Below are 137,021 nucleotides of genomic sequence, written 5' to 3'. Positions count from 1 at the left end.
GCCAAGGGAGAAAGCACAGGGATTCCCTGTCAGCTATGGACTGTGGCCCTGGTCAGCCCAGAATCTGAGAAAAGACAGGCTCTGGAGGCAGCTGGAATTTATAAGCTGCTCAACCTGGGGCTGGCCTGGCCTCTGCTGGAATGTCTCCTCGGTGACTGGACCCTTTGACCCTGGCCTGTTTTGTACAGCACAGACTTATGGGCCCTGTGGTCGGGGTCGGGGTTGGGGTTGGGGAGGGGGGTCCAAGATGGGGAATTGGGGGATGCATTACCCCTTCTGCCCCTTCCTAAGCGCCCTCACACCCTGGGCATCTGCCAAGGGCAGAGACTGTCTTGCCTCTTTGATACTTTTCTGCATAACTTGAACTTGCAGGTCACCTCTGAACAGGGTACCCTTGTCCCCATCCCTAGGCCTTGTTACCCTGTCCCTGCCTCTTCCTCCTCCTTGCCCACCTCTCGCCTTGCGATGTGCCCAGGGTCTGCAGCCTAATGGGCAGTGCTTGGAGCTGAGGCATGAGTGAGTATGTATGTATGTGTGTGTGTGAGAGTATGTGTGAATGTGTGCGCGTGCGTGTGTGTTGTGGAGGGGCAGATGAGAAATTTTCACCCTCTCCTCCCACTGTGGGGGCTTAGCAGGGAGCTAGTGAGGGATTCCGGGTGTTTTTTTGAACATCTCTCATTACCTTGTGGATTTGGTGGCAGAGCCATCTAGCTTTGGAAGTTCTCCACCATGGGGCCTGGACCACCCCTTTCTGCAATCAGTCAAGGGCAGCAGACTAGCTAGTGTGCCACCAGACACACTGCTGCCTGGTCTCCTGTTGAGAAAGAGTGTGGCGCCCCCTGCAGGCTCCACTGGGAAGTGCATTATCATTTAGTAATGTGGCCTCATCTGGAGGGGAGGAAAGCAGCTGGAGTGCCATGTATTTGCCACCCTTGTATTCATTTCAGTAAGATGTGGACCTGAGAGTTAGGATTCTCAAGAATCCACCTCTGCACGGCTCCTGCCTCTGGACCCTAACTAGAGTCAGATGCTGGGTCTGGGAGGGTTCCTGACACCTGGAACTTACCAAGTCCTGACCCCTACTCCCCCAAAGCTCTGGGCCCTGCACTGTGTTCCCCCAACCTGTCCCCACCAACCCCCTCCCTGAAGCCACACCACAGGAGCCTTCCCAGCAGGCAACCTGGACACCAGGGTTTTACATGGGAGGGTGAGGGGAGCCCCATGGGAGGAACTGGGTTTGGGTAGGAGTGGGTTCCCCAAAGAGTCAAACCAAAGCCCAGTGTTAGAGGAAGAGGGCAGAGTTGGAGAGGGCCAGGAGGGGCCAGGAGCAAGTGATTGGCAATGAGGAAGAGAGGTGGGGAGAGTGGGAGGTACAGAGTTACTAGAGACAGGGGAAAGGAGAAGACAGACATGGGAGAGGAGGGGAAGAAAGAGGTGGCGACAGTGTGGAGGGAGTGCGGGAGGTTCTGAGAGACATGCCGGAAAAGGAATAGGGGAAGAGGCAAATGGAGAGATTTCCAGGGTGCATACCTGTGAAGGAGAGGATGAAAGAAGCAAGGTGACAGGGAACGAGGAAAGCGGCTGTGTGAGAACAGTGGGAAAGAGGGAGCTTGTTCCTTCAAGGAGAGCTGCTGCCCAGGGGTGCCACCAGACTCCTGTGCTTCTGTGGAGAGGTTAGAACTGACCCCCTCAGATGCCAAGCAGCTGGAGGTCTGGGGCCCAAGAGGTCAAGGCCCCATCTCTCCAAGTATTGGAGTAGGGGAACCACAACCAGAAGGGAAGGTGCCCAGGCTCCTGCTATCAATGGATTAGCGCTGCTGGTTGGTAGGGAAGAGGGAGGCTAATTCCCTTTTGGGTGGTCTGACGAGATTCCCATGCCAACCTCCATGCAGCCAGATGTGGCCTGGGTAGAGCAAGAAGCAACCTGGAGATGCACCAAGGAATCTGGGGTTAGGAAAGCAAGGTTGGGTGGGCTGAAGCCCAGCAGGGGGAAGGGACAGAAATTGCACTGGGGGCCAAACTATAGCCTTGCCCCTAAGAGTTCAGCAGAGGGTGGGGGCAGATGTTTTAGCCAAGAGCCCAGGAGAGGCCTGGTCAAGCACAAGACTCTGATGACTCTCCTGGGGCAATGAAGACCTCATGGAAAGGCAGGCCTATGTGGGCAAAGTAGCCTTGGCCTTTGGGAGGAGACAAGTTTCTGACCTCAGGAAGTCCTCTGACCAAGAACCTCCTGGCCTTCTGTCCCTGAAAGAGTCCTATGTCAACTGTGACTGGATCAGGGGATCTGGCACAATCCAGTTTTTTCTACCCTGGAAATTCTTCCAAGAAGATTGAAAGCAGCCACAACCTGGAGGTGGTTCAGTCTCTGGCCCACGGTGCTGATCAGTGAAGTCCTTCTAGGTTATAGGATGTGAAACCAGAACCTAGGGAGGAAAACTTTCCGAAGAGGTGAGAATGTAGGTAGGATTAAGATCCTTTTTAGGCCTGGAAAGTGAATAAGGTGAGTGTCTTTAGATAGGGCTAGATAGAAAGAGTCCCTGGCCTTCTGAGATTCCTGCTTGAGACCAGGGAGAATTGCCCTCCTCCAGCTTCCAGTGTGAATTAAGAAAGGGAAACCCTGTCTTTGGAGAAGCTGGGGTCTTCCCAGCACTAGAAACTTCCACAGGCCCCTGCCTGGTTCAGGGCTAGCTTTTGGGAGGGACTGGAGTTTCCTGAGAAAGGAACAGGGAGCCATAGTCCTTCCCCAGGGCTCTGTCAGAGCTCTGAGGGCCTGTGCTGTGTCATTAGGGTAGATTGGTGTCGTCTACACCCCATTAGTAAGTTCCGTCTGAATGTGTCCTCGCCGTTCATTGTCCAGTTTGGTACCATTTATTTTGGTCCTGACCCCTTCTGCTGCTGCTGGGTTTGAGCTTCAGTGCAGGTGGAATGACATTCAAATAAAGAAACACTTTATATCACCCATTCTGACTGCTGTTTCTGAGTCCAGTCCTAAGGGCTCAAGGGGGTGTGGTGGTGAGATTAAACTGGATATACAGGGCCCTCATACCATGGCTTGATGTTTTGTGTCATGGTAAAATATAAAATAAACTAAGGCTGGATGTGGTGGCACCTGTCACCCTGGCTACTTGGGAGGCTGAGGCAGGAGGATTACAAGTTCAAGGCCACTCAGCCTGGGCAACTGAGATCCAGCCTCCTCACCCCAAAGAAGTCGGAACATGACCCATGTTATTAGGAACCCAGGCTCCTGTTTTTTTCTGCGTTGTCATTTTCAATCCTGGCTTCCTTCCTCAAGAATACCTAATTGGGGGTGATGAAGAATGCTGGGGATATAGGTCAGTTGGTAGAGTGCTTGTCTCTATCAAATTGACTTAGCATGCACAAGGAGCTGGGTTCAATCCTCAACACCAAAAAAAACAAAACAACAACAACAACAAAAACCAACTGAATGGCCCAAGATGGCTACTGGTCTACTTGAAGACTTCTAGAAATCCCATAGGATTGAATCCTATGCATACTGTATCATGTGCAGCTACAGAGAAGGCTGGAAATGTTAAGTAGGCATGTTAACCCAAATAAAACTGGGGCTCTATTATAAAGGAGGGTAGATGGCTAGATGGAGTGGGCAGCTAGTGGTCTCTGCATACTCTTGTGATGGCTCGGGCTTGATTCTGTACTTGGGACTCTGGCTCGAACAAGTCTCTACTTTTTTTTTTAATATTTATTTTTTAGTTGTCGTTGGACACAATATCTTTTTTATTTATTTTTTTGTGGTGCTGAGGACCGAACCCAGGGCCTCGCATATGCTAGGCAAGCGCTCTACCACTGAGTCACAACCCCAGCACCAAGGCTCCACTCTTCTGCCCATGTCTTGACCTCTTTCTAAATCCCAGCTGACTAAGGGGGAGATAACAACAGTGACCATCTCAAAGGAAAGACATAATTAGGGAACACATTTAATTTGCTTCCTACAGTGTGTGGCACGTTGTAACGTGCACAACAGAGACCCTGTCTTACAAGGGTAAGCCTGGTTGTGGAGATGAACATATACAAATAAGGTGTAACTTGCTGGGTACAGAGCACTGTGGGTGCATGTGGTGGGGTAGATAGACTAGGAGAAAGTTTTGCTGTAGGACAAGAAGGCAGGCAAGGGTCAGGAAGGCCATGAAGGAAGAGAAGAGAGGAGAGAGACCAATGTTAAGGGGCAGAAGTATACATGTGCTGATCTAAAAGTGATGCAGGAAAACTGACTTGTAAAGTGTGAGGGAAGGAGGGGTCACAGATGGGCTTGGAGAGAGCAATGAGGGCAGATCCTGAAGAAGCTCAGAAGCCACCTTCAGGAGTACAGACCTAAGAGCACTGGGGAGCCATAGAAAGATTTTGAGCAGGAGAGGGGAACAACTGAGTTCATGTTTGAGGAAAATCACTGTTTTCGGAGTTAGAAGACTGGATTAGAGGGAGACACCTCAATCAAAGAGAAATCAGAAGCTTGGTGTGAAGCAAGGTGGTGACGGTGGGGCTTAGAGGGAAGAAGTTCAACATTCAGGAAGTAGAGGACACTTGGTGACTGATTATGGGGATAAGAAATGAAATTGATATAGGGCTAGGGTTGTAGCTCAGTGGTAGAGTGCTTGCCTAGCACATGTGAGACACTGGCTTTGGTTCTCAGCACCATATTTAAACAAATAAATAAATAAAGGTCCTTCAATAACTAATAAAAATTAAAAAAAAGAAATTGGTATAGAGAAGACCATTTTTTTTCTTGAGAAACTGGAAAGATTTGCACATCTCAGTTTGACATGATGTTTTACATTTAAAACATGCATGGAACACCATCATGGGTGTCCAGAGCCTTATGGAGTTGGGAGCTTAACAGAGAGATCTGGGCAGAAACATCAGCATACAGGTAATGACTTCGATCAGAGGTGCAGGTGCAGCTGGGTGCAGTGGCGCACACCTGTGATCCTAGCCACTCTGGAGGCTGAGGCAGGAGGATAACAAGCCTGTTCAACTTAGCAAGACCCTGTCTTGAAATAAAAAACAAAGAGCCAGGATGCAACTCCATGGTTGAGAGGCCCTGGGTTCAATTCCCAGTACTGAAGGAAAAAACAAAAGTGCATGCAGATGTGCCTGCCCTGGGTGACTATGTAGTATGGAAAGAGCAGGGGCTATAGGGTGATGTAAAGATACAAAGGAGAAGCAGAGGAAGAAATGTCCATAAAGGAGGTGGTGGAAGAGTCAGAGGGCTTGACTTGGAAATGAGCTCAAGGGTAGGTCAACTGATTAAATGAAACAGAGAGGTCTGGTATAAGGGGCTGAAAATTGTGTCCACTGGGCTTGGGGACAAGGAGGCCATATTGAGGTCATTTTAAAAATATCTTTGTTTATTATTTTTTATGTGGTGCTGAGGCTTAAACCCAGTGCCTCACACCTGCAAGGCAAGCACTCTACCACTTAGCCACATCCCCAGCCCTATATATTGAGGTCTTTTGAGAGAGAGAGTGGGAGGGTACAAGTGACAAATTATGGAGCATAATTGACAAGTATCATGAGGAGGAGAAATGTGAGCGACTGAAATTCATTCATTCAAGAAATAGTTACTATACACAGTGAGCCAGCAGGGGACAGGGCTCAGCATATTACCTCGAGGGGCTGTGGAATCTCTTTCTTTGAATATTGGAGTGTCCTGAGTGTTCCCAGGCAAGAGAAAGTTGGAGGGTAAGAGGAAGTCGAAAGGAACAAGTCTGGTGGAAAGTGGGAACCACTGGCCCAGGGTGGAAGAGAGAGCTTGGAACAAAGAGGAAGAGATTGGGGAGATGGAAAGATGTAAGTTACTTTTGAGCTACAGGAAGTGCTAAGTTTAAGGAGCACTGACCTCATGGCATTCATCTTCTCCATATGCCCATGCCCCAGGGGATGTGAGAGGAGCCTGGAAGTTTGGAGCAGTTGCTAATGGGACTAAAGATAGAAGACCATGGATCTGTGATGGCAGTAAAGGAAGGCAGGCAGAGAAGGAAGGATGGAGATTAGGCACAAGGGAAGGTGAGGGTCCTGAGTACTTCAGAAATCTACCTTGGGATCTCGGTTGGGTATTGAAGGAGACCATGGAATGGAAGGAATATGGGACTAAAAAGTTTACATGAAGGAGATGGGAGGGCAGGAGAATGTGAGTAGAAAGTTGAATATTTGACCTGAATATTTCCAGAAATTATTATTTGGTACTGGGGATTGAACCCAGGGGTGCTTGCCACATCCCCAGTTCTTTCTTCTTCTTCTTTTTTTTTTTTTTTTTGTATTTTATGTAGAGACAGGGTCTTGCTGAGTTGCATAGGGCTTCGTTAAGTTGCTGAGGCTGGCTTTGAACTCATGATATCAGCCTCCCAAGATGCTGGGATTATAGGCGTTTGTTACTGTGCCCGGCTATTTCCAGGGATTCTTGAAGATGACTGAAATGAGAAGCACCCTGGTTATGCTATCCATCCAAATGGTGGGAAAAATGGCACAAATTGGGGAGGAGGGGAAGACCTGCCAAAGCTGTCCAAAAATTACAGTAATTAGAAAAACTAGAGGATGTAGTCACAGGAGATTTTGAACACCTGGAGGACGGACGAGATACTGGGGAGATTTGGGGAGAACATCTTTGTAACAGGACATGACAGAATGTACAGCCATTTGACCAGCTTGCAAGGGAGGTGGTGTTGTCTATGGAAGAAAACAGAGCTCAGAGAACACAGTAGGAAGGCTGTGAGAGATGGAAGGGGCAGGGAGGGAACTGCAGGGGTTAACTAGAGAGCACAGGTGAGGCCAGGAGATGACATTCTCATTTTGGAAGGTTAGTCACGGGGTTAGGAGCCTGAAATTGGTACAATTTACCAGACTCGTGAATTTAAAATGGCACTCTAGTTTGAGACTCCTTCACAGTCCACTAAGATCAAAGAATGAATATGATGGCTACTGGTACCCAGATTTACCCTGAGAAGGCTGGGCTGGCTGCTTCTCCAAATTCATTTACTGACTCAACAGTGTATTTACAGAATTCCCACTGTGGTCAGGTACTTTGAGGCTTTAGGACTACAGGAATAAATTAGGCACAGGCTTGGTAAATCATCCCAGGCCTGTTTCTAGTGGCCAGGTAAGCCTCAGCAACTTAGTGAGGCCCTAAGCAACTCAGTGAGACCCTGTCTCTAAATAAAATAAAAAAAGGGCTGGGGATGTGGCAAGCACCCCTGGGTTCAATCCTCAGTACCAAATAATAATTCCTGGAAATATTCAGGTCAAATATTCAGCTTTCTACTCAGTCTCCTGCCCTCCCAGCTCCTTCATATAAACACCTTTTTTATTTTAAACATTTTTTTTTTTAGTTGTAGATGGACACAATCTTTGTTTTATTTATTTATTTTATGTGGTGCTGAGGATCAAACCCAGTGCCTCACACATGCGAGGCAAGCGCTCTGCCATTGAGCTACAACCTTAGCCCATGTAAACACCTTTTTGATGTTTACTTCCCAACAATTATTTGTATTTTTGCTTGCTTAAATATAACACAGGGGCTGGGGTTGTGGCTCAGAGGAAAAGTGCTTGCCTAGCACATGCAAGGCCCTGGGTTTGATCCTCAGCATCACATACAAATAAATAAAATAAAGGTATTGTGTCCAACTACAACTACAAAATAAATATTAAAAAATAAATATAACACAAATACAGAAAACAGCATAAAACAAATGTACAACTTAATGAATTTAAAATGTCCTAACCATTATCAAGGAAACAGCTAGCCATCCCAGAAATCCTTCATGTGCTCCCAGACAGTAACCCTACCTCCTCAATGAAATAACTATTTTTTTTTACTATTTTTAAAAATATATTTTTAAAATTTGTTCTAATTGTTATATATGACAGTAGAATGCACTTTGACATCATACAAAAATGGAGTATAACTTCTCATTGTCTGGTTGTACATGGTGCAGTTACACAGGTCATGTAATCATATGCACATATAATAATGTCTGATTCCTTCTATCATTCCTACTGCCATGTCTTTTTTTTTTTTTTTTGGTAATGGAGATTCAACCCAGGGGCACTTTAACACTTGAGTCACACCCCCATCCCTTTTAATGTTTTGAGACAAAGTCTCCTTAAGTTGCCTAGATTGGCCTTGAACTTTTTCTTTTTTAAATATTTTATTCTTTAGTTGTAGATGGACACAATATCTTTTTCCATTTTTAAATTGGGTTATTTATGGTTTATTTTTTGCTATCATGTTGTATGAGTTCCTTATGTATTTTGGATAGTAATCCCTTATAAGATGATATGATTTGCAAAAGTTTTCCCCATTCTATAGATTGCCCAGTGGTTGCCAAAATGTAGAACATTTTGTCATTTCCTTTGCTGTACAGAAACTTTTTAGTTTGATGGAGTCCCTCTTGACTTTTACTTTTGCCTGTTTTGGATGCCATATGCAAAAAAAAAAAAAAAAAAAAATTGCCAGGACCAATGTTGTGCTTTCTGTTGGTTCCCAATGTTTATTTTCTTTCAGAAATTGTGTTGTTTTAGGTTTTACATTTAAATCTTTCATCCATTTTGAGATGATTTTTGTGAATGGTGTAAGAATGTAAAGTCCACTTTTTTTTTTTTTGCATGTTGATATCCAATTTTAATAGTACTTTGTATTTCTTTTTGGAGGAACTGGGGACAGAACCCAGAGGCCCTCTGCCACTAAGCTACATCTCTATCCATTTTTATTTTTATCCATTAGTGAGGCAAGGTCTCACTAAGTTGCAGGGGCTGACCTTAAACTTGAAATCCTCTTGCCTCCCTCCAGAATAGCTGGGATTATAGATATGTGCTCCTAAGTGTGGCGACACTATATTTTGAAGAGTCTATTCTTTCCCCAATGTGATTTTTTTTTTTTGCCTGTCAAAGATTAATTGCTGTATGAGCATATGATTGTTTCTGGTCCCACTAATCTGTTCCATTGATGTATGTGTCTGTTTTTTTTTTTTAAATTTTTATTTATTTGTTCTAATCAGTACCCTGGAATTTTGATATGGACTGCAGACACCTTTTAGTAGAGGTGTTCTGACAACATTGATTCTTTCAATCCATGAATATCCATTTATTTGTTTCTTCCATCAATGTTTCAGTTATCAGTGTACATACAGATCTTTCACCTCAACAGTTTATTTATTCCTAAGCATTTCACCGTTTCTGATGCTACTATAAATGGATTTTCTTAAATTTTTCTCAGATAGCTTGTTAGTATATAGAAATGTAACCAGAAGTGAGTTTCTGTTATTATACACCCTCACCAGCAAATGTGTTAGTTTTGGAATTTGGCCATTCTAGTAGGTGTACAGTGGTATCTCATTGTTTAAATTTGCAATTGCCTGTGGATATGTTTTGCTGAACACATTTTCATATGCTTAATTGCCATCTGCAATATGGTCTGTTCAGATCTTTTGCCTGTTCTTTTTTTTTTTTTTTTTTAGTTGTAGATGGACACAATACTTTTATTTTTATGTGTGCTGAGGATCTAATCCAGTGCCTCATGCATGCTAGGAAAGCGCTCTACCACTGAGCTACAACCCAGCCTCCTTTTGTCTGTTCTTAAACTGGGTTCTTTTCTTGGCATTGAGTTTTAAGAGTTCTTTGTATATTTTAGGCAACTGTTCTACCACTGAGCTTCAACCCCAGCCCACAGAGTTTTAATTAGGAAAACGTATCTATTTTTCTCTCCATATCTATCTATGAACCTGGCTCATACTTTTCAGTCTGGATTAATTATTTTCCACTTTCCTTTGTGTCTACGTCCAATTTGTGGTACAACATACAGCCAGAGTGATTTTTGTTTTCCTTTTTCTAAGATGGGTGTCTTGTTATAATGTATGTTGCCCAGACTAGTCTTTTTTTTTTTTTAACCCCAGACTAGTCTTGAACTTGTGAGCTCAAATGATCCTTCTGCTCAGTCCCCTGAGTATTTTCCATGGATCATGCCTTTGCTGTTGTTTTGCTCATACCACACTATCTTCATTACTAATAGCTTGAATACTGAATACTAATAGCTTGTAATATTAACAGCTTTAAAGTAAATAAAGTCAGGTAATGTCAGAATTGGTTTAAAATTTTAGAATTAGTTTGTTGGTATGCACAAATAACTTGCTGGCATTGTGATTGGGACTTCATTGAAATTATAGATGAGAAGAAATAATATCTTCATAACCATGAATGTGGGACACCTCTCCACTTATTTCTTTTCAAAGAATTGTAATTTTCCTCAGATATATCTTGCACATATTTTGTTAAATTGATACCTAAGTTTTTAGTTTTTTAGGCGCTCATTTATTTATCATTATTATTATGTTTTCTGTGATGCTGAGGATGGAACTCAGGGACATATTTATATATGCTAGGTAAGTGCTCTACGGGAGCTATATCCCCAGCCCTAGGTGCTAATTTTAATGATACTATAGCCCCATCCCTGTTATGGGTGATAAATCATTCCAAGACTCCTAGTGAATGCCTGATTCTACAGATAGTACCAATCCCTATACAGATGAGCTTGACTTAGGATGGTATGATTTACTACTCTTTAAACTTCTGATGATGCAACAGTAGGCCATCATGTCTTTCAGTATAGTATTCAATCAATTACAAAATACATTCTTTATAATGAAATAGGATTTTTGCTACATGATTCCACCGAGGCACAAGTGTTCTGAGCACATGTAAGGCTAGGCTGAATTATGATGTTCAGGTTAGGTGTACTAAAAGTTTTTGTTTTGGTACTGGGGATTGAACTCAGGGGCACTTGACCACTGAGACACAATCCCCAGTCCTATCTTGTATTTATTTAGAGACAGGGTTTCAATGAGTTGCTCAGCACGTCACCTTTGCCAAGGCTGGCTTTGAACTCAGATCCTCCTACTTTAGCCTTCTGAGCTGTTGGGATTACAGGTGTGTGACACTGCACTAGGCCTAAAAGTATTTTTAACATTGGTTATGTTCAAATTAGGATGCAGTTATCAGGATATAACCCCCTTATAAGAAGCATCTGTTTTTTTCTTAATACATATCTATGATAAAATTTAATTTATAAATTAGGTACAGCAAGAGATCAACAACTAAAAATACAACAATTATAACAAAATACTGTAATAAAAGTTATATGAATATGGGCTCTTGAAAGAATCAAGACAATATTTAACATTCTTGGAACTGAAAATTGCAGAAAGTGAAACTACAAATTAGATGGGGCTACTGTATTGCACTTTATACCCCCTGCCCTTTTTTGAGACAGGGTCTCGCTATGTTGCCTAGGATAGTCTAACTCCTGGGCCCAAGTGATCCTCCTGCCTCAGTATTCTGAGCAGGTAAGACTATAGCTGTGCATCATTAGGCACACATGCATTTTTAATTATTATAAAGTTGAAGGAAGTTCCCATCTATTACTCCCCAGCCCAAGACATTTCCTTTTTTATTGTTTATAGGGATATTATTCTGCTGCTGTTATTATTATTTTACTTTTTGGGATACAACTTTGATCCTTTTCTGATACTCATTTTTATCTAATTTTTTTTGCACTGCTGGGGATTGAACCCAGGGCCTCACACTTTTTAGGCAAACACTCTACCCCTGAGATACCTCCCATCATCCATTTAAAAAAATTTTTTTTTAATTGTTGATGGGCCTTTATTGTTATATATGTGGTGCTGAGAATCAAACCCAGTGTCTCACATATGCTAGGCAAGCACTCTGAAAGTGAGCTACAACTCCAGACCCCATCATTCATTTCTATATAGATAAAATGGTTTTTACACGTTCAGAAAATAGGTATGATATATGACAGTTTTTTGAGCTTCATGGTAAAATATTAAAATATGAACTGTGTGAATGATAGGTGTTTAAATTCAGCACAGAATATGCTTAGAGCTTAACAATCAATTGTAAGAGAAGTTAACATATCAGGAGTTATTTAATATTCTTATATTGTTACTCTAAAGAGAAAGCATTCTAGATTTTAGGAAACAATCCTACTTTCATTCTTTTTCTTAAACATTTTTTTAGTTGTAGATGGACACAGATCTTTATTTTTGTTTATTTTTATGTGGTGCTGGGGATCAAGGCAAGGGTCTCATGCATGTGAGGCAAGCACTCTACCACCGAGCTACCACCCCAGCCCTAATTTCATTATTTTTCAAAGAATTTCATTTAATGTGTCCCCCCCCCCCCTTTTTTTTTTTGGTTGTTGTTGTTGTTGTTGCTGGGATGGAACCCAGGAGCCTGTGCATGCAAGGTAAGCACTCTACCAACTGAGCTGTACCCCCAGCCCTCATCTCTATTTTAATTGTCTTATTCAGTACCAAGCTTTGTCCTAGAAGAAACCTTCAAAGGTTAGAAGTCTTTTAGATCTGACTAAAACCATCATTTGGACTTACTGCAAATTCTTCAGTTTTAGCTGCTGCTTTTAAAACTGGCTTGTGGAGCTTTCCAATGACAGTGCCTGTTACTTTGGAGTTTTGAGATCCATTAGATGAACCATTCCTTCTTTTAAAACAAATTGTGGTATCATGCAAGTTTTTTGACATCTGATGATTTATCCCTGCCCACATTGTTTTGGAGTACCTGTGGATATCTATTCTAAACTTGTCCAAAGTTTTAGTGTGCTTTAATGGTGGTAGAGGTGGTGGTGGGTATGGGGAAGTCTGAGATACAGTCAAACTATGACTTCAGAATCTGCGCAGGAGCAGGTAAAAGTTACAAGGAACAGTACCTCTTTCAATGATTATCTTTCTCTAAGGTATTTCCTTCCTGTCTTTGAAAAAAACCTTTTTAAGTGCATTACTAGGGATTGTACCAGGGATATTGACTTATATTTTTAGCCTTTTTGTTCTATTGTTTTAAATTTTGAGACAGGGTCTTCTGAAGTTGCCAAGGCTGGTCTTGAACTTGTGATACCTCCTGTCTCAGCCTCCCAGTAGCTGGGATTACAGGTGTTCACCACAATACCTGACTACTGTTAAGTATATTACGGACCCTTGCAAAACCTCTTTATCTCCTCTGTGCCTTATATGGAGCAGGTTATGAAGCCTAATATTAATGCAGCTTAAAAATAGAATCACCTACTCCATTAGGACAACTGTGCATTTTTTTTCTTCAGGATGACTTCTGCTAAACAGAGAACCCTGTACTATCATCAAACAGTGCCTAGAAAGGGCCAGAATAGTAATTTTTTAAAAATATTTTTTAGTTGTAGTTGGACACAATAAAATCTTTATTTTTATGTGGTGCTAAGGATTGAACCCAGGGCCTTACACATGCTAGGCAAGTACTCTACCACTGAGCCATAACCTCAGACCCAGAATAGAATTTTAAAAAATTTTTTTTATTAGGGCTGGGGCTATAGCTCAGTGGTAGAGCAGCCGCCTCACACGTGTGAGGCACTGGGTTCAATCCTTAGCACCACATAAAAATAAAGACATTGTGTCCATCTATAACTAAAAAAAATTAAAAAAAAATTTTTTGTTAGTTATTGATGGACCATTATTTATTTATATGTGGTGCTGAAAATTGAACCTAGTGCCTCAAACATGCTAGACAAGCGTTCTACCACTGAGCCACAACCCCAACCCTAGAACGGTTTCTTAAAGTAGAAAAGGTGCCAGTAAGTTTCATGGCACCTCTACTGATTTCTATTTGCTTCCTGTGGAAATTGCAAATTTGCCCCAAATTTCCAAAATTGTCTGTTTGGCTCTTTAACTTTTAATTTTAAAAAAATTATAAAATGGGAATACCTACCCCACATATTGTTATGCATGAATGAGATAAATAATCACATAAAATGGGAGAGCTCTGGAAATTGTGAAGTAATGTACAAGTTGCCACTGTTACGCTGATTTACTTCCTTAACGCTGTTCATCTGTTTAGATTTATCACATCAAAAAGAAAGCGTGATGGTGAAATGTGATGGACATCATTATCCAAAGTACATGTATGAAGACATGAATTGGTGTGAATATACTTTATATACAGAGATATGAAAAATTGTGTTTTATATGTGATGCCTTTCACTGTCATGTATTTAAAAAACTAAAAGCAATTAAAAAAAAAAAAAAAAAAGGGAAAGCGCTTAGCCACACAGTACTTGATAACAGTCAAGAGACCAATTCCTAATGGCTGGCTGTTGACTCTCATACCTTCGCACTCTCAGTGCCTTGCACAGAGCTCAGAACACCTCTCAATGATTATGAAAAATAAACAAAAGCCTTCCAATTCAAGCAGAAAATACACAGGTCTATTAATTATCAGCAGACCTGTGGTACACACAGTTGAACATGGCACTAACCCTCAATTCTCATCTTTAAAATGTACCTTCTGGCTTGTTTTCATCACAGAATTATAAGACAAAATACAATGGACACAGAACTTCTTTTTAAAGAGGACTGCACTGCACACACTATTTTCTTCCTATCCCACTCAGAATTAGGCTAAGTATTCCTAGGGCATCTTCTCCAAAATGCCAGGAATTGATTACTTTTGAGGAACTCAGTAAAAATTTTTTCAAACAAATGTTAGAGCAAAAACTGCCAATTTAATCCACTGGCTATCCCCACTGCACAACTGCAAAACTTATCTTGATTTCAACTATTTCCTTTTATCCCCATTATTACCATCTTCATTGTAGAAGCCACCACCACATTGTTGCTTGCCTGAATATCTGCTATACTTTTCAAACTGGTTTTCCAGCTTTTTTGTTTGTCCTTCCAACAGGATCAAATCAAAGTAACTGTATAATACAACTAAACAACTTGCAGACCATAAATTACACCCTGTCACTTCTGCTTAAAATTCTGTAGTACTCAGAAGGCAGATTCTTTAAATTAAACCTATAAGGCCCCACATTAAGGCCCCAGCAAACTACTGCCTATCGGTCCAATTCAACTTGTCACCTACCTGTTTCTGTAAATGCAGCTTTACTGGAACACAGCCACATATTGTCTACAGATGCTCTGTACTGCAATAAAAGAGTTGAGTAGTTATAACAGAGATCACATGGCTTGCCCAGACTAAATACTATCTGGCCCCCTACAAAGTTTGCCGGCCCCTTTTCTGTATCTCAGATGGAAAACTAAACCTTTTCTACCTGGGAGTCTTTGCACATCCTGATTGAACTGCCCAGGATGACCTTCACTCGTTCCATGACTGCTTTCTTTATCACTCAGGTCTCAGCTTCAGTGTCAACTCCTCAGTGTGATTCCTGTCCAACCAGTCTGGAATGGCCCTTTCAACTACCCTAGTCACTTACCTATTATGGGGGGAGGAGAAAAAAAAAAGGTCATTTTTTTTTTCTAAGATGCCCAGGGCCTTGTGCATGCTAGGCAAGTGTTCTACCACTGACTGAGCCTGGTACTTAAAAAATATATAGGTGAGAAGTCTACCCTTGAGCCACAACCCTAGCCTATGGAGTAGGGATCTTAACTAAAATGTACATTTAGAATTAGCCAGTTGGATTTAGTTTAGATGTTTCCAGTTTTGTTGGCAATATTTCAAATATCCTAACCAGGAGCCAGCTGAACATATTTCTTTTTCCATCAGGCCTAATCTGGGTATTGATCTTGGTTGGTAATATCAATGTCATAAAACTTTTTCATAGGCTGATTAATCTGGTGCTGTTGGCCTTGATACTCAAAACACACACAAGCATGTTATCATCTTCCATCTTCTTCATGGCAGACTCAATGGTTAGAGGAACTTAATAACAGCATAGTAGTTGAGCTTGCCTGGGGTATCTGGGCTGCCTCTGGAGCCAGAGTGTCACATGTAATGTATGCCTTTCAGCACTACCTTCTTGGTCTTCAAAGCGTTTGCTTTGGATTTGGCTTTGGCAAGGGCAGGAGGAGCTTCCTTCTTCACTTTTGGTGCCATCTTGGTAAAAAGGGTCCAATACCATGGTACAGACTATTAATTACATACTAGTTTCGTTCTCTCTCTCATTAGAATATAAGCTTTAGGAGAGACCTTAATTTGCTCACCCAACCATCATTTTAATCAGCATAATAAGCTTAGCACCAAAATAATGCCCAGCACTGTTTTTGAATGAGAATGAAAAAATATCTGCTAAACAGATGAGGTCAAGGCCAGGGAAACTATGCCAGTTCAAAGGAGATTTCAAAGGTCAGTTCCAACATAGCAGGCTTACTTTAACACTGGTCTGACCTCATCATAAAAGGCCAGAGGAAGATTAATCATTATTCCTGGCTCTATTATGGGGAAAACAACCCTACCGAGAGCATATTCTGCTGAATGTGGGTCCAACTTGCCCTTATTAGGTAAGGACAACACTGGGAAAACCAGGCAAGGTCAGATGACAGGACTAACAAAAAAAAGTTCTCAACTTTATTATGGTTAAGAATTTTATTATCAAAATTATTACATCTCTTGTGAAAGTTCAAATGTTACAGCAAGGTGTAAACACTCCACTTGAGAAAGAAGTGAAACTTCTTCCCTTCCAAGAGTTCCCCCCACCCCCCGCCCCCACCCCCCCTAGAGGTCTGGTCTTGACAGCACCCTGCCCACACAGAGTGGCTGGGGTCTCTGCACGTGCCAGGCAGGGTGAGGGCCGCCTGCCCGCTGGCCTCTCCCCTTGGTTAATAGCCAAGGGGAGAATGCAAACCCCAGCCCAAATGGAGAGACATTTACATACGTTTTATATAATATACAAAGAAACCGGCATCCCAGGCAACATGATTTCCACTCCCAACGCTCTCCCAGACTGATGGGTTTGTGGGGGAAACAACAAAAAGAAAAGTACTCTGCTTAAGTTTCAGCATTGGGGAAAAAAAAAAAAAAATCTCCCCTCATTTGAGCAAACACCTGATTTCAAATTTTGAAAAGTGAAATTTTGTAACAGTCACACACAAAGAGAGAAGACTGTGCATATGATAGTTGTAGGACAGGATAGAAAAGAAAGGGATGCAAGAGGCTGGTTAAAAAAAGGAGAAAACAAATTAGAGGGAAGGAGGGAGACTCACAGTATTATCTTGTCCAAAAGAAAAGAAGTAAGGTCCACTGCAGCACCAGGGATCACACCTGTCATATACTCACTACCCCTACCATGGTTATAACTGAATACAAAATTAGATAAATAAAAACACGCCGGATATTACAGTAAACAAGTGAAAGAAATAAGCTGGCAACCGTATGGAATTTTAAAAGATTGTGTACCCCACCTGGGCTGGCTCCAGGGCTCCTCCAGGGGTGTACAACAGGCACAATGCACTGATGGGGAGAAGCCAGTCTGCTCTCGTCTCATCCAGAACAGTGTTAGGGGTGTGGGTGGCTTGCTAACTCCCTCACCGGCCCACTCTCACATAAGCATCCCCCAAAGAAACGTGGGGCAGGCCCACACACAATCACAGTCCTGTCGGTGCCACTCCACAAACCTATCTTCCCATTCTTACCCTGCAAGTCACAAGTGCATGCTCCCCAATCATGGAGGCGGTCCTGCTCATGGGATCGTCAACTCCTGATTAGTTGGGAGTAGAAAAAAATAAAATTCAAAGAAATCCCACACCACTTGGGATCCTTCCTAATCAAATCTATTGCCAAAAGCTGTTAAGTAGCAATGCAATTGGCCCATCTCACTTCTCATTCCACTTCTGTCTACTTACTCCATGGGTTACTAAGCTGTGTAACAGCTTGGGAAGGAGGAATAGAAGATTGTCGGCTCCCAAATAATCAAGAGCTGACCACAAGCTCATCTTCAGAGAGCCAAGCATCCCTCAGTTGGAGCAAGATCCAAGCTTTATTATCCCTGCCTATTTCCTGGTGATTTAAGACAAAGGTAGGGAGTACACTTGGTGAACACACCTTGGCCAGATATCTGCTTTTGGAATGGTTGTCTTAGGGATAAGATTTACATACCTACCTTTATTCTTAAGTGCATAAAACCCTAACACTATTCAGATGGCTTGGGGCTTTGAGATTGGCTCTTTTCACTTTTTTTCCTTTGAAACAAAAACTTTTTTTAAATTTTTTTTTTTTTTTATTATTTAAAAAGATGTCCTCACTGCACAAGTGACTACAGGCTACAGGCAAGGATGGGAGACAGAGGCTTCAACACAACTCATTGCACTTAGAACCGTTACTAACCAAAACACCATTTGCTTGTCAACAATGTACCCTTAACAGCAGGGAGAAACTTCTTTATAGTCTCTGCTTCAGACAAGATTTACATCTTTCTCCAAGGCCAGAGGCCAGTTGGGACCACAAGTCTTGTTTCTTGTCGACCAGACCCAATCCTCTGGCATCTTGTACCCCCCTCCTCCAGCAATATGCTCGGCCCAGGATCCAGAGGCAGCTGGAAGGAAGCAGCTATGGGCTTGTTCAGTTCTGTATGCCCATGTCCAGAAGCCCTAGGAAAGTCCTGTCTGAGTCTTGACTCCTGACCCTTGCAGTGGCTGGAGTCGGTACTGGTGCACACTCCCACTCCCACGGTGTGGGTAGTGCTGTGAATTGGAAACCGCAGATACCCTGGAGGCCTGGTAGGCAGCGGACTGCCCAGCACTGGGCAGACTGATAGTCCGTAAGTCTGATGGCAATGACGACCTAGAGTTCTGAGCAAAGGAGGTGGAACTCAGAGTTCCTGTGCTGGACTGAGAAACCGAGTCTGAGGTTGGTGAGTCTGAGGGGCCCTGTGGGGTAGGGCTAGCAGCACTAGAAGGACAGCTCCTCCTGGGAAGATTGCTGCCAGTGCTGTTTCCAGAATGTGGCTGGCTGCTATAATACCCTGGTGTCCCTGTAAATGGGGCCAACGAGTCTGTGGACACAGGGTGGGCGGGGCTGGGATAGGACGCAGAAGAGAGGGATGATTCAGAAGAACCGTGAGAAGGGGGGTTTCCAGGTCTCAGTGCAGTAGTTCGATAACTGTATCCTGGAGATTGGGTGGGATGTCCTCTAAAGGGAGAGGAACTCTGTTGAAGGAGACTTTGTGATTCTGTCCGTGGACTATCACACTGCAGGAGCTAGAAAGAGTTTGGAGGAAAGCATAAGGAAGTGAACAAGTCTCTTCAATGGCTTGTGATCTTCACATTTATAACTTTTTTTTTTTTTGATACTAAAGGCAGCCAACTCATTGTCTCTGATCACCTTATTTACGTTTGTGGTATGATTTATACTTGAGGGAAGGCAGACGACAACTTACTTCCAAGCCTGCTGAGACAATGCCAACACCAGCATCTCCTGTACAGGATGGCTTGGATCACAAAACATTCAGAAATGAGAATATATTCTTCTACCCAGAGATCAGCACTTTCTCAACTTACCTGGTAGCTGTATCTGGAAGGGCTGTAAACAGTTGCTCCTTTAGAGAGCGCTGAGCTCAATGTCTCTGAGCCTTCTCCATCTGCAGGGTCTAGAAGGTATTATAAAATCAACTTGGCATCTCAGAGCAAGAGAGAAAACAGCCAAATCACCAATGCCATCACCAACCCATGCTGCTCTCTATGACAAACTGAGTGAGTGCAGCATGCCAGAAGGGCAAAAGGAGTGGTTAATTATGGGCTACGTTTTAAATGCCTGATCTGATTCCCGTCTCCTTCCTTCTCTTCATCCTTCATCGAGGTGGAGCTCCAGGAATTTGGAGAGATGAGAGTTACAGAAAGGTATCCCTTGGGAAAAAAGAGCAGACAGAGAGCAAGCAATGCTAGACCTTACAAAATGATGTAGGCCCAAAGAGCAAGACTGAGCTGGAGCCTAGCAAATAGCAGAACCCAAGTGTGCCAGAAACTGACTCACCTCACCCTAGCATTTGGCATAAACCGTGAAGAGCCTGGCTTATGTGTCCCTCAACCTGATTGACAGAAGGCGGTCATAGACTCACCTGAATCTTTCTCAGTGATGTTACTCTCCCACGTGGGAGAGGGTTCTCCCTTTTGGGCCACCCTCACACTGCTTCGGAGGACCTTAGGGATGCTCCCTCCTTCTCGAAGTCTTTCTACTGACGTGGGAACCATCCTGCAAAGGTGAGAGGGGCAAATTTAAGCCAGAAGACTTATGAGTCAAAGAGTCTAAAACAAATGAAGCGCTCACATAGGCTGTACAATATATTCTCTCAAAAGAAAAATCACTTTTAAGGATGAAGAAATAAAGGGAAAAAATGAGTTAAAGATATCAACTTTTTAAGTCCTCATTTTGAAATACTAAATTTTCTCCTCTATGAAATTATGTACCTGACAGCGAAGTAGCAGTTTAATAAAGGGTTTCTTAATGAACATAATCATTTGAGCCATGTTTTTTCTTTCTCAGACTCAGATTAAGATGCCTGTGTTTCATTCTCTATTTTACTCTTTGATATTCAGATCTTGTCACCAGTATTATTTTCTTTTTTCTCCCATTTTCCCCATATTAGGGATTGAACTCTGGTGCTGCACCACTGAGCTACATCCCCAGCACCATCCTTTTAATTTTTTATTTTGAAATAGGGTCTCACTAAGTTGTCCAGGCTAGCCTTGAACTCCTGTTTTAGACTCCCAAGTAGCCAGATTTGTTAAGTGTTTGTCACCACACCCAGCTTATTTCCTTTTCTAGCGGTCTCCCCTAAACCAGATAAGTTCTTTTAGAATGTTTTGTTGTTCTGAATATGCTAGTTGCATGGAACAGAGATATCTGTTGCTAATTCAAATGGAACTTGGCTGGACTCCGACTTACCTTTTACGTGAACTGAGAAAATAGGAGAGGCAGTGTTAATGCTCACCAAACAAAATAGTTTAAGGGCATCCATAGCTGTATGTTGTCTAAGAGTGCTACTCTATAGATTTGCTGGTAATTCTTTGCTTCTGTATGGCTAGAAATGTAGCTAATACTATTAAATCAGCTGAGGAGGACAGATAGCACTCTTAGACAGCTGTGCTATTAGATAAAGTGCTCCCAAATACTTAATATCAAATTGGGAATGATTCTAGAGGTATACTTCCCTCCTGAATTTAACTATAAAGCATCAAATATAAACTTACCACCTACTACTGATATTTTCTTGAGGTCTGCAGTGAGATGAAGTGCCTCTGGAATCCGATGGGCTTACTGCCTCCAAATGGGACATTGAGGAATGAGATGGGGAGAATTTTTTATGAGGGGATGATGGGGTTCGGGCTGAGGATCCCTGCACACCATGGGCACCAGTGTCAGAAACAGAGTTACTGTTGCTCTGCCCAGCTCCTGCAGACTTGCTTTTGCTCTGTGCAGAGTCTCCTCCCCCACCAGCAGAATTCTCCTTGGCTTCTTGTTTCCGTTTACGGTACTCCAGCAGGGATACCTAGAAAGAAAAAAAAGAAAGAAACAGTACATTAGCTGGATATCATTAGTGGAGTACTAGCAACGGGGAAAGAAGATGGAACCCCAACAAACCATTGGTCAAGCCGTGCAAATAAAGCAGGTACCAAACATGACACCTTTTTCTAGGTGTGATAGTTCTGAGCAGTTACAAATTTGAGACAGAAATCAGTAAATGGAAGAGAACAGTCTAGGAGATGCCATTTTTTAATAACGTATTCATCAAGCAGACTGCAACCTTTTCCAGGAAAACCTATTAGATTACCATTACACATCACAGAAGTGTGTTATAGTTATTTGCATCTATGGGAATACTTAGAAAATGGAAAGCTTGTATAATTACAGAAAGTCTCCCCAGGTGATTTTTTTTTGGGGGTGCTAGGAGTTGAATCCAGAACCTCGCACATACCAGATAAACACTCTAGTGAGCTACATTTCCAGTCTTTTACTTCAGGGTCTTGCTAAGTTGCCCAGGATATCTTCAAATTTGGGATTCTCCTGCCTCAGATTCTAAAGTAGGGGGTATTATAGGTATGTGCTTCTCAGGACTTTGGCCTTCCAGGAGATTTTGATGGCTATTGTTCATTGACTACAAATCTAAGGAGTTAGGTGTTAAAGAAAAAAGAAAGCCAATGTTCTGAGGTTTTAAATATGCTCTTATTTATTTTTCAAGACATAGAGATTTAGTATTATTTGTCTTATACATAGAGACACTAAAATAAAAAGAGAAGAAATTGCAATCTGTATACGGGGTAAAAATGGGAGTTCATAACCCACTTGAATCAATCTGTGAAATATGGTATATTAAGAACTATGTAATGTTTTGAACCACCAACAATAAAATAACTAAAAAAAAAAAAAGAAGAAATTACCAGTTTATAATTTAGCCAAGTTACCTCTAGAAAACCTATACCTACCTGGAAACTTCCCCAGTGCCCCCATCACCTGCCTCACTCATTCTTTCTTTCTTAAAACAAAACAAAACAACAAAACTATCTATCTCCTTTATTTTATGTGTTTATCTTTATGTGGTGCTGAGGACTGAACATTGAACCCAAGGCTTCACACATGCCAGGCAAGCACTGTACCAGTGAGTCACAACCCCAGCCCACTCATTATTTCTTGACTGCCACAATAGACCCTATTTCCTGCCTCCCTGGCACATGCCTCTTTGCTGATGTACCACACCTGCCTTTGTCGCATGCTATACAATGTCTTGCTAATTCTTGAATAAACTGTAAGTTGTATGAGGGTAGAGACCAAGTTTATTTGGCTGTTAGAAACAAATCCCCCCCACAAACAACAACAAAAAAACCGAACCAACCAACCAAACAAAAACCCTCCAAACTGCACAAAAACTTGGTATACTTCACTTGCCCAATACATTTTCAGAAATGATTCTGAATAATAATTTCAATCACCTTTGTGCATAATAAATAAATGAAACTAGAAATTCAGGTTATTTTTGTTTCTGGTAGTCAGCACTATTCATGCCAGTCTTTGAAACCCATTACTCTCTTATTCAAAATTACCTGCTTGAATTTCCTACTCCTTCTATCCCCTAAGGGTTCTCATTTTTCTGTCCAACTGTAAAAATATTGACAGTAAAGATAATTGTTTACATGCATTTCTATACATAATCTTGGAAAGAAGCCAGTAATAATAAATTCTGGTAATGCATTATCACTATAATAAAAATACAAGAAGCCACTAAGTTTGCAACAAGCATGTATTTTTGCCACACAGAAAATTTGGCACCATTAGCCCTGAACAATAAATGCAAGTCACTGTGTAAACCACAAAGTACTCCCATGCATTTTCAAATGCCCATACTTGAGAACCACTGATACAAAAAGTACACTTTAGGTTTTGTGATTTCTAGAACAGGTATTATGTATAATAAGCTCTCCTGGCCCTGCTAATCTCATTACCTTTCTTTGGGCGCTCTTACTTTTTACCTGACACTGTAACCACATTCAACTGTTTGTACCACAATGCACCCCTGCTGCTGACCTAGTGGAGTGTCACAGATTTACTTGCTCTGCTCATTCTACTACAATATCTTCACCCTCATTTGTTGGCTGCCTGACTCTTGCTTCCTGTTCGAGATTCAACCAAAGCAATAACTGCAATTTCTCACTCTACCTCTATCCCTTAAACAGGCTAAAGACCTCGTGCCTATTTTCAAAGTACTTTCTACCTATCAGACTAGGCCAAGTTCCTCAAGCTATCGTGCTCTTATGACATGTGAATAATTCCTTTGGAGCATCCATCTCACTATTAATGTAATTATCTCTAAAGCTCACTCTCACTTTCTATAAGCAATTAGGGGAGAATCTAGGTAATCTAGCAAGGTGGAAATATAAGCATGCAATCTGGAATTAGACAGTGTCCTGATTTTTCCATTTATTATGAGTGACCATGGGCTAGTTTTTCAAGTTGCCTTAGTTTCTTTATCTGCAAAATGGGAAATCACCTATCTCACAGGACATGGTTAGGATAAAATGAATGTAAATTGCTTCATCACAGTGTCAAAAACCTGGGAAGTGCTGAATAATTTAAGTTTTTTCCTTTTCACTGTGTTAGCCTTTCAACTGTCTAGCAAATATATGGCACATAACAGATATTTAAATTTGTTGGATATTTATTATTATATTTTGTGCTGGGGCTGGAACCTGGGTCCTCATGCATGTCAGCCAAGTGCTCTAACACCAAACTACGTCACCAGCCCTGAATATTTACAATACTCACCAAAATATACTGACTTTCACTAGGCATGATAGAGACTAGGTCTTACTTATATGAGAAGCCTGAGCACCTGGAACTTGGTAAATATCCACCGAATTATTCGATTAATGGTTTTGGGGAGTGGGGGGCTCTGTAACATGAAAGACTTACCTTTTTCCTTTGTGGTGGGTTCTGGGGGGCAGATGGGACCCCTTCACAGGTCCTTTCACCACCAGGTGACAGGGATCCACGAGAAAGGTCTTTCATAAAGCCATGTTCATATCTGCTGGGGAACCCTTCCGCTGGGGAACAATATCCCCCATCCAAATGTAAAGGCTTCCTATCCCCTACTAGGGGAGACCCTCTATATAATCCATCTGCTCGAGGCATAGCATTCAAAGGGGAGTAGGCATACATCAAATTGAACTCTGTCCGAAATGCCTGGTCTGAGTTTCTCAGGAGGGTCTGATGTCCATCTCCACTTCTGCTTGGGAAGCCAGTCTCTGAGGTGGGCCCAATGGAGGGATGAGGAGCCAGGTCAGAATGACCTGAGTTGAGCAGGGAAGGTCTGTCAGCACAGTTGTTAGTGTTGGAATCAAGGTATCCTACTTTTGTCAAATCCAGGTCTTTTCGGTGACAGAGCTGAAAGAATAAAAATCAACGGAGACATAGGGCAGGGGAGAAAGGAAAAAGTCAAAGGGTAGAAAGGGAGGTGAGAGGGGCAAAGGTGAATAAGGGAAGAAAAGAGGGATGGAAGTAGAGGAGAGAAAGCCATTAACATTGGTGAAAGTTCCACAAAGCAATAGATACAGGCCAGATTACTAAAGAATCCTGGCCTTTCCCAAAATGCTTTAAAGTCTTTCTGGATGAGAATACTGGGAAAGTTAGAATTAGGTAACTGGCCAAATGTGTCTATTTTGCCTGCTTAGCCTTTCATCAGGTTTGCTGAGTCATTGTGCACTATACTATAAGGGACTGGAGGTATAATTTGGAATATACCTGAGCCCCATGCAAACTACAGAGGTACCTTAAGATTAACTGGCTTTTGGTGTTATTAATTTTTACTATTGATGGAAGGTGGGTGTAGGGAAAAAGGTGGAGAAAAGTAGAAGGTAGACAGAAAGGCAAGTATTTAAGCTACTGGTTCAGTAAAGGAGAATGGCATTAAAGACATCAACCAACCAGTTCTTCATTCACTTTCACTGTTAAATAAGTGTTTCTCATCTCATACAACTTCCTGACCATTCAATTCTTTATCCTCTAATGTATGCCAAACATATCACAAGACCACTGATGCTCAACATTGCAGAGCATTGAAATGCTGAAATGTACCAAAAATAAACTTCACCTTCAATTTGGTTATCATTAGCTCTAACACCAAGATTTACCACCACTAGGCCAACTGTAGCTTAACTGTCTACAAAGCATGGTATCAAAACCCCAAATGCCACACCATGTCAGTCTCCAAATTATATTAACTTAGAATTTTTAACAACCAGCTGAGGAGAAAGTGAGTGAGCTATACTTTCCTAACAAGATAGTTAAAATACCTGCTACATTAGTAGAACACTACCTTTTCCAGTTTCATACTGATTTTATAAAATCTGACAGATGCAGAGTTTGGCTAACTCTCATGGACTTTAGCCCTAATTTTTAAATTGGAAGTGAGTGGGGTTAAAGTTTCAGTAGATTCTGAAAGGTTATGAGACTTTCTCTTTAAGAGGAAAAAGTTTCCATGTAGACTCATGGGGTTAATGATAATTACATTAAGCCAAACCTTACAATAAAAACTCTAGCACTAAAATCTGATTTTGGCATTTCCATAGCATTAAGGTTTCTGAAAAACACACTCAACTGATATTCTAAGAGATACCACTTGTACAGCAACTATATCCCAACCACTGCAGAATGGAGGGAGGCCTATGACACAGAAGCCATGGACTCAGTTTCCTTACACACCCATTAAGAAGCTATAGAGAAGATTTAAGAAAGCTGTGAGACAGAATACCTTTCCTAAGGAAGCTTCTTTAATCTATCAACCACAGCCCCAAACGTCTGGTTACATAGAGCTGTCAGATTAACCCTGGAACAAGGCATAAGTCACTGTCCAACTCTTCTAATATACACTGCCTAAGAAAATAAATATTAAAAGACAGCTCCTACCAACTTTCCTTATTTGTTAACAAAGAGACCTTATTTATTAATGACTTTAACAAGGCTCTTATCACATACTCAGCATCCATTAAACTTCTAATTCTGTTCTTCTTTAATAGAATTCTTCAGCCACCCCCTCCCCCAAACAACAAAGATCAACCCCATCACATACACATGGCTGCTTAAATTTTCCTCCATCTACACGAACAATCCTGTGTAGTCACAGTCACACAGGAAGAAAGATTCATTCAACTTGCTGTGACTGATCGGCCGCCCTCCAGCCCATCTCCCCATTCACTCAGACCCCCAGCCCTCCCCATACACTCAGGAACACACTCATGCACACTCACTCTCAGCCTCCAAGTGTGATTGAGATGGTGTGATAACTACCTCGGGTGACAGGGACTCGGGCCTATGCGCAGGGGAACTCTCAGGGGAGGATATGTTCTAGAGGAGGGAAAAGCATCTTGTTATTCATCTACTCCAAGTCAAGAAGCAAAACAAAACAAACAAAAAATAAAGCAAGCATAGATGTTAGCCACAACTTGGGGAGGAGGGGAGGTGTTGGATAAGAATGCACCGGGGAAATGTTTAACTGCAGAATTCATCTAAATGGATAGAATGACTTATTAAAATGCTTCCTGGGGTCTTCGAAAGCATTTAAGGAAAAACTGGTTATAATGTTTCATGCTGTAAGTAAACACCTCAAGCATACTATCAGGAAAGAGTTAGGTGGAATTTTACAGGGTTATATATCTCTTTGTATCAGAAGAAAGTTTAGCAACCTTTAGTACTTGTTATTGAAGGCATCCTACTCCCTATTCCTTCTTAGAGGAACCTTGTTCATACACCCACATTCCTTCTGATCATCCCATTCCTTCATTGTCTTATATGTCTCAGGCCACCATGGTTATCCAGGGGAACATCTTAGCAAACTGGGGACTAACAAGGACTGGTCAGTTTCTCTTGAATGAGAGCCCAAGGAAGTGTGAGTGATGAAATCCCTAATTTATAAGCTGGATTTAGCTCTTGGCACAATCTAATTGGACCGGAGCACTTCTAACAATATTATCTTGGTTAGAATCCATTTTACTTCAGGGAACATGGCAAAAAAAAGAAAAAACATGTATGTTCACCTAGAATCTATACAGGGTAGCACTCTCACCTGAGGCAGCACTCGCCCAACAACAGGGACTAGGCAGTGGGCTCATGATAGGTAGATGTAAATGACATGTAAAGAAAGTAATGGTGCCGACTATGACAAGGATTCAGAATGCAAGGGCTGAGGTGAGAAAAGGATTTCCCAACATTGTGGACTCTGGACAAGTGTGGCCCTGGTGGCTGACCTATGCTCTAGTGGGTAGGACTAATGATGCTGTTTTCAGCAGAGCAGGCTTTTAGCTGTGAATTTTATTCAGTGGAGGGTGGCTAGTATCTGTGTGGAGTACGGATCTGAGAGCAGAAAGAGAAGGGAAGGGTTATTCTCGTGGAAAGGAGAGGCGAGTTAAGCTTGCCTTCCCAATGTTACTTTAATTTCTCTTTCTAGATGCTGTCCCCCACACCGGCCCACTACCTCAGCACTGGAGTTTCCTCACTTATCTCCTGAATATCCTTCCCTTTTCAAAAATATTTTCCCCCAAAGTAAGCTGTTTTTTCACTTGTAATATATATTTTTTTATCATAGATTTTCATGGACAAAAGGCTACTTATCTGTACTAGAATATACATAGAGTGTGGCCATTAGTATCATAATAAGGATGGGTCAGGGAAGTAAAGTTTTTCTTTTTTCTTTTTAATATTTATTTTTCAGTTATAGATGGACATAGTGTCTTTATTTTATATTTATGTGGTGCTGAGGACCGAACCCAGTGCCTCACGCAAGCTAGGCGAGCGCTCTACAGCTCTGAGCCACAATTCCAGCCCCTTCTTCTTCTTTTTAAATGAGAAAGGCTAAATTTCCTTAGTTAAATCACAAGTTTACAACAGTGGAACCTTGCACTGGAATTTTTGCTATTTAATATTTTCTTTCCTTCCTGGTATTCTGCTTCATTAAAATGATTTTTGAGTTTTTAAATTTTTTAAATAAATAAAAACCCCTTGTGTTTGTATAGTGTTTCACAATTATTCAAAACAATATAAGGAATACAGAATGCACTGACTGCTTGTTTTGGAGGAAAACTTACTTTCTAATTTCTGTAACATCACTTATAATAATATAATTTGCCTTGATAAAGTATGCTATTATATTCATATAATCTAATGGCCTCCAGAGAGAATTTTCTCTCATGATATATATATATATATTTTTTTAGTTATAGATGAACATAATGCCTTTGTTTATTTTTATGGGGTGCTGAGGATTTAAACCTAGTGCTTCACATGTGCTAGGTAAGCACTCTACCACTGAGTTATAACCCAAGCTCCTCTCATGATATCTTATTATAAAATTCAAATTGCTTAATGAAAAGTCAACTGCAAGTACATAAAATAAAATTAAAAAGTTTTGAATTTGCTGCCTTAATATTTCCTAACAAGAATACTATAAGGAATTTGATAAAGAGTAATTTTTCTAGAAAGGTCAAACACAACCAGGAGGTTTTTTTCCCCCCCCACCAGAAGGAAGTTTTTTTTTTTTTTTTTAAATCTTTATTTTTTAGTTGTAGTTGGACACAACACCTTTATTTCACTTGTTTATTTTTGTATGTGGTGCTGAGGATCGAACCCAGGGTCTCGCACCTGCAAGGCGAGCACTCCACCGCTGAGCCACAACCCCAGCTCCAGGAAGTTTTGTTCCAAAAGTAAGATATTATGATCTAAAGTAAGGTACGGAACAAAGCTGTGCTTTCAATGTTATTTTCTCCTTCTGAGTATACACAAAAATTCCAGCTATTTTTACTCTTTACTCTCTCAAAAAGCCTGAATAGGGAGGGTGGGATTAGTTAGAACATTTAATGATCAAAACAACCTCTAGAGAAGTGAAAGCTAAGTACGTTTAGTGGTCAGAAAAAAGGTTTCTGAGAAGAAATAGTGTCCATTTAATGTAATTACAGAAGAAAGCAACATGCAAAAGATGAGTTAAAAAAACCAAAAAACAAAACAAAAAAAACGCATGGACTCTATTCAAACCTGCCACCCAAACTTGAATACTAAAATGATTCAGAATTACATTTTGAAACAGCTGAGGTATAGATTTCTAACTTAATCCAAAGAAGTGAATGTAACAAATTTGACTTTTATAAATGCATGTTCCTAGTCTTGTGTCCATTTTTCATTCCTAAAGCATTCAAACAAGAAGGGAAAGTAACCTGGAGTGGAAAAAAACAAAAACAAAAAGACAATCGCCATAAGCCATTCTCCAATGCTTTCTAAATCTGCTCACTGAGGCTACAATGAAAATACCAAACAACCTGGCAAAGACACCTCACCCATTTACATGGAGACACAACCCATCAGTACAATCTAAGCTCTCAGGCTGCTGCTACTAATGGTTACTACAGGCACCTAGAAGCCTCTTTTGACCAAAGTATACAGTAAAGATGTAAAAAGATCCAGCATGCTAACCTAAAGATAAGGAGACTGAGGAACTGCATGCCAAAGAGAAATGAATGTGATCTGTGGTAGCACTCTTCCTATTCTGAGAAGTACAGGGGCTGCCAAGATGAGAGGCTACCAGGTTAACAGGCCACACTGACCCTGAGATTTTCCATTCTCTTGGTGAGATGGGGAAGGAAGACAGTAAAGAAACATTTGAAATGACATTATATTTGAAATGAAGAGGTACAAATGATGATTTTTCATATCTAGTACACCCCCTAAACCAAACCCAAATCACCTCGAACTGCAGAGGAGTGTTGCAGCGACTAGCAGTAGTAAGAGACGTGATTGGCGAGAACATGAGGCTGTATCCATTTCGACACTCCTCTTCTCCTGGGTGAGTCTGGCCAGGTGCAGTCAGTTGGGGGCTCTTTGAGCCTGAACTGGAAGGGGGTGGTGTGACCGGAGACAGAGGCCGAAGTAACTTGGTAACATTCTGCTCCATCAGATATCGAGACTTCCATTTCTTTAATGGGCTCAACAAGTCTGTGAAATACAAAGCTCGCATGAGAGATGAATTGTAGCTTAATGGGAAGCTCTGTAGTCAAGCTATTAATCTCTGACCTATAATGACTTGTACCTCTTTTGCCTAATCTCATTAAATTAACTCCTGCAATCAAACAAAAAACCCAGAGAAACTCTTAATTACAACTGCACTGAAAATAAGTCTTAAAGCACTCTCTCAGAGAAATTCAAATTACTCTGACAGTTCTTTCCTTTTGAAGACACTTAGGTCTGTTATGTTGCCCATGCTGTGCTGCCCACCATCCTGCTGCCTTAGCCTTCTAAGGAGCTGGGATTACAGATGTGGGCCACCACACCCAGCTCTGAATCTGACAATTCACATGACTGATACACAGAACTAATTTACTGTATCAGAGCAAAAGAGAAATTCTTCCTATCACACTAAACTTCCAAAAATTTTAAATCTGTGTTACTTTGTTAAAATCACCCTCTACTTAACTGCCACATCACCAACTAAAACTATTGGCATGCCAAATTGCATATGCCGTTTACCTTTTCTTATGTATTTGTGCCCCCTTTCAATGGTTCTATAATATTTTGAGCAGAAAAGGCATACATGGTTCCTTGATATGGATCTAATCTCTAGTTAAAAGTGTGTATTGATTTTTATAAATTTATATTTTTATAAATATTTCTCTCAACTATTAAAAAAAAAATCTAGATGTTACTCCTTTTCTCATTTGGCTAACCCCATTTTCTATACTTCTTCAGTCTACTTAAAAAGCAAATTACTACACTACATATGTCAATGACCTTTCAGGACAAAGCAGCCTACTTACTGGAAAATACATACTCCTAATTCTATTCATTGATTGATGTAACAATGGCCATGAATTTACTTAACACCTACTATATGCAAATCACTGATGCATAATGACACAGGTGTGGGGGGGGAGAGAGATAGTCAACACATATTCTATTTTCAAGAGCTTAAAAATTTGTAAGAGAAGCTTGGTGTGGTGGCGCATGCCTGTAATCCCAGCAGCTCCAGAGGCTGAGGCAAGAGGATTTTGAGTTCAAGGCCAGTCTCACAACTCAGTGAGACTAATAAAAATTATAAAACAGGGCTGGGGATGTGGCTCAGTAGTTGAGTATCCCCGAGTTCAATCTCCTGTACCAAAAAAAAAAGTAGGAGAAAGCACATATAAAACATGCTTGATACGTTTGATGATACTGCTATGTGTTAAAAACAATAGTTAAAGTCAAGTGCGACAGTGTGTGCCTGTAGTCCTAGCTACTTGGGAGACGGAGAAAACTAATTGCTTGAACCTAGGAGTTCAAGTCTAGCCTGGGAAAGTGTTGTGTGTGATTTTTACACACTAGGCACTGTTCTATGTGTTTTATGTGAAATATCTGATTTAATATTAACAAATCTATAAATCCAGTAGTATTGTCACCCCATGTTAAACAGGAGGACATTGCTGCATGTACAGAGATACGAGGTAATCTAGCTCCTGTCTACATTTTATTATTTATTTATTTTTTTGTGGTGCTGGGGATTGAACCCAGGGCCTTGTGCATGCGAGGCAAGCACTCTACCAACTGACCTATATCCCCAGCCCTCCTGTCTACACTTTAACCACTATGTTGAATTACATCCGCAAAGCTTAGTGAAAGGAGTGAACCTATACCAGGACTTCAGGTAGAAGTTTTGGGTCAGCAGTTAATGATTAGAATAAAACTGGTAACTGGGAAACTATTTGGAGTTAAGAGGTATAAGGCACCGATTAGGGTAACCTATTTAAATGCAGAGAGAAGAATAAATGCAAAAATATTGGAGATGTTTATATTCTTTCTGGTATCTCAAAATTTTTTTTATTTTCCTACACTGGAAGTATATTCATGTTTTCCTTTTTTTTTTCTCCTAGATACTAAGTTTTCTCTCTTTTAAAAAAAAGTGCCTAGGTATTAGAAAAGGAAAAAACAAACATGTAACACAAGGATTACATTCAGAATAAGTTTTTAAATATTTCAAGAGACTTATATAATAAATAAATAAATAATAAAAAGACTTCTGTTCTATTAGGTCCAACACTGATAATTATTAAAGTCAAGTAAGTGAAGTGATAAAGTTCATTGTAGAAAAACTAGAAAATTTGGGTAATAACTACTGCCTGCGAACCAGTCTACAGGAGACTCATTTAACATATTTACTGAGTACTTATGACATTCTAATGTAAAAAACAGACCTGACATTTTCCCTTATGAAGTTTATAGGCCAGCAGTCTTTGATTACTTACTTTCCCTCCCTTTTTATTTCATTTTATTTTGTTGCATAATAGTTGTTACCCCCCACCCCTTTTGTGGTGCTGGGGATTGAACCTAGAATCTTGTGTGTGCAAGGCAAGCACTCTACCAACTGAGTTATATCCCTAGCCCAGTTGTTAAACTTTATGTGGTCAAATCTATTTGTACTTTAATGTTTTCTAAAACTTCACTCAAGTACTTCTCAGGATTATTATTATTATTATTCTTATTTTAAAAAGAGAGACAGAGAGAGAGAGAGAGAGAGAATTTTTTTTTAATATTTATTTTTTAGTTTTCAGCGGACACAACATTTTGTTTGTATGTGGTGCTGAGGATCGAACCTGGGCCGCATGCATGCCAGGCAAGCGCGCTACCGCTTGAGCCACATCCCCAGCCCTTCTCAGGATTATTATATATGTAGGGCTGAGATTGTAGCTCAGCCGTAGAATATTTGCCTGGCATGTGTGAAGCACTGGGTTAGATCCTAGGCATCACATAAAAATGAATAAAAAAACTTTATTTTGTATTGAGTCCATCTATAACTAAAATTTATATATATATATATATATATATATATATATATATATATATATATATAACATTATATATGTAAAAATACACAAAAATTGAAATCATACTCACAAATTAATGCACTGCATTAAAACCTTCTTTCTTAACATGGTCTTAATGACTCCTATCTTACACTGCTTAATAATTACTTTTACTCAGAAAAACATGGTAAAAACCTTGCTATGAAAAGAATTAAGTCTGTAATTCAGTTTTTTAAGGGCTGCACGGCATTAATATTAACAAAATTTTATCAGCTTAAGTACCTTTCATTTTTTTGCTATTATAAATACACTTCAATGAACAAAAATTTTACTCCTACATATTTTCTGCACTTGTTTCATTATTTTTTCTTTCTTTTTATTATGACAAATGGCTACATGCAGGATTTTTAAACCAAAAGAATGTTCACATATGTTTACTAAAATTGTATTTATTCTCTTTTAAAATATATTTTTTAGTTGTTGGGAGACCTTTATTTTATTTGTTTATATGTGGTACTGGAGAGTCGAATCTAGTGCCTCAAACATGCTAGGCAAGTGCTCTATCACTTAGTCACAACGCCAGCGCCTAAAATTGTGTTTATTCTTGTGAAAACTGCTTGCTCATGTACCTAAGCCTGCATTTCATTGGTCTTTTTCTTGACTTGTTACAGGCTCTCTAAATAATGATACTAATCCTTTGAAAAAAAATGTTTCAAATGCAGTTTCTTGATTTCCTGCCTGCTTTTAAATTTTATTTAAATATTGTCTTTGCTATCTAATGTTTTATGTTTTTACTTAGTCAAATGCATGAATCATTCATTTCTTTGATTTTCTGCCTCTGATAATCAGGAACATGTGTCTGACACCCCACCCCAAGACTATAAAAATACCAGCGGGTTCTCTCTTTATCTCCAGGTTCAACTGTTTAATTTTCATTCAGGTTTATTTTCTAGTATTCTCTCTTTTTAACTACTGTGGACAGAATACGCTTCTCTATTTTTATGATCTCTAGTACTTTTTTTTTTAAGTTAATTCTCCTGGGATTTCTAGGCAGATGATCATATTACTTGTACATGACAACAACACATGCACCCTCCTTTCTTTATCAGTACTTTTATTACCTGTTATAATAACAGTGGGATAATTTAATAACCTACTTCAGGGCTTAAATGGTTTTTACAATGAAGTTTATAATTGGCAACTGTTTTTACATAGATTAAAACCAAGCATGTTATTTTATTATTAAATTTGTAATAGCCAATGTGCTATTACTGTTCCTTCCATATTTGACCAACAAATGAATTATATTAATAAATTCTCAAGTATTAAACTATGTTTACATTCCTAAGAGAAGTGGTCCCTAGGACATTTGGTCATCATATACTTTTCTTTTAATACAGACTTAAGGTGCTAATTAAGATCACAAATCTAATTTAAAACTGTTACTATACTGTTTTGCTCTTTTTTTTTTTTAAGAGAGGGGGGGTTAGGGAGGGGGAGGGTGTTTTTTAATATTTTATTTTTGTTTGTATGTGGTGCTGAGGATCCAACCCAGGCCGCACGCATGCCAGCCGAGCGCGCTACCTCTTGAGCCACATCCCCAGCCCTACTGTTTTGCTCTTTAAGTTAGTTCTATTGCTACATCACTTAAACTTTTAGAAATTTAAAGTCTTTTTTTTTTTAAATATACCTTTTCAAAGTTGTATATGGACACAATGCCTTTACTTCATTTATTTTTATGTGGTGCTGAGGATCAAATCCAGTGCCTCACATGTGTTAGGCAAGCACTCTACACTGAGCTACAACTCTAGCCCTAGGAATTCAGAATCTTTAATGTAACTAGTATTCATGTTTGACAAGAAAGAATACTCTGTGTAGAGTAACAATTACAGATCTGATACTGTCTTGAGCATTTTATGTGCTATTCAATCTCATATTAGCCCCATAAAGCAAATATCATTATTCTCATCTTACAGATGAAGCTTAGAAACACTTAGCAACAACATACAGTTGGTAAAGGACAGTATTGATTCTCAAATAAAGGTCTATTTGATTCTTTTCACTATATTGATATGTCTCCCTTATTAACGTCTCTTTGGTATTTTTTTTTTAAGTTTCTTTTAGTTGTAGACAGACACGGTACCTTTATTTTATTTATATGTTTTTATGTGATGCTGAGGATCGTACCCAGTGCCTCACACATGTAAGGCGAATGCTCTACCAACTGAGCTACAACCCCAGCCTCTCTTTGGTATTCTTGAAAATAACAACAACAAAAAACCTCTAACAAATATTTCCTCAGTATTTATACTAACTTTTAGCAATATAAGTCACTCAGGGGCGTCTAACCATTGAGCAACAACCCCAGTCCTTTTTTTTGGATTTTATTTAGAGACAGTTGCTTATGGCTTTGTTCAATTGATGAGGTTGGCTTTGAACTTGCAATCCTCTTGCTTCAGCCTCCCAAGCCCCTGGGATTATAGGCATGTACCACCATGCTTGGCCTAGTGCTTGATTTATAAATTTTTTTCCTTATGTTTGTTAATTTTAAGTGAATCCTCCCACTGTTTGCTACAGACTAGAGCAAAAGCTCAAAAAATGCATTGATAACTAACAGTCTTAATTCTCCACTAAACAGGGCATGTAGAAACATGTACTTTCTAGTTTTCAAGGCACTTTTCCTTTAAGTCTCTGCCAAGTCAGGACATGAAGTGCGGTATAATCTCCTTTTCTAATCTTACTTATACACCTACATAATGCACAGCAGACACACAACACATAGACCATTTCACCTAAATTACTCTACTAAACTTCAAAAGCTGCCAGTAGCTGGGCGTGGTGGCACATGCCTGTAATTCCAGAGGCTTGGGAGGGTGAGGCAGGAGGATTGTGAGTTCAAAGCCAGCCTCCCCAAAAGTGAGGTGCTAAGTAACTCAGTGAGATCCTCTCTCTAAATAATTAAACTAGAGATGGGGATGTGGCTCAATGACTGAGTGCCCCCGAGTTCAATCCTTGGTACCCACCCCCTGAAAAAAACCTGCCAGTAAATTGATAATACTGATGGAAATCTGCCAATGATTTCTTTATATTAATATTATTTATGTTACACATGGATTAATTCATAACTTACAAGGTATAATCCAATCTATGGAGAGAAGAATAAACTAAGTCAATAATTTAAAAAGTGGTGGCCCAGTTTTTCAACCCTAAATTAAAAAATCCAAATAAAAGCATATATTATATATATAATTTTTTTTTTGGTGGTTGTGGGGTGATGGGGTACTCAGAATTGAATCTATGAATGTTTTACCATTGAGGCACATCCCCAGTCCTTTTTTTAAAAAAATATTTATTTATATATTTTTTTAGTTCTCGGCGGACACAACATCATATCTTTGTTGGTATGTGGTGTTGAGGATCGAACCCGGGCCGCACGCATGCCAGGCGAGCGCGCTACCGCTTGAGCCACATCCCCAGCCCATCCCCAGTCCTTTTAAAATTTATTTTGTGACAGTGTCTTGCTAAGTTGCTGTGGCTGGTCTCAAATTTTTGATCCTTCTGCCTCAGCCTCCTGAGCTGCTGGGATTACAGGAGCATACCACTGTGCCCAGCTAAAAGCAGACTTTTAATATAAAGCAAATGTTACTAGTAAAAGTTTATTTAACTGAATTCAAATTTATAATTATCTAACAAGTTTATGAATATAAAAAAGATTTTTATGAAAATCTGAAATATTATCTTGTGAGCTACAGCTTTATATAAGCTTGAAAATCTAATTTATTTTGGTATTTTGACTGAGTAACATTCAGAAAACGAATGTAGAGATAAACTTATGGAAATCACAAAAAATTTCCCCTTTTGTGTTGGTGCCAGGTAATGGCAAAGGTTAAAAGTACACACTCTTATCACTGAAATATACCCCGGACCTGAAATATTTTTTCAGTTTTTGGAACAGGAGAAACTTCGTTAAAAAGACTGTACTAAACAAGTTAACATGTCACCACAAGTTAATATACCAGTGCTTTCAAAGAGAACCCCTTCAAGAGTCACTGTGAAAGCCAGTGGTGGAATTTTCATAGCCATATTGTTCAAAAACTCACAAGGAGCTTAAGTTGAATTTAAAGCCATGTCTTCTTAAATATTTTATACTAATTATACAAGTTCACTTGAAAACAACCAATTAATAACAATTCCTTATATTTATTTCATTAATCCTCTGCCCCTCAACCATGCCCCCAACTCAAACACAATTTTCCCCTGAATATTAGTACTTCACTTTCTTGCCTTCCCCCCTTATAAATATGAATATATATTCCTAAACTTACTACTTTAAATGTATCTAACCTTTTTTATAACCATTTCTGCTGTTATCTGTATACTGTCTAGTTCCTTCTTTGTCGTCCTTGGAAAACTGATCCCTGACTTGAGATCTCTCTCTTCCTCTGTAAAGACAGATGTAAAGTAACTATTTAGAGAACATGCTATTTCTTTTTTTATATCAGAGTACGAATTCTGAAATTTTTAATGTGGACCTCAAATAATGATTGATCATGTATTTAGAAAGGTTTTAGATACATACCTGCATTGTCTTTGCAGATACTAGAATTACTATTCTCATTACTTTGGTATAGTTGCTGCGTTCTAGTCTCTTGGGGTACAGGTGTTTGAGTCATCCCTTCTTCCAAGGCTTGCTTTATCCAGCGCTATAAGGGGGGAAAATCAGAGAATTATCAATAACACCTTAAAACTTTTCAGTACTTATTTTAAACACACTAAACTAGGTCATTTTACATCAAGTGCTGGGAGAGGCAATCCAACACATTCATTCAATAACATGTCAAATCTCAATCTCCAAAATAAGTTTTGTATTTCACTGTATTAGAATACTACCCGATCAATTCCTCTACCAGAAGAAATTAAGGGAAAAAAAAATACAAGTAAAAACTCCAACTATCATACTGCTTAAGACAGAGTAAATGGGAAGAAATAAGGAAGAAATCTTAACATTTATTTAAGAGACTGGTCAGGTCATACGGAACAAAACTAACACAGAAATGTGCCTAGAAAGAAGATAAAGTTTGATCTCTTATGAGTTGTCTGCTCTATGCTGGGACATCTGAAGAGATAAAAGATTCACAGGAGGACTTTGGATGATAATAAATAGCTCTTTACTACACACCAAAAGACTTACTCAGAAGTGGAATAACCTATGAGCTTCCCCCAATCAACTAGTTTGGTTAAATTATGCAGGAATAATGCAAATCACCAGAAAAATCAAAAGTCAAAAAGAAGACCTCTCTAAATAAGTTACTTTCTTTGGTAGTGAATATTGGAATCTAAATTGATGAGAAATAAATTTAGGTCAGACTGTAAGCCTACAAAAATTAGGATAGTAAGAATTTATATCCTGTGGAAGAGAGAACATATATTACCTATAATGTATCTCTTAAGATACATAGTTGTAGGTTCCTCACTGTTCTGTGGTTCCCCTCCCCTGACAGAAGACAGATTGAGTTTTGACAAACATAACTTTCTAAGTTAGACTCTCCCTCAAATGGGAAGAGCAAAGGTGAATAAATTTCACACCTTTAAAGAACATGTATTACAGATAAGCAAATATTCTCTCCACCAAAGAGAACAATTCTGATAGATTTTTCCCTTTAGAAACTTATGATGTAAATGTCACTGTGGTCTGCCAAATGAAAACAAAAATAAAATTGTGAACATGAGGAGATGGGAGTGAATCAATACTCAAGGGTCATATGAATTTCATTAATATTCTAGGATATGACCAGATCACTGAAAAGACAAGACCAAAAACTCCTTTACATACAGAATACCTTTAGAGCTGAAAAGAGATCTTAGAGTCATCCTGTCTAAAGCATTCATTTAACAGAGGAGAAAATTTGACTTGGGAAGACGTGAGTGAAAAATCCTTTGTCCTAGATACCCTTAGTACAAGTTTTTTTTTTTTTTTTTTTTCCCTCAGAGAAGATGACAGCACTCATTTGGTGGTTCCTGAGCTTTCATCTAGAAGTTAATTTTTTATAGTGTCAAGTAGATGTACCCACAAAAATTTTTACATTCTGGATCTGATGACCACAAAAATGGAACATAAAAGAAAAACAGGGGTATTCTAGGAATAAGATGCTACCACAGTTGATAAGGTTAAACAGCAAATATGATCAAACCTATTCTCTTCCTTGGCCTGTTGAAGATTCTTTTTTTTTTTTTTAAAATTTTTGTTTGTAGTTGTAGATGGGAATGTCTTTCTTTTATTTGTTTATTTTTATGTGATGCTGAGGACCAAATCCAGTGTCTCACCCATGCTAGGCAAGTGCTCAGCTGCTGAACTACAGCCCCAGTCCCTGCCCCTATTGAAGATTCTTATAGTATTTCAGGACAAGTATAAAAAAAAGAAACATGAACACTTCTTTGTATCTAACAAGCTCCAATCACCCCTATTAATTTTAGAACACTGCCCCCTCCACCTACTTCTATTTGGTTACTAAAGAACATTTCTCCTTTCTCTGAAACTATATTAAGGAGAAAAGTTTGAGGATCAAATCCAGTGCTCTACCATTGAGCTACAACTCCAGCCTGAAAAAAAAAATTTTTTTTTTTAAAAGTCAAAGATACGTGAGAAAGGGTAGCATTATTATGGGGAAAGAAGAAGGAAGTAACAGGTTTTGGAATCCCAATACCCGAGTTGAAACACGGCTGTGCCAATAAACAAGATGCCTTAATTTTGGGCAAGTTTTTTTGAGCCAAAAGTTCTGAATCTAAACTGTGTCCAATAATACCAAACCCACAGGGTTGTCATGAAGGTTAAGTGAGATAACATACACAAATTTTCAGTATTTTTTCAATGAAATTTCAACACATACTTAATGACACACATATTAATAATCCTTCAAAATATACAATAAAATACCAATGTACAAGTAAAGCATTTCATTAGTCTGGTAGGTTTTTAAGAAATGGAGGAGACTAAATGATTTTATAGAAAACGATAAAATGTATAAAATGACTAAAGAGTTGTTGGTCATTTATTTATTTATTTATTTATTTGAGAGAGAGAGAGAGAGAGAGAGAGAGAGAGAGAGAGAGAGAAGTTTTTAATATTTATTTTATTTTATTTTTTTAGTTTTCTGCAGACACAACATCTTTGTCTGTATGTGGTTCTGAGGATCGAACCCGGGCCGCACGCATGCCAGGCGAGCGCGCTACCGCTTGAGCCACATCCACAGCCCTTTTGTTGGTCATTTATAAATGCTTCTTTTCTAACGTACTGTTTAAGTGAAATCTAAAAAATAATAAAATCATAAGATATCTTCTTTTAGGAACTATGGCTCAATTTGATTTAGACACTCCAGGGATATCAATAAATGTTCTGACAAATACTCTAATAATCTGGGTACAAATATATAGATTAGACTTTTATTTGTCTCATACTATTTTTAACTTATGAGGCCTACATTCTTTAACCAGATATTAAACAGTGAGCCTATTAGGAATATGCGTTGTTATAACTAATCCCATGGAAGGTAGCTTTTTTTTTCATTTATTCATTTAACTTATATTCTGAGGGATTTTCAAAATTTATTATGATTTGGTTTAATCATGGAAATGTTCTTAGGTCTTGAACTAGATGTGTCCTTTCTAACCAATCTAAAAATAACTCTTCTCCATCCCTACCTAGGATAAAGATGACTTCAATTTCTAGCTAAAAGATTCAATTTCATTTATTTTGTCCACAAAAAGGCTGCATGTTTTATAACATAGATTTGTTTATAATAAATATTAAAGCAGTGATTTAATCTTAACTAATTTAGATATAAACAAATAATTTTAAGATCCCATTGCTATGATAATTCAATGTATAGTCTAATGTCTCCCTAAAGACTGATCATGACACATACAAAGTGCTTAAGTATAGCCTGTATAAAATGAGACTAAAGATGAAGGCTGAGACTGTAGCTGAGTGGTACAGCACTTGCCTAGCATGCACAAGGCTCTGTTTTCAATCCCTAACACCACAAAAACCAAACAACCAACTGGCTGGCCAGCCAACCCACATACCCACCCACCCTCCAAAATCAAAGAGGCTCAAGAACGAGGATAGTCAGATGCATTTAGAGAATATAATATGGATTTGAGTTAAATGGGATTTTTTTCTCTTCTGTCAATGGAGATAGAAAGATGAGCTTTCAGATTTAAGTCTTAAATCACAACCAGGTCAAAAGGGCTCAAAGAAATGGATTTTCTACTGAATGTGAAGTCACAATTTTAAACACACATTTTCAGTCTTTAAAGGCTTCTGCTACTTGGAAAAGTAAGAGTTTAATTTGTCTTTGAGCATAAAAAGACTGTATCCTGGCATCATAATTATCAAGAAGGCATTTCAAGAAGCTAGTTCATATTATTTACAACAAAGTCTTTATGCCAACCCCTCTTAAAGACCAAAGCAAGAGTGTTTACCAACTAGCTTGAAAGAATCTTTTAGCAGCCAACATCCTTAGAAATCTAGTACCATGTCCAGCCAAACACAGAACAAGTTATTTTAAATATATTAAGCCATCTCTCAACTTGTTCCTCATTTAAAGACGATATCTACCCCATTTCTAATTTTAAACACTCCTTACAAATGCATTTATGATTTTGAGCTGTTAATCTTATTAAGCAATGCTAAATACAGGAGAAGGATCAGTTTTCAGTTTTGTATCCCACACTAAAGCTAGCAGCATTCTAATTCTTACAGAAGTATAATCATAATGCTTTTTACATGGCAAACCATTTTTCTTCTCTTCAGATAATCACTAAGACCCAAGATAAAGAATTCTTCCTAAGTGACATACTTGGTATAAGAAAGTTTCCCTGGAGACCCAGTTCTCCTTCATTACTGAGGCAAATTTCCTGTACAAAAGCTTTTCAGAGATTTTCTACTTATTTTTAAAAGAAAGTCATCACTGCTTTTATTTTTGACACCTGAAAGTCACTCCTGTTACTTTATTATTTATAAACCCTCTTGGCAAGGATCTTGTGACCAAATTTCTCTTTATGATTTCTTCTATTTGGGATTTTCCCCAAACAAACCAAGACGTACTCAAATACTTAGGTAAGACGCACAATTAAGAAAAGACAGTGCAGCACATGCTGCTCATCCAGCAGTAGTGCCCTTCCTTTATGTACATATTCCTGTTGCCCTCCTCCCCTCCGTATCCCACAGTACTTTGGCTCATCTTTCACTCCCCCCACCCCCCAAGAAATAATTTCTGTTCTTTGGAGAAAGAGAAAAGCTTTAAGTTTGGAGAAGTCAGGGAAGACCTGCCTGGAGTTGGAGACTTCATCACACCAAATAATCTACATGCAGCATCCTCATGTACGTGATGCCAGTGGAGGAGGGCAATGGCAGACACTGAGGAAGGCAGCCTGAATCCAGATCTGAGGATAAGAGAAAAGGGTGTTCCAGGGAACAGAACTCTACCTCAAAGAAAGACCAAATGAAAAGGTGTCCTATACTTCTAGAAACACTGACACGACATAATAAGTCTGAGGGAGTGATCTAATCCTGAGAGACACCTTTGAAAAATATGTAGGGCTTCTGGGAATTAAGAAAGCACATTCCCCAAACAACCAACCACAAACACTGCTGCCACTAGATCCAAAAACACTAGGTAACTAGAAAGAGAGAGAGGTAGAGAGAGGCAGAAAGAATCTTTTACAATAGTTTCCATATTCTCTAGGGAATAGACAGTCCAACCTGTTGTCATTTGATCAAGAAACAGGAATTATGCCAAACACAACAGGACTTTTCCCTCTAACCTCCTCCAAGTGATAATAGTGATCAAATTAATTCTAAACACAATTTTATCAAATTTTACTCATTCAATAGTGCTCTAAAGTATCTGGGGGCCAATCACACAGTAATCACAAATGGATGTTAACAAGTAACACAAGAGCACAGACATAACATACCCCTCCCTACCCAATCATCAACTGCTGTGTGCTCTCACAAGAACCTCAAAGGCTCCCAAAAGAGACAACAGTGAATATTCACAAAATTGAGAACCAAAAATACAGTATACATTTCACATTAGTCCCACTGGCTCCTGATTTATCAGTATTCATGTTTAACAATTAACTCATTATCAGCGCACATGGATACAGTGGCTTTCTAGAGTATGTGTTAAATATATTATAATTTTAGGCACCCTGCCTTAAAACAAAACAAAACAAACAAAAAAACAATTACATAAACACAGACATACCTTCTTACAGGAGCTGAATGTGCCATCAGGCAGAAGGGGCCTCCGACGCCTCTCAGGCATAAAGGGTGAGCCAAAGCGAATGTAGTGTTTGGGGGTGGTGCAAATTAATGGGGAATGAATAAGACCCGGTAACATGTTCAGCGTTGTTGCTAGTACAGTTGGGTCTGTGGTGATACGTAAAGGGCATTCAACAGGGCACTCTTGCTTCTCGGCTTTGTCGTTCAGCCATTCTGTAACTAGATACTATGGTTAAAAAAAGGAGAGAGATCATTAGTAAATGCTGCAAATGAAAAGCCAGAGGCAGTAGTAGTGCAGTTCACAAAGACAAACCTCATCTAGAAACTAGGACAGATGCCACAGCTGCAGTGAGAATGAATTGGGCATTCAGAACACAAGGCTATCTCTTCCTTTACCCTCTCTGTGTCCACTAAGAGAGGAACACTTTCAGTTACCAATGATTTAAGTTCTGTCTAAAAATAAGGGAACAAAAAGTAGTAGAATGGCTTGAGGCTTCCTCATTAAAGGATTTTATCTAGAACTTGTGATTAATTTTTTTCTGGGGATTACAGGTACTTGTGTTTTATTAACACACCTCTCGCCATACTAGACTCATGAAGATGTATTCATGACTTACCTTTTTGGTTTTGGGGTACTTAGATGTAGCACGGTTAACATGAGATCCAGTAACTGATATCACAGTTGGGTCAGATCCTGTTAACTGCCTGTTTTCTCCTGAACTGTCTATACTTCCAGTTTCAGTAGGAGTTACTGAGTTGTTACTTCCTCCCTCTTCCAAGGAAGCTTGTGACAACTCTGCCTGTTGTGCACTGGCCTGCTTCTGACGTTTTAGTCTTTGGGCTGAACTGGTCCGGTACCGAGAAATTCGACTCTTCGGTCGGGGTCTGGAAGGCTTTGCTGGAGGTGGTTTGGGGACTGGTTTTTCTGCAGCAACATCCTGTAACAACATCAGGGTCAAATGCTGACCAAAAATTCTTATCAGTAAACATTCTATCCAATTTCTTCTTTAAGCATTCTGAATGCCTACTGGTAAAAAGATAAGGATTTGGAAACAGTCATTTAAAATGTATTCTTTAAAAAAAAATTTTTTTTAGTTTTAGTTGGACACAATACCTTTATTTTATTTATTCATATGTGGTGCTGAGGATCAAACCCAGGGCCTCACATGTGCTAGGTGAGTGCTCTACCGCTGAACCACAATCCCAGCCCTAAAATGTGTTCTTTAAACCCCAAAATTTATACATTTAAATTAACTAAAGAGGTTGTGAACAGATATCTGGGTTAGTTATTTCTATTTCTGATAAGCATCTATAAAATAGGTCATAAGTCAACTAAAGGGAAACACCTAATTTTAGGGTTCTTAGCAGAAAGAGAATTCCTCCTTGTACTTCTTTCCTAGACAACGAGGTATCAGCTTAAGGTTTAGATTCATGGCTGGGGGAAGGAAGGAAAAGAAGGGTTTATCTTGAGAATCCTATGAAAGGTACATGAGAGAACTCAAAATAATTTTATTTTTTGGTGGTGGGGATTAAAACTGGGGCCTCATACATGCTAAGCACTCGTTCTAACACTAAGTTCCACCTCTGGCTTATAAACCAAATGATTTTTATAAATTTACCACCAACGGTTTATCTAGCAAAAAAAGTACTAAGTTCCACTGAAGCATGAAGGTATTTAGTCATTCAAATTCTGAATTTACCTGTTTCCCTGAACCCCATAAATCAACTGATGAAAATGTTAAGTGCCGTTATTTACTACGATACGGGACAAACCCCAAAACACGGATTTTAACCATCCAAAAGATAGGTTAAAAGGTAATTGGCAGGGGCTGGGATTGTGGCTCAGCGGTAGAGTGCTCGCCTAGCATGGGCGGGACCTGGGTTCGATCCTCCACCACATAAACATAAAAAAGCATTGTGTTGTGTCCATCTACACCTAAAAAATAAATATTAAAAAAAAAAAAAAAAAAGTGGGCTGGGGATGTGGCTCAAGTGCTCGCCTGGCATGTGCACGGGGCGCTGGGTTCCATCCTCAGCACCACATAAAATAAAATAAAGATGTTGTGTCCATTGAAAACTGAAAAAAAAAAAAAAAAAAAAAAAAAAAAAAAAAAAAAAAAAAAAGGTAATGGCAAGAGCAAAGGTGCCTAAGCACTGGTCTTTTCATCTCTTACCCCTGCTTGGGAAGACCTCCGGGTGTTCACTCCAATACTCTGTGGGATGCTTGGGATGGAAACATTTGAAGTAAGGTTGCTAACTTCAGATTCAGAAGCTTCTGTTTTTGTCTCTTCTCCAACAGGAGTCTCTGAGGTGGTGGCAGTAATCTCTATGTCAGGGCTGCTCTGTTCCAAGGGCTGATCTCGCCGTTTCTTTCTCTTTTCTAAGTTTTCGAAAGCATGCATAATGGCTTCAACCTTCCTATCCTCTCGCGTCTAGAAAGAAATAGCATTGGTATAGAAGGAAGCCCCAGTAAGAATAGGAGAATGTCAATTCAGAAGTGTTATTAATGTAAATTTATAGAAACTTACTTAACTACCAATAAGATAGCACATATCTTTGAGAACATAATAACTAAAAACAAACTTTTTATTTTAAATGCTGGTAACAGGTATAAAAGAAAGCAAACCAAACTATACTTTCTTTAAAAAGGCCAACTGGGCTTTTTGGAAAAAAAAAAATTATATTTCTTTTTTAGTTGTAGTTTGAAACATACCTTTGTTTTATTTATTTAATTTTATGTGGTGCTGAGGATCGAACCCAGGGCTTTGCATGTGGTAGGTGAGCGCTCTATCACTGAGCCACAACCTCAGCCTGAAAATTTTTAACATGTAAGAAAATAGCCATCAAAACCAAATTTTCTGCAGTAGAGTGCTTGCCTACTGTGTGTGAGGTCCTAGGTTCGATCCTCAGCACCACATAAAAATAAATAAAAACAAAGGTATTGTGTCTACCTACAACTTAAAAAAAAACCCAGAACCCCAAAAAAACTCCATAAAAAACAAGAAAATTCCTAAGTCAGAGGAAAACAGTGTCAACACATCTTGTTTTTAACCACTGAGTTTTGGGCTAAAAAGATTATTATAAAGAAACCTCTTAAGGCAAGGATTAGATGGTCAACAGACAACTACTCCATGCATGCGTGTGTTCACCTATGTGTAGAGAAAGAAAATAGAAGCAAAGGGATGTTAGACAGCACTCACCCTCCTGCTCTGAGCTGTGTTCTCCTGGTCATCTATAACCTCTTCTTTCTCTTCTTCTGGTTTTTCTTCTGGATTGTCTACTTCCTTTAAATAGAAGCAATATTAAATTATATTCTTAAACTGGGGTGGGGGAAATTAATCAATTTTATTCTGGTAGCTTAAAATTGCCCAGAAATAATTTCTAGAGCTTTCATTTGTTACTCATGTGAGGCCACATGGCAAACACATGATAATCCTCATTCTCCAAATGGAACCTGGACAGTAGCTAAAAGGTTTTTTTTCTTTTTTTTTTTTTTTGGTGTTGGGGATCAAACCCAGGGCCTTGTAATTACTAGGTAAGGGCTCTTAACACTGAGCTATTGAAACGATATTCACAAGAAAATGAATGAATGCAGATGTATGCTGATATAAATAGCTATTAAGTGTATACTACTGCTTCCTTAAAAATGAAGGAAACCTGGGATCAACTTCTTGGAAAGAAATGATACCACATAATTTGACCAGAGGAGATTACCTCATGATCACTGGATAAAGTTACTTTTTCTGGAACTTCTTGTGGTTGCTGGTCATTATTCTCCTCTGAAGCCTCATTCTGCTGCTCCATCTCTAGCTCTTTCCGTCGTGCTTTTCTACGTCTGGTCTCTGCCCCGATGGTAGGGAGGGTTGGAGGAGGTGGGAGTGGCAGTTCTGCAGCATTTGGATTCCTTTTCTGTATAGGGCAATTCCGGTTCCCCTTGTGACATGCACAGTCCACTTTATAATTACTGCTCCAAAGAAACAAAAAATGTACTTGTCTCAGTATCCTTGAAAATCAGGTTTATCACCACTCATTCTTTTGAAACACCAGCAGGATAATTTCCTCTGGAATTATCTTTAAATAAGTTAAAAAAATTAGAGTGTCTCTAAGAATACTTCAATATTCTGTTTCTCTATATATTTCCCACTCTGTGCCTATGTATGGCCTGTAGAAAGAAAAGAAAGTATCCGCTAAATTTAATTCTCAATTGCTTTTATGCTATTCAATAGTCAATCAGTAAGAGTCTGAAATGGCCAAACTTCTGTTATGCTCATCATTATTATGTCTTCACTTTTACTTGAATGACTACTTATTATTAATTTTGCTTTTTCTTATTCCTGGGCGGCATGAGTTTACCATATAATTTGGATTTTGTCCAAAACAACCAAAAGAGAAAAAGCATCTACTTTATAAAACCCATTACATATTCACCTATGACTTGCTATCTGTTTTTTTTTTTTTAAATATATTGTCATATACAGCTAGATTACATAGTTTGAGTAAATGAGGTGAATCTTTGTCTTATTTTGTGTGGCTCCTGACACAAGTGCTCTGCTCACACTAACACATGCCATATAGCTTCCAGGAGTGTCTCATACACCTTTTTCGCTATTCTTGCTAAAGAGCCATAAGTTACCACCTTTGTTAGGTGACTTGTAAATGGTTACAAAGAAAATATCAAAATCTCTAAAAGGAATCTTCAGTTGGTCTTCTCCTTCACAGGTAGAAAATATATCATTTGTGAAAAGATTAAACCAAAAAATGGCAAGGAATGAAAGCAGACTTCATAAATAGAGTCAAACTGCTTAATATCTAACACAAGGTGATCCATGTTAGGAAAAATTTTTGGGGTCTTACCAGTTACTATACTCATAATCAAATGCAATGGTGACTTCAGCATCCTTGGTGATGGCAGAAACAGCATAAATACATAGATGAATCATCCCATCTGCAATCATGTGTCGCACCTGTATGAACATAGCTCAAGGTTGGATTTATCATAGACTATTACTTTCTCATAAAAGAGGAAAAATGCTTTTACCAAATAATTTTACTTAAGAGTTATAATAGTCTGTAAACTTCATTATTTCATATGTAATTATTATACAGTAAGGTCCTGATATTTCTTGAAATAATCAGAGAAACCTTGAGATTTAGAAATTGGGGGGGGGGGTGTTCTTATTTTAAAGTTGTTTCTGGTTCCACCAGACAATTAAAATTCCTCATCCTATAAATTAAGCTCTGTGGATTTTCTTGATGCATTTGATCTGGTTGCACTGAGTAATGAATTCAAGAAATATCCAGAATCTTACAACACTGTTTTCTCAAATCTATAAAAGTGAAACCAAATAGCTTAGCTGATCCTAATGATATCTTCCCCCACGTGACCACTTCAACATAATCGAACTAATTTCTTATCTATCCAGTCTACCTTTTTCTTCTTAGGAAACCCTAACTTACTTTTTCTCATTCTCCTGCTTTAAGAAAATCCATTTCTTGCCCCAATCCCACCAATGTAAAAGCAGTATTACTTTTGATTTTCATCTTTTACAATTAAAGATTACAACTATTAGCTACAGACCTTTATCTGGGTGATTTTCAGAATGCTTCTTCAGTAAACTTGTCCTTTGGTGGTTCCATTCAAATGGAAGTTGTTACAGATATCTTACCTCTGCATTTGGTGTACATGATCTTCTGATGAAGCGAGCATCATTACCGAAAGTACGGGCATCCACACACATCTCTACACCATTGAATTTTGAGTAGAAGAGCACAAAGGGATATGGTCTAGGGATATAATTAAAATTCCTGTAATTCTCAACACAAAATAAAAAGGCCACCCCATGACTCTAAATATGAAGCATATGCTGACAGAAGACGCAGCAGTCCTTTGCAATGCCTAAACTTGGAAAACATCACATGCTTGCCTGCTTTTGATTAAAGTACAAGCACAAAGCAAGGAATGCTGGACTTGGAAAGGAGTCATCACCACTTTATACATTAAACAATTTGCAGATTTATTTGCACTTCACTACAAATAGCAAACAGGCACAAACTTATTTGAATTGTTATCTTTTTCCCAAAAGCAACCTATCAACCAGGAAGAGTTTTATATCAATACTGGTCAGCCAGAACCATGTTAGCCCTCAATGCTCAACAAACCATGTTCTTACTTTTTGAAGAAATGCCCATTGACCTCAAATTGTTGCCGTAACATGACTTTCCCGCGGTACTCTATTATAAGAGTATCCAAAGCCAAATCTCTTGCAGCCCTCAGGATTTTACGGTGCTTTTGAACCCGAGTGACTCTTCCCAGCTGTAACTAAATAAAACCAGAGTATTAACATTAAACAAAATAGCAACAGCAGCTTAGTAGACAAATTTTTGAATTTGATATAAGCTCAAATTTTCTAGGAAAAATGCCCCACCTAGTGAACCTGCTACCCAGAAAAGGGAAGAAAAGATTAAAGAAATACCCACGATTAAGATTTTAGTGATTCTTTCTCTAAAATAAGAATGAGGGTTAGCTTTCTATAAATCTTACACAATTCCTAGGGCTGTGTAAAATTTCCTATCTTGATTTATTTTTGATTAATAAAGATAATTTAAAAATATGTATCTATAGATAGTTTCCAGTAAATACAACCTGGTTTTTTTTTTGTTAAAAAATACAGTTGGCTAATTTGTTATTCTATAACTTTTTACATTTAGAACAAAGAATATTTGCAATCCATGCCTTTTCCTGAGATTTCTAAAAAAAATCTCTACTTCTTTAATTAACCCTTTATTCCTTACCTGCATTTGGGAACCAATAACTGTATTATTACAGGCCAATTCGGTCTTATTAATAGTGTCTAAAATAGCAGGTTTGCCCACAAATTCCTTGCTAGAATGTAGATGTTGTTCAAGGGCGTTCTGTACATCGGCACTGTACTGATTAGTGAAAGCTTCTTCATACTGATCAGTCCATAGTCTTATCCGATTTTCCCAGCCCTCAGTTGTATTCTCATCTAAATTCTGTGCTTCAGAGGGAGAATTCTGCAGAGAACAAAGGTCAGGTAGGTTAGTATAGTCCATGCATAAAAATGTACCAGGGTGGGTGGGGGTGGACAGGCTGAGTTTCAAAAAAAAAAAAAAAAATTCATTTGGCAGGTGGTGTGGCATAAAATAAAAATGGACTGGGAGTCAGAGGATCTGGCTTTTATCAAAGTCTTATTCACAATGAGTTGTGAAGTTTCCCCACTTAAAAAAATTAGTCTAAATCACAGTTGCAGGCCATCACTTATTTTATGACCATTTTTAAGTCTCAAAAATTGCATTTATCTTATGAAAAGAATTACATAAAGTTCATAAGAAAATCTTTATAAAAAGGAACAGTACAGACACTGCAAACTATCAAAATGCTTAAATTTTGAATCTTATTGAACATTTATCTGTGCTAGTGTGATAGCCCAAACTGATTTGTTCTATTATCTCCAGAAGAATGACTTTGTCTGTATGTCATTTAATGTTTTCATTATACAATTAAGAACTGTTCATACTAAATATACTTGTGATCCCAATCAATCAATCAATCACCATGCTACCACCCACAGAAAAAGTTATTTTGTAATATATCTTTCTAATACTCTAAACAATTTATATAGTCACATTCTAAATAGTCTGAAAAGGAGAAGTGAGAGGAGGGAAATAGGCAGGGGGACTATAAAAAAAAATGTCTTGAGAGGAAGGTACTTTCCCATAGTCCTCTAGGAAAATCATTGCTTTCTATGGTGACAGTACTAAGAAAAGATTATTACTTTTCAGCAACAGATCTTGAACTGTGTATATAAACCTGAACTATAGAGACACAGCTTAAGTATGAAACATGTTCTTGTCCATGGTGTTTAAGATTTGAGGTGCTGACAGAAAACAAACACACTGATAGTGATGATGCCATGCTACTGGTGATTAGAAGGAAAAGATACTGTAGTGACTGAAGCTACATGAAAACCTATGTCCACACTAAACTTCCCAAAACAGGCATAACAAAATTAAATATACTTTCCATGCATGGTACAGAACACACTGATGTCTACTATAACAATTGCTTCCCTTGGCCACTTTTGTAACACTGCTGTTGATGGACTTTCCACAAGAAACAGGAAAATGTAAAAATAAATCAACAAAAACACCATGGTTTTCTATATTTTCACTAGGGTCCAAAAGACCAAACAATAAACAACTAAAAAAGAAACACCTAAAGCCAACACACTGTGAACAGAAGTATCACCTACTTGACATTATTAGTAGCAGCTGAGCAAGAATGGTGGGAAACTTGACTTAAGGCTGCATAAGATTGGGGATTAAGGATGCCCAGAAAGTATTTCCAGATTAAGCATTCAGTATCAATCACTAAACTTACAACTTGGTAACTTACTGTATTTTGAAAGCCTCTGCTACAGTATTAGCTGTTGTTCATTAAGCCGACTCTCTCAGTAGTTCTTAACTGGGGCAATTTGCTCTCTGGAGACATTCAGCAACACTAAACACATTTTTGGTTATTACGATTCTTTGTGTGCATGTCTGTTTGTTTTACTGCACCTACTAGGTAGATGCTGGGGTGCTGCTAAATGTCATACAATGTGAAAAATAGTCCCTTCTACAACACAGAATTACTTAATCTGAAAAGTCAACAGCATCAAACAGACACTAATTTAATGGCAAGTCTCCACTATGAAAGCTCTTGACTTTCAGATTAAAAACCCAAATGATAAAAATTTCCCCCTCCTACAGCATCTTTCTACCTGGATCTTTGATGAAGTCAATTAAATCTGAGCACAAAATTTGTAACTCAGAATTATAAGATAACAATCAAAACACTGGAACTGTTTTTCTATTTAAATTTTAACTTGTCTTTGGAGCTGTCAACCTCCTGAAACTGTTTTTTTGTAAACAAAATTTGGGACTTATATCTACTTTTCTGAGTGAGCCAGGCAACAGTTTTCAAAAGGTTTTAAGTCTCTGAAGGTGAATTACATTACCTGGCTGACAAGAGAAAAGAGCTCTGCAGCAGGGACTAGGGATATGTTTGCCCCAAGTATCTATTTAAGATCCCCTCTTAGTAAATGAAAAATGAGTTAAAACAAATTTTGCTCCTTATAGGAAGTAAGTCTAAGCAAGCAAATAATGATTTTAAGTTGTATCTCAAACCACATTTCAGGTCTCTGACAGTCTATGGCTAAGTCCTCTCCCATCTCTACAAGCTGAGGCCTTAGAACTTTAGATAAATGTCACCTATAACTTTTTTAAAAATATTTTTTAACTGTAGATGGACACAATACCTTTATTTTATTTTAAAAAAATATTTATTTTTTAGTATTAGGTGGATACTATATCTTTATTATACGTTTATGTGGTGCTGAGGTTCGAAGCCAGGGCCTCACACATGCCAGACAAGTGCGCAACCACTGAGCCACAACCTCAGCCCTATCTGTAACTTTTGATATAACATCAATCATATTGTTTAATTTACACATGAATTAAAGTAATTTACACATGAATTAAAGTAATTCTAATGAAGCTTATCTTCGGACTTTAATATTTATGCTATATAACTGCCAATCGGAAAAATCCTGCTTTTATATAATATATACAGCTAGGGATATGAATACTAATAGATTAAACTAGAACTTGATTCTAACAAATTCTTTGAAGCCATATCGGATAGATAAAAGAAGATACTAGACAGTATCTAGATAGCAAACTTTTTGTCAACCAGTACCTAAAAGTCCTCTGAAACACTGTACATAATTTCTGTCCTCCAACCTTTTTATAAAATCACTATATAAGTTCTTTTACTTGATAAATAAAGAAAAGCAACACTAGCATCACATGAGTCCTTTCCAAACAGATAAGCCAAGAAGAAGCAGTTCAACAGTAAGTCATTCCAACAGGATCAACTATCAACAATATAACTTTGCTGCTAATGACAAGTTATTCATCGAACTGGTGATTAAGCCTACTTGGTGCCAGGGTGGGAGCACAAGAAATCCTCTATCATTACCACAAAAATCTCACTCCTGAAATTCAGTCCAAGCACAGTGACAAAATACACCAGCCTCATTTTGTTTGGCAAAATGTCACTTACCCCCCAGCAAAGCAGCTAATGAAAAACTAATAAATGAAGGCTAATTACAGAAAGAGAAAATATTTCAGAAAATGGCCAAGAAAATCTACTTTGGAGAAAAGCTCTATGAAAACTGAATGGCAACAATTACAAACTAATGAAAAGCAGACTCCAAGATTCCCAGACCATCGATGTCAGGAAAAGAAGCTGACCAAAATGCAAGATCACAGTGAAGTAAAACACAGCATCAGGGAAGATTACCCCTTACCTTCATCCGCAAGGACTTCCGGGATCCCTCTCGAAATGCCTATCCCAAAGAGGAAAACAAGTAGAACAAAACAAAACTTGGTACCAAGAATGACAGTTAAACCTATTTGAGACTAAAACTAAAGCACGAACTAGTGTTCTACTCTGCCCCCTTTTCTCTACCTAACAAATACCACGGAATTCCCAAAAGTACTTTCAAGAATAGGGGTATAGCTCACAGCCAATGAACTCTGAAACTAATTCTGATAATTTCTATTGTGGAGCTAGGAAACTAACAGGGAAGAACATGCACCATTTAAATCCTATATGCACCCCTGACACTAAGAGAAAAAGTCAATAAAAAACCTTAAATTGCAGATTTACCAGTTTTGAAATTAAGAAGGAAACAAAGACCAATCCCCTTAACAAGGGGTGGGCAAGTAACCTGTGAGCAACAAAGTTGCTGTGATGGGGAAGAAAGCAAGCAAAACAGAACAGATTTCTCCTGGAAGCTTTTTACTTGAGAATACAGGAAAGTGACCACAACACTAAGGAAGACTAGATCATTCAAGAGATGTTTCCTGAATTTAGTTTTGTGATTTTTTTTTTAAATGAGGAAAACCCATCAACCCAATGACATGAGGTGGGCATGTAAACAGGACAAGAATTTCAGACTCCTTTGGGGCTGGAAGTCAGGGATATTATAAGGATAGTGGAAGCCTAGCTTCAAGGCTGCAATACGTATGGGCTTGTGCCAGGTAAGGCTGGAATTTCATACCTGGGATGGGTGTTGGTGTAGAACACACTTTGAGCCAGTGGTGATGGTATGATGTGGTAGAAGAGAGGTTGGTCTATATGTACATAACATAGATTATCTGATTTTTTGTAAGCAGAGCAAAAGAGGCCCTGTAACACTTAGATCAAATTACTTAAGAGTATTTTGGTGCATTTTTTGCTCCAAAATTTGAGCTACCTTGGAAATATTTCTATTTAGAATATTTTCACCACCCATACCTTGATTTTCTTCGTCTTTGGTGCTGCACGACCCTTTTCTGGACTCTTTTTCCGCTTCTTGGGTTTGGTTCTTCTAACAGTTAAGGTGATGCTTGTAGGTGTGTGCTGTGTTGCTGTATACAACACAGTGGAAGGAGAAAGCTCCTCATCCCAGCTTTCTGTTGCACTGCTATCCCCACCTGAAAAAAGATGATTTCACATTTCAGATACCACAAGCCTTAGAGTTGTACTAACAATAGTTTATTTCTTAGGTATGTACTCTATCATTTGTAAAGGAACATGAAAATAAGATCTTTTCCTTATGAAAATAAGATCCTCTCTATGTCACTGGCTTTAAGCATATACACTCTGTTCTATATTAAACCTATTTCTCCCTTTGAATAAAAAGGGAGATTGAATATAGTCTCCAAGCTCCATTGCCTCAATCGGTAATAATTTAAGATGGGACAATAAAAAAAAAAAGGAAAGAAAAAGACTTTTTTGGGGGGTGGGGGATGTTCACAAGAAATAACTCTGATCTCTATAGGACTTAATGTTGTTTCCATGATAGCATTATATAGTAGTTTTGAAAGTACTTGTGCCTCTTTCCACAAAAAGAGCTGAGCACCACACAAATTACTGAGAGAACATTGAAATCACAGAATATTTACATATCAAACATGGGCACAACCCATCTTCTGCTCACCTGATATGTTGTCCTGCTTCCGCCGATGAAGTCTAATAACCTTCCCCCTGCTCATTCCCCTAAAGAGGGAAAATAAACTTAAAGTAGTCCTTCCAACAGCATGCAGCACATCATAGCACACATGGGAGAAGAGTCTCTGCACAGACTACCCCCTCCCTCCCACCTACCAAATGTTTCCAGGACATTAAATTTCATATCAAATTCAATAGCTTTAACATCAATCTCTCATTCCTTGTTGTCAGCAATTCTCACCTAGTGCAGAGAATTCGAGCCAAGGAGCACTAAGGAATCATCTACATTAACAAACACAAGAAAGAATACTTTGAGCTTTTCCCTACTAATAAGAAACCCTAATCCCAGCAACCCAGGCTTGAATTTAGATGGAACAGGATCTTACCTGCACTTGTCACAGTTGAGAAGGAAGCCATCCTGAGAAAGACCACAAGGACACCAGGTAGGAACAGTCTCTCCTTCAGAGTTCGGGCTGTCTCCACAGCGTTCCTCTACGGGCGACGGCAGGCCATTCAGGTCAGAACGAGGGATGATCGTCTGGACAGGGGGAGAAGCAGGAGGTGTCGGAGGAGGAGGGGCTCCGTAATTATGATCCTGAAAATAAGATTTTTTAAATCAACAGTGTCCAAACACTGGCCCCTCTCTCCCCTAAAGTATGGTACATATGGAAAGAAAGAAGAAAGTAGTACCCTTCGTTTTTTGGCTTCAACCAGGAAAGTGATAAAACAAAATGCCAAGGTCAACTGGGACATAAAAACAAGAACAATGATGCAGGGCTAGACGTCCGCTGGAGGCAGGGAAGTGCAAAAGGGGCAACTTCGTCATGCTGCATATAAACATTTCAAGAAAGTCACAATGTGTAAGAATGGATTACACTCCAGGAAGATCACTGCTCTGGAGAGAAACAAATGCATACTCACAGCATAAGGCAGTCCTCGACACCCATGCCTCTGAGTGGTCCCATAATTATGAGTGGAATACACGCTCTTCTCATTAACTGCTGGACTAGCCTCCACAGATTCAGGGCTGCACAAAGGCGAAAAGCAATGCATGATAGCATAACACCTAATCTTCCCTTAAACTAATAGTTAACTTCCCATTCTAACCCCTCCTCTTTCCACAACCACCAGCCACTAGAATAAGAGAGAGAACTCAGTGAAACAATTTGATTAACATAACTAAGCCTATAAATAACAGTAGGAGTGTTACTGAATGTGAATTTGTGTGTAACATGAAGCCAGTATAGGCAGATGTCTCAAGGTAGGCACCTGGGATACAAGGTGTCCCTAATGACAAACACAAACGTACCAGCTGAGCGGGGAGTTTCCCCTAGAGAAGCCACTCTGGGCTGGTTTAGACTCAGAACTATTCTTCTTAATTGGATCTCTTAATACTTCCATGAAACCTCACATGACATTTGCAGTGAGTGAGATGATGAAAGTGCCTTCTGCACTGCCCCAGGGACCAGGCCCTCTTCCATTCACTACCAAGACAGGATACCCTGAAGAAAGTACAGGTAAAAACAATGGCATCTTATATTTATCACACCTCTCATCTTGAAGAACCCCCAAACACCTTTCACATATTAGAGTAATAATTTCTCATTCACCAATGACATGCAAGCATATAAAGAACACAATTATTTAACAGCTGCATGGCAATACCCTAGGACTTCAAAATAATTAAATCTAAACTCATAAGTTACATTAGACCGGTGACAAATAATAACAGTTGTATAAACTATTTTGTAATTTGCCTAACATTTGATTTATACTTGTTGATTCCTTTTAAATTCTGCAACCACTAAATTTGGTGAACAGCACCCCATTTTTGTAGAAGAGGAAGTTGAGAAGGTTAGAATACATGGCTTCCCCAAGGTCATATGTTGACAGAGCTAGGACTGAAAACAGTGCCTGACTCCAAAACCTACACCCTCTCTATTATGTCTTTTTGGAAACAAGGATAACATCTTACCTTTAAAGAAAATTATTTGAGACCTTTATTAACCAGGTTTAGTGAGAAACCTGGTTTAGGATCTTTCTGATTGAGTGAAAAATAAACGATTCAAGCACAATGTTATTATTATTGAATTTTGAATGTATTCAAATTTAGAAATTTAGTGTAAGCCTTTACTTGATAATAAAAAGGCACAGGTAGCCAAGGATAAAATATTTGTGGTGGGGGGGGGAAACCCACCTCAGTTTTAACTTGTTACCTGGTAAGATTTGGGGGAAATTGGAATAATTATGGAACATAGTTGTATTACTCAGCAGAGATGAAAATGGAAAATCTATAATTTATATTAATTAGGACAGAGATTCACAAGACAGACACTCCAAGGACTAGAATAACTCAACCTCAGAGATCAATTGGACTTTTAGGGAATCAAATAATGTGTAACATTTGCTTCAAATAATAGACATTTTTCCTGCCTCAGGATATACAATATATAATATTTGGCAGGAAAAAAGAAGTATGCAGTCCAACTTGGCACATCAGTTGAGAAGTGAGGGATAAAAGAAAATTCTGAGATATGCATCCAACTCACCCAGTTTTATGCTCCAAAACTGTGAGAAGGGATCTTATTAATAACAGCAAAGGTAATTTCTAGATGAAGAAGAACTTTAGACATAGGAAAGTATTCTCTGTTAGTGAACTGCATGCATTTTATTATTTAACAGTGTCTGCAAGATGGGAACTGGGGGCAGGGTGTGGTACATCAAGAATGCAGGTCAGTATTCTTGAGAAAAAGATGATCTGAACATGGCTTACTGAGAGGCAATCAGCTCTGAGTATTAGGAAACAGGTGGGGTTTCCTAAATGAAACCAAAGGCAGACAAGCATTAATAAAATGAAGGTAGAATTTAGTTCTATGATGGACAGTTAAAAGAGAGTAATGAATTTATACATAGTAAATTTACTAGGTACATTACTTGACAAACAAATATTTCATAGAGTTGTACATATTTCATATAGGAGAGTTTGTACTATTAAACACATGGGTGAAAAATGACAGCTGTTCATTAGAAATGGATTTTTTTTGGGGGGGGACAGGAAAAACGAAAGTTGCATGAAATAAAAGATGGCCATGGAGATGGAGCTATGTTGGTTATATCTTACCCATCTCCAAACTGGGTAAATATGAACATATGCACTTCACGTGCAAGTCTAGGGAATAAAAATAAAATGTATATTGTGGAGGTTAATAGGCCATCCTACCACACAACACTTTCTAGTCAAGCATAGCATTTAATGTATTGCCATGCATATCAAATCTAAAAATTAAACTCATTTCATCTGATGAAGAAACTGCATTTTCCATACTGGTTAATGTTTAAATACAGAGTGAGATGTTAATGGGTAACTGTAGGACTATCTAGAACATTCCCTAACATATACATCAGTTCTTAACTATATTTTAAAATATATATTAAAAGTTTGGATTATTAGGATTGCATCTCTTTTATTGGCCAACCAATTCATGCAAACATAACTGCAGCCTTTCTTTTTCAGTAAGTGATTTGTTTTAACAGTAGGGCACATACATAGAAACCAAGCTAACAACAGATATACTCCATTAATAGTACTCAAAGTATAATATGCAACCTATCACTATTAGGCCACCTCTTAGAAAATGACTGAAATTCTGTTTGGGAAGAACTGGAAATTAAAAAAAAAAAAAAACCTTTGTATCTTTGTTACATCTATAAGTTCTCCTATACATATTCAAAAACAAAGCAATACAAAACAACAACTCCCGCCCCAACGTATTGTATATTGCTGCCATTAAATTTAAAACTTATGAGGTGAGGTCTAGTCTTTGACTCTGGTATTATGTTGCACTTAATACCAGATTTAATCCTAGAGAGTGTATAGAACAGTGGGATAGACATGTTGAAACACTAACAAGTGTTATTAAAACTGAGCAGAATAATTAAAAAGATAATTATTGATGTCCTCTTCCTTTGTAAACCTATAAAAGGGATAGGTATGACATCAATTCTGACCATAGTATCAGAAACCTGTCTGAAGATTATGGATGAAAATGTTCAGGAAATCTTAGTGCATGACACTGCATTCAAATATATAGACCAGAAGATTTTTCTTTTCTGCAATCACTCCTGGATTTCCCAGCAACATTTGTAGGCAGTTATCTTTTTACTCTGGGGAAAATATCAGTTGTAAGAATAACTGCTTTGCATCTTTTCCTTATCTACTAACTCTAAACTTACTGATTTAGCCTTTTTGTTGAAATTTCTCACAAATGTCAATGCTGTCTACTTATACAGTCTGTTATACTGTAGCAGGTTAGTAGATGACTTCATGAAAAACTACAAACACTATACAACTGAGCTATCTACTAATGCAGACAGGGCCTTATTTGGGGAAATAATTATAAAATTGAAAGTCTCAGATAATGGAATAACTAATCTCTTTGGCATGCAAACAACAACAACAACACAACAACAACCACCAAAACCAAAAGAAAACAAAAATTTAAAAAAGCTCTAGAAGGAACACAACCCACTCTTTCCCGTCCCCCACCCTCCTTCATCCTTTTTACATGGGAATAGACTTGAAATTTGCTTTCAATTCCAGACTACCCCAGATTATTATATACTACTTCTTAGGGTAGCTTTATTTTAAATCTTCCTCTCCCTCCCACCCCCCACCCTGGAGCTGGGGATTGAACCCCAGGGTCTTGTGCATGCTAGGCAAGCACACTCTTCCACTGAGCCACATCCCCAGCCCTTAACTCTTCCTTGTTAAGGAACTCAGTAAATGGACAAGTTAACAATAAGTGGCTTTGAAGAAATATACATGCTCTTTAATAATATTCTCAGTTTTTAAGGAAGAAAATCACTATTAATGAGGGATGCCATTCAACCCAAAATTCTGGTACAGTTGCTTTGCTTTGCTGAAAGGGGAAGAATCCCCAGGAACTGTGAAAATGGCAAGAGAAACAGGGGAATTAGAGCAACACCCACCTCACTCAAGAAGTGGCTGTGGGATCAAGAGTCTGAACTGGACCTGAACATATTCAAAACACCAGGATTTTTCCAGCCCAGACCCTAATCCCTGGTACTGCCTGGAATAGACTTGGCTTCTGGGGGTGTGCTGCCCCCTAGGCCCCTTGGGTCTCTTTCGCTGGACTTTCACATCCTGGTGTAGTGCCACTTCGTCTTGAAAGGTAGGGGGCTTCCACTTCCTTTCTGTAAGCAAGGAAGATTGGGTACAAGGGAGGTAAAAGGACAAGAGGGGAATCTGTGAGCAGGGGGAATCTTGGACAACTTAAAAGAGAAGGGATACAAAAGACTAAAATTTTTAAAACTGTGATATAAAGTTGTATAATGAAGGCCTACCTTCATTGTCATTTGGCATTTAAATTCTTCAAGAACTGAGAGTTTATTTTAGGGATTGGGCTTTTCGACAAACTCTGAATTCCTAAAGCTGCTCTTAGCTGAAAAAAAAGTTTGGTACCACTGATTTTGAAGGTCCTCTTTCTAGGCAATGAATATTATTAAAAAAACAAAAAAAAAAAAAAAAAAAAAAAACACCCAGATGATACTGCTCTCCATATTTTCTACCCCCAAATCAGAAGGTCTAAGCAACCTGCCCACATAGTTTCAGCCCCTTTACTCTAGAACAATGAGAAGTACATAGGAAGAGGCCTTCAAAGGAAATCAGTTGGAAAGAACACCTCCTATCTCCCTCCATCAGATTAATCATTAACTCTATGGAAGCAGGTAGTGACACCTACTTTATTTCAATCTTCCCCACCCATCAAAACAAGGAAAATGCAATCACTACTTTGCAACTTTGATTCTATTAATTATTTACCCCCAAATCCTTCCTTAAAAGCTCCTTTCCTCCCCCTTCTAATTCCTCTTTCCTCCAGCTTCTAGGGGAGAAAAGGGCAAGGTCTAATGTCATTTATAGTGGGATACACTTTGGTTAAGAAAATAATACACAGATCTTTTTAACTACCATAAGAAAACTGTCTCCATACAAACTGGTAGTGTACCTATTATCTAGGAAGTAGCACTTACTCTGATCCAGCAGCCATATCTGAGTATGATGTATCTGGTGTGGTGACTCCCAGAGGGATTGCAATGCTCATGACGTCAAACACAGCAGAAAATGGAAATCAAGGGATCCAATTAATGGAGACTGACCACTCTGAGAGTGGGGGTGAGCTCCAGAGCCTCAGCCAACATGTTATGGACATGAGGAATCCTGTCACAGGAAAGAAAAATATCTTGTAACTAGGTAGTTCATTAAATTTACCCTAAATGCTATTAAACATTTTTATATTGTTTTGATAAGGCCCCCAGCAGTGCAGGATCTAACAAATAAGTTTTAATAGGATGGTTATTACAAATGCGCTAGTTTAAATAAAATAAACTCTATAAAAAATTCAAGGTCTTCGTTTAAACTGTGCGCCACAAATAAACAAAGTTTTACAGATAGAAAAGATCAACTTTTTTGTATTTGATTGGATACAGTTGTTTCTTCCTGCATTCTTTTGTCACAGAACACTTTCTTCCTTCTTTCAAACCATTTTTATTCTAACTGTAATTTGGGAGGAAGATACAATTATCTTAAGGACTGTATTTGGAAGATAATATACACTGCTAGACATAAATAAAAACATAAACCATGGGGAAGGCTATGCATGTATGAATGCAGAGAATAAATGGGAAATCTATATACTTTTGGTTCAGTTTTGCTGAGAACTTAAAATTGTTTTAAAAAGAGTGTGTGTATGTGTGTATATATATCTTCTGTCCATCTCTCAAGGGGCAGCACAAAAAACTATAACTACAAATAATATTGTTTCATGACAGAGATTAGAGAATTGTGTATGAAAAAAAGTACTGAAGGCTTGGTGACCACAAACCAGTGGAATTTGGGAGGAGAAAGATTTTCAAACTTCTGAAGAGAAAAAAGGGAAAAAAAGTATAGTAAGAGATTTGGAAGTATGGTACAAAAGGGAAAATTTGTACTATTTTACATTAGTGGCTTTATATCAATGTATAAAACAATTAAAAGGACAAAACCACAGAAGCATTTTATGGAGGAAAGTCAATGTGAATGTAGAAGATCAAGGTTAACAAGGATTTTTATAAAAAAGACTACATATCGATTCATGACAAATAAGAAGAAAAGCTAAACAATTATTAATACCCCCAAAAACACAGGAATAAAAAGTACATGACTCTGAATGAATTCAGGGGGTTAATTCAGATTTTCAATGGTAAGTTGATTTGAGATGTCTAAACTTATTTTGATTGACCTGAATACAAAATCTGACTATGAATGAGGCAAAGATTTTTCAGAACACATGAAGATAACATTACTTTTGAGCCATTAGTTTAGAATGCTAGAATAGTTAGCTACAAACCAAGAAGTTTTCCCTGGCCCACAGGATATCAAAAAGCTGGCTCTCACCAATGAATCCATGACTCCCCTGGTGTTGCAATATACATGTTATTACCCAACTGGAGATAACAATGCTAGATTGGGAATTGAAATGCAAAGGAGGTCAAGTTTTTCTATCTACTGTTTCCTTATGGTTCACAATAGAAAAGTTACTTATTTACTTTTTGCCTTTGGGCCAGGCTTACACATAAATGTTTCCTTTCCCTAGCAATATATCTAAACAGATTATGGCTGCATATCCTTTAAGCCACTGGGAAACTGAAATGAAATCTGCAATGTCAAAACAGAGACCACTTACCAAATAAGCCCAAAAGGGCACAGTTTGGTTACAATTCTAAAAAAAAAAAAAAAAAAAAAAGCAAGGCCCAAAGTTGCCTTACCACATAACCAGAAATAGAGTCTAATAATGATCGCACCATCCCCCTTGACCACTAAAAGGAATATGAATCGTGTTATATTTTCTGAAAAGGACATTAAAAAAAGGGAGGGGTTACTCAACACGAGGGGGGGGGAACAATTTATAAACCTAGACAGAGGTTTTTTTTCTGACATTAATTTTAAAGAGACATACTAAAAGAAAGAGTTAATTCACCTAATATTTCCTCCAGGAATAAATAATGATTTCTACATTCCCTAAAGAAATCCTAACACAGTGATTTAAAAAAATAATACACACGCACACACACATATATATAGTTGTAGTTGGACACAATACCTTTGTTTTATTATTTTTTAAAAATATTTTTTAAGAGAGAGTGAGAGAGCAGAGAGAGAGAGAGAGAAAATTTTTAATATTTATTTTTTAGTTCTTGGCGGACACAAAATCTTTGTTGGCTGAGGATCGAACCCGGGCCGCACGCATGCCAGGCGAGCGCGCTACCGCTTGAGCCACATCCCCAGACCCTGTTTTATTTATTTATTAGCACGAGCTATGCAAGTGATCTACCACTGAGTCATAACCCCAGCCCCAACACAGTGACTTCTGATAGGTGATAAGTAACTTTAAAAAACATTAAGTGGGGCTGGGATTGTGGCTCATCGGTAGAATACTCGCCTATCACATGCAAGGCCCTGGGTTCGATCCTCAGCACCACATAAAAATAAAGATATTATGTCCAACTACAACTAAAAAATATTAAAAAAAACATTAAGTGAATTTCTTTCATTTTCCTTTTGTCTAGTTTTATATGATCCTTCCTCCACTAGCTTGGCCAACTCATTCCAAATAATGCTTTCATAATAACAAGGCTTAATTCGAATTCTGATAACTACTTCAAATTTCTCTTATGTAACACTGAAAATAGCTGGGCATGGGGGCCCATGCCTGTAATCCCAGCAGCTCTAGAGGCTGAGGCAGGAGGATCATGAGTTCAAAGCCAGCTTGAGCAAAAATCAAAGCACTTAAGCAACTCAGTGAGACCTTGTCTCTAAATAAAATACAAAGCAGGGTTGGGCTTAGTGGTAGAGTGCCCCTGAGTTCAATCTCTAGTACAAAAAAAAAAAAAAAAAAAAAAAAAAAGGAAGAAAGAAAGAAACCAAACTAAACCAAACCAAACCAAAAAAACTACTGAAAATAGTTCCTTCTCTATATAATTAGGTAAAATGCAGGTATTAAAATACTCAGTGGTAGAGTGCTTGCCTAGCATGTGTGAGACACTGGGTTCGATCCTCAGCACCACATACAAATAAATAAATAAATAAAGGCACTGTGCCCATCTACAACTAAAAATAATAATAACAATGATAAAAAGCTCACTGAAGGCCCTCTAAAAGATCATCTAGATGCAATAATACTCTAGTTTTTATACCAACACAACAGACTCCTGCTTAGTTTATCAAGCTCAGCAGTCAGAGCAATTATTAATCTATAAACATATAATTTAGAGATGTGTACTGGAGAGAGCGGTTAAAAATTAACTGTCTCTAGGTGGAACAATTTCAAGATACGTTTTACTTGTTACTCTGTCTCTTACTACCAGAACATAAACTGTGTGGATAAGAATTTTTGTCTATTTCATCAGACTGTATTTCCAATTGCCAAAACCCAAGTGACATATAAAGAAGGTTCAAGAGATATTTCATGAGCAAATTAAAAACACCATTATTGTATCATGATGTCGGCATTCATTACATGCAAGAAATAAAACAAATTAATAATTTGGGTCAGTCACCTTTATATAGACCTCTGAATATGAAGTCCCCCAAAATTATCTGCCAGTAGCTCTGAAGACCTAGAAAAAGTTGAGACACAAATTAGCATAGGAAGAAATAACATGAATGAACAGAGAATGGAATTCTACAGACATATTAATGATAATTTTGTTTCATTTCTGTGTAACATTTCCTCTGGTTTTGTTTACCATCCATTTTATCCAATAATACATTTTTTTTTGTCCTTTAACCTGCATAACCCATTTTCCTGTAAAACCAGACACTAAATAAAGGGCGGTGAAGGAAATTAACTGTATTTAAGCAGTGATAAACACTTATTATGTCATTGGCTAATCCTTCTGTTTCCTTCAAATTAGAATTCTCCCATTTCCCAAGGGATTGTCTCTCTCCTCTGCTGACCCATTCCACTAAAGAAGCTTTAAAAAAAAAACTGCCAAATTTACTCTCCAGCCAGATGAGAGACTACAAACACCTATTAAGTTTTTTGGGGGGCAGGGGTGGGGTGCGGAGGGAAGTACTGGGGATTGAACTCAGGGTACTTGACCACTGAGCCCCAGCCCCAGCCCTATTTTGTAATTTATTTAGAGACAGGATCTCACTCAGTTGCTTAGCACCTTGCTGTTGCTGAGGCTGGTTTTGAACTCATGATCATCCTGCCTCAGCCTCCTGGGATTACAAGTGTGTGCCACTGTGCCCGGCCACCTATTAAGTTTTAAGTTCATATTATCCTTTACTTTCCTCTCATTCCATTCCATCTATCCTACAGAACAGAATGACAAAAGGGAGTCAGTTGTATGTGTAAAGAATGCCATAATGGAAACATGCTGAAAAATGGAGCTTTAATTAATATTCCCAAAGGGAAGGAAAATAGATGAGCCAGATTTTGGGGATGGAGGGCTGGCGTCGTCGAAGATCAGTATTCCTTAAAATTTCAGTGTTTTCGCCAAAATATAAAGTTTAACATTAGCCAGAATGAGTTATTAAAACCTGAAATACTAATTATCATAAACATGAAAAAAGCTTTCACCGTACTCCAGTTACCAAGCAATAGAGCAATTCACTTTATTTATGTTGACATTTTATGGATTTGATTTTTTAAAATAAATCATTCTTTTAAGAGCATACTTAGGAAGAAGTAGACTCCTTTAGCAATAGTAAACAAGAGAAAGGACAAGAGGGGAAAGAGAAATGATTGTATAGTAGCAGAAAAATTAATGCATCAGAATTTCAATTTCTTATCTGTTAATTAATAATTAGTGCATAAACACTAATAAGTTCTTGGATTCATAAACAGAACTAGCCTGTCCTAGTAATGACTACTGTTTTAAGTAGTTACCATCTACATGCAGCTTCTAGGAAAGAGAATGTTAAATAGAACATGCCAGAAGTGGTTGATAATTACCCTGTTTTTTTAATTGGGTTCAGAAATGACCAGTAATTTCCTTATTATCACGGTAGTCTCTTTTCTATAAGATTTGCCGAAAGCCCAAGACCAATACAATCTGTCTGGTCACCTTCACAGAAGACAAACAAAAGTGTTTTAACAACAATTCCAACAGAGATTTCAGAAGAAAAATTGCATCAGACAGGTGAGCCGGAAGCAGCTGGGAGACAAGAGTCCAATAAACAGCCAGTCCAATGAAAGAAATTCAGAACAAGTCTGCTTCAGTAATCCTGTGAAGAGGACTGGCAGGAAGAGGAGTGCCGCTTCAGAAAAAGAACAGGCCTCATATGCTTCAGACAGTCTTTGTACTGAGGCTGTGGACCTTGGCCATTATCCCAGAAATGATGCAATCCTGATGAACAAGATCTGCTGCCAGAGAAACAATTGTTAACAGCCTATGCAGACAGCAACTCAGCCAAGGAGCAATTTCTGATCAGCTCTCTCCATAAACCATGAGAACGCCAAATCTCTTCCTCAATTGCAGTCTCCGATGAAACATAAGTGAATATATTTTCATATCTATAAGAACAAGTAATTTCTCAAAATGTCCTTTTCTTTTTAATTCCTTTGGCTTTGTAATATGTATCTACTTTGCACTTAAAACACTGAGCATTTTTACTTTTATATACTGTAATTTGTCAAACATTAACAGTAAGGTTATTACATACAAAATTTACACTTAACAGTCCTCACTCTCATAAGAAAAATCTTTTGGGAGGTAGTAGCTTCTCTAAAGTGTGCCACTGAAACCTAGCATTCAATTATGAGATTTCAAAATAAAGACAAATATACACACTAATTCTGATATCAGAGAGGTACATTTCATAAATTTGAAATTATATGGAATTCAATGTTAAATACTGGCATCTTATTAGAGGAAAAAGAAGAAAATGTATTCTTGCTTAGGTTGACACAAAAAGCTGATTAAGCAACATCATCTCACAATGCTATTCACAATGACTGAGGAGCAACAATATTACAATATCACTTCTGATCTTACACGAAGGTCAATATTTTTTTTTCATTTTGTTAACCACAATTTAGTTAAAAAAATATCCCCAATTAAAAAATCTCCAGTAGAAACACTTGCCTAATATATGCAAGGCCCTGAACTGCAAAAAATAAATAAATGAGTAAGCAAAAATCCTCCCTTGAATTCTCATTTCTAGGCCTGTTTTCTAGTTTTGATATAAGGTTTTTCACATTATATTGTTACAAGGCATTTTTTCTTACTTCTTAAAGACCCTACATGTAGCAAATCTCACTTTCGTTGTAACCTGAAGCTACAACCAACCAAAATTCACTTCTGAAACCAACAGCCCTTAAATTGAGATTTAACAATAACACAAGCGTCTAAGACATGTCCTGAAATAAATGTATTCAGTCCAATGGACTATCCCTATATCTGGGACTATTAAATAGCAAAATTAATAGATACATATAAGAGCTCTGAAGTAGATCTTGAATAGGCTAATAAATAAATAAAATTTCCTCACGAAGAAACAAAAATCATACAAAAATTCAACTGGGGTCAAAAGGCAGTCATTAATTTTAAGATTAAATTTTGGAACCTAGGCTGACATTGTTGCTCAGTGGTAGAGCACCCACCTAGCATGTGCAAGGCCCTGGGTATGATCCTCAGCACCACATAAAAATGAATAAATAAAATAAAGGGATTATGTCCAACTACAACTAAAAAATAAATATTAAAAAAAAATTTTTGAACCTGATTATTCAAAATTCTGCTATACATGTAAAGCTGAATATTTTCTTAAATAACTTCTATGCTGCTAAGTATTTTCTTAAATACTTCAGTTCCTCTTTTGGATAATTTTGTAAAACAGTAAAAAGGAGAATGGGGAAAGAATATTAGGAATTTTTCTGAATGATGACTTTTTACCATCAATTTTAAAATCACAGCTCAAAATGCAATAAATATTTAATTGCATTTTTACCTACATGATATCTTGTTTGAGAAGTAAACATAAATATATGTGGTAAATGCACATATTATATAGTCTATATGTTTATTTTCCATCTCAATCTGAACTTGGAGCTAGGAAAAATTCCACAGTTGTATCATAATATATAGCTTTTTAGCCTGGAAGAAGTGTTATTCCAAGTGGCTAACACAATTTATGTAATGTCTATCATCTCAGTTTTCTCATCTGTACAACAAAAGCATAACAGTCCGGCTGCCTCATATGTGCACATGGACTAGCATTTGTAGCAAATAAAATTTAAATGGCTTTGTCTCTTTTAAGTGTGTGAAGAGGAGCTGCTCATAACCTGAATATAGCTAAAAATGATTTTCACTCTTCTCTATTCTTCTCCAATAGCATGAATTTAATTTTGCTAGAGCAGACAATGTGGGAAATATGAGAACAAAAACAAAACAAAACGACATAAAAGAAAGAGAGAGAGAGAAAGGTATTAAGCATTAAGAGATGCAGTAAAAAAGTTCATGCAACTGATAGGCTTACAATCTGAAGCAAGTGAATGCAGGTAAAAGATCTAGGAGTTCAGGGCTGAAGAGAAAAAGAAGAAAAAACAATGATTGGGGTAAACATTAAGAGTCCAAAGAAGCATCATGACTTAGTAAGGTAAAGCTAAAATACATTTTTTGTTGCCTCCCACCTCTTCTCTCCTATACAAACAGTTTATCCTTTGGTTTCTTTGCTTGAATTATACTCTAGGGGCTACTGGGCTTGCATAATAAACCAAGGTCTATAAAAACTCTGGAGTTTACTAGCATAGAATATAATTAAAAGTCAATTAAAATAAAAACTCACTTTATTCCATAGTAAGAATTTCTTCCTCAATGAAAAATTTCATTTGTAATGAATATTATGGAGACCAAGTCATACACAGTAGTACTTGGAAGAGACAGGGGGAATGCTGATAGTGTTAAGACTATGTACAAGTAATAGAACTAAATACTATGATTTTAAATATTTACTGCTAAACTAATCAATAATGCTTAGACTCTTTGTATGCTTAACAAGAGTCAGGAAGAAATCTTCTAATTATCAAATACAGTTGATTCCCTTGAAGAATTTAGTTTTTTAAAATTGTTAACAAGCTAAGAATACACATCCTGTGTTCTTAGGCTCAGAGTATGCTTTGGAGATGGACGCAATAGCTTTATTTTATTCATTTATTTTTATGTAGTGCTGATGATTGAACCCAGGGCCTCACACAAGCTAGGCAAGTGCTCTACCACTGAGCCACAACTCCAGCCCCTTTGGAGACTTCTTACCAGGAATGTACCCCACTAGGTAGGAAGAGAACCCTCATACCTCTCTACACTTGGTTGCCTCTGTGAATTTAAACCTTTTTCGTTTTCAAACCCTGAAATGAAGATCACTTTTACTTATAAAGGTGATTATGTACATTCATAGGGCATTAATATCCATTATACTTTCACAAGTTTAGGCAAAGGCTTCCAGAGTTTGAGAGTTTAGAATATAATTCATTATTTTATGGATGAAGAGAATAGAAAAAGATTAACTTGTGGGGGTTGGGGGTGCAGGTCAGTAGGAGGGCATTTGCTTATTAGCACGTGTAAAAAAAAAGATTTAACGTGTAAGAAAGTTAAGGCGATTTTAATGTCTAAATTTTACTAAAGCAATTACTACTTACTTTTGATAATGTCTGAATTAAAACTAATTGTTTTTATTTCTTTTTTTTTTAATATTTATTTTTTTTAGTCATCGGCAGACACAACATCTTTGTTTGTATGTGGTGCTGAGGATCGAACCCGGGCCGCACGCATGCCAGGCGAGTGCGCTACCGCTTGAGCCACATCCCCAGCCCATTGTTTTTATTTCTTGGTGCTGTTAGATAAACTTAAAATTCCTGGCTCTCCTTAGGTAACTTTGAATTGTTGTTGCTGTTTTTTTGTTTGTGGTACTGTGGATTGAACCCAGGGATACTTTGCCACTGAGCTACATTCCTAGCTCTCTTTATTTTTTATTCTGAAATAGGGTCTTGCTAAATTGCTGAGGCTGGCCTTGAACTTGCGATCTTTCTGTCTCAGTCTCCCTAGTTACTGGGATTATAGGCTGCGCCACTGTGCCTGGCACCTTGAGTTTACATTATGTAGATTTGCCTTTTAAAATTCATCTTTCCTTTACATTGTTTTAATGCAATTATTTTTCTTTTTGAAATTAAAGAGCCCTTCAGGTGACTGTACACTTAACTCAGAACTGGAAACCACTGGTTCCCAGTTGAAAATGCATTAGCTCTGTGTGTTTTCCTTGTGTGCTGTGTGGATTGTCCACTTCAGCCTTTCATATAGGGTTTATAGAGAACAGATTTGCCATGTTGAAAAAAATAAAAGAATGATTTTTCTTAAAAAAAAAAATCCTTCCTTCCTTCATTCATTCAACAAACATGAAATAACTACTATGCATGTAAAAACTATGTTAATTGCTATTTTAAGATGTTTCTTCTATCCAAAGTAGGAGAGGGTAGGCAATTTGAAAAGTCTTTAGGTTCGCCTATGTGCCAAGTATTGCATTTTTATAACCATGAAGGGGAAAAAAATAAAAACCATAAAATGTGTTTCTATAACTGAGTAGATTCCTTCCACCCAGAAACCCTAACCCACTCCACGGTTTACCAGTGTAAGAGTCAAAAACAAATTCTTTTCTAAATCTCTTATGCTGTTTCGACAAAGCTCACTGCTAACTGGTCTCCTGGAAATTTGTATAAACAATGAAGGCAAAGGGGCAAAAAAATTCTTCGAAATACAGAAGAATCTGACCACACATGTTCTGTGATTCTTGGCAGATCAAGTGGCAAAGAAAATAGCAGTAAAGAAGCGTAATGCTGGGCTGGGGTTGTGGCTCAGTGGCAGAGTGCTTGCCTAGCATGTGTGAGGCACTGGGTTCGAACCTCAACACCACATATAAAAAAAAAGAAACATAACGCTTAATTCTGATATGCTCAATAACCCCCGCCTGCATGGCTGCATCAATATTAAATTACTTATAATTAACTTGTTGGGCTGGAGGTTGTGACTCAGTGGTAGAGTGCTTGCCTAGCATGTGTGAGGCACTGGGTTTGATTCTCAGCACTGCATATAAATAAATGAATAAAATAAAGGTCCATCATATATATATATATATATACACATATATATACACACACACACACACACACACACATATATATATATATATATACATATATATATATAAAACAAACGTGAAAACACCAATATTCTAGGCATTTGCAGGTAAATGGAGTTAGAGAAGATAATGCTAAGTGAAATTAGCCAATCCCAAAAAACCAAATGCTGAATGTTTTCTTTGATATAAAGAGACTGATTCATAGTGGGATAGAGAGCGGGAGCATGGGAGGAATAGACAAACTCTAGGTAGGGCAGAGGGGTTGGAGCAGAAGGGAGGGGACACGGGGTTATTAATGATGGTGGAATGTGATGGACATTATCATCCAAAGTGCTGGTATGAAGACGCAAATTGGTGTGAATACATTGTGTATACAACCAGAGATATGAAAAATTGTCCTATATATGTGCAATAAGAATTGTAATGCATTCGGGGCTGGGGTTGTAGCTCAGTGGTTGAGCACTTGCCTCCCAAGTGTGAGGCACTGGGTTTGATTCTTAGCACCACATAAAAAAATTAATAAATAAAGATATTGTATCCATTTACAACTAAAAAAGTAAAAAAAAGAATTGTAATGTATTCCACTGTCACATATAAATAATAAATAAATAATTTTTTAAAAAACAACAACATTCTAAGAACAACAAAAAGCAGAAATGAAATTCTTGAGTGGCTCCCAAGAAAAAAGTAACTTCACTGGTTCTATAACCTGCTTTTAAAATTTAAGCAATGTTTTAAACATCTTTGTATAAACATGTACAGATCTACTCCTCCTTAAATTATGCCAAAGTATTCTCTTCTATCAATTCTCTTCAAGTGGATGTTTGAACTGTTTCTAATTTCCCATAATACACAGAGTGCTATATTAAACATCCAGGTATTTACCTTTTGTGTGTGTGTGTGGTGCTAGGGAACCTACCCAGAACCTCATGCATGCTAGGCAAGTGCCCTGCCATTGAGCTATACCTCTATCTCCTATCCTTTTCTTTATTCATATGCACAAACATTTCTTTTTCTTTTTGTGCGCAAACACTTCTTGAGGATAAATTTCTGTAAGTGCAATCACTACAATGGCATAAACATGTTTATTAGTACCAATGAAACTAACCACCAGAAAGTTAAAACCATTTTACATTTTCATAAACAATTCAGTTCTTGATTGATAGGGGAAGGCTAAATTTTATAAGGTCTAAAATAATCTCAATTCTAACTTTCCTTGTACAGTTTTTTTTCCTCAAAGGTCCTCTGCATTCTAAAAGAAAACCCGGAAATGAAAATTAACTGTAAATTCAACAATTATGTGACTCACCTCCCGCCCCCAACTTCAATGCTGGGGATCAAGCACAGGCCCTCACACATGCCAGCAAGCATTCAACCACTGAGCCATATCCCCAGCCCGTGATTCACTTTTTAAAAATTGTAGATGGACACAATATCTTTATGTGGTGCTGAGGATGGAACCTCACACATGCAAGGCAAGCATCTACCACTGAGCTATGACCCCAGCCCCCACGATTCACTTTTAAAGACTAATGCTAACTGAGTAGGGCACTGTGGTGCATGCCTATAATTCCAGTAACTTAGGAGGCTGAGGCACGAGTAATAACAAATTCGAGGCCAGTCTCAACAACTTTAGCTAGACCCTGTCTTCAAAATAAAAAGGACTGGGGATATAGCTCAGTGGTAGAGCACCCCTGGGTTCAATCTCCAGTTCTGCCCCCCCCAAAAGCCTCCCCAAAACAAAAAACAATTTCTGTTCTGATGTGGTACTTTCCTCTAAAATTCTTCCATAATAATTAGCAGCAGACCTCAGTTTTTTTCCCCCTTAATTTTGTTGGGATCTTCAAAATAAAGTTATATGAAGCAATATTTCAGAAACAAATTCTTTTGATAGAATGCAACCAGTTCTAAATTTCTTCCAGTAATGAAAAAACAAATTATGCCAGCCATCTGTAATCTAGCTGGCATCTGTAGAATTCTGACTGAAAAAAGCAAGTAAACTAGAAGATTTAAGCTCTTCGTTTCCAAACAGATTATTAAGACTCTGTTCTAGTGTTTCTGCCATAGGGGTATAAAATATTCTTCATTTTTAATCACCTCTGGAAAGAGAAGAAACCCAGAAACTATAAGAAGCTTATCTGTACTGATTAAAGGACACAGCCAAAATATTGACCTAATTTTTACCTAGCCATAAATTCATTTAACATACTCCTCTATGACACCTGACACTTCCCTGGTTCAAATTCATGTTCTGGCCAAAAGGACTTGTGTTGGGGGGAATCCTCCTTTTTGTTGTGCTGGCTCTAGCACCTGAATGAAAAACCTGCATACAGGGCTGGGGATGTGGCTCAAGCAGTAGCGCGCTCGCCTGGCATGCGTGCGGCCCGGGTTCGATCCTCAGCACCACATACCAACAAAGATGTTGTGTCTGCCGAGAACTAAAAAATAAATATTAAAAATTCTCTCTCTCTCTCCTCTCTCACTCTCTCTTTAAAAAAAAAAAAAAAAAAAAACACCTGCATACAGAACTACTTTCCTTTGAAGTGTTTCACAATTTGTCTTAAAACAACCCATTCATCAACAATTCTCAACTTCTTGTAATGATTTCAAGGTTGCATTTTATCAGTGAACTGGTCTCACTCCTTCAGATTCTCAACCTTCCAATCTACTTTACATTCTTCTAAGTTAACCCTTTTAGAACATATCTTTGTTATCATTCCACTCTCAGAAGTCTACAATGGCTCCCTTAGTACTTATTGAGTTAGTTCAAACTCCTCTGCTTAAATGAAACAAGGCCTTCTTTGTTAGTTATTAACGTGTTTCTTGTCCTTTAAAATTTTGTTCACAGTATTCATCCTGCTGGATGTGTTTCCCCCATCTTAAAAAAACAAAACAAACTTTTGTATTATAAAAAATTTCAAACAATTATAAAACTCCAGACAACTCTGCAACCAACTCTATGTTCTCTACGTTTAACCAACAATTAACTCCATGGCCATGCTCATAAACGCCCCCACCCCTGCCCGAATTATTTTACAGCAAATTTCAAAATATCAGTTGTGCATATCACATCATTCTTTTGCAAAAGTTCGGGTGGATTACAAAACCACACAACTTGCTGAGTAATGTTTAGTGTGATGATTATACACTTAACTGTTATTTAAGTCCAGTTATTGAAAAATAGGACCAAATCACCATCAATGCAAATATACAACCCTATACAATCTATTACCCAAGTAAATCACCATAAATTGTTTTGATAATGTGACTAAATTTACAATACTTCTAATTTAAAAAGTAACAATAAACAAGTTAAACACTGATATACATTTAAGTTTTGCCTAAGCAAAAGTAGCCCATATTTACTCAAACAGGTTGTTGAGTACCATGCAATTTTTGGAATGGTGAGCACATTATTTTCCTAGAAGCCGATGAAAATAGATATCTGAACTAGCTAGTGGCTTGTAGTCACCCAAGACCTTCAACAGTTCCAATCATCCAAGCAACAAAAATATTTAACTTAGGACTGCAAAAATTTCTCAGAACTTAATATAAAAAAATGACCTTAAAGCTTTGATACATCTGTATTTGGGACTCATGTCAATAATTAATACTTAAATTAGCCCCAGGAGACTGATAAAACATTTTTTTGGTTAATAAAGTAAGTTGCTTCAAATTCTTATACAAAACATAAACACAACCACATATCATGTTAAATTTTCCCTTTGAGAGAGAATTGAACAACAGCAGATGAGGTAGAGAGGGAAGATGGGAGGGGGATAGTAGGGGATAGGAAAGGCAGCAGAATACAACAGTCACTAATATGGCATTATGTAAAAATTGTGAATTTGTAACTGATGTGATTCTGCAATTTGTATTTGGGGTAAAAATGGGAGTTCATAACTCACTTGAATCAAATGTATGAAAGATGATATGTCATGAGCTTTGTAATGTTTTGAACAACCAATAAAAAAATTTTTTTTTTCCCTTTGATTTTACTGTTTTCTAGAATCACCTCTGTTGGCATTCTGGTCATAGCAGATTTTGAACCTAGGCAATGCCAGAAATCTAGCACTCAATTGGCAGAGTAAAACACAAAGTATTCTAAGATTTCTATCCATTATCTATTTTCTTTTTTCATTAAAACACCTATTTATTAACTCATTTTTTCCTGGATGAAATATTTTCAAGTGTTGAATATGACTGTTTCTGAACACTTAGTAACCAATGTAAAAACACAGACTTAAAAAAAATTCCATGCTCCAGATTCTATCAAATGTCCGACAGACCACCATTAATAACTAAAAAGCAGTCGATTCCAATATTTTTTGGGAAAACAAATTTTTTTTCAAGTGTAAACAATTCTACCTGTTGATTAGAAAACCACTTAAAAAGTATTTTATGAAAAACTAACAATATTTCTGCAGAGGATTCTTTTATGATCCCTGCCTCAGAAGGTGCCCCACCATTGACATACTGGGTCTAGTGACAAGCCACCACGAAACTCTTCTGTAAAAGCAATGTCTAAATTTAAAAAAAAAAAAAAAAAATTACATGACCAATGAAGTTAGGATTTCTTAAGAATCCACCAAGATTCATGATTGCTTTTAACATTTAAAATTCCAACTCTTTCCCAACTCTGTGTATGAAAATAAGAAGAAAACCCCATTAGTCTTTCATTTGTTCTTGTACCAATATTCCAAGATTAATCTTGGGTGTAAACTGGCTTTTTATTGTTTTCCTAACAGATTTCAGACTTAAAATACTTCTTAGCTATTATGTGAGCACACACACACCTGTGAATTTCTACCAGACTTGCTTTGGTGAATTGCTCAAAGGAGACAATATTTGCTTTATCTTGGCAATCAGCCTGCTACATTACAAAGGTACTACCTTAGAAACCACTCCTTATTCTCCTGAAATACAAATTCTTTTAGGAAGTCTTTCCTAACTTCTAGATCTGTTATTAGTGCTTTCCTTTTTTCACTTCCTTTAAAAACATCTGAACTTATCAAGGACAATGGAGTGTGCATCAATACCAAGTCTATACAAGTAAACTAAGTAGGACTCAATTTCTAGTAGTAAAATTATTTGAATTTCCAAAATAGACGCTTAATTCACAAATCATTTCTTTGATTAAAACAACAACAACAAACTGGGGCTGGGGTTGTGGCTCAGTGGTAGAACGCTCATCTAACATGTGTTAGGCACTGGGTTTGATCCTCAGCGCCACATATAAATAAACAAAATAAAGGTCCACTGACAATTTCATACATATGAATGAACAAAACAAACAAAAACTGCTTTCACAGGTGGGCTTCATAGTGGTTTGATGTTTGTCCCAAAAGATCAAAGCCAGTCATTTTTTGGGTCAATGAAGAATTAAATGGACTCTGGTACTTGTTGCTATTTTAGGAACCAAATCCTAGGATAAATGTAGTTTTTATCTTTTTGTACTGAGGATTGAACCCACAGTTTCCCACTGAGCTATATCCCTTGTCCTTTTTTGAGAGGTCTTCCTAAATTGCTGAGGCTGTCCTCAAATTTGTGATCGTCCTCACTCTCCCAAATCTCTTGGATTACAGGTACACCCCACCCTACCAGCTGGATGGATACTTGTGGTCCTTAACGATGTTAAGATCTGATAGACTATAAACCATTTCTTCAGAAAAATACAGAGAAAAAAATCTGATGTGAGACTTTTAGGAATTTTTAAGTTTCTGCTCTATATTCATTCCTCAACTACAGTCAATCTGGGATTAAAGGAGACTCCAAAGTGACAAAATGGTAAAATATGAGTTCTTGGAAGAGGCCTAACTATTTCAAAAGTTACAATCACTCTACTAAGGAACAACCCCCAATAATGTACCATCATTTCCTTCTTTATCCACATCCTAGGATCAAAAGGCCCTTGTTAGGCAAAGAATCCTGAAGAAAAAAAAAAAAAGAGCAAAACTACAGGGGGGTAGCAATATCCAAAGTCAAGAGCAGAGGAAAGGACAGATTTTATCAGTAGAGTTTGTAAAAGATTCCAGAAATATGGTAGGAGATATGGTATAATAAAAAGATCCTGGAATCAACCAGACTTGGTTTACCATATGATTCAATTTGTTTATACTGTAAACCACCTAAGAGCACTGTCCTGAGAATTAAGCAAGATAATGTTCATAAAAGAACCTAGCAAAATATTCAGTACATTGCAGACTCCCAATTTTGGTATACTGCATTAGAGTAAGAGGGAGAAACAGAATAGAAGCCATGATGAAGGCAGAACTACTTTCCTGCTTCCAAGGCAATCCTATCAAGTATAGAAGAGGAATCTATAGTTGGAGTCCTGTAACAACTGGCTACTAAAAGTAGTTACTAACTACAGAATAATATCCTTACTCAAGTGTTTGGTTACTTTTCTTAGGTAAATCTTTACCATTGGGTATTGATCTGACATTTTTATAATCTTTTCAAATATTCAACCATTTCATGAAATGGAATCTATTGTAAGCTACACATAATAATTTGCTTTCTCAACCTTCTGGCCAGGAATGCTTTCCAAAATCTGCATAGGCTTTTAAAAAATATTAAAATTTAAAAGTCATTATGTATCTTTGCCGCCTATTCTATTTTTCACTGTAAATATTATGTGATGGTCAGGAGAGCAAATGGGCGTAGAAGGAAAGCAGTACCAATAAGAGACACAGAAACATCTGGTTATATTCATCACTACAGAGGTTTCCTTTATCAGGACCCACCACAGTCACATCTATGAATATTTTTGTTTTAAATTTACAGTTTTTTATTATAAAAACTTTCAAACCAACAGAAAAATAAAATTATATGCAGAATTCCATTTAATTATTATCACCGTTTCAACAGTTGATCTTGCTTCATTTATCACCTCCTTTCCATTCTAAAGTAAATCCCAAACAACCCTTCATTTCTTCCATAAATATTTCACCATATCTTTAAAACATATATTTTTTAAAAAAAGAAATGTGCATTTTAGATCCAGGCTTTTTTGGGGGGAGAGGGGGAGTCTAGTCCACCATTTTGTCCATTGCTACACCTCCTATTCCCATTATCTAAAATACCACCATCCAACCTGAATTCATTTTAGCACTACTCAATCTCACTCTAATCTCAAAGTATGATAAAAAACAAAAACTTGAATTCATGAGTAATCTGGTCTTATACAGCTTTATCTGAAGGCACTAAAAAAAGCAGATGCTAGGGCTGGGGTGATAGCTCAGTAGTAGAGCACTTGCCTACATGTGTGAGGCACTGGGTTCGATTCTCAGCACCACATATAAATAAAATAAAGGACCATCAACAACTAAAATATATACAGTTTTAAAAAAGAAAAGGCAGGGGCTGGGGTTGTGGCTCAGTGATAGAACGCAAGACTTGTGTTGTGAGGCACTGGGTTCGATCCTCAGTACCACATACAAATAAAGGTATTATGTCCATCTACAACTAAAAAAATATTAAAAAAAAGAAAGAAAAGGCAGATGCTAAAATTAGAAAATTAAAATAAATTCTATAACTGGTTAATATACATGAAACTATTTAAAATAATATAATTTCTAAAGTTTGAAGAATGAAAAGGAGCTTTGTTTCCTTAAAGTTCCTTTCTCTATTAAATTTTTAAATGTGATTACATTTATATTATAAGCACTGGCATATTTATAGTCTGAGGCCTCAAACAAATTTCAGTTAAATAACAATTATCCTTTGTTAATAATTAGTTCTTTTCATATAACCCATGGAGTCAAGAAAATCAGCTGCTATTTACAGCATCTGGACATTATTTATTCTAAGTAAGATTCATATAGAGTTTAGAAGAGTAATCAAATATTCATAACAATAATATCAACCACCAAAATAAGTTAACCTTTACTGGATGTTTATTTTGTAACAGTAACTGTTTCCTCAATCCATTTCCATGCACTAGCTTATATAATGCCCATAACTATTTTACTAGGAAGGTACTAATTCCTATTAAGTCAAAGAATTAAACTTGGCAAGAAACTTGAGTAAGAAAACCAGAGCTAGAATATGAACCAAGATCTATCCAATTCCAGAACACTCACATTCTTATTAATCACTATTTTTTCACCATTTGACAAATCCTGATTCAGTATTTTTATCCTATACTACACTGCTGAAATATGGTATTGTAATTTTAAGATGTTATAGCTAGGGGTTGGGGTTGTAGCTCAGTGGTAAAGACCTTGCCTAGCACATGTGAAACACTGGGTTCAATCCTCAGCACCACATAAAATAAATAAAATAACGGTATTGTGTAAATCTACAACTAAAAAATATATATATTTTTAAAAAAAGACGTTAGCAAGAATAAGGCAAATTTAATGAGTTCATGAGTTTAAAAGATCTAGCTCAGTGCAGTGGCACATGGCTGTAATTCCAGTTACTAGAGAGGCTGAAGTGGAGGATCCCACCTGGATCCCACCTGGGTTGAATCCCAGTACTGCAAACAAACAAAAATATTTTAAAATATTTAACTTTGTATTTAAAGCTTATAAAATCAAGTAGTTTGATGCAGGATTGGGTGACACATGCCTGTAATCCCAGTTACTTTAAAGGCTGAAATTGGAGGATCCAAGTTTTAGGTCAACCTAGGCAATTAATTCAGCAAGACCCTGTCTCAAAAATGAAAAAGGCAGGACTGGCTTGTGGTTCAGTGATAGGATATTTGCCTAGTATGTTTGAGACGGGTTCGATTCTCAGCACCACATATAAACAAACATTTGTTTATTTTATTTTACTTAAAATAAAGGTCCATCGACAACTAATAAAAATATTTAAAAAATTAAAAAGGCCGGGAATATAGCTCACTGGTAAAGCACCCCTTGGTTCAATACCCAGTACCACCAAAAAAACAAAACCAAATCAAGTATCTTAAATTTTACATGACAAAATAAGAGATGACATTCTTTCTTTTCTTTGCAACAGTAATCCTCCAGACTCTGCCTCCCCAGCTGCTGGGATTACAGGTAAGATCCACTGCTCCCAGCTGGATGACATCCTTTCTAAATAACATCTAAATTAAGGTGAATTATTCAAGAAATATTAACTGATAAACTATATTAAAAGTAGTACCAGTTTGCCAGGTATGCCTAAAAACAGGAGAGAAATATGATCTAGCATTTAGAGAGAGAATTTACTGGAGAAAGGAGTTTCTTATCTCAAATTTATATTTAAATCAAGACATTCTGTTTCCTAAAAATGAATTTAAAAAACCCATGTTCCTCTTTCATGGAACAAAGATACCAGTTACTGAAAAATCCAGGAAGACATAGTTTTAAGTAAACTCACTTAAATGTTTCTTGTGTTAGAAGTATGACAAAATATCATTTTGAATATTCAAGAGGAATTTGTAAATCTTACATACAGGAGAGGGAGAGAACAAGGTGGAAGAAATCAGGAAAGCAGCTAGATTTTTCTGACCACATCCAGTTTTGTAAATTGCACTTAGTAATGATTTAAGTATTTTACATAATTGCAAAACAAAAAGTAGTCCCTGAAAAATCTGAAAGTACAAGGAAACAAATTACTCTTGTTGTATATCAAGCTGGTGGCAAAAACACAGAGAACCATTCCAAGTGATTTCAAAACACTGTAATTTGACTGAGGGATAAAAGGGATTTACCCTAAGGGCAAAAATAAATAAAAACAAAATAAAAAAAAACCCCACTTTTCAGTGATCACATTGACCTACCATTCTAAATTGTTTTGAGTGTATTGTGGCATGAAGAAAACTTACATTGGTGTTAGTGGAAACCAGGATTTGGGGGCATAAGGAAAAGGGAGAAGCATCAGTTTACATAAACATTATGTACTACTGAATTTGAAATGGAAGTTATCAAGCACTAACAAATGAAATTTTAAAAATGAAAGAAAACATTTTTAATGCTCAGACCATTGAAAAGGTGTAGAAACAAGTACTGCTCCAAGAGCAATGAACATTCCTAGTACACAGACTGTGGTCCGTAGGCACCATTTCTCATTAAAAGAAACTAGGAATTTTTGCAGAAATAGTTGGTTTCAGGTTTGGGGTAGAATATGTACAAAATGATCCTGGAACATCTTGCTATACTAGAGAGCAAGAAAACAAACAAGGGAAGAGACATAGTAAGAATGAATTGAAAGGACTTAAGATCCAACAGCCAAAAGCAGGACAATCTGAATGTCAAAAATAGTAACAGCAGAAATTATAATATATCAAACATGTTTAAACCATGAGTACACAATAATACTTCACAGATCACCTTTGGAGCTTGCTGAATTACTGATTCATTATTTTGAAAACTGGTAAACAGAATGGGGTGGGGAGTAGAAGACAAGCACTTATCTTGCCTTCTGTACTCAATATGTGAATATTCCAGAAAAATAAATGTAGAAGAGATAATATCACCACATTTTGGGGGTAGTACTAGGGATTGAACTCAGGGGTACTCGACCACTGAGCTACATCCCCAGCCCTATTTTGTATTTTATTTAGAGACAGGATCTCACTGAGTTGCTTAGCACCTTTCTGTTGCTGAGGATGGCTTTGAACTCACTATCCCGTCTCAGCCTCCGGAGTTGCTGAGATTACAGGCATGCACCACCACACTCGGCAATATATCACCACTTTGCAAGCATAAAGGAAAAAAATGGATCTAGGCAGTGATCCTGATAGTGTGGTTTGAGAATCCTGAAGTCTTCCTCTAGATTCTTTCAGGTGATATGTGACCTCATTCCTTTTTTTTTTTTCAAAGAAAGAGTGAGAGAGAGAGGGAGAGAGAGAGAATTTTAATGTTTTTTATTTTCTTTTTAGTATTTGGCGGACACAACATCTTTGTCTGTATGTGGTGCTGAGGATCGAACCCGGGCCGCATGCATGCCAGGCGAGCGCGCTACCGCTTGAGCCACATCCCCAGCCCACCTCATTCCTTTTAACTATATTATCTGTACAAGGCCAGATTTTTTCATAGTTTTTAACCAAAACAACTTAATCACAACATACTAGAGGCAGAAGCAGTTATGGAAAAGGCAGCTGTCTTCGATCGAGTCTGATACTAAAGAGATTTGCAAAGATGTAAAACAATACTACTTAAAAAAAAAAAAACTTGGAGAGCTGGGGTTGTAGCTCACATGCTTGCTTGCCTAGCATGTGTGAGGCACTGGGTTTGATCCTCAGCACCACATGAAAATAAATTAAAAAAAAAAAAAGGTATTGTGTCTATCTACAACTAAAAAGAAGTAATTAAAAAAAAAACCCTTGGAAATAGTTTTCATCTTCAAATCTACACAGATAAAACCCACACAAACAAAAGCTCTAACATCACACAGGTACATGCTATAAAACTCAATGGAAGTACACAAATACTATTATAAAGTAAGTCTGTAACCTATCTAGTCACTAATTTACATGAAGTATAGGCAAGAGAGGTCATCTAAATAAAACTGGACCCTATTAAATGACACTTTAATCTTTAAAATCTGAAGATTAGGAACTCTACAAAACCATAATTTTCTTAGGCAAGCATGCTACACACACACACACACACACACACACACACACACACACACACGAAGAAAGCTTAAAGAATCAAAACTTAACAATTATCTGCAATGTATATAGCCTTTATCTTAACCAAGTGGATTTATTGGGGGTGGGGGGTGGAATGCCGACTCCAGAGCCTCATGTATTAAGCATATGTACTAGTCCTAAATATATAGCCAGGCCTCAAATATATTTTAAATAGTTTAATAAAATCCAAAGGAAGTGTTTTTATTCTATTTGAAATTTTTCATAATGAAAATTTAAAAATGAATCAAATCTGTATCAATTTCTTCCCATACAGTTAACTAAAAGGAGAAAGAAAAGGCATTCTAAAAATTACTCATTTGGAAATGGGGGTTCATAGAGACCAAGAGATAAATCATAGCACAGAGGAGACTCCAGAATCTGAACTCCTTCATGAAGAAAACTGGATTGTTAGGTGGAGACTAAAAGTTCCATGACGACCTATAATTAAGGTAAACATATAATTTATGGTCCAAACTGGGACATATTTTAAGAGTGAAAGGGGTGCTATTACTAATTATGCTAAAGTAGCAGGCATAAACCAGGACTGTTCCAGGGAAACTAAGACACTATCTATAAAAAATTGTTTTTAAAAATCATTTTCACCAAAGATATCCAACTTATTGTGAAATAGAATTAAGAGAAAACTCGCAAAACAGAATTGACAAAAAATTTGACTTTCCATCTCTCTTGTCACACAGTTATTCCAATAATATATATATATAATATATAATATATATAATAAATGTTTTGAGGGTAGGAGTTCTACTTCTTGCTCAGTGTACTATGCAAACTTCCAGCCATTTCTTTTCATACCAACAATTCATGATAAACTCTAAGAGGAAGGTTACACCTACCCAGAGTCTCACTTGTCTAAAAATACACGTCTTCCCAGGGGACTCCACAAATGGCCTAGCCAGACTCCTACTCATCTTATGAACTGATATATTATTCCTAGCAACACTTCAAATTTTAATGGTGTAGGGGTTAAGTAAGGAAGACTGAAGTAAAAACATATAGATCAGGTCAACCAAGTCCAAGGTTCCAAATGAAGAGGTCTAGGTCTAAGTGGTATGGCTACAGTAACTTTTGAGCTCTAGATGTTAACATAAATTTTGTTTTAAGGGCTGGGGATATAGCTCAATTGGCAGAGTGCTTGCCTCGAATGCACAAGGCCCTGGGTTCAATTCCCAGCACCAACAAAACAAAACAAAACAAAACAACAACAACAAAAAAAAAAACCCATGAAAGTTTTATTTGCTACAAATAAAACTAAATTTGTCTAGACAGAACAAAAACATTTTTAAAAGGGCTTCAGAATTTTAGATGTGCTCCTAAACTTCCCTCAGACCTCTTTACCTTTATTTCATTTATTTATTTTTATGTGGTACTGAGGATTGAACCCAGAGACTCACATGTGCTAGGCAAGTGCTCTACTATTAAGCTACAAATCCCATCCCAGTCCTGTTTTCTTTTCTTCTTTTTTATAAGGCATTCCATCTGGTATTTCTCAGGCTGTGGGTATAAAGATGTATTTGCTTCCATGATTATAGTAGTTTGTACCATAGAAACTGAGAAAATAAAAATTTATGCTTTCATAAATCGAATGCTAAATTCAGCATGTAATTAATCACACACTGCCTCAAAAGTCCTTCTCTTTGATAAAGTTTTTTAAAAAATTGTGCTCTAATGATTCTATCCCAAATGTTATAATGAACACATTTTAAAAAAATGGACTCTCAACAGTCCACAACAAAGGAAAATGTAATATAAATGCAGTCTAATTATCAACAGGTCCTTCCAGGTTCTTCTTCCTCAGAAGTGAAACCTTTCTTGGATACCAAGAGTGCCCCAATATTTGATTATTAACTGTAGAGCATCCTCCTTCTTCACAGAAGCTGTGAAAGTACAAATTGTATGTGTTATGGCATGCACAGAGGATGGTGGTAGGAAACAGAAAATTCAACAAAGCCCAAAGATCCTAACAGGAAAGGAATTAGAACCCCCCCAAACATGTATTAAAATTAACATGAGACCATTATTCAATATGCTAACAGATACTAGAACATCCTAATCATATCATTATATTTAAGAATTATGAAGTAATCATCTTGCAGTGCATACACTTATTAGATTATTGGGTTTTGAGTCTTCCCATTTCCAGAGCAGGGAGGGGAAAATCTCAGCATCAGAAGATAAGAATAAATGTTTTGAGGGTAGTGTTGAATAAAAAACGCTGGAAGGATAATTTATACAGCTTGAAGAACTCAGAGGTATGAAAAATTTATATTCCAATAGCTATTTTATTCCTACTAAGGTTACGGAGCTAGTTTATATAAAGGTCTGGTTTTTTTTTTTTTTTTTTTTTTGGTACTGGGAATTGAACCAGGGACTCTCAAACACTGAGCCACATCCCCAGCCCTATTTTCTATTCTATGAGAAAGGGTCTCATCAAGTTGCTTAAGTGCCTCACTTTTGCTGAGGCTGGCTTTAAACTCGTAATTCTCGGGCTTCACCCTCCCAAGCCACTGAGCCCAGTAAGGTTTAATTTTTTCAATCTTATTTTAGTCATATATCTAAGTTACACAAATTATTTGGAAATTCAACACAAGCTGCAAGTTTAGTCTATAGAAGGGCTTCCACCTTTCTTCAAGCTAATAATACTAATAGTGGCATCTGGTAGTAATGATGGTGTGAAGAGCCAGTGGAAATTATGCTTAAAACCTTTCTTTCTGTAAAAGGATAAGAATCTCAAATGGTTTATCAAGAAATTGGAGGACACTAAAGTTTTAATATCTCTACCATAGACTTTTCTCCCACATTTTAAAAAATTCTAATTTGTTATGTATGACAGCAGAATGCATTACAATTCATATTAAACCCACAAGCACAAATTTTCATGTCTCTGGTGTACATTCTACCACAGACTTTTAACAATAGGCCAAATTAGCTTTATATTTAAGTATATATAAATAAACCCAAAACTTAATCATAATAAAAATCATATTAGCCCATCCAATTTCCCCCCTTTTGTCCTAGTTTCTTTTTTGCTGGGAAGAGGCGTAGTGGGATAATAATAGTAGGAAATAAGGTGGAGCAGCTGCACAGGCAAGATGAAGTACAGTGTGTTTCACCTCCGTTCTAGTTTACTGATGGCTAGGTCTTATTAAAAATGAGATTTGCTGTTTGGGGAGCCATACATCATTAAAATGTTTAGAATCAAGAGGTGGTCCCCTATTTTCTCACTTTGGCAGCAACTTTTTAGGGCCTCTAGCAGGATTCAGTTAATACAAGCCATTCTGAAGAGAATTTAAATTATTTAGGAAAATTCAAAGGATGTGTACCTTAATGCTAGCAATAATTGTCTGCTATAGACGAGGGCTTGAACTAAATTTTAGTCCCACAAATCTAGGGAAATAACCCAGAGAATTATAAAGAAATGACTACTCTAAATATCTGTAATAATATTTAATATAGTTCATCGAACTTCACCTTAATGTTGTTGTTATTTTACTGAGACACTAACAGTGATAATTACTTAGATATCCTTTTTCAGGTCAAAACGTTACATCTATTATAACTACCAAGACTAATAAACTTTGTGAGGTTTGCTAAATAGAATAACAGATATTATAAAGATAGTATTTTGGTTATATCAGGTTAAAACAATCTCGTCTTTGCTAATCCATAAAAAGAAATTAGCATCTCAATTGGTGTTTCATGCAATATGTATAGAAAGGAGAACTTTAAGACTAGTTTAATAACATTGCAATACAGGTGATATCTCATTTAAGCAACAGATGTGCTCTTGGAAAACTGAGCTCAAACGAGCTACTTATAAAAAAATCAAATATTAATATATAAGAACATATACATTCATATGCTGCTTTACAAAGGAGGAATCCTTTTGCAATCCAAATAATTGCTATGTAATTTATAAATGCATTTTTAAAAAAAAGAACAAGCACACTTGTATTGTTTCAAATTTATTTTAAAAGTAACTAAAAATATTGTTCAGGTCACTGATCCTTTTACCATTTTAATGAAAACCTCAACAGTAACCCAAATTTTGAAATATTTCATGATTTTACTTCAAAGGGTCAGGTAATCTAACCCCATGATTCATATTAAGATTAATAAACTGGATGCAACCACCCTACACTTCAGCTGGGAGTTTAGCACAAATCTATCAAACAGTATTTAGCCTACACTAAAGGGGTGGGGGGAGGAGTAATCCCTAGGGAATATGAATTCTCCAAAACAAGGAAGAGGGTGAAAATAGTAAGTAGCCTTTTCCTCAGTAAGCATGAAAGCTAGACAATGCTTTCCATATTACTGAAATAAAACTGGAGCTAACAATATGCAACTATTTCACAAAGGGAAACAAATTATTCTTCATGTTCTGGTCTAATCCCAGCCCCGATAAACACAGTGTATACTGAAGTATGAGTTTTACTCAGGATATTCTTTTCCATTTCTTAATAGAATTCAGCTCTAGACCTGGTTGATTAGGAGGTGACCTGTATTTGAGAGGGCGGACAAGATGGGACTGATTTTATTTTAACCTATACAAAGCTTTATTTACTTATTTTTCCTTGGAAGAGAGTATGGGTCCCTATCATATATTCTGGAATACGTGAAATTTGGGGTTAACTGTATGTAGTTGGTATAAATTCAATACTCGAGTGGGAACTAAAAATGATTTCTTTAATTGTAAGCCAAACTGAATGATCTCCCAGGAAAAAGAACCTCCTCCTCTCCTGCCTTTTCTACCTCCTGCCCCTCCCCCACCAACACTGCCTCCCTGCTGTGCAAAGAGCCCTTTGTCCTGCCCCGCACTTATCTAGCTGTTTGGCCATATTGACAGGCCTACTGGAGGCATAATAAGGGAGTCAGTCTGACATAAGCAGCTGGCAATTTGAAACAAAAATCTTCCTTTTCTACTCAGACCAAATCCTGCTGCAGAGGTCTCTGGCTCCTCCCATACTTCCATCTACTTCTCAAACAGAGCAGCAAGGATTTCAGTATTTTCCCCTGATTAGGTTGCACAAATCAAAAACTTGATTACCTAGACAGAAGCCAATTCTGTATGAATTCCTATAGCCATTGCTTTTTCAGTGAATTCATGACAGAAGCCAAAATGCATCCTCTGCTCTGGGTGTATGTATGTAACTAATATGTATGTAACTAAGGAAATGATGATTTCCATCAATTTGCCATCAAAACTCTGGGAATCCTTAAAAGACAAGAAGAGCACAGAATAGAAATGAAGCAACATACATGTTAATCAAGCAAAACTGACCAGTAATTTAGTGTTTTAAAAATACTGAGATTACAAGAAGCACAGAATTCATTTCCCCTTCTTCATATCAAAGATACTTAACGTGACTTTACATTAAGTAAGATACTCCCCCAGGTATTCAGCAAACAAAATCAGTATGATGGAAAACCTGAGTGAGGTAGGATGAGATTACAAATTTCTTGCACAGTGAGGGCAACATAAAGTAGACTAAGACAGCTTCATTGTTCCTTTATTATGTGTCATGGCTCCTATCATTAAGTGTTAATAATACATTTTATCAAAATAAGAGAATCCTCTAAAGTGATGCTTTCTAATAGCACCAGCCTTCAAAGTTACTGGGCATTGTCTCAATTTATAACTGAATACACAATAGGAAAATTTTCAGAATGCTAAATGATACAACAAAATTAAGTATAGGTAAGGGAGGAAAGAACATTTTCTCTGCCTTTCATGATCTTCCTGTTAGAGAAATTCCTATGATGACCATGTTACATTTACTTTCTAAGGAGTAACTCTGAAAGGATATTTTAAATCAAATTATAAACAACTACCAGTTATTTTACTATATATGTTATCTTACACATTTTGCAGAGCTAAACTGTTTTGTTTCACATACCTATCAAATTTTACTTTTCAATAAATGAAACACAATTTTTAAAATATTTCTTTTTTACTTTTAGGTGGATACAATATCTTTATTTTGCTATTATGTGGTGCTGAGGATAGAACCCAGTTCCTCATGCATGCTAGGTGAGCACTCTACAACTGAGTCACAACCCCAGCCCAAATGAAACACAATTTTTATAATCAAAATTCACTCCTATGCCTTTAAGTTTCAAACTAAACTACTAATCACCAGAATTCAACCAAAAGTTATAAAAGATTTGTATTTTACTCATCATCTAATTTCTCACTGATAAGATGTTTGCAAATCACTAACTGTTAACTATGGCCTAATATTTCCTGGTATTTCAATAAGTCGAGGATAAAGTAAAAGTGGTTAACTGCACATCTGCATTTTATACTGTTTTTTTCCAAAAACGAAATAGCCACTGCTGCTCTCGAAAGGACCAGAATACTTTCTGAAAGCATGTTGTCCCTGGACACAAAACACTATCAAAATATGTTAAAAAAAATCAAATATACAGTTCAATAAATCCTTCTATAAAAATGTCCTCTATGATTCTTCAGAAAATGATTAAGACCACAGTGGGCTCCAAAAACCAGAAGTATAAGTGAAAAAGCAATTATTTTATTATGTAACATTTATATTATATAGGAATAAACTAAAACACTTGTATTTTCAATAAATAAGCCAGTCAGAATTAGCGAAATTGTATTTATCTGACATAGCATCTTTTATATATATATATATATATATATATATATATATATATATATAGTAGTAATAAGAATTAGAACCACCTAAAATATTATCCATTAAAGGCTCTGCTTTTAGGCTTGCTTTTATCACTGGAAAAACAATATGAGCCACATTTGTGAATGACAAAAATGCTTTCCATTCTTTCTGGTTCCCTGCCACAAATGCCACAGTCATACTACAAATTATAGATGTTTGTGGGATTTAAGTACATTTATACAAAACTGCACAAATCAAAATTTAGAGGAAAAGAGGTATAGGTTGCATGGGGTTGGGGGGAGTAACACATTGGGCATATGTTAAGTACTGCATGCAGTCAGTGCTATATTTGGGTGGTAGTTCTCCCTCAAGTACTTCCATATTCGACAGACTGTTCTGCTTAATCAGAGATCATCCTAATGTTCAGGAGTTGTGGGGGAAGGGAGACAACGTCAGGGACTCAGGCTGTCTTTCAGTATTCAGAACTAGACTTACTCAATTTCTTAACATTTCTTCTGGTTTGTCTTATATTTCAGATGTTTTATGGCCAAAGATATATCCCTGTGATGTCCAACATATATATAAAATGCATCAAAATTTGTTGGTCAAACACCAAAGAAAATATATAACCTGGAGATGTCTACATATGAATAATTTTTAAAAAAACTGTATCTAGAAAAAACTCCAAAATGAAATCTCTTTTTACAGTTTAAGATTTCCAAGTTTAGCAAAATGTCTAGCAAAACATCTATTCAATAAGATAAAAATGGCCTATTCAATGGAAGGAAGGAGACACCCAACAACAACAACAAAAATCAAAATTGACTCAATGATTAAAGAGATGGTCAAAAAACATGCCAGCTGCAGGGGAAAAAAGAACACCCCCCCCAAGACCTTTGATTGGTTTTAAATGGATTTAAAAAAAAATCAAAACTCTGATGGAACTTTTAATTTTATACAAGCATAAAATCCCAGGTTAAGAACAAAAATCTGCCCCAAACCCCCAAACCTAAAAGCAAACAAACAAACAAAAATCAAGAAAGTCTTTAAGTATGATGCAATTTCCAAATACTGAAATCCATAAATGGATAGATTATGAATTACTAATTCTCATCTCCCCACCAATAAAAGGCAAACCAGCTCAGCAGTGAAAATTCCCAGGAAAGCAAGGTTTCTTCTCAGTCCTGAGGCAGCCATCGCCTAAGTGCAGCTCCCTGCAGCCAACAGCATTAATGGACGCTGCACTGCTGTCCTTCCCTGGAGACAGCAGCCAGCACTACTCAAGCTTCTCACGTAGCAACCAGAGCTCCAGAGCCAGCAGCTGCTGCTGCCTTGTATACTCACCCCTGTGATCCAACACAGGAACAACCTTCTCTTTACCCCACCCCCACTCCTCACACTTTTTTTTGGGGGGAGGGCGGGGGCCGGCGGTGGAGGAGATGATCCATTCTAGAAGGGCTAGAATTATGCTTTAAAAAAAAAAACAATCCTAAGGTCACCCTTTTAAATTGAGGACTTTTATTAAGGGTGGTGTTGGGAAATAAACATTTATCAAATTCTAAATATTCATTTTAATCAAGTCAGTAATTTAGGAGTAAAGATTAAAGTGTAGTCTTTAGAAGGCCAATTTTCCAAGCACTCAACAGTCGAATTTAAATTTGCAGCTAGAGACAGACCCTTGTGTCATGGCCTACCAAAGGACATAATTCATTTTTCTACACATAATGACAGTGTGAGTAAACCTTAAAGACTCTAATCCCATAACGGGCCAGAATTTTGGGCTACAAAAGAGAACTAATGATCCTCCTGAGAAAACTGGAAGAAATCCAATAAAAAAAAAAAATTCCTGGGTCCTCCAAGAGGCCCAGAAACCTCTGATTATGTGAGAATTCTCTGCTTTAGTCCTAGCTCACATCCCCTTTTAATTCTTCTCAATGACCTAAAAACATTAATATAAAATTAACCATTAAAAATACTTTTCCCCAAATGCAGAGCATATAAACATTAACCTGAAAAGCTCCTAACACTCAACTCAGCTAGATCTTTCTCATCAAAAGTATAGCTATGAAACATATGCCCAACTAAGAAACATAAATATGACCTTGGTCACAAATATGTCATTAAAAACAACTTGTTAAGCCAAGGCATGAAGGAAATTAGGAGAGAACCTGGGGATTCTTTCAGTACAATAAGCACAAGGAAAATTGGAGAAATGAACTCAGGTACAGACAAAGCCCAGTGGAACCCAGAGCTCTGGACAAGAAATGAGTACTGGTGAACACATTGCACAAGTAACATGAGAAAGCAGAAAATGCAGGTCATACACGCACCCCTGACCCAGACCAGCAGAGCTGGCTGCAGCATCAGTATCCAGGAGAAAGACTACTTATTCCTTAAGCGACACAAGCAAAGGAGCTCTACAGAATAAATTAGCATAGAAGGGGCTTTCCCAGCGGCTAAAACTTTCCCTCTCACGCGCCTCACCTCCTAAACCAGGGCTTTTCCCCACCACCATTCACTTCACATCTAGACTTGCACGCAGAGAGAAACAGAATTCATAAAGGGTAAATTTTTCTGCCTTTAAAGACGTTCTAAAAAGATCGTTTTCCACGCCCAAGGCAGGGAAAACAACAAAATCTGGCTCAGCTCCGGCCTGAAACCCAACAAATTCAATGGGGGAATATCTCTGGGAGAGAGGGGTATACGCCACAGGAAGCCCAAGAATGTGAGGTGGGGGTGGCAAAGGTAATATCTTCAGTGTGGCAAAGAAAGCAGCCATTGGAGGTGGGGACCCAGAACCCAGAGGGAAGCCATCCAGGGAGACCACGGAGGAGAGATCGGGGCCCCCAAGAGCTATGAGAGTTGTCACAAGGCCTCGAGAACGGGGGTTGGGAGGTGGGGGCTCGCGGACAGGAGGGGGAAAAAAGTACACCCGTGTATTTCGAGAGCAGGGAAGCAAGAGGCCTATGTTTAAGTAAAAGGTAAACGTGGAGTAGGCAGTTCCCAGGAAAAGGGGTGAAGAGGCGTGGGGGGAGGGGAAGCGTCCTGACCCAGGAAAGACATGAAAAGGGTAGTGGGGTCGACTCGATCGCACAGGGAGCCTTTTTCCCTTGGAAAAAGGGGTGCAATGACGTGTAGGGGTGGCGAGGAGAGGAGAAGGGGTAGCATCTTCCTGCTGTGTGCAGGGGAGAGCCAGGCCCACGTCCCGAAGAGAGCGAGTCCGGGGAGACTGAGGAGGTGACCCTTCCTCCCCCCCGGGGCCCGGTCGTGAGGGTTGGTGTCTCTTTTCTATCGGACCCTTACCTTGTCCCAGGCGCTGCCGGGGCCTGGGCCCGGGCTGCGGCGCACGGCACTCCCGGGAGGCAGCAAGACTCGAGTTAGGCCCAACGCGGCGCCACGGCGTTTCCTGGCCGGGAATGGCCCGTACCCGTGAGGTGGGGGTGGGGGGCAGAAAGGCGGAGCGAGCCAAAGGCGGGGAGGGGGAAGGGCCAGGGAGGGAGGGGGGCCGGCACTACTGTGTTGGCGGACTGGCGGGACTGGGGCTGCGTGAGTCTCTGAGCGCAGGCGGGCGGCGGCCGCCCCTCCCCCAGCGGTGGCGGCGGCGGCGGCGGCGGCAGCTCACTCAGCCCGCTGCCCGAGCGGAAACGCCACTGACCGCACGGGGATCCCCAGCGCCGGCGCCAGGGGCACCCGGGACACGCCCCCTCCCGCCGCGCCATTGGCCTCTCCACCCACCGCCCCATACCCATTGGCCATCTCGCCGCCAATCAGCGGAAGCCGCCGGGGCCGCCTAGAGAAGAGGCTGTGCTCTGGGGCTCCGGCTCCTCAGAGAGCCTCGGCTAGGTAGGGGAGCGGAACTCTGGTGGGAGGGAGGTCCGGTGGACTGGGTGGAGGGATGGGTGGTTGAGGTGGCCCCACTATGGCTGGAGAAGTCGTCTTCTCCCGCGAGATGCCGGGGGTACAACGTTTGTACGGCTGGAAGGGGAAGGGGGTGGTCGGTCGGATACGGGCGGGAGGTCGGCCCGCCCTGCGGCAACCGGAGGGGGAGGGAGAAGGGAGCGGAAAAGGTTTAAAGCCGGACCGAGCCATTGCTTCTGCAGAGGGTGGAGCGCTTCCGGTTCTCCTCTTGTCTCTGATTGGTCGCTTCTCCTCCCGCCGTGTGTGAAAACACAAATGGCGTGTTTTGGTTGGAGTAAAGCCCCTGTCAGTTACAGCCTCCAGAGTGCGCAGCCGCCTGGTGACTCTCGCGTTGCCCCGTGGGTGGGGCGAGTAGATAGGTGGGGTGAAGAGAGGTGGACGTGCGGGCGCGGTCTGCCTCCCGCAGGGGGAGGGGAGGGGAGGGTTAGTGAAAGTGGCTGCTGTGTGGGGTCCTCTTACCCTCCCCTTCTTTTAGGGGAGTCGGTTTACCCGCCGCCTGCTCGGCTTCATCATCTGATTGGCTACTGTTGCTGGGAGAACTAGCCCTTGCTATTGGCTCGAGTCCCAAGCGAACGAAACCACTGCGCGGGCCGGTGGGGGTGGCAGGAAGGCGGTCATTGGTATGGTCCTCCCCGAGGCCCAGCGCCGCAGTGTCTGGCCCCGCGCCCCTGCGCAACGTGGCAGGAAGCGCGCGCTGGAGGCGAGGGCGGGCTGCGGACCCAGGCTTCTGGGTGGTGGCAACCACGGCTCCGCCCCAGGCCCCCTCCGCTAGGGGGGCGAGACGAGCCCGACCAGCTCCAGACACCCGTGGGGGTGGGGGAAGGAGCGGGGGTCGGTCCGACTGGCTTGTGGGCGGGAGGCGCATGGTCTCCAAAAATCCGCGGGCGCGCTGCAATCCTGAGGGAGCTGCAGTAGAGGAGGCGGGGAGAAGGCCGCACCCTTCTCGGTAGGGGGAGGGGAGCTGCCGCAATACCTTTATGGGAGTTCTGCCGCCTCCGGTCTTCTAAGGACCGCCTTGGGCCTGGAAGAACCGCCCTGGGCCTAGAAGAATCCCTTCGCCCTTCCCCCTCCCCACAGCGTGATCTCATCATCGCCTCCCTGTCTAGTCGCTTCTCAGTTATGGGTGGGATTCTTTTGGCCAGGCAGAAGAGCTGATCTGGTGCCTGGGCGTTGTCCTGCTGGGGAATTGAGCAGGTGTAAGATTTGAGGGACGAGTCTTCCCACGGATTTGAGTTTGTTTGAGGAGGTAATTATACTGGGGGAGAAGCAGGAAAATGGAGCCTAGGCGTTCGCCTGGGGTTAATTTTATTCAGTGAGACTGCAGGTTATTACTACTTAAGGTCTTTCTGGAGTATTATTCCTAGAGATAGATTAAAGGTATGATCACCCGAGTTTTTACTCACCCCACTTGAGACCCTTGCTACACCACCAAAGTACAGCATCTCGGATTAAATCATAATGGTAAAATTTTAGCCTTTGCTTCAGAACGCAGTGCTTCCCTCTCTTCCTCCATATCCGTCCTAGCAGGCATTTTAAGACTTTGGTCCCATTTTTTTCATTGTTATACTTGCTCATCCAGTCTCCAGACACATACTGCTGGCTTTCTCTCCTGATCTTAGGTAGGTAGCTTCATGAGTCATGAAACCAGACAGATTGGTTCCACCACAAATTTAGGCTTGATCTGGAGCCTCCCTCATACCCAGCAGTCTTCCTCCTTGATGCACTTTATTGGAATGTTTACCTTCATTTTTATTTTACTTTTTTTCCCCCTTAGTTGGGATTCTACCCCTGGGCCTCTTCACAGTTCATGTAATTTGAATACTGCTTTATTGAGAATTGTACCTGAGGCTCAGCATTCAACATTTGCTTTTCTCTTTTGAATAGCACTCATTCCATTCCTTTATATTTGTTCTCATTGGATAGTAACTAAGTTCAGTTGCCACTATAATAGCCTCCAAAGTGGTGTGTCTTCCTGCACTAGCATCTTTTGGTTCGTCCTACATATTGCTAGACAGTTGTCCATGCTAGAACAGGAAAATGAGACTTGAAACTCAACTTGCTCCTTACTACTTACATGGTGAATTCAGTTCTCACGAATGTGACACACAGGGACCCCAAGTTGGACTTGTATTTGCAGTATTGGATATTGAACCTAGGGGCTTGTGCATGCTAGGCCTGCACTACATTCCCAGCCTTTTCTCTCTTTTTAAAATGTTTTTAAGACATGGCGTTGCTAAACTGCCCATGCTGGCCTTGAGCTTGGCCGTCCTTTTGCTTCGGTCTCCCAAGTTGCTGAGATGACAGGTGTGCACTACTGTGCCTGGCTGCTAACCTTATTTTTTTAAGCTGCTTTTTCTATTGTCACTGTTTTCCACATACACAGATCAAACATCTTAAGTTACACAGAGATGTTTGCTCTTTGCCAAAGTCATAATGACACTTCCATGCATCTTTGTAGGGTGTCTCCTTCTGGAATGTTAGCCCTATTTGCACCTTACCCTTTAAGACAACAGATTCACTTGTCTGGAAGGATCTATTGTTATATGAGCCAGTCCGTGGAGATACCCTTTAGCATTTTATACTTGCTTGAGTCATAGCATTTCTTGTGTTGTCATTGCTGGCTTGAACATGATTACCTGTGCCGAGCTTCTTGAGGATCCAATCTCTTGTTGGGTCTTGTACTGCTAAACTACTGTATTGCTTGATGTTTAGCCAACCCTAAGTAAAATGGAGTGAGCAGCATGTGAACGTTTTTAATAAAGTTTGATATTTTATTTGTCTTTCAAGTGCTTGTTGTGTTCTTGCTAGTACCTGAGATTAACATTGTCTAGGAGAACTAAAGGACTAAAATTTAAATTTTGTTAGAATTGCCACCGTGGACAGTGTATCTGTAACGTCCAAAGTAATTTTGATCCAGAGGATGTATAAATGCCAGCGTATCTTAATATTAAAATTTTTTTTATGTGCTAATGTGTATCTTGTAAATTTCATTTTGTATATTGTAAGACACATTGCAGGGGTTTTTTCTTCAAATTTCTCTTTAGGACAGTGGTCTTCAAACCTTCAGTATACACAAAAATAATTGCTTTTTTTTTTTGAACCTAAGGGTATTTAATCACTGGGTCACATCTCCACCCCTTTTTATTTTGAGAGGGTCTCTGACTAAGTTGCTGAGAATAGCCTTGAACTTGTGATCCTCCTGCCTCAGCCTTCTGAGCTGCTGAGATTATAGGCATGGACCACTGCTCATGTTTATTTCTTTACTGTAAAGATGTAACTGCAGGGCTATGCCTTTTTACCTGTAAAAATAGATAACATGTTTCCCATGTACTTTGTCCCTCAAAATTTTTCTCACCTGAACTGTTTCTCCTCCACTTTGCCCCACTAAGGGAGAACATTTTGAAAAGCAAAGAATAGTAATTTTTTTTAACAAGAAAAGTTAAAATTTAAAAGATATTTTCATGTTTTTCTCGCTAAATTGCATTCCTCAAGGATATGTCTGATTTCCCCAGTGCCTAAATGCTGAGTTGGGAACTCAGTAAATGTTGGTTTTATTGATTTTATTTGTGAATTTAGTTTTCAAATAATAATTTTAACCCATAAAACATGGAAGCAAGGCTCTTTTTATCTTGGAAACTTTAGGGTCATACTTAACCTAAGTTTCCCCAAATTCTATTCACAGAGGAAACTGATGGCATGTGGTCTCTGAATGCATCTGTCCACTGTTCTGCTCTTCCTTCGGTCTCTTGTACTAACCATTGCAGTCATCCTCTTCCTGTGCTTCATTTCCTTTGGACTTTTTGGTTAAAATAAACCAGCTATCTCCTTTTGAGGTAGTGGTATACTATTTCCTGTACTCCTAAGACAAAAGCTTATGAAATTATAAAATACTTGGACTCTAGAGAAAAATGGTAAAAGTTTTCTGGGGGTTTGAGGGTTTCTTTCTTTTTAATGAAAAGAAATTTGGTATAGTTACATAATTGATTTGCAATTGTTGTTAATCCAGGATATGATAAGGATCAACTAGTAGTACTCCAATTTATATTAGAGGACATACTTCTCCAAAAGATTTTTGTTATTCACCACTCCCCATTCTTGATGGAGTAAGAAATTGGGTTATTAGAGAACTGCTAATGAGCATGGAATATTTTATCTAGGTCATTATTAAACCAGATGAATTTTTCCTGCTTTGTTGGGGCATACCCAAATCATGTTTGTGGAAGTGGTTATTTTCTCACCCAACTAGTGTATGCATTCTAGTCAACAGTCTTCATAGCCATTCCTATTTATATACTTTTCATGTAAGTTTTATCCCAGAAATCAGGTACTGCTTCTTAAAATAAATAAAATAGTGTGATAGGCAAAAGCTAATGGAAACATAGGTAGAAGCAAATATTGAGTGCCTTTTATGTATGAAGTGGTGTGCTGAATTATTTACTGTGTGTTTGGTGTGGTCATCATATATAAAATCCTGTTTTACAGAGTAGGAAACTAAAGCTTATGCTTAACAACTTTCTCATGGTAACAAGTTGAGAGCCAGTGATGAAAACACTGGTCCGTCTAACCATCTGTGTTCTTAACCAACTTGTACTCTCTTGCTTTCTTGGAAACCTTTTGTGAAATTTACTCTGGCTATAGAATACAAGATGGGGTGGTAGGGATACAGATATTTGAAAGCAGAGAGACCACTTTGGAGGTTCTCTTATAGAAGCTCACACTTGTGAAGTGAGACAAGATCTGGTTTAGGAGTGATGGCAGTCGCAATGGAAAGGAAGTTAAAGGATTTGGTAATTAAATGTCACTGGGAAGGAGAATTGTCTCAAAACATCAAATTTTAAGGGATGCAGGGTAGGGAAAGTTAAAATTGATAAATTTGGTTTTATGTGTGAATATGTTACAGTGAAATCCACCATTCTCTGTAATTGAAATGTGTCAGTAAAGGAAAAAAATGACTTCTCAAGGAAAGTTTTGATGCCCACATTCCTACCAATTTTGGTCTTCCTCTTTGATTGTTGTCATATCTTCTCACAATTTTAATTAAGAGAGTAACTGATCTTTTTCCTCCCCTACTTTAGGTTGCCTCTTCAGGGCAAGACAGTACTTATGAATGGTTGTGTCCCTGTTGCCTAAGCAAAAGGAGGAAAATTCTTTTCAGAATACCATGGTGTTTGTAAATTGTTCCACATTCTTGAAAGTATGCAGATGCTACATGGTGTATGATGACATTGTCACGGATGTTAATTCATGAATGATGATATATGTACTTGAATTTTCTAAGGTGGCAAGCAGGTAGGTTTAGGTATGAATTTTTTTTAAAGAAATTTTTAGGTTATATGTTCTATAACCTACAACCTCAATGTCATGCAGTTGTCTTTAAATCATATCATTTTACTTGTGCTTTAGAAAATCCTGGCATTTTTTTCGCACTGCACATTTTAAAATTTGGTATACATCTTTTTTCTTTTTCTTTTTTTTACTTGTAGATGAAAATACAGTATCTTTATTTTTGTGTGGTACTGAGGATCAAACCCAGTGCCTCACACATGGGAGGCAAGTGCTTTACCACTGAGCTACAGCCCCAGCCCCATACATCTTATCTTGTTTTTTGCAATGTTTTAAATATTTTCTCCAAACTTCCAAATTTTAGAACTACAGCTTATTTTAGAATTTAGTAATTTGTACTGAAAGGCTCAAAAAAGATAAGGCTACTTGTTCAAGCCCCAGTTTTCACCATCTATGATTTAAAATGCTACACAAATTGACTTGAAGGAGGGAAGAACTGACCAAAGAAACTATGTGAAATAAAAATATGAAAGCTGTCTTTTGTTTGGCTTTAAAGATAATTTAATGTAGCATGTCTTATGAAATAGAATAATTCGTATAGTGTTGGTACCACCTATGTTGTAGAGTCATTTTGAAACTAATTCAAACTGTTGCAGTTTTTTTGTTGTTGTTCTTGGTTGTTTGGGGTTTTGTTTTTTTTTTTTTTAAGGTATTGCTAATTATCTGCTAGATGATAAGAAATAATTATAGTAATTCCTTTTTTGTACATTACAGCAACTTGTCATATTAAAGATCTGTGTGCAGATGTGAACTCTGAATCTCTTGTGTGGAAGTGTACTTGCACTTTATGATGTATAAACATGGCTAAGCTTGTTATTTTACTTGTATTTGCTCGGCATCAGGTAATCAAAGATAACCTTTATATGGAAGTGTGGTAATAAACACTACATGTCCTAAAATAGTCCAAGTGTGGAATTACTTTTTAAATCTCATGCTTTATCCTGAACAATTATCTGTTGACATTTGCACTAATGGTGGGAAAGCAACAGTGAGTAAAACTGTGGGCACCTTAGCACAAATTAAGGCAATTACATAAAACTGGTAGTCAGTCCTTCATTGCCATGCATCACTAAAATAAAACCAAAAGGATTAAAAAGCCATTTTCTCTAGGTATGGTGGCATAGCCTGTACTATCAACAGTTTGGGAGTTTGAGGCTAGCCTGGGCAACTTAGCAAGACCCTGTCTCAAAAGAACTAGAGACATAGACCCCCACTGTGTCTTCCCTCCCCAGAAGCCAATTTTCACATGAAAACAATAAAATTATTTTGTTAAATGTGGACTCCACTACTGGGGATTGATCCCAGGGGAGGCCCACATATGCTAGGCAAGTGGTCTTATGATGAGTTATATAACAGTCCTTTTTAAAATTTTCTTTTCAAGATTGGTCCTAACAAAGTTGGGCCTTGAATCTTCTTACCTCTGAAGCCCAAATAGCTGGGATTATAGGTGTGTACCACTGTGACCAGTGTAATTTGTCAGTATGAATGAGGGAATGTAAACTTTGCATAAAGTACTTTGTACAGTGGTTGTCTTTAGAAAAACTACTCATGCAATAGTGTTGCAAGCTGAATGTTTTTCTTGGAGCGCCATTTTTTACTTGAAAGAATGACAAGTGTTATTTGTAGTTTGCTACTGTGAAGAAGTGAGCCTTTCAGGAAACAACTAACAGCAATTAAAATCAAACTTTGAAGTGAAAATCAGAATTTTGAGAAAACTTATCTCTACTCTCAGCATGACAGTTGGGCTTTTATATGCTGATACTTGAAGACATTAGGTACTATATAGTGAAACAGGCCAACTTCTGGGAGTTTCCATAATTCAGCCTGTATTTTCCAGCTAACCAATACAAAAATAACAAAATGGCAATGTCTCAACCAGTTGAATGCAGAAGATAAAAATCCAGCTGCTTTCCATTAAGCCAGGCCTAAGAAACTTAGTTACAAAAAATGTAAAACAATGCCACTCTTCTAATTACTTTCGAAAATAGTTACTGCCATGAAAATCAATGCTATAATATTTAATTTTTAAAAATTTCTAATGGTAAAATATGGGTTAAGAAAGCTATTGAGGCCCTCAATTTTTGAGAATGTGGAAGGATCCTGCCTGAGACCACACAAGATTGAAAAGTGGCTGTCCTAGCCTGTAATACACATGGTAAACAGATGCATGGATGACTGTGTTAAGGGCATGCTAGGACAAGGAGCAGGTTTCTGAGAAAAGTGTATTTTGGGATGGGATGTACAAGGCTAATAGGCAGTTACAAATTAAGAATTCAGGGCTTGAGAAGAACTAAGCACCATTATCCTTCCTAGTAAAAAAACTGGTTCTACTATAAATCTGTCATTGAGTAACTTGTAACTTCACAACTGATTGGCAAACATGTTAACCCCGGGACAAAAGGGTAAGGGATAATATGGTAGGCCTATTATGAAGCATCTGACATTTTTTCACATTGCACATTTTAAAATTTGATATGCAGACGTTCTTGGGTGTTTATTCTGAACTTGTTTTAACCTACCAAGGTGCAATAATTAAATGTACTCCCCCCCACCTCAGTTGTCACACTTTGACTATATCCCCACTGACCTTCACGCAGGACACCTCACTTGAATGTGGAAAAGGCTATGCTGAGAATGGGCAAATAATTTTCCCTTTTTTATGCCTATGTCACTAATGAATATTATGTACTCACAGGCTTTATTATACTTTTGGTACTTAATAAACCTTTCATAATAGTTCCCCTTTTCTGTCTTCAATTTATCTTTTGATCCCTGCAGTGCAGGCCTGAGCTCATATCTGAAATTTACAGGCTAAGTCCTCAGTTTTTGCAGTTTGCTCAAAGTCTTTTTATAGGTGGTTGTTCCCTTTTTTTGCCGATGGGGGTGGTGGTGTTAACCAGGGATTGGACTTGGGGCACTTGACCACTGAGTCACATCCTCAGCCCTGTTTTATTTAGAGACGGTCTCACTGAGTTGCTTAGTGCCTCACCATAGCTGAGGCTGGCTGTGAACTCGTGATCCTTTGTCAGCCTACTGAGATGCTGGGATTACAGCCCTGCGCCACTGTGCCCAGCAGTTGTTCCCTTTTTAACCACTCTAATACACTGTCAAATCTCCAGAGATAACCATCCTCATTAGATTTCTAAAATCTTTCTCAATGTTTACATTGTTTTTTACCCTCAAATAATATTGGCTTATTCCCAATAATGTAATATCTGGTGTCTGACTCACTTCATTTTCAGGTTATTATAGATTTCCTTTCCCATCTCTTCACATTCCCATGGTCCCTTTTATTTTCCTCTTAAACAACTAGTAAGTAGGTGGCAGTATCATCAATTCTAGGCTTTCTGGATCCTCAGTCCATTCCCTATTCTGGTCACCCTATAACAAAACACTAGGGAAGAAGGTGACATTATTGCCTACATATATTTGCACCACCTTGAAAAAGTCTGGCCATGGCTTTACTACAGTATTTAACAGAATTAAAGCTATGAGGCCCATTCCTGTGCAGCTGGGGAGGCAAAGCCAGCCTTAGTAAAAGCGAGGAGCAACTTGATGAGACACTGGGCTGGGATGTGGCTCAGTGGTTGAATACCCAAGTTCAATCCCCAGTACCAAAAAAAAAAAAAAAAAAGCTATGATGAATCAAACACAAAGCTGATATATTTACTTTATGCTAATATGCAGAAATATTATTTGTTCAGCAAATATTAAATGCCCACTCTGTGGCAGGTACTTGGTAAACAGTGGTAAAAACAGTCTGAATCCTTGTACTTTCTGGTTCTATGGACTGCTGCTGACCAGCTTAGTTTGAAATTTAAATGGTGTGTCACAGGTGAAAAGTTGTTAATGTTCAACCCTTTTATAATGCAGCTATGAATTCTTGATAATGGTAAAAATGCCAGTGTGGGATATAAAACTTTTATAAAAATGTCTTACTTCCAATTCAAGAACAAACAAACAACGCAATTCTCTCAAAGAATACTGTCCTTTTATTCTAAATGGAGACATCAAAAGGGAATAGTATTATCACATTACTAAAATGACACTGAAAATATAAGCTGAATGCAGCCAGATATTTCAAAATAAACTGGGCACTATAAAAGAATTCCACATAAAACCTCAATTACTTTTTATCCCAGGGAAGCACCATTTTACTAGGACTGACTATTGAGGTTCACTTTCCACAAAACTCAGGAAGAACTTCCTGTGAGTTGAAAAGCAACTAAATGTTAAAAATAATCCACGAGGAAATAACAAACTTAGATGGCCCATAAATTAAGTTTTCATTTGAACATAGACTAATTTTTTTCTCTCAACAAAAAAAGTACTGAAGACATGTTTATGGTTGCCTTGAAAAACAACAGACTTGTAAACTGATTTGGCTTGTAGGTCCCACACCTCAGCTATCACCTCAGCTATCTATGTTTCTGGTACTGTTAAAAAAAAAAAAAAACAGTAAAGTGTCTTTGCAAACCCTTTCATAAATTCTACCCCTCTGTTTTAGTTCTGTATATTAATCTGGATAACATGCATACTTTAATTTTTAAGGCAGATGGTAAATTTTCCTATAGGTCTACTCCATCTTGTCATGGGGCAAATACTATTCACAAAATGTAATAGTGCTTCATTTTTCTGAGTTTGAGGTAAAGAGTACTGAGCTACTAAATAGCAAAGCTGCACAGGTAGAAAGATGTAGCTTAAGACACTATTTTAAGATTACTATGTTCTCTGCCTTTGGGCCAAGGTGGCTTTCCACTTGACACAATAAAAATAAAACATTCTAAAACCTAGATCCTAGAGTACCTTGGTAGGCTTTTCCCTAATCATCTTTAAAGCAGTGTAAGAAAAATACTAATTGCACAACTACCCTTTTCAAAATATCCCCAAGGAATATGTTTTCTTTTAAAGTTATATTACATTACTTTGTATTTTGCTAACCAAGGAGAAGAGCTTTGGACTTGTTTAAATAGTAGACTGCACTTTTGTTAATAACTATTTTTCTCTAAAGTTCTTCATGCTGACATTCCCAGTGTTGAAAAGTATAATACTCTTAATCATCTTCATCCTATGCATTACCAAGGAGTTCTTCTCTCTCCATCTTGTTCCACAGGATGAACAAAAGCTTGGGGTGTACGTTTCAGAAGATAAACTGCAGCATGAAGACCCCCAATATTCACCCAGACTGTATGCACTTTTCGCCATAAGTGTCCCATTCCAGATAATGCCTGTGTGCACACAAAAAACATAAAATAATCAGGCTGACAATCTGCTTCTAAAGTAACCAGGGATCTTAGTTGCCAATTAAGAAACACTACGGGAAGAGAAAACATCCTACTCAAACTAATATCCCAGGTTTACTTTAAGATCCTAAAGTTGCCATAGGCACCTTGGTAAAGCATTTCTTGTCCTGAGTAAGTAGAACAGCTCGGCCTGTCCCGGGTCTACAGACACGGCTCATCTCTCGAAGGCAAGCGGGATAAAGATTCCAGTTTCTCTTCTTGGAGCCCATCCTATAAAAGAAAGTGTGATAAGCCAACCATTTACTATTGCAAAAGATAAATATCTAAGACTTTGAACAAAATTTCATGCACACTGAAGGATGATAGTTGCCTTTTAGAAGCTAGAGCTTTGCCATTATATGGCAGTGAAATGAGAATAGATAACTTAGAATTGTACATATTTTTTAACAGAGAAAAAAAGTGACAACTTGTCCTCTTAATTGATATATTAAGCAAACTATATAAACCAAACTAGTGGTTACAAATAGTTTTTCCTGAGGGACAATCAGAATCAAGTCTTCCTCATCCTTTTAATATGAAGTATGATTATGTAATTCAACAGGAAGTAAATTATAGGTAATTTTAAAAAATGAGTCTCCTGTGATGGGCAGTATCAAAATGTAGTTAATATATATTCGTGAATTCTCACAAGAAACAAAATGGGTGAGTCATCATATTAAAAGTATTCAGTTAAAAAAATGGCTCCTCTAAGTCTTAAAAGGAGCTGAAAATTTATATTCTGACTTAGAATAAGCTCAATTTGAAATTTAGAAGACAAATGAGGACTAGAAAAAAATGGTGAAATAAAACATTGGGGTGTGTTTACCAGGGATTGAACCCAGGGCCTCAATACATGTGAGCAAGAGCTCTATCACTGAGCTACATCCTTAATCCTTTAAATCTTATTTTTGAGACTGTGTCTCACTATGTCACCCCCAGGCTGGCCTTGAACTTGGGATTTTCCTGCTTCGTTTCCCGCTCTCCTCATAGCTGGGAATTCAGACATGCACTGCCAACCCTGGCAAAAGTTGTTCAAAAAAACAGTTCTTAACCTTTTTCCAAATGGCATATCTGTTACAATAATGTCCACAGAACCAGTTCTCAATGGAAGATTGCAAATATCCCACTGCACAGCATCAATGGGCAAACCCCAGGATGGTTTGCTGTGGAGACAAAGGAAGAAATATAGGTGCTTTAATATGCTTTAACATATTCTGAAGTAATGAAATTTTTAAAAATAATTTTCTTTAAAAGAGACTGTATAGCAAAGTATAAAATACTAAGAATAACAATGAGAACATCAATAATCTTAAATGTAGGAAGAAAGCGTTTGGTCATAAGATAAAACTATTATAAAGACTGAAAGGGAAAATATACAAGTAAATTTAAAAAATGGTTAAGACTGATTTTCAAAAGATGTCGACATCTGTTTCATATACAATTCAAGAAAACAGATTGGGGAAAATGAGCTTGTCACAAAGAACTTCAAGAGACAAATTTACAGCATTGAAAGCAGTAAATTACATAACTGGTATAGTTATTGATGAAACAAATAAACTGGGAAAAAAAATTACCACTAGAAAGATTATGAGTTAACATCTGAAGAATAAAGTATGATAAATCTAGTAGTATTAGACATAAATATAAAATTGGTACATAAATAGAAAATAAGTAATCATGTAATTATTTTAATATTAAAAAGAAATGTATGCATCATGCTGTATTTTATTTATTTATTTATTTTTTTTTTTGAGTGAGAGAGAGAATTTTTTAATATTTATTTTTTAGTTTTCGGCGGACACAACATCTTTGTTTTTATGTGGTTCTGAGGATCGAACCCGGGCCGCACGCATGCCAGGCGAGCACGCGACCACTTGAGCCACATCCCCAGCCCCTCATGCTGTATTTTAAAAAACCAAAGAAGAAAAGTAAGACTGAAAACATGATGGAAGCCAGAACGAATATCACAATAAATATAAAAGATTTAAAGCTTCCCCATTAAGATAAAGTAAACTTTTAAGAAACTAATAGGCAATAATGCACAGGCTAAAAACTAAAGCAAATCAAAGATTATGAGCAGAAATTGAGGGTTTTAATACTGAATAAGAACAATTTTACAAAAATTCAATAAAGGCAAATCTACATAATGAAAAAGCAGTTATTGAAAATATGTGTTATAACAAAAGATTGTAAAAGTTAAGATAATTAATAAAAATCGCATAGGCTAAATCAACAAAAAGTCAAAAGTCCAGAGAACCTGAACAACAAAATATTCAGAAACTTGAAGAGAAATAATTTGTTTAAAATGTTAATCAGTCTGGAAAAAAACTGATATGCTTAAGCCTCAAAACCTAATATGAAAAAAAAGTGTACCATAAGAATCCATTCATCATAATAAGAGAGTTTTAAGAAACCTGTGTATATAAAATGATCTAAACTTGCTACTTCAAAGTTGGTACACAGATGAGTAGTAGCATAAGCATTACCCAGGAGCTTGCTAGAAAAGAATCTCAGGTCTCACTTCACATTTGCTGAATCTGAATGTTAACAGGATCTTCAAGTAATTCATATATATATTAACGTTTGAAAAGTACTGTCCTAAATGACTTGGGAGACAAGTGCATCACCAAAGATTTGGAAAGTAACAAAAATAATTATAAAACTAGCTTGAATAAAACTTTTCATAATTAAAAAAGATTAATAGTACATAATGTACAACTTGGGGAGAACAAAAACTGTAAATGTGAAATAGGGATTAAAACAAGCACTTGTGGCTCAAGCGGTAGCGCCCTCGCCTGGCATGCGTGCGGCCCGGGTTCGATCCTCAGCACCACATACAAATAAAGATGTTGTGTCCGCCGAAAACTAAAAAATAAATATTAAAAAAAAATTCTCTCTCTTTTAAAAAAAAAAAAAGAAACAACAAGCACTAGGGGCTGTGGCTATAGCTCAGTGGCTGAGTGCCTGCCTAGCACGTGCGAGGCATTAAAAAATAAACAAATAAAATAAAGACACAATGTCCATCTACAACTCCCCTGCCCCCCCCCAAAAAAAAACCCAAGCACTAGCATAAAACCAAAGAACAACTGAGGATATAGCTCAGTGGGAGAGAGCTAGTCTAGCCTAAGCTCCTGGGTTCTGGCCCCAGGACCAAAAATGTTAAAAATAAATAAAGGGGGCTGGGGATGTGCCTCAAGTGGTAGCGCGCTCGCCTGGCATGCGTGCGACCCGGGTTCGATCCTCAGCACCACATACAAACAAAGATGTTGTCTCTGCTGAGAACTAAAAAATAAATATTAAACAAAAAATTCTCTCTCTCCATCTCTCACTCTCTCTTTAAAAAAAAAGAAAGAAAGAAAACCAAAGAACAAATAGTGTATGAAAGAACAAAAGACTAGCAAGCTTTATCAGGGGAAAAAAAAAAATCAGACAAGGAAATAGTCAATATATAGATATAAAATAGTATCAGACATATACCATGTACAGTACTAATTAGGAATATCTATATAAAATGACTATATTTAAAAAACATTGATTTCTACTTAGAAATATAAACCTTACACTATTAATGGAGGCAGCTGTTTCTGAAGGCCAATTGTGGGATATAATGACTTCCTGTGTGATATATTCAGGATGTGGAACATCTGTAAGACTTAAGAAATCAGCTGACCATTACCTTCTGCAGTTTTACCAAAGAATGAAGGACATTCACAGAAGGGACCAGAGAAGCAGACTTATGATGAGGCCTCTGGTAAGAAACTATAGGCCAAGTGAGTGATATTACAACTAATTCTTCCCAACTCACCTAAGACTTTCAAAAGATGATGAAAAGCTGACACAGATGGTATCAAATGGAATTTGGAGTAGTAGACTAGGGCCTAAGATACTTAAACTACATACATCTCAAAAGGATAACAGACAAATTTTCCCAAAGGCAAATAGATTTCCAAACCAAGAATATCAAAGGCATGGTTTAGTAAGAAGCCGTTTACAAAGAACCAAATGTGATCTTAGATCTCTTAGCCTTAAGAACAGTGAGGAATACACATGTTAAGAAAGGGAGGAAAAGGTATATGGTTGAAGGGCCTAAGAATGTTTTGCTAAAGGAAGAGAGGATTTTGGGGGATGGGCTATAGCCCTTCATATATCTGATTTCTGTCATGATGTGACATTGAGATAATTTTTTTCTTGATGGACTCAAGTGGGAGAATAAAAGCAAATCTGTGAAAGGTATACAGGGAAACGTTCACTAAAAGAAATGACTAGTACTTGGCCGTGCGATACAAAATAAAGAGCCTTCAGGGGCAGAGTGATTAGAGGTATTTAAGCAGGATAGAGGGCCACTGGTCAGAATTTCCTATAGAACATTTAGAAATCATGGGGATGAGATCCAGGAATGGTAGTACATGTCTATAATCCCAGTGTCTTGGGAGGCTGAGGCATGAGGATCACAAGTTAAAAGCCAGCCTCAGCAATTTAGTGAGGCCCTAAGCAACTTAGGGAGATCCTATCTCAAAATAAAACAAAAAGAGCTGGGGATGTGGCTCAGTGGTTAAGTGCCCCTGGATTCAGTCCCTGGTACCAAAAAAAAAAAGGTCAGTCATAGAAATCATGGGGATGATTTTCAGGTCTTTTTACAACTCAGATTCTCTGAAGTCCCAAATAATAGAGATAGGCTAAATTGTAATAATGAAATATTATGCAGTCATTTAAAATAGACTGTAAAAACACATGTATTTAAAAACTTGAGAAAATGAAATGAATCTATACAGTAGTCTTTGAGAAAATAGATGTATGAACAAGGAAAGAAAAAGGAAGACAGACATAAAAGGTTAGAAAATGGCAAGGTCACAATCCATTGCAAGAATTCATAATTCATTATGAAAAGTAATTTCCTAGATGCTACAAAATCTTGTAAATTAAAATTTACCCATCTTTCATCTGGCTCTTGGTGAGTAAAGATGAGATGTTATTTGCTGCTCTTTTCACAGCCAGGGGATTATTATCACCAGCAATATGATAACAGTCAGCCCATTCCATTGCCCCCTAAAAAGACAAGAGTGTATTTTAAACTAGAAGTAACAAACACATACACATACACACACACCAAAAAAAAAATATATATATCAAAGGGGAAATTATTTTAGTCATTGTCAATAAACAAGACAATCCAACCCAGTGCTTTTCTGAAGTGGCAAAACAAAGCTTGTTGTCAATTTTGCTGTTCCCTTTGCTAGAAATGCCTCCTGTTCTTTCTTTGCTTGCTGAACTCCTATTGATTTTTTAAGACCCAATTCAAATGTCACACCCTCTAATATCAACCCCAATTCCCCAACTATCTTCTCAAGCACCCCTTCAAAAGCACGCGTACATACCTCTACCACAGTGCTTGTTTCATTTCGAATTGTTCATATCTGTCTGCCTCCCAACTAAACTTGTAAATCCCTAGGACAGAACTAGTGTTTTATTCAATCCCTCAATCAGCAGTATCTGGTAAACAGAAGTCCCTGAATAAATATGGTGTAAAAAAAATTGTCCAAACAGAACTGACCAAACCCATAACCATTTTGGATTGTGGGAGTTAATCCTATCTATTCGAACATTTAACAGTTTCAAAATAAAGTGCCATTACCAATGCAAGATAGGCTTCTGAATGATAATCACTCTATCACTGAAAGGATTTTGTAATTTTAAAATTGAAAACATGTCAGCAGAACATGGTATTTATATACCAAGCTGTCACATATCATTTGTGGAATGAGATGATATACTATCCTAGGCTGAGGCTGAACAATGTTTCTACGCAAATTAACAGAACATGAAATCAGAGAGTAACGAACACTATATCCTTTGTGAATGGAAACACACCTCCCCTCCATGAATACAGTACTTCATAACTTTTTATTTTGCCTAGACATTTTGAAGTAATGACAACTCCAGTCTGTAATCTTACAATGACTTGAAACAAAAGGGATGTTGAAGTATGCCAGAATTTGGGTGGGCAGGGAGGTAGAAGGAACCTACAGTGTCTAAAACGTCTTTCACATGATTCTGACTACCCAATATATTTTGAAAAAAATGAATCTGAATTTTCTACTTCAAAAGAAGATGCATTTTATAGTACTTCCAAGTTTTAAAGCAAATATTCTACATAAACAAATCTGCATTTATACCTTGTGAATCCTTTTACAATTTTCACTTTGATCATATCTCAGCTTAGGTTTTCCTACCTTGTACCTTGGTACCTTATGTCTACATGGAAGTGGCTCAAAAAAATTCTTTGCTTTCATTTTGATTCTGTTCTTTAGCTCTATGGTACATTTCTTGATATAGTAGCCTTACCTGATATTTTACAGACATCATGGTTTAACACTGTAGAACACCACTGTGTCTTGTTTCAGATTTTTTTTTTTTTTTTTTGTGGTATTGGGAACTGAACCCAGAGGTGCTCTACCACTGAGCTACATCCGTAGTTCTTTTTATTTATTTATTTATTTTTAATATTGCTAAATTGCTGAGGTGGGCCTTGAACTTGATTCTCCTGTTTCAGCCTCCCAAGTAGCTGGTATTATAGGCAGGCATGTGCTATCACGCCTGGCTCCCAAATTATTCTTGTCCACAAATGGTTTTTCTCTATGCAGGTCTCAAGAGTAATTTCTCTAGCTGTTATTAGCAGAGCATGTAGTCACTACTATGATTTCCTTCCTGGATTTTAACTCCCAAATCATGGATATATAATTTTCTAATTACGGTCTGGATTATTTTTCTCTTTGTGGGTTGCTTTGAACTTGATTATCTGTCCAGTTTCTGCCTATTCATTGAATCTGTGGGATCTTCCTGCAGTTTTACCAGCTGGCTTTTGGTATACTATATGGAAGAATTTATTATGTTTCACACAGGTTAAATTATTTTACTGTGAGCTTCCTTTTCTCTTTTTTTTTTTTTTTTTTTTGGTAGATGGACAGAATGCCTTTATTTTATTTGTTTATTTATTTATTTTTTTAATGCAGTGCTGAGGATCGAATCCAGTGCCTCGCATATGCTAGGCAAGCACTCTACCACTGAGCCACAGCCACAGCCTATCTAAATCTTTTCTAAATGCATACATGATATTGATTCATTGAAACTCTGTTAAATGTTTTCTACTTAGAAAATACCTTTTCATTTCTTGCTTTGCCTTATGTGGTTTTTATGTATCACAGTAACTGTGAAAGCTATTTAAGAGCATTTGGTATACAGCCTTGTCAGCCTTCCCAGAAAAATCCAAATAATGCTTATAGATACTGCTGCTTCCCATGCTCCCCACAGCACTGGGGCTGGAACCCAGGGCCTTGTGCATGCTAGGCAAGTGCTCTACCACTGAGCTACATCCCAGTAGATCTCCCTTTTAAACACTATACTTATTCACTCCAGGAACATAAATAGATTAAAATAAGAATCTTACTATGTAGAGATGAAAAATGGTTTCCTCCACTTTATGCTTATGCCTTCAACGATCTTTTCGTGTGCAATCTACTGGATTATTTATTACAGAAAGGGCGCTCACCATCTTATAATTCTCAGCCTTCTCTGTAATCCAGTCAGTAGATATCACTACCTGGTCTCTTGGTCCTTGGATACTTTAAATGACATTCTGGACAGATTGCATGCTCATCTAAAAACTAAAGAAAAGTTATTACCTCTATTGGTATTGCCCCTGTTCCACACATTGGATCAATTATTATATCAGTAGGTTGAGGTGCACAAAGCCTAGAGAATAAAAACACAAAACACAGCCTATGAGAAGAGGCTCAACCAAAAGGTAAGGCTTCTACAATGATTCTTAAAGCTAAAAGATTAAGGACCTATCACAGTAGCTTGAAGGAACACCAATCTACATTAAGTTTCTCTTCCATTCTCTTGTCCTTCTAATCTTTTCATATTCTGTGACATTACTTACTTCATGCATGGTAATTATATCCCTCCTAAGATAGCTTCTTGGGTGCAGCTCTACCTTCTTGTTCCTATGCCTCAACATATTGCAACAGAGTCTTTGGCAGACCCATTGCTGATGAACTACGTCACTCACATCCTCTCTTCCAAGAATTTGGAATAAAGAGTAAGAAGCCCTCAGTAATACAGGCTGGTCATTTGAAATGGGAAATATATATATTTATATGAGGGAGCAGCAATGTGCACAGATGAGCAGAGTCAAGAGCCCACAGGCTCTCAGGAGAGATAAAAGTAGCTGCCTAGGTTTCTGGGGGTTTTCCATAATCTAGTTTCTATTCTTAAGACATGGCTTTCTGGTTTTGTGTTTGTCTTTGGTTTTGGGGTGGATTCTACATGACTTCTTATAACAGCCTATCCCCTGATATAATCATCACTTTATTTATTCTAAAGTAGTTTACTTAAGTTCATAATATTTGCACCCAAAATAACTCTCTGTACCCCTGGCTCCTACAATAATACCTGGTGGTAGATAATGTCTGTTAAATGAATGAAGGTTAGGAACTCTTCCTTAATCAGATGGGCCCAGTTTTCTATTATTGTCATTGAACTGATATGTTCCAACTGTGCTGAAATATGAGGAGCAGAATAAAAGAGGAAGCAAAGATTGGAAGGACATAGTCATTTAACTACTAGGACATGTAAGGCACTGCATATAATAGGTATCTTGAGGGCTGGGAACATAGTTCAGTGGTAGAGGGCTTGCCTAGCATGCACTGGGTTAGATCTCCAGCACTGCAAAAAAAACAAAACTAAAACAAAACTTGTTCTCTCTCTCTCTCTCTCTCTCTCTCTCTCTCACACACACACACACACACACACACACACACACACAATGATATCCTGAATATGTTTCTGCATTTAATCTTCATTAATAATCCTTTGAAAAGTCTCCACATTAAACCCATTTTGTAGTTTCAAAATCAGAAGTTTGGAAAAGATAAATGTCTGAGTGGTGGAAGGAAGCACTCAATAAAAGGGAAAATGGCCAAGGAAAGGGAAAACTAGGTCTTGCACTCTGAAAACTGGAAAATTCCAGGATGATTCCTGGATTGCTGTTCAGTGTAACATTTAAAAATATGAATAAAATTTCTAGATTCAGTTACACATTGTGCACATTCTAAAAATCTTTGCTTTCATCTGCTTTACTGCACATAAATGAAATAACAAAATCTGCTCTATCTCCCAACATACAATATATCCTTTCTAAACAGAAATGTAGCTATGCCATTCAGGAGGCAGATGAAAACTAATCACCCTAATTTAACAATCAAGAAAACTGAGAAACTGATTAAATGATATTTTTAATATTACAAGGAGTCAATACTAGATATTCAGGAAGGAAACAGATCATTAGTTTTTTAATCCTTTTCATTATCCACTAAATTCCAACACCTTACGAAAGGAAAGAAAAAAATATATCAGTGTTTTGAAGGGAAAATATAAAGGAAGGTGCCACTTGTGATCTGTACAGCAAAAAATACACTCCCTTACCTGAGCATCCCATAGGCAAGAGTAGATCTAAGAGTTGTAGGTCCAAAATGTGTAATATTTCTGCGGTGGAGACTTTCCTCAGTCAATGCAATTCCCACGGTGATTTCATTATCATGGATATTCAAGAGAACCTATAATTAAGTTAGGTCAGAAGTAAGTTTCAAGCTTGTTCAAACTGTACTTTTATTAAGACTTTTTGGTGGCACTGAGGATTGAGGCCATACCACTGAGCTACACCTTCAGCTCTTCTTTATTTTAGACAGGGTTTGGATCTCAAACTCAAGGTCTCAGGCTGGCCTCAAACTTGTGATTTTCATGCCTTAGCCTCCTGATTGGCTGGGATTACATCAATGTGCCATAGTCCCCAGTTTCTTATTACTGATACTTTGGAGGCTTTTATACTTTTTTCTTGAGGTATACTCTGCACACTGTAGAGTACATGAGTCTTTTTTTTTTTTAAATAGCTTTATTTTATGTATTTACTTCAACTTTGTGTGTGTGTGTGTTGCTAGGGACTGAACCCAGGGCCTTGTACATGCAAGGGCGAGCACTCTACCAACTGAGCTATATCCCCAGCCCTTAATTATTTATTTTTATGTGATGCTGAGGATCGAACTCAGTACCTCACACATGCTAGGCAAGTGCTCTACCACTGAGCCAAAACCCCAGCCCCTACATGAGTCTTAAGTATACAGCTCAGTGAGTTTTTATTACCTATATATACACTACATAATTGCTACCCTGATACCCTGATGAAGATATAGAATATTTCTCACATCCTAGGAGAATCCCCTTGTCCCCTTCCTAGTCAATACTCACCACTACAAATTAGCTTCAGCAATTTTTAAATTTCACATAATATAGTATATACTATGTTGTGATTAATTTTAAATTTTATTTTAGTCTTTTCATTCTCTGTATTTATAAACTGACTATAACCAGATTTTCTCCCAATTTTATAATGTTTATGAATTGTGAAGGCTTATCTTTTAAATATAATTTAAATTCCTAACTTTTTTGAAAAAAAAAATTCAAACATACAAACATACAGAAGTGCTACAAGACCACTAGCATAATGAACTCCTAATTATTCTTCACCCAGATAAACAGTGTAACATTTGCTTTATAATCTATTGTTTTTTTAGTATTTTCAAAAATCTGACTCACTTAGCAATATGATTTCCAATGTACTATTTTTGCCATATGATTTCCTAACAAACTACAAATAAAAATAAAATGTTTCCCAATCTTTCACCTAAAATTTCCTCATTATAATCTTACCAATAACAGCAGCTGACACTCCTATGCACAAGGCACTATTCTACATAATTTATCCTCATGACCTCATTTCATATTCACCCATCCAAGCTAGATAAGGAATCTGAGGCACAAAGATACCAGGTCACTAGCCCACAATCATATAGCAACTGAGTTGAAATTTAAACACAGGTAGCCTGGCTTCAGAATTTGTCCTCTGAGCTACCTTGCTGACTTTTGGACATCATTCTTTTAGTTATCCTATTCATTCTCATGCCAGCTTTATGGAGAATTGTTCTCTGACATGCAAAAAAAAAAAAAAAAAAAAAAAACAAAGGCAGTAAGTGACTTGCCCCAGATTCAAATGTCCCAAAAGTAACAGAAATGACATCTTGGTAAAAATGTAAGCTGTTGGGGCCTTTTAATTTGTCAGAGATTTTAAAAGCTCTAGTTCCTATTGCCCACATAAGAATTACCCACTGGGTAATTACAAAGAGACTAAGCATGCTAAAAAGAGGTATCAGGGTAGGGGAACCTAGCAGAATTTAAGAAAGGAGAGCTGGCTCTAGGATGAATGTTATTAGCCCTGATGTTCTGATTTGAGGTTGAGGTTTATTTTATTTATTTATTTATTTTTTTAAATAGCAAAACTCTACAACCAGACACACAAAAACACATTCTTAAAATTCTAGTTGACTTTTACAATCTGATAATCCACATGATGGAGGAAAAGCATTAGATCAGAAATTGGAAAACTTGAGTCTTGATAACTTCTTCCATCTAATGAACAATTAACATATACCAGGGTATTGCACCAAATACTTTATTTATTTATTTTTTTAGAGGAGAGAGAGAGAGAGAGAGAGAGAATTTTTTTAATATTTATTTTTTAGTTATCGGCGGACACAACATCTTTGTTTGTATGTGGTGCTGAGGATCGAACCCGGGCCGCACGCATGCCAGGCGAGCACGCTACCACTTGAGCCACATCCCCAGCCCCACCAAATACTTTAAATGCATTATCTTGTTTAACCTTCAGTGCAACCTTAAAGGTGTATTGGCTTTATATGAAACAAGCTCAATCTCGTCCAATTTTATATAATTGTAGAGTCAAAATCTGGATCTAGATCTATGGTTCTCCACAGCACATGCTGTTTGTAACCACATCCTCCCTGCCTAATTGCCCCTGATACTAGTTTGTCTACAAATCTACAAAAATCTTCTTGAATCAGAGCCAGCACCTACCTCCACGTCAAAGTTGGTCATATCAGCCTTCCACTTAAAATAATCTTGAACAGCTCCCCCAAAATCTCTTGCAGCCTCATTTGAGGTAAAGCAATGTTTCTCTCCTGCCCTGTTGCATGTGACTCTAAACTTTAGTGTTTGAAGCTCAGTTTCTTCTTTCGAGCCTTCATCGATCTCATCGTTGCAAGATGCCAAGTCATCACCTACTAATGTTGATACCTCCTCTTTGATGGCTGGATTTTCATAATAGTCTAAGATGTGTGAATCTAAATCATTGTTGGTGAATTCTTTAACATCTCTCTCATCTAATTTGTCTCCTTGTCCATTATCAATCTTCCCTTTACTGGAATTTTGATTTATCTTCTTGCGCTTTGTTTTTTTTTTCTTGAAACTGGTGTTAATTTTCCATACTTTTAAAGGATCTGACCATGGGAGTTTTCCAGCCAAGTCTTCAAAATCCTTTAAAACTTCTTCCTATAAATGACAAAAATGAAACCCATTCATTTCTCTCAGTAAATAAAATAATGACTTCAATTAAGCAAATTCAAATCTCAATGACAAGGAAACATACATATTAAGCCACTGAAGGGTAGCCTAAGACAAAATGCTAGATCAGAAGCAGGATTTTAAGGTAAAAATTTTCTTTCTTTTTTTTAATTTTAAAATTTTCTTTAAAATACTTTTTTATTTGTCAATGGATCTTTATTTTATTTACTTATTTATATGTGGTGCTGAAAATTGAACCCAGTTCCTCACACATGCCAGGCAAGTACTCTACTACTGAGCCACAATCCTGTGGCTAAAATTTAAGCAGTAAGAAACTATTAAAATTTAAGCTGTGAGAAATTATCTCTGAAGAGTAGAGGTAGGTAGATGAAGGGCAGGGGAGGGATGACACTTATCTTCTTCTTCCTTTTGGAATTTTTGAATTTTAGGTTGTATTATGTATTTACTTTAAAAAACAAAAAATTTTTAAAGGAAAAAAAAAACTTACACGGTTAAAAAATGTTCTAATTTTTAAATAGAGTCAACTTTTTAAATAGTCTAGCAATACCCCTTTCTTATTTAAAGCCCTTTAACAGCTTTCCACTGAAAGAAAATCTAAATTTGTCACAAAGCCCAACTTACTCTGACTTCTGTCTATTTCTCTTACAACGTTTCAGGTCTAACTCTCTCCCCCTACCTCTGCTTGGAAGATATTTGCTTTGCATGGTCTCTTTGCATTGTACACCCCTTTCTCATTACTTAAACTTAAAAGGCACATCCTGAGAGGCCTGCTCTATTTAAAGAAGTCCTTACAAGTCATTCTCTTACTGTTTTATTTTCTTGCAGTGCTGAGCACTGTAAAGATTACTAGGATTATGTACTGTTCACCATTAAGGCTCCTCCCAGAATGTAAGTACATGGTGGAAAGAACTTTATCTATCTTGACCTCTGCTATAAGTCACACACCTAGAACAGTTCTGGTGGTCAATAAACAGCTGTTAAATTATATGTGATTAAAAGTTAAAATGGGAAGTATAGAGTAATGCTGTTCAATAGGGCAGCCACTAGTCACATGTAGCTACTGAAATTTAAATGATTTAAACGTAACAGAAAATTAAACAGTTCTTCCATTACTTTAGCCACATTATACACACTAACATCTAGTGGTTAGCATGTTGGACACAAACATATAGAACATTTCCATCAGAAAGTTCTATTACACAGCACAGATATTAATAGTATATGGGGTTTTTGTTGTTGTTGTTGTTGTTGTTGTTGTTTTATATGAGATGGAACCCAGGGACGCTTAACCACTGAAACAAATCCCCAATTCTTTTTAATTTTTATTTTGAAATAGTGTCTTGCTAAGTCTCCTAGGGCTTCACTAAATTGCTAAGGCTGGCCTTGAATTTGTGATCCTCCTATCTCAGCCTCTCCAGTCACTGAGATCACAGGCGTGTGCCATTGCATCTCGTACAGTATATGTTACAAAGATCAAAGTAGAAAGAAATCATTGCTGACCAACGGAACTGTGATTTGGCAAAACTTGAAACCTGCTGACACAATATCAAACTTCAGGGTTAGCAAAGTCAATTCTACTTAAAAATAACTTTCTTTTTCTTTTTTTAAAAAATATTTGTAGTTATAAAGACACAATACCTTTCTTTATTTTTTATGTGGTCCTGACGATTAAACTGGGCGCCTCATATGTGTTAGGCAAGAACACTACCACTGAGCCACAGTCTCAGCCCCAAATAACTTTCTTATTATAAAGGGCCTCTAGAGGACTGGTTGGTTTAACATGGTGTCATAGAATCTTTAGGAACTTTAGAAACTGTTTTAAAAGAAAAAACAAATATAACTCTTATCTTTTTTTTTTAATATATATATTTTTTTAGGTGTAGATGGATACAACACAATGCCTTTATTTTTATGTGGTGCTGAGGATCGAACCAAGGTCCCACCCGTGCTAGGCGAGTGTTCTACCACTGAGCCACAATCCCAGCCCCTGTAACTCTTATCTTAATTGAATCAATGCAGTATTTATAACCTTGAACTAAATAAAACACAAGGATTTTTAAGGGCAGTAAAGGTGAAACAGAATGTACAGGAAGACATGGAGAGTGAGGAGGTCTACAGATCTCAGACAAAGGGTAAAGCACAGTCTACAAAGCAGGTAGCAAACAAATTTTGTTTGAAATAACAGGAAAGAAGGACATGGGAGCTTTTCTGAACTCCGTTTGTACCAAGCAATAGCAGGGGAGAAAAATGTTAGCTGAACAAAGATCTCACAGACATGCTATAATTGCTGGAATCAGTCTGTTGATAAGGTAGAGCCAGGGAGATCTTGCACATACCATACTCTACAGTTTGTAAAATGGCACAAAATTAGCACATAACCTATGTATATCCTATTGTACACTTTAAAATCATGTCTAGCTTACTTGTAATACCTAATAAAATATAAATGGTAGGTAAATAGTTGTTATCAGTAAATAACCCAACATTTTTCAAATATTTTCAACCTATAGTTGATTGAATCAAACTGGATATACAGAGGGCAATTGTGCTGTGCTTTATGAATAACCCTGCTGATCCCTTGAGGTTAAGGAGAAGTAAGGTTTAAAAGCTTATTCAATGGAATGGAAATTATACCTCAATAAAGCCATACTCTTTTTTTTTTTTTAAGGAAGAGGAAGAAGAAGAAAGAAAATAACTCATTTACCCATAATTATGTGTCTGACAAGAAAGATTTCCCTCTGGCCTGGAACACTTACATGGCTTCTCCCACCACAAGAACATTTTACACATAGCAGGTCCAAGAGGAACTCCCTCACTAAAAGATGAGCAATTATCAAAACCTGTCAGCACAGGACTTATATGAAAGTAATAAAAGGAAAAAAGAGGAAACATGAACAGGAAACAAACAACAGTCAAAAAGCAGTAATGCCAGAGAGCAGATAAAACTGATCAAACACAATGACATTACAATTATAATGCACAAATAAAAAATGTGAAAAAAAACCCAATGACATCAAAAACATGAAATGAGGAAATACCTTTGTAAATATGAGCTCAAAACAGAGATATAAAAGCAGAAAGAAAACGAGGAGGGCCACCAGAAGAAAATGGAACTCAAAGAAAATACTTAAAAGTGGAATAGAAAAAATAAAACTAGCACAGACCATACTGACAGTAACACATGTAAGATACCACTGAATGGGGCTGGGGTTGTGGCTCAGTGGTAGAGTGTTCGCCTGGCACGGGCAAGGCCTTGGGTTCGATCCTCAGCACCACATAAAAATTAATTAATTAATTAATGATATTGTATCCAACTACAACTAAAAAATAAATATTTAAGAAACAGAAAAGATACCACTGAAAACACAGTAAAGAGTGTGGAGGAAAGCAAAGCAAATTAAATGACAATGAGCAAAAAAGTTAAAAAGAATTAGAAAATGATAAATATAAAATAGAGTCAAAAGAGATCCCACATATGTATAACTGGTTTCCCTAAAAAAGGGATTTAAAATGATAAAACAAAAAATATTCAATTAATCAAGAAAACTTTCCAGAAATATAAATGGATTAATGTATCCTGATAAGGAACTGTCAACAATGAAACACACTCCAATAACTTATTAGGCTCTGAAGCTACCAAAAAAAAAAAAAAATCTGGTCTTCAAGGAGCAAAGATACAGTATACTATGCTTCTATTTGTGTAAATAAGTAAATGAGGGCTGGGGATATAGCTCAGTCCATAGAGTGCTTGCTTTGCATGCACAAGGCCCTGGGTTCAATCCCCAGCACCACACACACACAAAAAGTAAATTAAACACATATTCATAAAACAACACAAGAAATTGGTAACAGTGTTTTTTAAATTAAAAAAAAAAATTTTTTTGGTACTGGGGATTGAGCCCAGGAGCACTTAACCACTGAGCCACACCCTCAGCCCTTTTTTGTATTTTATTTTAAGACAGGGTCTCACCGAGTTGCTTAGCACCTCACTTAATTGCTGAGGTTGACTTTGAACTTGAGATCCTCCTGCCTCAGCCTCTCAAGCTACTGGGATTATAGGCGTGCGCCACCGTGCCCAGCTGGTAACAGTTTTTCCTGAATGATCCACTGAAACACTTAATGCTAGAAGACAATGAGCATAATACTTTTTTTTAATGTTTATTTTCTAGTTTTTAGGTGGACACAATATCTTTATTTTACATTTATGTGGTGCTGAGGATCGAACCCAGTGCCTCATGCATGCTAGGCAAGCACTCTACCACTGAGCCACAACCCCACCCCTGACCATAATATTTTTAAGGAAAAAAATTCCAAATTTTATAACCAAACTATTAACCAAATATAAAGGTCAAAGACAAACATTTCTGACTTCATACATGCATTCAAAAGATAAAAAAGAAAAATATAACTAGGGTAGGAACGCACTTCTAATCTATTTAACTATAGTACTAAAAACAACCCAAAAAACAATTGTGGGGTTTATAACTGTAAAACAGAAGGTAAACATTATAAATTGGCATGTGGTTGGAAGGGTTTTTGTGAAAGAAGATGAGAAATAATTTAAGCATGCTACTCTCCTCATCTCTAAGGTTAAAGAACAGAAGTTAGACTTGATAAATAAAATATATTTAAAGACATAAAGGTCAATACTAAGAAAAATAATAAAGTTGAAAGGTAGAGGGAAGAGAAAAATAATCAATTTCATCTTTGCTCTTAGTAGGGAATCAAAAAAAAAAAAAAAACCACATGAAAATTAGTAGATTAAGTACAAAATATCAAGTTGAAGTTATAAAAGTAATGGCCTGAACCAGACAGGAATATTCCAAACTATTAGAAAACACATGCATGATAGAAACAAAACAAAAACAAGTTGCTCAAGAAAGGAATCAAGGGCTGGGGATGTGGCTCAAGCGGTAGTGCGCTTGCCTGGTATGCTTGCGGCCCGGGTTCGATCCTCAGCACCACATACAAAGAGGTTGTGTCCACCGAAAACTAAAAAATAAATATTAAAAAATTCTCTCTCTCTCTCTCTCTTTAAAAAAAAAAGGAAGGAATCAAAATAAAGTACCTGAGTACATTAAAAAAAAAAGTGCATAAAGAGATTTTTTAAAAATAGAAAGCAAAATATATAATGTAAATGTGACAAAACCACGGCCAAACAGTATGTATGCTATGCTTCCATTTCAGTAAATAAGTAAATGAAATACATATATCCATAAAATATCTCTAGAGGAATACCCAAGAAATTGGTGATAGCAGTTGCCTACTGTGAGGAAACTTCATGGCATGGGGATAAAGGGACAAAGACTTTCCACTGATATCCTTTCAGTCTTTATACAAGTGCATTCTAAGTACATGTATTAACTAGTTGTTAAAAACTCATACAAGGCCGGGCGCAGTGGTGCATGCTTATAATCCCAGTGACTCAGGAGGCTTAGGCAAGAGGATCATGAGTTCAAAGCCCGCCCCAGCAACAGCCAGGCACTAAGCAACTTAGCAAGACCTTGTTTCTAAATTAAATACAAAATAGGGCTGGGGATGAGGCTCCGTGGTCAAGCGCCCCTAAATTCAATCCCTGGTTAGCACTCCCCCGCAAAAAACAACTCATATAAATCAGACTTGCTCCTCTCAAAAAAAAAAAAAAAAAAAAAAAAAAAAAGAGAGAGGGAGGGGCTGAGGTTGTAGCTTAGTGTGTGAAGCCCTGGGTTTGTTCCTTAGCACTGCATAAAAATATATAAAATACAGATATTGTGTCCATCTACAACAAGAAAACATTTTTTTAAAAAGGGAGGAACTAATAAATTCATGATATCTGAATAATTAGAGAACTCATGATTAAACTAACAGGCTTTTTTTTTAATAAGACAAGGGAAAGTATAATGACACACACACCTGTAATCCCAGCTACTTGGGAGGATGAGATAGGAGGTTCAAAAATTGGAAGCCAACCTAAGCAATTCATTAAGACACAGTCTGAAAATAAAATGAAAACAGCTAGGGATACAGTTCAGAGGTAGAGTGCTCGCCTAGCATGTGTGAGGCCCAGTGTTTTGTCCCCAATACTGCAAAGTCTTCAAAAAGAATAAGCTCAGTCGTCAATAGCATGAAAGCTAGAAGCACATGTTTAAAAATGAGGTTTCACCCAGGTATGTTGTGACTGAAGTTCACAAAATGAAGGGCTTGATAATATTTCATGGTCAGACACAGAAGTTTCTTTTGCACACCTCCGAAAATCTGCCTTCATCCTTACTGCTGTTCCTTGGAGACTTCTACCAGGAACCTTTTCTGCAGTTACTTACAAGGCAACTCTGAAAAGCTAACTCATGTAGAATATTCCATAATTATCAAATTCACCTCCACTTAGAGATCCAAATTGCCCAGAGGGATACCAATTTTAGGATGCAAAAATGCAGGAATTTAAGGATTTCTTTTAAATTATTAATAATGCCCTAGTTAAGTTATGTGGAAACATAGATTTTCAAAAATGCCTATTTAAGGTTGGGGATTTAGCTCAGTGGAAGAATGCTTGTCTAGCACGCATAAGGCCTTCGGTTCAATACCCAGTTACTGCACTAAAAAATAAATTAAAAAAAAAAAAAAAAAGCCAAAAAACAAAAACCACCTGTTAACATGTATGTATGTATAGTATTAACTATCAAAATTTCAAAATACTTAGCAGCAAAAATTGTCTATAGATTGTCTGTTATCCACTAGTTTCATAGGTATGATTCAATTGGCAATAACTAACCAAAGTCTGAAGGTTACTAGGGTTGAATGTACATTTGCAGTTAATAAACTTTTAATCTGTTTTTCAGTGGGAATTCTTTAAGGTCTAGTTTTATTTTTTTTTCTAGACTATGTGTTCATATCAGTGTGACTGGTTTTTAAGCAGCATATCCCAGTTGGGTTTTTTTTTTGGTAGGGGGTGAAGCGGGGGTGCCAGGGATTGAAATTTAGGGGCACTCAACCACTGAGCCACATCTCCAGCCCTATTTTGTATTTTATTTAGAGACAAGGTCTCACCAAGTTGCTTAGCGCCTGGCTTTTGCTGAGGTTGGCTTTGGAACTTGTGATCCTCCTGCCTCAGCATCTTGAGCTGCTGGGAGCCACCATGCCCGACCCTCCCAGTTGGGTTTTGTTGTTGTTAGTTTTGTGTAGTACTAAGGATTGATCATAGGGTGCTTTACTACTAAGCTGTATCACCAGACTTTGTTATTTTTTATTTTGAGACAGTTGTTGAGACACTAAGTTGTCTAGGCTAGTCTCAAACTTGTGATCTTGCTGCCTTAGCCTCTCTAGTGGCTGAGATTACAGGTGTACAGCACAGTACCTGACTCACAGCTGTTTTAAGAAAGAATAATTCTAAGACGTGGAATAACACTGATAAAAAAAAAAAAAGTATTTAAGCATCTAACTCTAGAAACCTGACCAAAAATGAATGTGGAAAAAATCTAAAGCTGTACTGCAATCTATTTTCAACCTTCAGCTTAAGCAGCAGCTGAATATTTAGGACTCAGATGCTAAATACATGTTGAAGACAAGGCTGTTGTCTTAACAACTGAAGGAGTGTTTAAATATTACTTTGATTTTAAGAAATGAAGTTAGAGAAAAAAACAGGGAAAAACCAGAATAGTGAGGAAGTGTTATTTGTAGATGGCACAAACTATCACTTGTTCTTTAGTTCTCACTGTGGAACCAATTTTATTTTGGAAATGAGTGTGTGTATGTGTTAGCAAAGCTCATTTAAGTTTACATCTTGGGTAAGTCAAATAATTTTTCTTTTTTCTTCAAATAATTTTTCAATACTAATTTTTCTTTTTTAAATTTTGTACCAGGGGATTGAACTCAGGATCTCTTGATCACTGAGCCACATCCCCAGTCCTATTTTACATTTTATTTAGAGAAAGGGTCTCACTGAGTTGCTTAGCTCTTGGCTGTTGCTGAGGCTAGCTTTGAACTCAAGATCCTCCTGCCTCAGCCTCCCAAGCTGCTGGGATTATAGGCCTATGCCATGTGTACCACTGCACCCAGCCTTAATACTGATTTTTAAAAGCAAACTTTGAGATGGACTGTCAGTAAATCTCTGAATTCTTACTATAAAAGAAAGTCTGACTATTTATTATAAAAGTAGGGGTGGGAGTAGAGATCAATGATACAGCATGTGCTTAGCATGTGAAATGACCTGGATTCAATTATCAGTACTAGAAAAATAAAATAAAAACAAAGAGCAATAGTAATATTAAACGACAGACAGACTGTGAAAAAGTAGAAATAATGTCTTTTAGGAAGATGGAAAAAATCAGTTATCATGTTTAGGATAGCTTACCTTTGTATTTTTGAACTGGTAATCTGGAAATTCCTGAACAACCACAAATAAATTATCAACTGATCTCAGACAATGAACCTGGGGAGAAAAAAACTGTTAGAAACTAATTTCTGAAAAAGCTTTTGAGTAACACAAGCTACCAACAATTAAATATTTTAAAAATTAGTACAATGGTTTTAAAGCACTTGATATCTACGTATAATTTTTTAAAATATTTTTTTAGTTGTAAATGGACACAATACCTTCATTTTATTTGTTTATTTTTATATGGTGCGGGGGATCGAACCCAGTGCCTCATGTATGCTAGGTAAGTGCTCCACCACTGAGTCATAATCTCATCCTGATATCTATATTTTTTATTTAAAAAATGCCCTATCTTTTAGTCTTCCATCTGTTCAGTTACCTACCAGTTTCTGCTTTTCCTTGGAGAAACAGAAGGACAGATCAAATGATAGAAGCTTGAATTGTTATGTGGGCAACATGAATTTTGGGGAAAAAGGAAAAATGAAGAAAATCAAGTGAAGCTTTACATCTTTCCCTCACGGCTCTCTATGGTGATACCATGTACTACGGTCGCTAAGAGCATGGATTTAAGCTCCAGCTCAGCAATGACCAGTTGAATGTGGGTCAGGTACTCAGTCTTCGTAAGCTTAATCATGAAGTCAACTACAGTACCTATCTTCATGAAGCTGTTGAAGGTATTAACTAAAATTTAGATGTAAAAATTCTTCATTGCCAATTCATCCCACAAATATTTCCAGGGTGCCTACTATATACCAGGCACTTAGTGCTTGGGATATACTGGCAAAAAAAAAAAAACAAAAAAACAAAAACCCAGACAACAACCCATGCCCTCATGTTGCTTGTGTAGTAATGAAATGTATCATGGCTTTTGTTATAGTACGTGAGTAATTTGCTGACTTTCACTTCAGTGTAGTGATTCTTAATTACTTTTGAGCAAAAACATCTTTGACACAGGTTGAAGGAAAACCTCTGCTTTTATGCTTTATCACCAAATTATAAACCTCAACTAGATGCTGAGATAAATTAAAAAAAGTATAGCCGCTATTCAGAATTTTTTCCTAAGTTCCATAGGATTCTTTTCAGTGAATTCAACCATCTCAAACTGCTGCTGTCACTTCTAAAATATAGCAACCTGAAATATATTTATGAAATGAATTTTATAAATATATAGAATACAATAAAAACGTAGTGAGACTTTTACAAATCAGTACCAAACAGAAAATGCAGTGATATTTTGAAATCACCTAATCTAGGAAAATGCAAAGAAGAGCAGGGGTCTATAGTAAATAAGCATAAAATGATCAATTTAGAAAACTATTTTATATTCTGCTTCATTCAAACCTGAGCCAGACTTTCCACTGGAATGTCAAAGTATATCTTGCCCCGGTCTTTGCTGATTTTGCATGGTGACCTCAATTTCTCTCTCACTTCTTCTGCAGCTGTTTGTTCAAAGCCAGTAGGAACAGTGGCTCCAATAGTGACATGGAGATTCTTGGACTCACTTCTGATGCTACTTTCTGTCACTGGTACAGATCTCTGGTTGTCATGAAGGTTCACATCCAGGAGCTGGTTAGTAGCTTCTTGAATGTCAGACATGTCAGCAATGACTCCAAGGTCACTAATACAATCCCTTTAAAAGCAGTACAGAAAAAGAAATAAAGCCCAAACATAAATCACCTCATATTTCAATTATAATAAAAAACATCTGTTTTGGGGGCAGGAACAAGGCAACATAACCAATACAGCCATATTCAGTCAATGCATAGATTAAGTATTCACCAAAGTTAAAACAGTAGAATATATAATGGCATAATGTACAGGTTGTAAAACATGCTATCATTATTAAACAAGCAATACAGGAACCATGGAAGAAAAGGAGACAGATAAGTATTTCACAGCATTCAATGTTTAGTCTGGGGTTATCTATGATGATTAAAGTCATCTCATAACTATAACAGTTAACAAAAGAAATAGAGGCTGCTACAGCACATTGAAATATATTTTACATCTTGTCCTTTGTTTTATTCATTTATGTATTGGTACTGGGGGACTGAACCTAAAGGTGCTTAACCACTGAGACACATCCCCAACCTTTTTTTAAAAAATATTTTTTAAGTTGTAAATGGACACAGTTTCTTTTTTATTTTCATATAATGTTGAGGATTAAACCCAGTGCCTCACGCATGCAAGGCAAGTAAGTGCTCTACCCTTGAGCTACACCTCAGCCCATCCCCAATCCTTCTTATTTTTTATTTTGAGACAGGGTCTCACTAAGTTGCTTGGGACCTCACTAAATTGCTGAGACTGACCCTGAACTTGAAATCCTCCTGCCTCAGCCTTCTGAGTTGCTGGGATTACAGGCATGCACCACCACACCTGGCTCAACCTTGTCCTTTTAGCTAGCAATTAAGAACACAGGGCTTTGGAGTTTCAGATAGACATGGTTGAATTCTTGCCTCTTCCATTCATAGGCGGAATGACCTAAAGCAAGTTAATTATCCCAAGCTCATGAGAATTAAATAAATCTCTCTCCTAAGTTGTTGGGAGATTTAAGTGAGAGTAGCAGTTTAAGGTCAATGATTAAAATTTATTAATGAGTTACCTATCGTCCTCCCTCTTGTGAAGTATACGGTGACGCACGGATTTAAAAGAATAACTGAACACCTACTTACTAATAACATTAAATATTTGAAAGCCTACCACATGCCTGACTCTGGGATCCACGGATAGACAGATCTCTGAAATATCTGAAAAAGTAAACCAAATTTACTGTACTTGAGCATGGGTGTATGCTAAGAGGGCGAGGGAGGAGTTAAGATGAGGGATCGATATCTCTCATCAGATTTTCAAAGGGTTTATGACTCAAAACAACTTAATCTGTCAAGAGTATCTAGGCTTTGTGCTGTGCCAAGGATAGGCGATAGTGTTGAACGCTAGCAAGTCAGTTCCTGCTCTTAAAGAACTATTACTGTGAATAGGATCTGCATCTTCTACATAAAAGACAGCTGAAACCAGCGAGAAGACGTGTCCTGTCAAAGGTCGGAGCGCGCTAACCAGTGGCACAGACTGGAGCAGAACCCACGTCTCTCTACTCCCACCCGTTGGGCCCACGGACGCGAGTCCCGCGGAAGGGTGAAGGCCAGGCAGAAGCAGTAAGATGGGATCTGCCAAGACACAGGACTGAAGTCCGACCCCCGCTAAGACGAGAGCTGGTTCTCCCTCCCTCCCAAGGCTGCAGAGCCACTTCCACCCGCCGCCCGGTTACCGGCCGCGTGTACAGACCCTTCCGGCTCCGTCACCCTGCGGGCCCTGCGCTCAGGTCACGCCGCCGGAAGTCGCCTCACCTCCTCCGGAAACGGAAGTCGGGCCGCGGATCAAGGCGGTTCCACTAGGGGCGGGCGCCAGAACAAGGTCGTGGAGAAACGGGCTTGCGTAGGACACTCTATGCGACTGAGGACGAGATATTCCGCAAACTATGTGGGAAGAGCTAAGGGCCTTGTCGCTTGTCAGAGCAGTAGGTAGTGTTTGTGGAGTTCTTCGTTGTGCTAACGCTGCTTTATCGTTTCACATGCTCCATCTCTTCAGTTTCAACCACTGTGAAGTGTGTGTGCCGTTCCCGTTTTAAAGCCAGAGAAACTGAGTCTCAAAGGAGTTAAATATCTTTCTTCCCTCAAAAAATGCCACTCGCAACAATTTAGAGATGGAGCTAGGACTTGAACCCAGAGAGTGTGACTCTAGAATTCTTGCTCTTAATCTCTTAGCAAGTATTGCTCAAACTAGTTCCTGATTTCTGTATCGCCTTAACTGTTTTTACAGTGAAGGTATTGTTTAACATTTTTTAAAAAGTTAGCTCGTTTTCTTTTTAAAGAATTTAACCTTTATTTTTTTAAATTTTTTTAAAATTTGTTTTAGTTTTAATGAACACAATACATTTATTTATTTTTTATTTTTTTAAAGAGAGAGTGAGAGAGAGAGAGAATTTTAATATTTATTTTTTAGTTCTCGGCGGACACAACATCTTTGTTGGTATGTGGTGCTGAGTATCGAACCCGGGCCGGACGCACGCCAGGCCAGCGCGCTACCCCTTGAGCCACATCCCCAGCCCATCATTTATTTATTTATCTTTATGTTGCGCTGAGGATTGAACCCAGTGCCTCACCCATGCTAGCCAAGCACTCTACCACTGAGCTACAACTCCCTCCCAAAAGTTAGCTTATTTTCAAAGGAAATTTTCACTCCACAACAATAAAACCCAATTAAAAACTGGACAAGGACTTGTATTAGATGTTTTTCAAAGATACACAAATGGCCAATAAGTATATGAAGAAATGCTCAACGTTGCTAGTTATTAGGGAAATACAACAATGCAATACCGGTTGGAAGGCTAAAACTGAAAAGCAAAAACTGGACAACCCAACTTCTAATGAGGATATGGAGCAATGGAGGAACACATAGATTGCTGGTGGGAATGCAAAATGTTTTAACCACACTAGGAGTCAGTTAAGACTTTTGACAAAAAATTTAAACTTGGTGCAGTAATACAAGCCTGTTATTCCCAGTGACTAGGAAGGCTGAGCCAGGAGAATGCAAGTTCAAGGTCAATCTCAACAACTTAGCAAGACTCAACAACTTAGTGAAACCCTGTCTCAAACTAAAAAATAGAAAAGAATTGGGGGTGTAATTTGGTGGCAAAGCACAAGAGGACTAGAAACAGATGTTCAAGCAAAAACTTGCATACAAATAGACCCATTAGCTTTATGCATGCAGCCAAAAAGTGGAAACAGTGAATATATACATGAGCTGATGAATGGACAGATGTTGTATACTCACATAGTTAAATATTATTTAGTCAAAAGAAAGGTTACAATACAGGCACATGCCACAGCGAAATGCACCTTGGAAACATTACACATTAAATAAAAGAAGCCATATTCAAAAGACCACATTCATAATTTCATTTATATGAAATGTACAGAATAGGCAAATAAAGGAGATAGAAAGCAGATTAGTGGTTGCTTAGGGTTGAGGGCATTTGAGCTAAAGAGTATGGAGTTTTCTTTGAGATGATGAGAATATTGTGGAATTAGATAGTAGTGATGGTTGAATATCATTGTGAATATTAAGAAATACTGAAGTTTATACTTCAAAATATTAAAAATAGCACATTTATGTTATGTGAATTTTATTTCAATATATGAAAGAGGAAACTTGGGTGTTAGGGAACACTTACCATCAGTTTTCCTCATCTGCAAAATGATACTTCCACCCTAGAATTGTTGGGAGTTTCAAATGAGATTAACACATTTTTAAGCACATATTTAAAATAGATGGTACCATTAAAAATAAATAAAATGAAAACAAAAGGTTTACTAAATTCTGACCAGATACTGTTCTTGCAAAAGACTCTTAGTAGGCTCTAAAATTTAAAACCTATTCTCTATTTTTTAAAGATAAATCATTAAGCTCCGAATAGTCACACACACCTGTAATCACAGCTACTTGGAAGATTGAGGCAGGAGGATTGTAAGTTTGAGGCCATCTGGGAAATAAAGTGAAACTCTATCAAAGTAAGACATTTTTAAAAAGGGCCGGGATGTAGCTCATTGATAGAGTACCCCTGGGTTCAGTCCCCATTACCATGCCCCCCAAAAAAGATAAATCATCAAGCTAGCATTAAATGAGAGAACTTTTTGACATACTGAGGGGTTAAAACATTGAAACTATTCTCTTGACCTGATTCAGTGTTAGTTAATGCATATCTTTATACTATCTAAAATCATGTCCTACAAACAAGTCTCAAACTTGGGGAAATGTTGCATTAAGGCACAGTATCCACCATTAGTATTACTTTGGGACTGTCATTTAATCAACAAAATTTGTTGAAGATCTATTATGTTTTAGGCACAGGGGATAAGCAATGAAAAAAAGAAGTCACTAAGTGTCTGAACTCCTAGAGCTTATATTCTAATGAAAAAGACAGTACAGTAAACATGTATGTTTCTGTGATAAAGTTTTAAGGAGGAAAACTAAGCAAGGTCATGATGGAGGTAGAGTGCTGGAGAGAAGGACAAGAATGCCAGTTTTCTGACAGGAGGTCAGCAAAAGCCTTTTTGATAAGTTGACAAAGTTAAGCCTGAAAGAAATGAGAGAGTGAACCATTTAGATATCTGGGAGAAGAATACTCCAGGCCAAGGGAAGCAACATGCTCTACAAAGTCTAGTAATAAGCCAAGATGTCAATAAGTGTGGGAAGGTAGAAGATGAAATGAAGTGAGTACCTCAGATAGGCCAATGTTTTACAAATTATCATAATGCTTTACAATTAAAAAGGATCACTCTGGCTCCTGCCTAAAGAATGGCTTGAGGCTGGGTTTTAAACAGTTGTTAGGCTATTTCAGTGGTCCAAATGAGAAATGATGATGGCTTAAACTAGAATATTAGGGTTGGGTGTGATGAAAATTGTCAAATGCTGGTGTATTTTGAAGGATTAGCTGGTCATTGCTAATGGATTGAAGGGGGGGATTTGAAAAGAAGATAAAAACGGGAAGTTTGAGGATCACACCTCGAAGATTTGCTGGTCTAGAGTGCTCAGGTTGTTGCATGCTAAAGAACTTGGGCCAAAATACCACAAAGGCATTATAAATGGACATATTTGCTCTTTAGGGTTTATTGCAAAGCACAGTAGTATTTTAGTTTAAATCAGAAAGACCAAAATGATCTGTTGTGAGAATATTGACTAAAATGGATCTTTAGTTAAAGAAAAATGCTGGGTTTTGACAAATTTCATAACACAGGTGTGGAAATGGAAACCTCTAATTTCTTTCTAACTCACAGTAGTGGTTACATAAAGGTGAAGTGACCCCTAAGGAAACAAATGTTTAAATATCATAGTTTGTATTAGATATAGTGACACAAATGAAAAACTCAGTGATAGCTATTCCCAAGGACCTAGACATCTATTTTACACTGATATCTATCTATTCTGTCTATTATTGCCTTTTTTTGGTGTGTGTGTTGCTGCTGGGGATTGAAGCCAAGGCCTCAGACATGCTGTGCTCTGCTGTTGAGCTATACACCCAGCCCAGCCCTTTCTTAAGATTAAAAAAAAAAAAAAAAAACATGGTTTAAAAAGTCACAGTGTGGAGCTGAAGTTGTAGCTCAGTGGTATAGTGCTTGCCTAGCATGGGCGAGGCCCTGGTTTGATCCTCAGCACCACATAAAACAAAAAAATAAAGGTTAAATTCTTAAAACAAAGGAGGAGGAGGAGGAGGAGGAGGAGGAGGAGGAGGAGGAGGAGGAGGAGGAGGAAGAAAAAGAAGTCCTCACATTGTACAGCCATTTCCTTGCCCAGATCCATCCTCCTTCTCCAGAAACAAGGACAGTTAGCCTTTTGCTTTTAGTTCATTTGGTGATCACCTCCCTGTCTTCAAATAACATACTTGTAGTACTATTTCTGGTTCTTTCAATTTTAGTTATTCTCTATGGACTCTGTTATATACTTAAGGTTTAGCCTACTAACTTTGCTGCTTTCTATCTCCCCCTTCCTTCTTCTGCCATTATAGTTAAATCCCAATACAGGTTGTTCCTCTACTTTAAATTTATATGTGTAAGTGACAGGTTAAACAACTTGTTCTGTCGACCTCAGACAGCATCTCTTGGTCCTCCACAGTGTATGGTAAGGGTTTTATTAGCACTCTTGGCCTTTCTTCTACCTCTCCTCCTTTCTTTGTACTTTACAGTCCATTTTGCTAGAGGAGCCCACTTGGCAGGCTGGATTCCTGTGGGGATGTAATTGGAAGAAGGGATGCCACTACACCTGCTTCTCTTTCAATAAGCTACTGAAATTCCATCTCCCTGCCCCATCCCCCCAACCCTTTTGGGACCTCATTGAGAAATGAGAAATGTGTCTACAATCCTATTAATGATATGATAGCCTAAGAGCCCATGAACCTTTAACCAAAAGACCTTTGTCCTGTGGGTTGTTAACAACTAGAGGGTAAAACAATCATCTTTGGCCGTGCCCTAAACAAGTCCTGGTATTTACTTTTCCCATGCCCTTTTAAGCCAATGGCTGTAAAAAACTTCAGTAATATAACCTCTGTGAGAGCTCAAGTTGTAATTAGTGACATTACAGTGAGTTTTCAAGAAAATGTCTGAAATTTATTGGTTCTTTCTGAACTGCATATTGATAAGTACGTTGATTTTTTAAAAAGCAACTCATTCATTTTGAATGGAATTATATTTTTGCAGTAATTGAAATCACAACTCAGGAAAAGAAAATGAGCTGGTAGTGAAACACCCCTGCCACCTAGTGGTTACTTATGCTGAAGCATGTGGTTCTTTCAAAGCACAGAAAGCATAAACGGAATTGCGTTAGTATAGGTGACAAATCCAGCCAATGTCCTGAACCTGGGAAATTTTCATTCCCTTCTCCCTTTGTGTAATCAGAAGAACTATAAGAGCATTAGCAAGGAAAAACGTTGCAGATAAACATAGGCAGCCACCAGGTCTTTAGCATGAAGTGCCAGCTGCAAAAGGAAGCAGGAAGTTCAAGAACTGAGCAAAGGAGTGTCAACAGTGGGACAGGATCCCTCAGTAGTGGAGCTCATGCAGCAGCACTGTGGGGCCAGGGCAAAGGAGGATCAGAAGCAAGGTCAGCAGGGACGATGATAAAGTCACAAAGGCTCAGGATTATTGAGCTGCAACAGCCGTGGAGACATTGTGTTGGGACAACTATACTGCTTGACTTAGGGTAAAGGAATCAGCATACTTAGATCAAACATACGTTATCCTTAGGCGTTGCAGGGGATTTGTTCCAGGATACCCACGGATACCAAAATGCAAAGATGCTCAAGTCTCTTACACAGGTTGAACATGGTGGCACACACCTGTAATCTCATCAACTCAGGAGGCTGAGGTAGGAGGACTGCAAGTTCCAAGCTAACCTCAGTGAGGACCTAAGCAACTGAGTAAGACCCTGTCTCAAAATGAAAAATAAAAGGCCTGGGATATAGCTCAGCGGTAAAGTATCCTGGAGTCAATTCTTTGTACAAACAAGCAAATAAAACCATAATATTCACATATGACCTATATACATCTTGTTGTATACTTTAGTTCATCTCTAGATTATTTAATGCAATGAAAATGCTGTGTAAGTAGTTGTTGTGGAATTGTTTAGGGATAGTGACAAGAACAAAAAGTTTGTACATGTTTAACACAGAAACAATTAAAAAAATATTTTCCCTCTGTGAGTGGTTGAATCCATGATGCAAATCACACAGATACAGAGCTGTCTTAGGTCTGTGTAGAGCTTTATGTGTATTATCGTTGTCTGGTTGGTAGATATTGACATCAGTTCTGTTATACAAGATTAAAACACAAACCAAAGCAATTTGACCCTAGTTTCCACCCTGGGAACATGGGTTTCAACCCCTCTAACTCTACTGACTTTCATGTTGAAGGATTGTGAATTGGAACTCTTGAGGCAGTTAAGATTTGATCCTAGATCTGCCACTTACTTCTGGGAGGATACTTAGCCTTTCAGGAACTTATTTTCCTTGTTTATAAAATAGGGATAAAAAGATGACTGTCTTATAGGTTGCTGTGAAGATTTACTGAGATAATGTAAAATTTCTACATATTACAAATGAACTAGGTGACCTACAAAGATAGTTTCTGACAGTTCTTCTCATTATATTATAAGTATCTGTACTCCTCAGCAAGAGATGGAATCTGGGCTGGATCTATCACTTGCTTTGACATGTAGAATGTGATAGGGTCTTTTTTTGGTTGGGGAGATATAGGATATTGGGGATTGAACTCAGGTACTTGGCTACCGCGCCACATCCCCAGCCCTATTTTTTATTTTTATTTAGAGACAAGGTCTCACTGAGTTGCTTAGTGCCTTGCTTTTGCTGAGGCTGGCTTTGAACTTTCGATCCTCCTGCCTAAGCCTCCTGAGCTGCTGGGATTACAGGTATAGGCCCTGTAATTCCCTGCTGTGACAGGGTCTTAATAAATTGCTTAGGACCTTGCAAAGTTGCTGAGTCTGGCCTTGAACTTGCTATCTTCGAACTTGCTATCTTCCTGCTTCTGCATTATTTACTCTAAATCAGCTATGAATCACAGACAGTTACACTCGTGACCTCAGATTAGGAATTACAGATGTGCTATTTTTATTTTTTACTTTGAGATGGTTTTGCTAAATTGTTCAGGCTGGCCTTGAATTTGCAATCCTCAGCCTCTTGAGTCCCTTGGATTACAGCTATGTATGTGGTGCTGAGGATTGTCCCACGAGCAGAGGCAAGTGCTCTACCGCTGAGCCATAACCCCAGCCCAAGGACAAAGATTTTAATAAAACATCTTTTTAAAGGCCTGCAGATGATGCTTTATTCTAACCTTTATTTCCTATTTATTCTTTTTCTGTCCTTACACATCTATTCTCATCTCCTTTTGCCTTTCTTATTTCTCTCTTTTTTATGCTGAGAATAGAATCTGGGATCTTGGCATGCAAAGCACATGACCTACCCTGAGTTACACCCCCAGTCCCCTTGTCTTTCCCATCTCAATTATTTACTGTGGTAACTAAGATTCTCCATACAGAAATGCAAGCTCCAAGAAGGAGGAAATTTTCATCTATTTTGTTCTCTACAAAATGTCCTTTGCTTAAAACCATCACAACACACAGAAGATGTGTGATAAATATGTGTTGAATGAATTAAATAATGAATGTAAAGCTCTTAGAACAGCATAGACTAGATGATGCTCAATAAATATAATGTACGGCAGTTGAGTATTGTAATAAGATCATTCACATTTATCTTTTAAAATGTTGGATTACTTTTAGCCTTTTTTCCTTTTAACTTTTTGCCCCCTTCTTTTCTTTCTTTTTCCATCACTGTGTGATCTTTTCTATCTTTACTGAGGTCTGCTGGGGACCCTCATAGATGTTGTTTTTTGTTTCTCTGAATAGAGAATATGCAGAGAAAATGTTCTGGAACTTTGTCTTGAATTGAGTGTAATTGAGTCTGTGATTCATAGTTGATTTAGTATTGCACATAAATTCTGCCGTTGAGGTGAGTCCAGTTCTGGTGCTAGTGAATATTTTAATCAGAGTCCTACATGAGTGAAAATTGCAAGCTTATTAAACCTAACAAATGCCTGACTGTACATGTCTGCAAGCGTGTGGGTGTTTCTAGTGTCTGTTGGTGAGTAACCATGCTGCTCTTGGCAGTAGAAATGTGAGCAGAATCAAATAGGACTAATTTAACCAATTTTCTCTTCTCCTCTTTCTACATAAGGAAATGGAAATGTACTAACATGAAGTGGTCTAGTTCTTTCTCAGGGTGATAACATTACAGAATCCCTATAGAAATGCAAGCTGGGCTGGTAGAAATCAGACCTCCATGTCCTGTTATAGGTTGCTTGTCAAGGTAAATCTTGTACATTTTGAAAGCATGACTTCCCAGGGGTAAATGGAAAAATAAGAAGCTTTGAATTTATCACAGGAACCAATTTTACAGATGTCTCAGTTTCCTTGGGTAGTAACTCATGTAGGAAGATCTGGCTTCTCTTTCCTGCTAGTCTTTCATATTCAAATCAGGAACATTGTGGGTCTTCTGGCCCCTGGCTGAGTAGCTTGGGCCCAGTACAGAATAGTATTAATGCAGTTCTCAACACAGCCTTGTTTATGTTTAGATTATACTCATAATTAGCTCAGATTTCT

The 137,021-nt window shown here is 37.9% G+C and overlaps 2 protein-coding genes and 2 long non-coding RNA genes across 18 annotated transcripts; 2 read left to right on the top strand and 2 right to left on the bottom strand.

Annotated features, from left to right (window-relative positions):
* Positions 1 to 16,828: 16,828 nt before the first annotated feature.
* On the bottom strand, positions 16,829 to 93,548 carry SETD5 (SET domain containing 5). 14 transcript variants are annotated; one of them, XM_081276003.1, is made up of 27 exons: positions 93,216 to 93,547; positions 66,487 to 66,598; positions 65,084 to 65,143; positions 61,520 to 61,706; positions 60,458 to 60,682; positions 56,778 to 56,970; positions 56,390 to 56,495; positions 55,855 to 56,063; positions 55,458 to 55,516; positions 54,773 to 54,951; positions 53,781 to 53,819; positions 50,200 to 50,442; positions 49,578 to 49,726; positions 49,074 to 49,191; positions 48,262 to 48,371; positions 47,122 to 47,371; positions 46,608 to 46,691; positions 45,582 to 45,839; positions 44,025 to 44,345; positions 43,391 to 43,633; positions 37,699 to 37,822; positions 30,035 to 30,282; positions 24,220 to 24,690; positions 21,006 to 21,304; positions 19,874 to 20,007; positions 19,317 to 19,405; positions 16,829 to 19,016 (listed from the first exon to the last, which is right to left on the bottom strand). In XM_081276003.1, exons 6-27 carry the CDS (start codon positions 56,867 to 56,869, stop codon positions 18,408 to 18,410), a joined length of 4,434 nt encoding a protein of 1,477 aa, XP_081132129.1. In that variant the 5' UTR covers positions 56,870 to 56,970; positions 60,458 to 60,682; positions 61,520 to 61,706; positions 65,084 to 65,143; positions 66,487 to 66,598; positions 93,216 to 93,547; the 3' UTR covers positions 16,829 to 18,407. The 14 variants fall into 14 exon arrangements, with proteins under 14 accessions (XP_081132129.1, XP_081132121.1, XP_081132133.1 ...); XM_081275995.1 differs by lacking the exon at positions 66,487 to 66,598; XM_081276007.1 differs by lacking the exon at positions 66,487 to 66,598 and having other exon boundaries at positions 55,855 to 56,006.
* Positions 93,549 to 93,673: 125 nt separating this feature from the next.
* Positions 93,674 to 121,843, top strand: LOC308638494. Its single transcript, XR_014019853.1, has 4 exons — positions 93,674 to 93,755; positions 117,773 to 117,835; positions 118,825 to 118,899; positions 119,616 to 121,843. It is a non-coding gene; the product is annotated as an uncharacterized lncRNA (long non-coding RNA).
* On the top strand, positions 97,847 to 100,072 carry LOC308638495. Its single transcript, XR_014019854.1, has 2 exons — positions 97,847 to 99,119; positions 99,888 to 100,072. It is a non-coding gene; the product is annotated as an uncharacterized lncRNA (long non-coding RNA).
* THUMPD3 (THUMP domain 3 tRNA guanosine methyltransferase) lies at positions 103,300 to 128,343 on the bottom strand. 2 transcript variants are annotated; one of them, XM_081276012.1, is made up of 10 exons: positions 127,998 to 128,343; positions 126,639 to 126,927; positions 125,274 to 125,351; positions 116,441 to 116,914; positions 113,939 to 114,069; positions 112,135 to 112,204; positions 109,386 to 109,501; positions 105,508 to 105,618; positions 104,563 to 104,686; positions 103,300 to 104,401 (listed from the first exon to the last, which is right to left on the bottom strand). In XM_081276012.1, the coding sequence occupies exons 1-10, from the start codon at positions 128,078 to 128,080 to the stop codon at positions 104,249 to 104,251; spliced, it is 1,629 nt and encodes a 542-aa protein (XP_081132138.1). In that variant the 5' UTR covers positions 128,081 to 128,343; the 3' UTR covers positions 103,300 to 104,248. The 2 variants fall into 2 exon arrangements, with proteins under 2 accessions (XP_081132138.1, XP_081132139.1); XM_081276013.1 differs by lacking the exons at positions 109,386 to 109,501; positions 112,135 to 112,204 and having other exon boundaries at positions 127,998 to 128,340.
* Between the last annotated feature and the right edge of the window lie 8,678 nt (positions 128,344 to 137,021).

The sequence above is a fragment of the Spermophilus citellus genome (genome assembly GCF_964194105.1).
Source record: "Spermophilus citellus genome assembly, chromosome: 19".
Classification (NCBI taxonomy): domain Eukaryota; kingdom Metazoa; phylum Chordata; class Mammalia; order Rodentia; family Sciuridae; genus Spermophilus; species Spermophilus citellus.
This window is presented reverse-complemented; position numbering and strand designations above follow the sequence as displayed.

Coding starts and splice junctions, on each gene's coding strand:
- THUMPD3 (XM_081276012.1), bottom strand. CDS start 128,080: ATGCTCAAGTACAGTAAATTTGGTTTACTTTTTCAGATATTTCAGAGA. Junction 112,205..113,938: donor CTTGCCTATGGGATGCTCAG/GTAAGGGAGTGT, acceptor TTTATTCTCTAG/GCTTTGTGCACCTCAACCTA. Junction 109,502..112,134: donor CAGGGGCAATACCAATAGAG/GTAATAACTTTT, acceptor TTGTCTTTTTAG/GGGGCAATGGAATGGGCTGA.
- SETD5 (XM_081276003.1), bottom strand. CDS start 56,869: ATGGAAGTATTAAGAGATCCAATTAAGAAGAATAGTTCTGAGTCTAAA. Junction 56,496..56,777: donor GGAAACTCCCCGCTCAGCTG/GTACGTTTGTGT, acceptor GCCTTTGTGCAG/CCCTGAATCTGTGGAGGCTA. Junction 49,727..50,199: donor TTATTGGTTCCCAAATGCAG/GTAAGGAATAAA, acceptor GGTTTTATTTAG/TTACAGCTGGGAAGAGTCAC.